The 130831-nt window shown below is 33.5% G+C and overlaps 18 protein-coding genes, 1 non-coding gene and 1 pseudogene across 29 annotated transcripts; 8 read left to right on the top strand and 12 right to left on the bottom strand.

The window, feature by feature from the left end:
- Positions 1-3913: 3913 nt before the first annotated feature.
- LOC123196559 (adenylate-forming reductase 06235-like) lies at positions 3914-5533 on the top strand. Its single transcript, XM_044610615.1, has 3 exons — positions 3914-4688; positions 4773-5263; positions 5312-5533. The coding sequence occupies exons 1-3, from the start codon at positions 3914-3916 to the stop codon at positions 5531-5533; spliced, it is 1488 nt and encodes a 495-aa protein (XP_044466550.1).
- Positions 5534-6916: 1383 nt separating this feature from the next.
- Positions 6917-9449, bottom strand: LOC123196557 (seed biotin-containing protein SBP65-like). The gene is given in 8 exon segments (XM_044610614.1): positions 6917-7255; positions 7257-7267; positions 7457-7634; positions 7726-8255; positions 8300-8920; positions 9022-9186; positions 9265-9383; positions 9385-9449. Coding segments are annotated over 8 exon segments (1842 nt in total). The 3' UTR covers positions 6917-7102.
- Positions 9450-11361: 1912 nt separating this feature from the next.
- On the bottom strand, positions 11362-13229 carry LOC123195830 (protein trichome birefringence-like 39). Its single transcript, XM_044609680.1, has 5 exons — positions 12865-13229; positions 12598-12769; positions 12163-12338; positions 11915-12073; positions 11362-11825 (listed from the first exon to the last, which is right to left on the bottom strand). Exons 1-5 carry the CDS (start codon positions 13167-13169, stop codon positions 11537-11539), a joined length of 1101 nt encoding a protein of 366 aa, XP_044465615.1. The 5' UTR covers positions 13170-13229; the 3' UTR covers positions 11362-11536.
- A 6778-nt stretch (positions 13230-20007) lies between these two features.
- On the bottom strand, positions 20008-20691 carry LOC123196556 (annotated as a pseudogene).
- A 487-nt stretch (positions 20692-21178) lies between these two features.
- Positions 21179-21252, bottom strand: TRNAT-AGU. Its single transcript has one exon. It is a non-coding gene; the product is annotated as a tRNA-Thr (tRNA).
- A 235-nt stretch (positions 21253-21487) lies between these two features.
- Positions 21488-22901, bottom strand: LOC123196555 (ervatamin-B-like). The gene is made up of 2 exons (XM_044610613.1): positions 22463-22901; positions 21488-22080 (listed from the first exon to the last, which is right to left on the bottom strand). The coding sequence occupies exons 1-2, from the start codon at positions 22899-22901 to the stop codon at positions 21488-21490; spliced, it is 1032 nt and encodes a 343-aa protein (XP_044466548.1).
- A 4711-nt stretch (positions 22902-27612) lies between these two features.
- LOC123196469 (protein trichome birefringence-like 42) lies at positions 27613-29551 on the top strand. Its single transcript, XM_044610516.1, has 4 exons — positions 27613-28370; positions 28456-28630; positions 28704-28894; positions 28965-29551. Exons 1-4 carry the CDS (start codon positions 27910-27912, stop codon positions 29461-29463), a joined length of 1326 nt encoding a protein of 441 aa, XP_044466451.1. The 5' UTR covers positions 27613-27909; the 3' UTR covers positions 29464-29551.
- Positions 29552-29657: 106 nt separating this feature from the next.
- Positions 29658-34050, bottom strand: LOC123196468. 2 transcript variants are annotated; one of them, XM_044610514.1, is made up of 6 exons: positions 33905-34050; positions 32408-32511; positions 31159-31885; positions 30972-31076; positions 30262-30434; positions 29658-30169 (listed from the first exon to the last, which is right to left on the bottom strand). In XM_044610514.1, the coding sequence occupies exons 2-6, from the start codon at positions 32501-32503 to the stop codon at positions 29969-29971; spliced, it is 1302 nt and encodes a 433-aa protein (XP_044466449.1). In that variant the 5' UTR covers positions 32504-32511; positions 33905-34050; the 3' UTR covers positions 29658-29968. The 2 variants fall into 2 exon arrangements, with proteins under 2 accessions (XP_044466449.1, XP_044466450.1); XM_044610515.1 differs by lacking the exon at positions 30972-31076.
- A 1398-nt stretch (positions 34051-35448) lies between these two features.
- Positions 35449-40233, bottom strand: LOC123195807 (uncharacterized protein At1g03900). The gene is made up of 8 exons (XM_044609650.1): positions 39797-40233; positions 38570-38601; positions 37669-37769; positions 37501-37573; positions 37156-37187; positions 36317-36407; positions 36083-36194; positions 35449-35995 (listed from the first exon to the last, which is right to left on the bottom strand). The coding sequence occupies exons 1-8, from the start codon at positions 39887-39889 to the stop codon at positions 35681-35683; spliced, it is 849 nt and encodes a 282-aa protein (XP_044465585.1). The 5' UTR covers positions 39890-40233; the 3' UTR covers positions 35449-35680.
- Positions 40234-45006: 4773 nt separating this feature from the next.
- Positions 45007-47212, top strand: LOC123195806 (ABC transporter G family member 10-like). The gene has a single exon (XM_044609649.1). The coding sequence runs from the start codon at positions 45382-45384 to the stop codon at positions 47182-47184; it is 1803 nt and encodes a 600-aa protein (XP_044465584.1). The 5' UTR covers positions 45007-45381; the 3' UTR covers positions 47185-47212.
- A 2249-nt stretch (positions 47213-49461) lies between these two features.
- LOC123195805 (ketol-acid reductoisomerase, chloroplastic-like) lies at positions 49462-53180 on the top strand. Its single transcript, XM_044609648.1, has 10 exons — positions 49462-49866; positions 49958-50050; positions 50363-50428; positions 50555-50695; positions 50865-51092; positions 51186-51303; positions 51384-51523; positions 51647-51814; positions 51941-52096; positions 52568-53180. Exons 1-10 carry the CDS (start codon positions 49576-49578, stop codon positions 52934-52936), a joined length of 1770 nt encoding a protein of 589 aa, XP_044465583.1. The 5' UTR covers positions 49462-49575; the 3' UTR covers positions 52937-53180.
- Positions 53181-56900: 3720 nt separating this feature from the next.
- On the bottom strand, positions 56901-58049 carry LOC123196946 (senescence-specific cysteine protease SAG39-like). Its single transcript, XM_044611102.1, has one exon. The coding sequence runs from the start codon at positions 58047-58049 to the stop codon at positions 57015-57017; it is 1035 nt and encodes a 344-aa protein (XP_044467037.1). The 3' UTR covers positions 56901-57014.
- A 10571-nt stretch (positions 58050-68620) lies between these two features.
- LOC123196088 (inactive TPR repeat-containing thioredoxin TTL3-like) lies at positions 68621-73076 on the top strand. Of its 3 annotated transcripts, none has more exons than XR_006497598.1 (8): positions 68621-69811; positions 70545-70740; positions 70836-71017; positions 71104-71437; positions 71548-71752; positions 71840-71946; positions 72265-72467; positions 72756-73076. XR_006497598.1 is itself a non-coding variant. In XM_044609967.1 (7 exons), exons 1-7 carry the CDS (start codon positions 68910-68912, stop codon positions 72415-72417), a joined length of 2079 nt encoding a protein of 692 aa, XP_044465902.1. In that variant the 5' UTR covers positions 68621-68909; the 3' UTR covers positions 72418-72603. The 3 variants fall into 3 exon arrangements, 1 of the variants encoding a protein (XP_044465902.1); XR_006497597.1 differs by having other exon boundaries at positions 72735-73076; XM_044609967.1 differs by lacking the exon at positions 72756-73076 and having other exon boundaries at positions 72265-72603.
- Positions 73077-74136: 1060 nt separating this feature from the next.
- Positions 74137-75101, top strand: LOC123196090. The gene is made up of 3 exons (XM_044609970.1): positions 74137-74334; positions 74422-74466; positions 74620-75101. The coding sequence occupies exons 1-3, from the start codon at positions 74233-74235 to the stop codon at positions 74908-74910; spliced, it is 438 nt and encodes a 145-aa protein (XP_044465905.1). The 5' UTR covers positions 74137-74232; the 3' UTR covers positions 74911-75101.
- Positions 75102-76893: 1792 nt separating this feature from the next.
- On the bottom strand, positions 76894-80488 carry LOC123196089 (14-3-3-like protein D). Of its 3 annotated transcripts, none has more exons than XM_044609968.1 (7): positions 80278-80488; positions 79346-79652; positions 79172-79259; positions 78560-78669; positions 78307-78455; positions 77321-77376; positions 76894-77229 (listed from the first exon to the last, which is right to left on the bottom strand). In XM_044609968.1, exons 1-7 carry the CDS (start codon positions 80348-80350, stop codon positions 77227-77229), a joined length of 786 nt encoding a protein of 261 aa, XP_044465903.1. In that variant the 5' UTR covers positions 80351-80488; the 3' UTR covers positions 76894-77226. The 3 variants fall into 3 exon arrangements, 2 of the variants coding, with proteins under 2 accessions (XP_044465903.1, XP_044465904.1); XM_044609969.1 differs by having other exon boundaries at positions 77321-77373; XR_006497600.1 differs by having other exon boundaries at positions 78193-78455.
- A 4788-nt stretch (positions 80489-85276) lies between these two features.
- On the bottom strand, positions 85277-86319 carry LOC123195419 (heavy metal-associated isoprenylated plant protein 28). Its single transcript, XM_044609099.1, has 3 exons — positions 86220-86319; positions 85785-85860; positions 85277-85704 (listed from the first exon to the last, which is right to left on the bottom strand). Exons 1-3 carry the CDS (start codon positions 86226-86228, stop codon positions 85355-85357), a joined length of 435 nt encoding a protein of 144 aa, XP_044465034.1. The 5' UTR covers positions 86229-86319; the 3' UTR covers positions 85277-85354.
- Positions 86320-88738: 2419 nt separating this feature from the next.
- On the bottom strand, positions 88739-94880 carry LOC123196822 (phosphoenolpyruvate carboxylase 2). 2 transcript variants are annotated; one of them, XM_044610954.1, is made up of 11 exons: positions 94745-94877; positions 94406-94624; positions 93192-93583; positions 92892-92976; positions 92293-92515; positions 91803-91906; positions 91545-91632; positions 91050-91204; positions 89766-90764; positions 89303-89689; positions 88739-89222 (listed from the first exon to the last, which is right to left on the bottom strand). In XM_044610954.1, the coding sequence occupies exons 2-11, from the start codon at positions 94571-94573 to the stop codon at positions 88926-88928; spliced, it is 2898 nt and encodes a 965-aa protein (XP_044466889.1). In that variant the 5' UTR covers positions 94574-94624; positions 94745-94877; the 3' UTR covers positions 88739-88925. The 2 variants fall into 2 exon arrangements, with proteins under 2 accessions (XP_044466889.1, XP_044466888.1); XM_044610953.1 differs by having other exon boundaries at positions 94406-94880.
- Positions 94881-100625: 5745 nt separating this feature from the next.
- On the top strand, positions 100626-102945 carry LOC123195403 (F-box/LRR-repeat MAX2 homolog A-like). Its single transcript, XM_044609085.1, is given in 2 exon segments — positions 100626-102100; positions 102103-102945. Coding segments are annotated over 2 exon segments (2025 nt in total). The 5' UTR covers positions 100626-100750; the 3' UTR covers positions 102778-102945.
- LOC123195402 (serine/threonine-protein kinase EDR1-like) lies at positions 102907-120474 on the bottom strand. 4 transcript variants are annotated; one of them, XM_044609082.1, is made up of 18 exons: positions 120001-120474; positions 119332-119388; positions 118044-118440; positions 114191-114394; positions 110094-110282; positions 109684-109943; positions 109432-109551; positions 109191-109280; positions 108852-108947; positions 107641-107733; positions 105124-105241; positions 104710-105010; positions 104440-104563; positions 104311-104330; positions 103906-104062; positions 103396-103684; positions 103225-103297; positions 102907-103114 (listed from the first exon to the last, which is right to left on the bottom strand). In XM_044609082.1, exons 3-18 carry the CDS (start codon positions 118290-118292, stop codon positions 103032-103034), a joined length of 2466 nt encoding a protein of 821 aa, XP_044465017.1. In that variant the 5' UTR covers positions 118293-118440; positions 119332-119388; positions 120001-120474; the 3' UTR covers positions 102907-103031. The 4 variants fall into 4 exon arrangements, with proteins under 4 accessions (XP_044465017.1, XP_044465016.1, XP_044465018.1 ...); XM_044609081.1 differs by lacking the exon at positions 119332-119388 and having other exon boundaries at positions 120001-120473; XM_044609083.1 differs by lacking the exons at positions 107641-107733; positions 119332-119388.
- Positions 120475-122468: 1994 nt separating this feature from the next.
- On the top strand, positions 122469-126688 carry LOC123196009. Of its 2 annotated transcripts, XR_006497567.1 has the most exons (5): positions 122469-122652; positions 123694-124725; positions 124835-125950; positions 126045-126232; positions 126427-126688. XR_006497567.1 is itself a non-coding variant. In XM_044609893.1 (4 exons), the coding sequence occupies exons 2-4, from the start codon at positions 123700-123702 to the stop codon at positions 126072-126074; spliced, it is 2172 nt and encodes a 723-aa protein (XP_044465828.1). In that variant the 5' UTR covers positions 122469-122652; positions 123694-123699; the 3' UTR covers positions 126075-126301. The 2 variants fall into 2 exon arrangements, 1 of the variants encoding a protein (XP_044465828.1); XM_044609893.1 differs by lacking the exon at positions 126427-126688 and having other exon boundaries at positions 126045-126301.
- Positions 126689-130831: the final 4143 nt, after the last annotated feature.

Here is a 130831-nt window from a genome sequence, read left to right as displayed (position 1 = left end):
TGCTGCAAGCAGTACAACAAATCGCATGCATCCCTCAGTTCTACAAACACCGAGTACAATCCACAACTCACATGAATATACTCATCAAAAAAATCTAAAAGCCCTTTATCGTGTTCTGGCTTGCTGAAAAAGCTTGTTGGGTACTACAAAAAACGTATGTCACAAGAAGATGTGAAAAAAACTTTGTTTTATTTTTTTTTGGAAACTAAAGCAGAAAATTTAATTTTCATAAACAAGTCCAAAGATCAAAGATAAAACATATGTGAAAAGATAAAAAACCAGTTTCAATTGGCTTGATTGATGCATTAGGTGAAGATCCAGAGGGAAGCAACAATACCTATTTTGTTCATATACATTTTTCGGATAAAATTTTGGTATACAAACAATACATTATTATGTTATTAGAAGTTTTTAAATTAAAAATTATAGTTAAATTATATAAAAAAAATTACACATAATATTACTATTCTCGTAAGTGGGTATAAGAGTGTCCACGAGCTTTTGTGCTCCATTTTGAGCGACATGCCCCGTTTTACCTTTCGGGCCCGTGTGAACCTTTCAGGCGCTTTGCCCTTCTAGGTTATTTATTTATTTGTGTTGAATTGTTTCTTCGTGCTGCGTGCTCAAGTGGCCTCATGCTGCCCCTCTTAACATGTGTTTTATGAACCTTGTTTTTATTTGATGCAAGTTGATATTTTCCAAAAGGTTTATTGTTTAAGGATTGTGGGTTTAAATTTTAGGGTTTAAAGTTTATAATAGTTTACGGTTTAGTGTTTATGATAGGATTAATGAGGTTTAGAGTTTAATGTTTATAAATCACATTTTGGGGTTTAAGATTTATTGTTTTGGCCTAAGTTATAAAGTTTATGGTTTACAATATGTAAGAGTTTAGGGTTTATGTATTAAGACTTATAATTTAGGATTTATAATTCATAATTTATGGGTTAAGGTTTCAAAGTTTTGAATTTATGATTTAGGATTTGCAATTAATAATTTAGAATTTATGATTAAGAATTTAAAGTTTAGAGTTAAGAGTTTACATTTAATAATTTATAGTTTGGAGTTTAAAGATATGGTTCACCGTTTAAATTTAGAGTTTATAGTTTAAAAATTTATGGTTTATGATTTAGGTTTAAGGTTTATGGTATCTTGATTTAGAGTTTATAGTTTATAATTGATAATTTATAATTTTCGATTTAGGGTAAGATACGTTAAACGCTTGTTGTGAAAAATATTATTTGACCCCCTTATTATGAAAAATTGCATTTTAACCCAATATACATTAATACACTTATTCGGCTGAATCATGTCTATCTCATTAATTTTTCTTTCATTCCCGATTTCAACAATGTTTCCCTTTAAAATCCTTTAACTCATTAATACCAACAACATAGTAACCAAATATATATATATATATATATATTCAAATCGCGATTTATTCAAGTTTCTCACTTGATTACGTAGTTTTTTAAAATTAAAAATTGATTAGTTAAAGTTAAAATTGATATAGTGAACGAAGTTTAAATTGTTGAAAGGTCAAATATGAAGATAGTAAGAGATGACAAAGGATCGTGTAAATCAGCTCACGGAATTTAACCACCAAAATTGTGGACTGTGCCACATCCCACATTTACGGTGGGTTATGTCAAGGCCTACAGTAAAGGCCCACGAGTTAGCCTGCTGTTTTTAGAAAAACAAAAAATTATTAAAGTTAATAATTTAAAAAATACAATATTAATTTTTGCTCAGAACTTTTAAAGAGAAGACCCGAGATTAAGTCTTACTAAAACTGGTAAAGTATGACTTACCAAAAAGTCACGAAGGCTAGACCCACAATACTATAAGGTTCGTCAAGACTTATATTTTGACACACTTTGAAACGACATAACCCACTATCGACTTTAATAATATTGTTTTATAAGATTTTTTACCATATACTCGTTAAATATTTGCTAGGCCATTAATAAACGCTATATTAATATATGACACTTTGATAATATTCAGGAGTTTCCCCCATCTCATTCCCTCTTTATTCTTTATTGATAATCTTATTGTGCTCATGCCTACGTCATTAATCTTAAATCAAAATGTGAACCACCCAAAACCGCATCTCTCTGAAAATTGACAGCTTCTTCTCGGCTTTAAGTAACTTCGTCTACCCCATCCTTAACTTGAACGATGCAGTGTGAATTAGAAATCACCAGCCATTTGCAATGGAGCAGCCTTGATTCATGTTTATCCACTCGGTTTCAGAGGGTCCAGCATTGACCTGGCCCAGCAAGCTTTGTGCCCATAAACTCTTTAACTATTATGGCTGAAAAATATTCTATTAATTATCGAAACCTTCATTTGTACATCTTTGCCCGGCATTGAAGAGGTCAATTCCAACTATACAGCCTGCTACTTGGCTTGAACCTACCTGTCTTCTTCTCCATTTAGCTTTCACTAGTGTGAAATTATCACCATCGGAAGGTTGTATTCCCCGATCAAATTTTCCATCCAATCAAATCAAGTTTGCCCGGCATTGAACAGATCAAATCTAACTATACAACTCCATATTTCGTTGACCAAAAAATGTTTATATGTGGAGTTAATACCAATAAAAAGAAATTAATTGATCAGGCCGACCTATCTTGTTTATATACCTTAAACAGGATCTATGCGGAGTTAAACCCAATAACAAGAAATATATTTTGTTGAAAAAGGTCGGTTGGAATTCTTCCTCCAAACTTTGAAACTTCAAATATATAGCCAAATGTCCATGAATATTATATATGAGTAATACTTTGTGTATCTATTTTGAATACGTAAATAAGTATACATTTATGTGTGTCATCACGTGATTGAGTGTTATTTTATTTTTAATTCAAAATTATCCAATCACATAATGAGACGTTTAAGTGTGTATCTACTTATGTACTTAAAGTAAATATATATAGTTTTATTGATTATATATATACATTAAAGTCATAGTGTATTATACCACACTAATTTCACTAATTGTCTTTGATGAGTAAACAAATATTTATTGAATTATACATCTACTCACATGTGTTATAATTATCAATAAAATTATACGTACACATTTTTATACACAATTTAGATACATAAATAATATGTTAATATGTAATTGGACGATTTTGAATTAAAAATAAAGTAATACTTAATCACATAATGATACATTATTTAAGCATCCAAATTATGTATCAAAAATATGTATACGTAGTATCACTCTATTATTAAATATTGATTATTACTATATATACATATTGAGTAATACTAGGTGTACAATATTGTATATAAATAACGATGTGTCACAATGTGATTAGATAGTTGAAAATTAAAGATAAACCAACATTTAATCCTAAGGTGATGTTATTATTTTTGTATAAAAATTGTTTACATAATTTCATTGATACATATTATTATTACTATATTATTGAAATATAAATATTATTATTATTGCATAGGTGAGTAAATATGTTGGGCAACTTCATTATACAAATCGAATAAATACCGATGTCCTTTTTAAACATCCAAATGAGTAATAAGTCATATATGTTTTAGCCGAAGAAAAAATCATTGCTGCAATTGTTAGACAAGAAGAGGAAGGAGATGATCTCGATGACATGAAAATTCAAAAAGTTTTGTGCTAAGAAGTCCTGAACATGCTTGAAACTATTAATAAGGTATCCACGTTAATCAGTTACTAGGGTTTACAAGTTCAAAGATACGATAATAACTTTAAGGAACAAATCTAATTTATTCATATTTATTTATTTTTAAAATTTATTTTAAATATACAAGTGACAGTGAAAAGCAGCTGTACGTGCTGCTGGCTTCCGGATTCTTTAGATATATATGCATGAGGCAGTGTGCTTCCCATTGTGTGTGTTGAGCTTTAAGAGTTAACATGGAACACTCAAAACCAAAGAATATTATCAGATTTGCTAGTTGTCGCGGTGTAGCCTTTGAGCTCAATCCCTACAAAGAAAACCCATTTGCCATTCCGGATCCTTCTTCACGGAAGGAGCAAGAGGGAAAGTTAGATTGGCTTCCATGGATTGGAACCTCTGGTTCATTCAGGAGGAGTTTGAGTCGTCCAAGCAGTCATTTCTGTGACCTTGAGTTCGAAGACTTGGAAATTGATGGGCAAGAGTTATATATTGCAGAGGACCCCGAAAAGCAAGATGCGTCTATCGTAGTTGCTGCAGTTAGTGCAAAAAAGCCACCGCCAAAACAAAAGGATACAAGATTGTCAGTTATACTGCTTGATCAAGGGCTGTTCACGGTGTACAAGCGACTGTTTATGGTTTGCTTGACCTTCAATGTTCTTGCATTAACGCTAGCAGCCACTGGTCACTTCAAGTATGCTAAACCAAAGGCTACGGTTTTCTCCATTGGAAATCTTCTGGCTTCAACACTCTGTCGAAGTGAGGCCTTACTGCGAGTGGTCTTCTGGTTAGCTGTGAAGTTGTTGGGCAGGCGTTGGATACCTCTTCGGGTTAAAACAACTGTAACTGCCTTCCTTCAAAGCCTTGGGGGAATACACAGCGGCTGCGGAGTTTCTTCCATAGCTTGGCTTGTGTATGCTCTTGTGCTTACCTTGAAGGACAAAGAAAACACTTCCCCACTCATCATAACCCTGGCTTGCTTAATCCTCTCTCTTATTTGCCTTTCTTCCATGGCTGCTTTCCCTCTTGTCCGCCATCTCCATCACAACGTTTTTGAGCGAACCCATCGTTTCGCTGGCTGGACAGCTTTGATCCTCCTTTGGTTCTTCATTTCTGCTTCAATAACTTACGAACCTGCTTCAAAAACCTATAATTCAAGCGTCACAAAGATCACTAAGGAGCAAGAATTCTGGTTCACTTTAGCCATAACTATTGTCATAATCATCCCATGGTTAACAGTGAGACGCGTTCCAGTAAACGCATCATCTCCTTCAGGTCATGCTTCGATCATAAAGTTTGAAGGAGGGATCCAAGCGGGGCTGCTGGCTAGAATTAGCCCATCACCATTATCAGAATGGCATGCCTTTGGAATCATATCTGATGGAATGAAAGAGCACATCGTATTGGCTGGTGCAGTTGGTGACTTCACCAAGTCCATGGTCTCTAATCCGCCAAGCCATTTGTGGGTTCGAATGCACTTTGCAGGCTTGCCTTATCTAATAAATATGTATCAAAGGGTACAGGTGGTGGCCACAGGGTCCGGTATTTGTGTCTTCTTATCATTTCTCCTGCAGTCGAACTCGGCAGATGTGTACCTGGTATGGGTGGCGAAAGGTATTGAACAGAACTTCGGAAAGGAAATAAAGCAAATGGTGGAAGGATATCCAAAGGACAAAGCTATTATTCATGACACAGCAATCTTGGGGCGGCCAAATGTAGCTGAGATGAGTGTAAATGCTGCGAAGAATTGGAAGGCCGAAGTGGTTATCGTAACAAGTAATCCTGAAGGCAGTAGAGATATAGTGAATGCATGCAAGGGGGCTGGAATACCTGCATTCGGCCCTATCTGGGATTCCTAGTATGTACAAGTGCTCTATTTTTTTTCACAAATTTGTTATTTTCCTTATGATGTCATTCAGAATCATGTATTAATGTTTCCGTATTTCTGTTTTCGTGCTATGTAAACGAAGTTTCATGCAATAATAAATTAATATTGTGTAACTTTGAAGCTAGCATAAAAGGTGTTTTAGAAGCAGAATCAAGGCTGTCATCGGATCCTTCTTTCAAATTTATTTCCCATTATTTGTTCCAAATATATTGAGCATCCTAATTCTTAAGAAAAAAGGCCGTATATCCAATGCTGAATTTGCTTTCACATTCAGCAGGAGACTACCAAAGTTAAGAATCTGGATTGGTTCTTTTGATCTTAATTATAATTGACGTTGTGCTTATAACCCCAAATAAGCATCTTCAATGGTAAAAAATATAAGTTTTGGGTACCAAAATAAAGACTTTGTTGATCCCAAGAGTTAACAAAACTAGTAAAGTATTAAAATTTTTAACGTAAAGATTTAGATTTGAGTTTCTATCACGATTGTGAAATCTTAACTTATCTAATATGATGGATATAAAATTTTGATTTTTCTGATATAATAATTGTTGGTCAGGATATAGATAAGACCCGGTTATAACTAGTACGGAAAACGTACACTTTCATTCCCTAGCCAGGGTAATATTGTTAGCTTATTATAATTTCAGAAATGAGGCTTTTTATTTGTCTACATTGCTTTATTCTAAACATGAATGGAAGGCTGGATATTATTCAGGACAGTTCGGTCTTGAAAACTAATTAGATTTAATTTAGTTTGATTCAAATTTGAATTAAAAAATATGATTCATTTTTTATTTGGAGCCAAACTCGAGATATGAGATACTCAGTTTGGTTCAATTCAAATTTGACTCAAATTCTATACTCAAATCAGTAATTTGAATTCATGAATCGATTCAATTTGAATTCATGACTCGATTTTTGAATTAGCTCGAATTTAATAGTTTAAATTTATGGTTTAATTCGACTTGAATTTGTGGCTTGAATAGAAAATTGTGAATATTATTTAAGTAAAATAATGTCATTTTATCAATAAACCATAAATTTAAACCACGAATTTGGACTATTAATTCAAATTGAATCGAGCTATTATTTTGAATTATTGATTTGAATTATGAAATCAAGCTAAACTTGAACCAAACCACACTAAATCATTTTTTACCCAAGTAAAACTCGAACCAGACTTAATTTTAATTTGATAAACTCAAATCGAACTTAAATTAAATCATTTTTTATTTGAACCAAACTTTAGCTAATAAGTATTCAGGCTCGGCCAGCCTGAATCCACCCCTAAGTCATGATTCAATTACAACATATTTACAGAGAAATAAACTGATTACAGATTATTCGAACACCAGATTACAAACGAAACCGACCATACAAATGGTTCAACTAACATTCATCCTTCAATTCTCCACATTGACACGGCCATAATTAGTTGGCAACACCTCTCCTTTAGCCTGATCAACGCCTAAAACATTTATTCAAAGACTATTTTGTGTATCCCTGCTCATACTATGCCGCCTCATAAATTCGCCATTCAATTTGACTGTCCACGTCGAGCCACTCCTTTCTGCTGCTCCTTATATTGGCTTGACTCGAAACCAAGTATCTCATCGTCAGTCTCTCTGCCACCAATGACGAGGTCTTTTGTTGTTTGGGCAATTTCCATTACAGTTTCGCCAATCGCCTTACAGTACTCCTCCTTGGATCTCAGAGCCCGAATTTTCTCGTTCTCCTTGTTCTTAGCCTCCTTGAAACATCTCTTCTTGTTCATACTCTGAGCCTTCCTTTTCTCGCTGTCCTTGCTCTTGGCCTCCTTGAGAGTTTTCCTTTCGTCCGTATTCTGAGCCTTCCTTTCCTTGATTTCCTTGTCCTTGGCCTCCTTAAAAGGTTCCATCTTGTCCATACTCTAAGCCTTCTTTTCCTCGTTTTTCTTGGCCTCCTTGAAGGGTTTCCTGGATGGTGCTTCCAGTTTTTCTGGCGACGTCTTGCACCTTCTCTTTTGGTTCTTCTGTGTGGGACTTTGGTTCTCCTTCGTTGTCACCTCCTTGGCGAGTCCTCTCGGTGTCCTCAAACAGCAATTCGATCATCAACAATGTCAGCATAAGAGTAAATAACAAAATGTAAAAGCATACAATTGATATTGCTAGATGAATAAACCTGCTGTCTTCCAGAAGACCTCTTAGCCTCAAGTTCTCTCTCTGCCTCTTCCTTCTTCCTGGCAGTATATTCTTTCATAGTCTCACCAGTAGAGACAGCAACTTCTTTTGCAGCACCCAGCGGTTTGGCCACTATCTCAGCTGCCTTGTGACCAGCATACCCTGCAACTCCTTGAACAGCCCTCGCCGCCGCCTTTGTCCCTTCCACCGCTTTCTCTGTCGTGTATTGTGCTGCCTTTGCCACTGCAGCAGTCCCCTCCACTGCTTTCTCAGTTGTTTATTGCGCGGTGCTCCAGCCTGCCACTACAGGCTTGTCCTTCACATCTGCAGCTACTTTCCCTGCATATTCAGCAGCCCCTTTGCCACTCTCTACTGTCACATCTTTTGCAGCCGCAGCCTTCTCTCCAGTGTAACTTGCAGCCTTCTTGGTAGTATCAACTACCGTTTCTTTTGCCTTCGTAACCTTTTCTATTGCATAATCTTTGGCTTGTTCTGCTTTCGGAACGGTGTATTCCTTGGCAGATTTGCCTGCATTGTACACTCTCTCTTTGGCAGACTCATAACCTTGTTGACCTTCTCTAGAGCTGTGTCCTTGGCCTGACTGCCTTTCTCTGCAAAGAGATGTGAAGTTTTCTGAGCACCCTGAAGCACGGTGTCCTTTGCTTGAGATCCCTTTTCAGCGGCATATTCCGTTGCAGAACCAAGTTTTCGCCTGGCCTCTTCTTTCGCCTGATTGTATCGCTCCTCCGCAGCCCTTAAAGCCTCAGCTGAGTTCTGCTGCGCTGTTGCTCTGGCCTTGGATATTTGTTCAAGAGAAGGCTGTTGCTGCCTATCGTGACCCTCAGATTGGCCTTGCATTTGTCCACTCCTCTCTTCCTCCTCGCGGCCATGGGCCTGGTCCTGCATTTGCCTGCTCCTCTCTTTGTCCTGGATACCCCAGGCTTGGTCCTGCATTTGAGTGCCCACTTCTTGGCCCCGGTTGCTCCCGGCTTGGCTCTGAATTTGTGTCACAGGATTGTTTCTGCTGACAATTTGTCTGCCCATTTCGTGGTCATGCTTTTTTTTTTTTTTGCCCATTTCCTGGACCTGCATTTGTCTCCCTTTTTCCTTCTCCCGCCCTGCAATTGCGTGCCCATTTGTCTCTCCTGGTGATGGTCCCTGGCTCGGCCTTCCGTTTCCGTGCCCATTTGTCCTTCCTGGCTATGGGCCTCCGCTTGGCCTTCCATTTGCTCACCCATTTCTTTCTCCTGCCGATGGCCTCCGGCTGGCCCTTGCATTTGTCTGCCCCTTTCTTCACCGCTTATATCAAATTTTCCTACACCATGAAGCCCTATTGTCTTCTCCTGCTCTCCTCTTCCTGATCTTTTATCTTCTGCCTGTTTCTCACCAGCCATATTTGCTCTCCTTGTTTGATCAGCAAACGACTCTTTATCTCGATCTTTTTCATGGTCTGTGGCCTTTTCTGTATTGACATCCCTATTTAGAGACTCAGCCCTATGAGAGCCTAACTCGTGGGATTCTCTTGGCTTCCCTCATGCACCAACTTCAGCCATTGCATTACCACTCTTGGCTCCACTATCATGCGATCGCTCATGAGGATTTTCTGAATCCTTCACTATCACAGTCAAAGACTCGAAGTGACTTGTGATTTTTGGAACTGTCTTTCTCTATGTGAATTTCACGTTCGTGGGTGGTGTTGTCTCTGCGAACTTTCTCAGACGACATTTTTAACCTCTCAGATTAAGTTGATTTCTCTCACAAATATTTTCTAACCGTAATTTTTTGTTCTTTCTTTCTTTGCTGAGCTTGATGAGATGGAGAAGATGATTGATTTAAAAAGGTCGTATGGCGGTGGAAGAAAATTCGCGTGCATGCATGCATGGAAGTTGACATGTATTGACTGCAACTATGCAACGTGTCACGATTCGTGGAGACCAAAGAGATGAGTCAGCTGCATCCTGTTTCACGTGCACGTGTCCAACAAGCTAAACTAAAGCATTTACTCGAGCCGGCGGCGATGCGCCAAGTGAGCGGTAGTTAATTCGTGTTTTCTTAACTAGTTAATCACTTTCATCGAACTTTATCGTTTTCAATACTTTTAATTATATTTTCAAACTTAAATAGTATACGTATTTTATACATTTATGGTGTTAAATTCGTATCAAACCTACCATATTTTTTAATATTTTTCACAAAAGATGAAAACTTTACATGATATAAAATGACATTAATTTACATAAGGTATATGACACAGCCCAAATCGTGTCAAGTTGTCTTCCTTTTTTTTTTTTCAAAATTGAAATTTTTTATTTTTTATTTTTTATCGTTAACTCACCATTTTATTCATTCATATTTGGAGATAACAATTCACATGTCCAATGGATGTAAAACTTTGTTAAATTTATTTTAAAATAATCTTGTAATAATATATTTTGATACTTATTATTTTAGTTGTAAAAAAAATTGAACTTAATTAATGATTGTCTAATAAATTTTTTTTTTATCTATAGTATTTGGCATTAAAGCCAATCTTGATCTATATATGAAAAATACAAGTCTAATTAATCTTATTTTGTAACACAATCACAAAGATTTGAAATGCTTTTTAAGTTATGCAGGGCAAGATAAAAATTTTTGAGATGTAATATAATAATAATATTATGGTATACCCATTTTAAGTATACAAATATATATATATATATATATATATATTTATTTATTTATATATGTCATTACATGATTAATAATTTTAAATTAAAGATAAAATAATACTTAATCATGTGATGACACATATAGATGTGTACATATTTGTATACCTAAAGTGGGTATACATCATATTGCTCATAATATAATGTCTCTAATCTTTTTTTGATTGAGGGTTTATGAATTTTTTTTATTAATATTTACTTCAAAGGTGTTTTTTATATTATTGACAATGTTAATTTACATGACTTGAATCTAACTTAACTATAAAAGATAAAAGTGAGGTATAAATAATTTATTATTGTTAAATCTATTCATATAAATAGAAAAATCAATTATTTTGTGATTAATTAATCATATATATATATATGATTAATTAATCACAATAATTGATTTTTCTATTTTATATGAATAGATTTAACAATAATAAATTTTATATATATATATTTGAGAGACAATAATTAGATTTTAACCATGTATTATGTTTAAATTATTGAGATTATAATTTGAAAACCAATTATATAATATGTTATGTAAGATATAATAGCCAATTAAATAATTTAATCAAATACTCTATAAAAAGTATTTAAATTAATATTAATATTACCATATTTTTATAAATATATTATTAATAATATATTATATTCAATTCGAATGTACATATTTTATTATTTAACCAAACTTTATAATTATATTTTTATAAATATATTTTCCACCGCTTATCTTTTTTAATCATTATTCCCCTTCCCATAATACCATGCTATAATGGGCCCAAAACGTGTGTTCTGGGTATGCTGACATGGGATGAGAGTGTTCTTTCAGTGACTCAATGAGACACTTCAGAAATGTCCAGGACGTGAAGAGAGGATTGACCCAAACCAAAAAGCCCAATTTTCTTGTTATCTTCCAGGGTCTCTTATGGACAGTTTAGAAATAGGGAAAGCCGATTATCAATTGAAGAATTGAACTTCTCAATTGTACCCAAATGATTAATCTAAATTTACAATTGAAGAATCATCCCTCTTATTCCCCCTTTGACGACAAAAAATGGAAAGAAATTTCCAGGCGTCTGGAAAACAGTAGATTTCTTTGACTATCTAAAACTTCCACTAAAAGAGTGTTGCATACAGGAGCTGGTTCCAAGTATCTGGCAAACCAGGAAGACACCAATGGCTGCAATCGGTGCCACTATGGTCACCACTGTACGCCGATGGGTGAGCATCCTTTCTCAACTGAGACAGCCCTGTGACGTCAAGCAAATACACTGGTTTCTTGAGCCTGCTGAATACTTTATTTACAACTACCCAGGCCGTTGGTGTCCCCGCTGGGTACCTAGGCCCAACGAATGGCTGAGTCTGCCCTGAACATGACTGTGATGGCTCATTCCAGTCCTTGCCACTGATAAACACATACAAAAAAAGGAATAAGAAGAACAAAGATGGAGCAGTAAATGAGTGAAATTAAGCAAAACAGGCGTTTGTGCTTACTCATAATGAGTGGGAGAAATCCCCTGGAAAAAGACCTTGGTTTTGGAAGGATCAACATTACGGTTGACCCATGTGGCCCAGGTGGTTAGCCCCTTGTAAAATGCCACCAACCGGTTCATATCTTTGAACCATTTGTTTCCCTCTTGCAGATAGTCCCAACTGCATTACATTTACAACGTCACTTCATTTGGGTTCTCTTTCATATTATGAGTATATTTGCGTGAGATAATTGAAAAGTTTATACGTACGGCTGGGAGGTTCCACTGTGAGTCCACCAATGCCAAGTGTTGAAGATGAGCAGGTCCATTCCTTTCCAGGCATCGCCACTCTGTATTGAATCAAGCTTCAACACTCTTCTCCCCTGTTCGCTGACAAGGTCGACTAGAAATTTTGATGAATATAACATTATCTTCACTCCATAATCCTACAGACAAATTAAAAAAATTATATTTCACAATTTTATTATTAAAATAATTTTTTTCAACAAGAAGTAAATGTTGTTTTTTATTATAACCTGTTGACACGTTTTCAAGAAACTGACAAGATTTAAGATTTAAAATTTACGGAAAAAAAATAGCCTCACCGCCAACCGTAAAAGCAAGTATAGTTGCCTATTGAACACTCAAAAAGCTAAGAGAAAACAAGATGATTAAGCCGATAATTAAAGGGTAACTAAAACCAACCTCAAATGTCACTGAAGAGAGACCCTCTGTTCTTATGACTGAGTACTTAGAATTGGGCACCCATTGGTGAATCATACAGGTTAACGATTCCCACTGGTTCAAACTCAGTGAGTCACCCACAAACATAATCTTCTTCCCTCTCCATTTCTCCAGGAAAGACACCCCATTAAACCTGCAACATTTTAATCATAACTCACTTAATCGACAAACTGGCCACTTAAAAGAAAAAAAAAATTGAAAATGCATAAAAAAGTTGAGTTTTGGTACCTGGGAATGTTGCAAGAAAAGGGCTGCCATCTGTATTTGAGATAAGAGCTATCGGGTCGACCATATTTTTGACAGTTGAATTCTGGATCTATGAAGGGGCAGCTGGAGGGGCTGTAGAGAGGATACGAAGAGTCAAAAACCCACTTTCCCTGGAATAAATTGCAGCTGCTGGCAAGCTCTCTAGCTGTGTAAGTGGTGATATTAATAGTATTAATGAAGGCGCTCAAGTTCTCAGCCTTTGATGTATGGTGAAATATCGGTAAGAAAAACAGAGAGAGAAACGTGACATTGAGTAAAAGCCCCATCTCGGGCTTCGATCCGCTGTCTCCCGGAAGAAAAAGACGAGATTACTGAAGAAAAGCTGCACGACTGGTCCATTTATAATGTAAGAGAGAGAGGGAACAGTGAAAGAGAGAAGGCTTTCGCATTGAATCTGTCGCAGAGGATTAGAGCAGTTTATTAGTTGAATTAATTTAATTTAATTTAATTTGTTTATTTTGCTAACATGGTGAAATAATATTTTGGTCGGATTCTTTTAACTGTGGCATGTGGGGTTGGATCCACTCCCTTTGAAATTTCAAATCACATGTTGATTCAACTAAAATTTTCCCCCACCCCCCCAAAGATTTGAAAAAGAAATATAATTTGTCAAATTGTCACCTTTTGAATATTTGAATTGTAAACTTTTATGCATAACTCTGTTTAACAATAAATACACATAAAAGTTAATGTTTTAAAATCTTTACTCTAACTTAAAAATTAAAAAACCAAAATAAAAAAAAAAACTGGATAATTATGAATAATTGAGTCGCACTTAAAAAATATAATTTGATCAATTTGATTTGATCAGAATCATCATATTAAGTTTTAATTGGTACGATTCAAGTCTAATCACATTTGAAAATGTATGATCTAATTGAAAAACGATTTTATTTGTTGAATACATCTTAATTAATACAATTTATATCAAACTGTATCTAAAAATGTGAGATATGGCCAAAATCATATTTAAAAAGATGTAATATAGAATAGTATAAATTAGGTCAAATAATGTCTAGTTGTTAGTGACTACTTTTAAGGTCAAAATGGGAAATATATATAGTAAAATAATTATAAATAATATGATATCTAACTATTAAATACTATGCCATGTCCCTTTTCTATTAACAAAATTACTTGGTAGATGGATATTTGGAATTGAAGTGTTCAAGAGATATCAGTAATTTGTTAAAACTTTGGGTGGCAAAATGTTATTTACTCTTTTGATTCTAAAATAAAAGGAAACATTTTCTATGGAAAGAAAGATAAAAGTATATTAATTGTTTGGTTAGCACAAATTACGATTATTGAATTATAATTATAAATTATGAGTAAGAGAATAATTGGTTATGGCATAATAAATTTATGCACGAATAATTATAATTGAATTATTATTGTCTGATAAATGACAAAATATTTTGAATATTTGTGTTAACATGTTAGGTATGCCTAACATTTTAGCTTTCCAATTAAAAATAGTCAAAAAGACTTGTTTTCGTCTAAAATATAATAAAAATTTAAAGTGATTTTTTTAAATTTTTAAAAATTTAAAAATTTATCAATTTATTAGTTTTGAATATTATAATCAGAATAAAATTGTTATATAGAGATTTTAATTTAAATAAAAAAAATTATTTCTTTTTTTCTTATTAATTTTAAAAATTAATTGTTTTTTACCTAGTTTATTTAAACAAACAAAAATTAATTTTTTCTCTTTTAATTTTAAAAATTAATTATTTTCCTCCTAGCTTAAAATTAAAACAATTATTTTTTCACTCCCACTATATATATGGTTTTTACGGTTTTATATTTTAAAATAATAGTCGCCCCCTCTAATTTTGAAAGATTGCACTTCCACTCAAAAACTTTATTTCATCTTTTCGATAACCATTCTTCCCAATATTCCTCTCTGATGACATCTCTCCTCCCTCCTTGATAGTTTTTTGATGTGAAAACCATCAAAATGGTTAGACTTTTATACAGGAATATGTGCATCAATAGACACACGGATCAATCCAATGGTGTCATGTAGATATGAGCGTTGTCCATTCGACTCTATTTGGCTATTTAAATGAAATTAATTTTTGTTTTTTAAATAAAAATATCTAAATATCGATTTTACCTCTAATTGGAATAGTTAAAACTAACAGATAAGTGGGTATTTAAGTTTTCAAAAATTGAAGGGGTCATAATTCACAATTAGATTATTTATCTAATTTATTCTAAATATGTTATAATTAATTATTTAGACTAATAATTTAATAACTTAGATTAAATAACTTTTACCGAACTAACACAAGCTAACAAAGTTTTTTTTTTAATTGTTAGGTGATTCAAACCTTTAAAGTTTGCTTTCTTCTCTTTAAGAACTTCCATGTGGGATCATAATACTGGCCCAGTTACAACACTGAAGCATAAAGGCGGCATTTATCTTAATTATGTTTAAATCAAGTTGAATTTTTCCACTTGATTAAACGGCATATGCCATCACCCGTCACATCTCTTAAAGTCTTCCCTTAATTAGTGTGTTATGCAGCTCTTATGTGAATAAGTAAAACCTAATTGAAGCGACCAAGGAAGCGAAAAACAGATTCATGACGAAATTTGTATGGTTTAGCCGTAGGTAGAGGTATCTTTTCGTGTAAATTATATGTATAATAATCCCCTTGAATGAAGTGAGTTCAATGAATCCAAACATCTAAGAAAATCTAGCAATCCTGTTATTTTAACATAATATAACATAATTTTGCAACGTCGGATGGGTAGATAATATAGATAAAATATAATCCCATAATTATAAAAGATGAAAATGATCTCCGAATAAAATCATGAGAATGATTGAAACAATCAAAAGTTGTTCTTTGTTATTTTCGGATAAAAGTGTTTTTACTTATAGTACGGATTGATTCGTGTGTAAATGATATTTCTAGTCATTACATATTACTTGTGTCATTGGTTAAACTTTTAATGCAACTTATGTACATTTTGACATAAGTTTGATTGCATAACAAATAAAAACCTATCAAACAATAGGAACTACCACCCTACTTCTAGGGTTGGACACAAATTGACTTGACTTGCTCTTGAAAGTTGGTTAGGTTTTGTACGATAGCTTGACTCAAATTTATTTAATTTAAATTTAAAGAGTTTGTTTGTTTGTTAAACCAAACCAAACTCAAATCAGGAATCTGAACCATAAATTTGAATTATGAATTCTAATCAAATTATTTTATTTAAATCAAATTCAAATCAAAATATAAGTTCAATTCAGTTTGGTTAGTATCCACTGCTATTTGCATTGAATATCATTATGTTTCTTTGAAGCATAAGGTTGAATATGAACTTTTGCAATATTCAACTCTATCCATCATATCAACTACTTAATTAATCTGATAGGCAAACAGTTCCTTAATTTGCTCCTAATGACGTTATAATTATGATTACACTTGAATATCACGAATCCATTTAGAAGAAGATGCTGCGGTCTGTGTACAAATTTAACATTCAACACCATATAAATATATCTCACATTTAAGTATTACTTTTTATCTCTCTATAGGAACAATTTTTTCCGTCCATCATATATATTTCTCTATTTTAATTTATCCCTAAACGCAATTCAAACAAAAGGGGAAATTTTGATGCAATAAAGCAAGATAACAACAGTCTCGAAAGGGCAATTTAAATAAAAATATATAAATTTATGTCAAAAAAATTAAAATTTTAACTTATATAATTTAATCCCATCAAAATTATAACCCAGACCGGATGAAGTTTGTCATTATATATATATATAAAGCCAAAAGTGTACAATCACCCTGCCATTTCTCAGTAAGGACAAGGGACCTCACAGAGTAAACTTTGATTACCCCCAATCTTAACCCAATTTTAATTTTAATTTTTTTTATTTTTTTATTTTTTTTATGCAAGCGCATATACCAGACCCATGTTACAACATGCTTTCCACTACCTAATAAAAACAAATTCAAGGAAAAAAAAAAAGATTTTATTGTTGTGTTTCACATTTTTGTTGTTCATGAGATTCGTGCAATAATTTGCGGAACTAATTTCCTAAAATGTGAAATCAATTTAAGGGTATTTGGGGTGGACCTGTACAGTAAGTACAATGCTCTTCAGGCTTCTATTCTATTCTCAATCTAAACTAGATTTGTTAGTCTAACCAAGCCGTCCAAAATTGTTATATATTTCAGGCTAGTCAGCCAGCCAACTAAAAGCAACCAAGATATAAGTTAAAAAAATATTTTCGCAAATTTAATAGAACCAAAGGAACTACACTCTGAAATTTCGCCTGAAAATATTATCTGGAGGAGTGCAACGCAGTGCAGGGCTGCTTAATTATTCAGCTATGGTTAGCCGAATAATCAATGAGTTGGTCCATAATAATAAAAAAATCATCGTGCTTTGTTATGTTTTATTATTCTTTAATCCTTTAAAGATGAACCGCATTGTTTGGTGATTCACTTGAATACAGATAAAAGGGATAGCCTTCACACCATAATGACATATCATTGTAAAGCTTGTTGCTTGATAAGAAAGATTAAAGTTATTGCAGAAACATGAGTAGTTCATAATACAGAATCCGATATTTCTGGTAAAGTGTGTGTTTTAGTGCTGAAGAGTTCAAAATTTAATCAATTTATTATGATAGCATTATCAAATATGAGAAGAGTTGCTTACTGGACAAGACTTTCTATGGCTTTTAAGAACTGCTACAAAAATCGAACATTTGGGAATTGTAGATTATAGATTAAGGATAACATCGGCACCATCAAACGCATTGTTCTTTCTGACCATATCGAAGTCACCTTTCAAATTTGTGAATTAGGCCACTAAAGAGACACATGATTAGATAATCAATCAATAATGTCAAATCTAACCCAGATGGCAACAAAGAATTTGCCCCTGCCAAAACGTAACTACTTTCTAGATTGTGACTGATTATACTTCTGAGTTGAATCTACACCAATGAAAATTAAATTTAATAAAGAAAGAATAAGTTTGTTATAAGCTTATAAAAGTCCTGGAACCAGGATAATATAAGAAAACAAATGGACTTGAGCAATGGCGTTGGGTGAGTGATTTCTTGATTATAAATTTGGTCTAATAAAGCCAAATATTATGAATACGCTTAAGCTATAAATAAAGATAACCCAATACATTTATAGATTATATTCTGGGAATACAATATTAGCGTGGTTTTAAAATTTACTATCTTCTTGTTTAAAGAAAGAAAAATCAATCTATGGAGTTAAATTTCAGGAAATTGATGAATTAAAAAAGGATTGAATATCATGTATTTCTATAATCTTATAAGCTTTCAATTCTATAACCTTGTGCAAAATTGTATGGATTAGATTAAATTATATTTTATTCATGTATATTAATCTTGCATGACCAACACCCTACAATCCATATGAGAAAACAACTCATCATCATCCTTCCATGTGCTCCCAGCTCTACCAGACACCCGCTTTAGACTTTCGATTTAGCACCATTTGACTTCAGGTTATAAAGTTGATGGAGCACTGTGCAAAATTTGCAGCTTGCTACTGAAGAGTTTGTGACTGGTGACTCAGAACTGACCGTGACCCGGATTATTAGTTTCAACTGATGATTGAATAAATCAAAGCATTTCATCTAACAGAAAAATATTCGAAATTCGTAAAGAGATTCCAGAGGTTTTTTCTCAGGCGGCCACAATGGAAGAAAATACCAGAAAAAGAGCATCATAATCCGATTAATTAAAGCAGTGTTATCTTTTTAGTGAAAGACAAGATATAATGCACAGCAATGCTAGTTGATTACAGAGAAAGAATTGAAAATAAGAGAGAGAAGTAGACAGACATCATGCCATATATTTGTGAGGTGACCTGCTTTGTCGAAAAGATTATTACTAGTGAGTAGGGCCTGCCTTCAATAATTGTGAAAGCAAGTCAAGAGAGACGGCTTTGTTTTTCAGTTTGTCTTCTCCACACTAAATGCAAAGAATAAACGATGAACTAGACGGCTTGCTTATGACCCCATTGCCTTTCTTTCTTCTCCAGGTTTCAACATTGACTTTTCATTTAATTGCTTAATATGCCAGTCTAAATATTCGGCACTTGGCTCTGTGGGCTGTGATTAACCAAAATTTATATTTTTTTAAGTGAAAACCAATTTTTCACTTATCTGTTAATGTGATTCTTGGGAAGGTCTCAACTGAAATCGTAGTGATTGATGCCATTGGCCATTTTAGTTTTTGGGAAGGTCTTTTTAACTTACGTTGGGTTTATCGAAATGCTTTTTGCCTATGTCTGGCAGGTGGGATGTTATTTTCCTTCTATGGGATTGCCTTTTTTGTCTCTTAGGTTTGGTCAATGACTCGATGGGAAGCGGTTTTTTATCTTCTATCGCCTTGGTGGAGATTCGTTTCTACTAAGTTTGGTTGCCGAGAAGTGCTTTTTTCTTCTATTTGGTAATTGCCTAATTGGGGAAGTCCTTTGTACTTTGTTGGATTTCTGGGAAATTCATCTCACCTATGCTTGGTTGATCCAATTTTTTCCTTTTTTAAGCCTGGAATTGAAGTGCTTTTTCCTTCTGTTTGTTGGGTGAAAACTGGGAAGTGCTTTCGTTTGTTTTTAAGTGTTTTTTCCCCCTTATGTTAGATAGTTTTGATTGATGGGATATTTGTTTTTAGCTGGGAGGTGCTTTCTCTTTCCGTTTGGTCGTTTAGGAAAGTCTAAGAAAAGTGCTTTTCCCTTCGGTTTGTAGTGACAACTCAAAAGTGCTTGTTTTTCCAAACCAGATAGAGTTATAGTTCAGGGTTTTCTTCCTTTTTCCTTTGCCTTTAGCTTTTCATATTTTTAATAAATTTCTCTTCTCTTTTAAGAATCCTTATCTGTTAATACGTCAAAATGACGTGTTTAAAATACAAATTGAACGTGAATAATTTACATTTTTACCAATTAAATGGGTTCTCTAATCAACTAAGATATTAGAGCTGCTTGTTTTAGTTTTCTTTTGTATTAAATATATAATAATATTTATTTATTTTTTATTTTTCAATGCATGCATTGACATTAAAGGATAGACAGTGGAATGAGCTGTTACATAATTCAACATTCATTGATAAACTGACAGTGGAAACATTTTCAGATACAATTCACTGTAATTACAAACAAACATAGAATTATTCATATTGGCTAATTTTAATGCCTATTATCATAACAGTTGATAATGTCCAAGCACAATTACGCAGTTGGGAAGGAGGAATCCATGACAATACCACACAGACCCTCCTTAGCATCAACATCTCGCTGGATCCTTATATATCCTTCCTCTCCCCAAGAGGTACCCCATGAATTCTTCACCAGCCAATACTTGGTTTCATCACTTGTGGTGTCATAGGCAGCCGCTATTTAGATCAGTTCAGCAATCTCCTGTGAAAACACCGCTTGAATAGAATTAAAAATAGGCTCCACTAGCATCAATCGACATTGAAACTGGCTGGTTTGCCACGGTCTTTAACAATGCAGACTCGCTATCAGCTGGAACATTTTGATACCCACTGATTTGAGCTACACGGACAACCTCCTCCTTTTTATTACAAGTGCCATCACTTTCATCATAGGGGTAATTTTTCTCGCTGTTGATGTCGTAGTTTTTCACTATAAACTCAAAACCATCTTCCATCAATCCACCCTCGCAACCTTGATCCTCTACATTGGTGTTAATGAAATTTTTAGGGTTCTCAAAACTTTGAAAAAAGTGTGAGGTGTTTTTGAGAATTTAATGTATCTCTCAATAGTTTCAAAAATCATAATTACACCCATAAAAATTTGAACAAAAAGCAACAAGTTAGAGGTATCTATCATGTTACCAACTCTAAAAACTTTCATTATATTTTCAAATTATATCAGAGTAAATATGATAATTTCTTTAGCAAAATAGAGAAAAAATGGCATCTACACACCACCCCACACCCCCCCCCCCCCCCCAAAATATATTATTCACAGTTAGGTTTCGGAGGTTAATTATTCATATTATAATATTTTTATAAAACGATATAAATATTTATAAATTGTTAAAACTACCGGCTAATTTCAACATATAGGTGAGAAAATAATTTTTTTTAAGGTAAATGGCGGGAATTGTGAGCTTATTAAACCTTGGGTGGGAAATAAGCAGTTGGCCTAAATAATTAAAAAAAAGGTTGTAATATGAAGGGTGACTCTTGTAGTTCATTTATAATAAACCAAGACATAAAAGCAAAAAATGCTCTCGTTGAGAGTCGAACTCAAGACCTCCCGCTTACTAAACGGGTGCTCTAACCAACTGAGCTACGAGAGCTTCATGCTCGCACTTTATTTTTGAAGAATTTTAAAATTTATGGAAAGTAGAATAAGCTATTGACCACCGCATCACAGGAGATTTCAAATTATTCAATATTCATTAATAAACTGAACGCAGAAGCATCCTCAGATACAGTTCACTGCAATTACAAACATAGACAGAATTATTCATATTGGCTATTTTAATGCCTAATATGAATTGTATCATAACACTTGATAATGTCCAAGCACAATTATGCAGTTGGATAAGAGGAATCCATAGCAATACCACACAGACCTTCCTTAGCATCAATGTCTCGCTGCATCCTTATATATCCTTCCTCTCCCCAAGAGGTGCCCCATGAATTCTTCACCAGCCAATACTTGGTGCCATTGCTTGTGGTGCCATAGCCAACCGCTGTAACACCATGGTCTAGATCGGTTCCGCAATCTCCCGTGAAAACACCGTTTGAATAGAACTGAAAATCGGCTCCACTAGCATCAATCGACACTGAAACTGGCTGGTTTGCCACAGCCTTTAACAATGCTGACTCGCTATCAGCTGGAATATTTTGATAACCACTGATTTGAGCTACATGGACGACCTTCTCCTTTTTGTTACAAGTTCCATCAGCTCCATCGTACGGGTAATTCTTCTCACTGTTGATGCCATGGTTTTTCACTATAAACTCAAACCCATCTTCCATCATTCCACCCTCGCAACCGTGATCCTCTCCACCAGTGTCACAGGAAACTAGTTCTTGCTCAGATAGGGAGATCAATGTACCTTTACTGATTGCATGGATGCCTTCTGTGGCAGCAACTGTTGAGAAAGCCCAGCAACTTCCTATTTTTGGTTGCAGACAATTACACATTAGTGCTTCAATGTAGGATAACACCACAAAAAAACAAGAGGAAAATGACGAAGGAATAAATATTCCATTGTTATAAATATTAATTTTAATTAATGATTTATTATTATTATTTTTTAAATATTAATGACATAAATATTTTTAATATGAGAAATTATAATAATAGATGATGACAAAATATTTTTAATTAAAATAACAATAAAAAATAAATTATTTAATATTTTCTCTCACTAAAATTATAAATTTATTTATTTTTAATAACTATATAAATAACTCGCCCGCTGAAATCATAAAAATAAAACTTGTTATTCACGTAAACTACTAACATCTTTTAAAAAAAAATTACTAATTTCTCACCACAACTGCCTTGGTCCTTGATGGAGGTAACAGCTCCTTTTTTCCTCCAGTCGATGCTAGTGGGCACAGCTTTCACATTTTCATACATAAATGGTGTTTCTTTCCTGGAACCGAGTCCATTAGGCCTCCTGTATCCATTCCGGGAAGCCTTGAACTCTTCGTTGGTTTGATCTGCAAATGCATTAATGCTTAGCTTGTATGGTTTGCTTCCTGCTGCATTGAAAGATTCTATGTATTCAACATTATCCTTGAATATCTTAAAACGCCATTCTTTCTCATCGGCATCCTTGTACATCTTCCCATACTTTGAAATCCATTGCTCATGTCTCTCTCGGAATGATAACTCCTGGAGCTCGCGGGATGTCACTTGGGGTGCTGCTGCAATTGCCCAGATGACAAAAATGGCCGCCACACATAACTTTTGGTACCTTAAAGCCATTATCGAATAGGCAATGGTTGCTATGCACTCAAGCCTGGTAGCCGTGGTTTATATAGAGCACTTGTACACTCGATCACTGCATGATCCATCCTAAAATTTGGGCTCCCAAATATCCTCCAACAGGGACAGCAGCCGTAAACTTAGACTCCCCGGCGAATTCCATGTGATTTTGATGGGTCATTTGTGTTCCGTATGAGTTGCTCTTCTTCAAATTTTGTACTTTTTCAGTATCAGCATTATTCAAGAGGGCTAACCTGCCAAGACAGAAGAAGCCAAGCCTTGATACATAATTGATTTGCTGATAAGAAAATCTTATACAACTGTTAAATGCGAGTCAGAAAAGTTTCGATGAATCAAAATTTGACTATTCCGGGACGTGAACAGCACAATTTTCATATAGTGGAAATCATTGTCTAGCATTACTAGCCCGTTCAAATGATGCCTTTATATGGGCCACGCATTTGTCCTAGAATGCATTTTTGTCCATTTACTTCATTAATGCGTCAGTCAACTTCTCTAGATGTTGATCGAAACTAGCTACCAGGCTTTTCTGGCGTGGCCCCTTACCTGGCAACTAAACTGGTGCCAGTCCTGCAATACATTTCGGAAGTATACTAGCTAAAGCCTTTGAGCAGCCGTGGAACATAGCCCATTGCGCATGGACTATCATGTGCTTATTGTTTGGCCCTTATGGTGGTCCTGAATTATTAATGAGAGTCATACTAATTTATCCAACTGACATTGCCAAGGGAGTAATTAACTGAAAAGGGAATTATAACATAAGAATCCTTCCATCATTTATACCTAGTGCAATAAAATTACTGAAGGAGCAGTTGTATTTGCATATTATATCTTACTCTTTATGGAAATTTTGATGTGACACTCTGGTCTTTTAGTCCAAGTGCATCGCCCTGTATCACAGTCTTAATCTAGGTGCTTCGTCTTGTGTTACAACCTTAAAGAATCGAATGATCTTTGAACATGATCTATAATTGTTAGCTCTAAGTAAACCTAAATGCAAATCCACAAAGAACTCAAAAAAATACAAGAAACTACAAAAAATAAAAAACAAGACTCATAAAAATATTAAGAACACAGAAATGAAGAACTATATTAAATTATTAGAGCTCTCAAAATAATATAATGTTTACAGTGAATATATCTCTAACATTAGCTAACCTTATATTGGAATCTAAGAGCAGAGAATGATAATCGTACCCATACAAATCTATTAGATTAGATGGTCAATGTTAATTATATAGGAATATATAGCATCATCTTAATATGTTGTCTATTTGGGTAAGGAATATTCTATATTATTTTGGAAGTTTATTGACATGTTCTTTGGATTTTCTTTAGATTTAAACCTCTCACCATGTATTGAATTCAAGTTGGATGTGACATTCTTTCCTACATAATTTTTTGATGCTTTCATCACACTTATGAAGTTCCCTCAGTATTTAAGCATTTGTAAGGCCAAACGACTATTTCCCACCCAAGGTTTGATGTTTTCTTAAAAGTCCTCCTTTTAACTATGAAAATATCAAATACCCACCCATGACCGGTTAGATTTAATAAAACTCTAACGCCTGAAAATTTTATCTATTTTTGCCCCCCTAAACTTTAAAAACTAAAATTTTCCCTCAGCCTAAGTTTTAAAAAATGGCAGTTTCACCCTAGAGTTTGGTTTTGAAATCTCCGACGATCGTTCCGGCTCCATTGCCGACGACTTCTCCCTCCCGAAGCAGTCTCTCCTTCTGGCGAATGCTTTCCTCCTATTTGGAGGCTCAATCGGCGTCGGAGATGCCTTGGGAGACGAAGAACTTCGTCGGGGAAGACGAAGTTCTTCGTCTCCCAAGGCGAAGACGAAGCTGATTGAGCCTCCAAATGGGAGGAAAACATTCATCGGAAGGAGAGGCTATTTCGGGAGGGAGAGGCCGTCGGCAATGGAGTCGGAACGGTCGTCGGAGATTTCAAAATCAAACTCTAGGGTGAAACTGCTATTTTTTAAAACTTAGGCTAGGAAAAAATTTTAGTTTTTAAAGTTTAGGGGGGCAAAATTATATTTTATTTTAGTTTATTTTTAATATTATAGCAAAATTGATGATTTTACCCTTACCACCGTTAGGGTTTTGTTAAATCTAACCGGTCATGGGTGAGTGTTTGGTGTTTCCATAGTTAATGATAAAAACTTGAGAAAATATCAAACCTTGGGTGGGAAATAGTCGTTTGGCCTATTTGTAAACGTAAGTCTATGTCATGGCTTCCACTTTGTTCTTTTGTTGATCCTTAGTAGCAAAATCTTTCTCCATGTGAACTTTGCGATATCACCCATTATTATTCCTTGTGTAACTCATCTTTATTTCTACATCTACAACTTCTATTAGTTACATCAAATTTAGATAAATTGTATTAAATCTCGATTTAACTACTATAAGAATGATACATGAATCTTCATATCTATTATGCAAACCAAATTATTGCGAGGTATTACTACAACGTTGTATTGCCTCATAAACTTTATGTCTAAAGTGATTTTGTGCTCATCCATTAGTACTATTGAGAGATTCAACACTTCTTCTCACTGGGCCAGATGTAGTTATACTCTATGAGTTATACAATCAAGAGGTATGATTTCTACGGGTACTATCTTCAACCTTCCTGGACACTTTTCAAGCTTGGAACCTAATCATTTGACCTCTTTTGTTCTAATGAAATTATGAGTTGCGCTCATATTGATCATAGCTTTGGCATTCTTGCCATTCACGTATGCATCCAAATACATCAAGGACCCATATGTTGGCCATCTATTGGTTTGTGAGGTGCAAAATTTATTCAGAGGGAACTGAGGAGTTGTCAGCTAACCATTTATGCGTGCTCTGGAGTCTTGTGTGAGTATGACATTCAGGACTTTCTATTGTGGACAATATCTAAACCAATGATCCCCATTACAAAGAAAAACACTTGACTTTGGACTCTCATTGCTGCAGAGAACCCTCTCCCTTATTATCTTTTGGCTCAAAAGTGAAAGTTATTGGACTTTAAGTGCTTGCCCTTTGGAAACCTTCTAATGTATCAGCGATGATAAGTGTGTTGGCCACATCCTTTACTCCTCGCCTTCGCAACTCTTTGGTAGCCCAGGGACTACATATTCTCTATAAATTGTGCATGTGTTTAAACTTCTTCGTCCTCTTCCTAGCATCATAAGACACGTTCTTTGGATAAAATTTCCACTTCAATTCCTTCGTGAGATCCTTCCAAGTATTTATGTTCCAAGGATTTGTAAGATCCCTACTTCATCTCATCAACTTGTATATGATGTTTGGCCGATGTGACGCTTTTCTGAGAGAGTATTGTCAAGAGCATCAAGGATGAAATAATTAATCCTTGTTAATTTGTTCTCAACTTTCTCAGCAAATAAACCGAAACGCTTTATCTTCTTGTCATTATTCACCAATGCGAAACGCTTTATCTTCTTGTCATTATTCACCAATGCCGACTCAAATTTGGCTAACTTGGCCTCCATGGACTTTTAGGCACTGCAAGATTTTGAGCGGCCACGAGGTTTGTTCCTTGGACCACTCTTACGCTAAACTTGCATTATTTATGGTGATTCATGATTGAATTGCTTTACGTTATCTTTCATGAATCTACTCCATTCCTCTTACAGAATGCTCGCAATTCAATAAAGCTTTGATGCTACCACTCATAATAATTCCAGTGCTTGCCTCGTACAAAATGGCCACACCCACTTCCGCACTAAAAGATTGCTTTTGCTCTCAGCATTCATAATTTCCCTGTTTTACATGACGTAAGAATTAATGGCTAAATTTGCTTTTCATGGATTATGGATACATGGAAATATGCCCTAATGCAATTTTTGTAAGTCTATATAGGTGTTGCACTTTAACTAAAAGGAATAGTTAGACAAACTAGACAAGGGAAAAAACCCCATATCCATCAGAATGAAACCCATTACCATAATCCCAGTGAAATCGATAGAACTAGAATGGAGTCTGGTGACAAGAAAAATACAGCCAATCTGATATATGAAACTGCTCTAGTTTTTTAATTTTCCCCGGGAAGAAAGACAAAAATAGTGGGTGGAGATCCAAGTCAATCATTCAGCAATGATGTTAACATTTAACTAAGTCAAATTTTAACTGGAATCATCAGCCCAAATAAACTACTTCCATTAATTATGTTAGCAAGTATTGTTTTTTATTTAATTTGATACATAAAAGTTTGTATACTGATGGTTAGAATTATGCTAACAAACTCCAAGTGGTGCAGTAGGAACCAACTTGAATTTGGAAATGAGATAATAGAAACAACCTGGAAGATGGCAGTTTGGTCGTTAGAATATACAAAGATGAGTCGGATGATGTCATTCACAATATGTTTTGATTGAGGGTTGTAATTATGCTAACAAATTCTAGTAATTCTTTTGGTTAACTTGAATCATTAAGGAAATGACTATCAAAGGAAGATAATTGTGAAGAGTGGAACTGTGGAAGCGTCATGTTAATTTTCAACGAAGTGGGAAAAGAGTTGAATATAAGGCTTGAAAAGTTGATTCGTTATATCTACCATGCACCAAATATGAGCGAGAGAACTGAAATCAAGGTGACCTAAACGGCTCAGTACCTACTCTGCACTGCTTCAATATTTTCCACTTAAATAGTATGGGTAACAAACCAATTGCATTGTCAGGCTTTTTGTTTTTGGCATCCATTAGCTCACAATTATCACTTTCTTCCTTGTTATATGAATATTTACTGAAGCCTAGCCATAACTAAAATTTACAAATTTACCATACATAAAACTCATAAGAAAGCCATGAGAAAGTGAAAGAAAGAAAAAATAAAGATAACTGATAACATAAAACAAACCTTTCCATCTTAGAAATACAAATATATTCTACATCACTTGAAAAATTCTTTGAGCCAACTTCTCACGCCATAAACCTCTTCAACCTAACAGAAACCCCCAAAAGAAAAGAGGGGCAATGGAGGGCAGCTCAAGCATCAATAATGGATGGAGAATTTGCATTTTGGCAAGCTTCATAGGCGCCATCATCTTGGTTTTCCGTCTTAAACATTCTAGCAACGACATAAGCCTGTTAACTGTTCAAAGCTTAGCAGCAACTGCTGCACCATCCAACAGTAGTGAGTTCAATACTTCAGCTCAGTCACCTTCACCAGCAGCACCAGTAGCACCATCCGAGATTAATGAGTCAAGTACTTCAACTCATGATGAATATTTGGAAAAGAAACCAGTGGAGGTCAACAAGGAGAAGTGTAATATTTTCTCCGGAGAATGGGTTTACAATCCCAAGGAAAGTCCTTTGTATAATGGAAATGAGTGTCCTTTCCTTAGTGATCAAGTCAGCTGCCGAAGAAATGGAAGACTGGACATTGATTATGAGAAGTGGAGTTGGGAAGGTAAAGGATTATGCCAGATTCCTAGGTAAGCTGTAAGAGAAGTTTTATATATAATTGTATATATCTTCTGTTTCATGTGTCTCTTCATGTGACAAACTTTTGTTTTGAAGGTTTAACGCTACTGACATGTTAAAGAGACTCAAGGGAAAGAGGGTGGTTATAGTTGGAGACTCTCTCAACAGAAATCAGTGGGAGTCTCTCGCTTGCCTTCTTTATTCAGCCACATCTCCCTCTCGAGCCCATGTTGACGTTCGAAGTAGCACCTACAAGGTCTTTAAAGCACTGGTATGATATCAATCCATCAAGCTGTGATCTTTCTTCTAAACCTGAAAGTTTAATGGTTATTTGGTGTGAACAGGACTATCATTGCTCTGTTGAGTTTTATTGGAGTCCGTTTTTAGTGGAACTACAGACAAACCAAGAAAACGGTACAAGGAATAATATTTTGAAGCTTGATGAAGTTTCAGCCTCAGCCAAAAAGTGGAAAGGTGCCCACATAATGGTGTTCAACACGGGTCACTGGTGGGTGCACCGAGGAAAGATCAAAGCGTAAGTTTAATAAATTGGTTCAAAATGACAGGGTTTTAGACTTGCAGGTTCTATGATGCAAATTTTGCAGGTGGGACTTGTTTCAACATAATGGAAAACAAGTGGAGAAGATGAAATTAGACTTGGCCTTCGGCATAGCCATGAAAACTTGGGCTCGTTGGATCAACAAACATGTGGACAAAACCAAAACAACAGTGGTTTTTCGAAACATATCCCCCGAACACAAAGACAAGCAATGGTGCTACAACAGAACTCAACCCATGAAGGATGAGTCCTTCATAGCAACATTCCCTGAGTCAATTGTACAGATTGTTGAGAAAACAATTGCAGGCATGAGGACGCCGGTCAAGTATTTAAATATCACAAAGCTATCTCAAGATCGGATTGATGCACATCCATCAGTTTATGCAAGAAAACAGAAGCAAGCGTTAATTGCAAAGCAACAACAGAGGCAGCCAGAGATTTATGCAGATTGTAGCCACTGGTGTTTGCCTGGAGTGCCTGATACGTGGAACAGACTACTCTATGCATCCATGGTTGACAATTCTTCTTCAAATTGTATTGACTAAATGTAAAGATTTTCTATTTTCCCTTTTTACATGGAAAACGGGATTTTATGATCACACCAAATAAACTAATTTAGTTGAACTTCAATCATTTTTGAAGGTATATCCAATCTTGGGATTTGATTTCTTTCAAACATTCTTTGAATACCAGGGTATGTCCAAACTTGTGTTCAGAAATGGAAACAGAGAACAGAAACTTTCCAAAGACCAGCGAACAGCCCAACTGAAAATAAGTTAATCAAATTAACAGTCACAATAATGGCCAAATTGCTCATATTTCTTCTGTAAATGAACCTGCGTGCATCCCCAGAGGGGGCTATCAAGCATAATATTTTTTCTTTATTACCAGAGAGGTGCTTCCTCTTTTTTATCTACTTCACCATATATCTATAGGCGCTGGACCCTCGATTGCTATATTAATTCAGAATCTAAATCACCTTCATCAGCTCAGAGAGGCTGCAGAAGTAACTTTGAAGAAATTATTTACATGAAGTTGAAACACTGGTATCTAAATAAGTTCCCAATCCGACTCAATGGGATTCTTCTGCGGTGCTGATCTCTTCATCTCCCCCTCTATATTAATTTGCATTGAACTCCCTGCACATTTTTTATTGGAATTTACTTTCTCCCCATACCATGTAGCATGCTGTTCATATTCATGCTTTCTCCGGGATCTCATTCTTGAAGATATGACATCCCGAATCTTTTTCTGCACAAGAATGTTTAATTGAAGGCCATTAAGGAGAGAGGAAGAGAGCCTGACTGACAGAATACGGGGATATGAGTGGATGAAGAGAGTACCTTGTAAGGCCTGTGTTTGCTTTCCTTGTGAGGAACAAAATGAAGGCCATCTCCATTTTCCAGAACACAGTTTTCCTCATCTTGAATATCATCAACCTGTTGAATTATTCCCAAATCCTGTTGAACAGGAATATTAATCTCACTCGTGTCAGCAGTTGAGTCATCTGCTAGTCCTGCAAAATTCACCTCACATCAGTTACTACATAACATCAAAAACGTATACATATATGAATACAGTGAAAACTGAGAGTTAAAAACATAAGCCTAGTGTACTTTCTCCTTTTCTATTGTTTATCTCTATCTTTCTCACACTTGTCTCCCGACGCCTTGGTTTGATCTTCAAATTAAAGATTAAAGGTGTCAACACAAAACAAATTACATCAATAAGTTCCCCCAACAAATTTAGTTCCCATGACACTATAAACAATTTTTAACACCGTTAAAGGTAGTAAACCCATTCGAAGAGAAAATGTAACCAAAAAAAAGAAGCAAATATCTAACAATAAAAAACCAGATCCAAAAATTAATTCATCTAAAAGCCATATATAAAATATCACAAAATTTCAGAACCAATTATTAAAATAAATTTTAAAGGTAGCCAATTCATATTCTGAAGAGTTATTTTAAAACCCAACAAAATGTGCAATAGCCTACAGGATACTGTCTCCTTCATCTGAAGGATGAGATGAATGAGACATATATATATACACCTGGATCGCAAACAAGGATGATCTCATCTGGAAATTCAATGGGCTGAACATCCCTGTTCACAGAGGATCCTACCAGATAAACCACCCCATTGTTCTTACAAATGTCTGCAGATGCCACAAGAAAAGTTAACAGAGGACCCTGGCAAGGAGAGGAAAATAATAGATATAGGGCCTAGGAAATAGTCACCGTTTATTTCTGCTGATATATCATCACAAGAGGAATGAGCACCTGCCATTTCAATCTCATTACAACCTTGGCCATCAGCGACAACGCTAGTTGGACCCTTGCTTGAATTTTCAAACTCATCAGATATTGCTTCTGTGCAGTTACAACCATTTACTCCAACCATATCTGGGGTAGGACTTATACCTCTCTGATCACAGAATGATTTTTTATTTTCATCTGATAGTTCAGAAAATAACAATGTTTCACTATGATCTTTTTCTATATGAGTGACTGTTCCAAACATTTCCCTCAAAGAGAAGTTGTCCCTGTTAGATTTTTTTTTCACACCCAGTCTAGACTTACAACGACTCCTATTACCATATTGCTTAGAGTAAGAGTCTGAACATGCTCCTTGGACAGTATCTCCTGAATATGGTTGGAATGAAGTATCATCAATGTCAAAACCATGGAAAGATGGTACATGGCTTGCATCCTTGTCCAGATCAAAAGTGGCATGTGAATCATCAGATTGCCTGTGATCAACCATCACTGTCTCTTCTTTCTTACTTGCTTCTGGCTTTTTATAGATCCCAATATCAGTATATTGTTCTATAGGCAAGTCAGATGTTGCTGCCCCTTTCACAAGATCCATAGATGGCGGAGTCAGATCCTGCACCACATCTGCATAGAACTTTTTAACACTTGCACCAACTGTCTGCACTTGATTCTCAACGTATTTAACAGTGTCCTGTACCAAGAAGTAATATTGAAAGGCAAGTCAATAGTTACTCAAGTTCCGGTTGGTTGGTCAGATAACTTGAGATTCCAGCTCAAATACCCAATCAACCTCATTATTCTATTTTGTATAATCCAAAATTCTTCAACCTTGCTTGTGAAACCGAAATCAAAGCTAAAGCCCCCCAACCGAAGCCTATAATATTTGGGAAGCAGGAAGCAATGGTCTTTGGCCATGTACTTAGCCATGAGGGGATTCAAACATTGGACCTTGTGGGAGCAAACCATTGGCCTGACCGCTAAGCTAAACCCTCATAGCTTAAATTAACCTAGTTCAAAGAAATTACTACCTTGCGATAAATCAACCTAACATGGTCAGCTAATACCAAAATGGAGAGAGACACTAGATTGCACCCTAACATATTTAACTGCCTTCAATTTGGATAGTTTGAGGGATTGAATTCATAAATTCCTCTTACTCAAAAAAGTTTAGGCTAACTTAAGAGTTAAGAAGGGATCACCAAGAAGTGCATACCTGGTACAAAACTTCTTCTACCTCCAAGCACATGGCTTCAAACTTCTGGTAAACATGTCCAACCCAAGTTATACCTTTTAGATCCATAGTGACCATGAATTAACCTGAGTAGAAGAGTTGTTAGAAATTTTCTGCATTTTTGTAGATAAAATAAAAGCCTCTTGTCTATAAGGTTAAGCATTTAAGGAAACGCATTATAATTTTCTTAAATTTCCCTAGAATTGAACATATGGTTGATACAGAGTATACATCTTGAAAAGACATATTTAAATGTATGTCCCTGTGAAGCATAATGTATTAGAAAACGATCATCCAATTTCTTGTTCGGTTTGCTTGTACTCTATTTCTTTAGGGGCCATAATACCCCTGATTTGACAATCTCTAACAAGGATATAGCATAATCTAGGAGTTTAAATTAAATAAATTCATTTATTAAGCTAAAATAACATGATAGAGCTAAACTTGCTCATCATAATCTGGGGTATTATTCTTATACGATTTTGCAAGTTGTTTGTAACTTTAAATATGATGTAAGAACAGAATCGCAAATATTTACAGGTGCAATTTGATGTCCAAGAATTATTTTCAAGCAAAAGAAACACATTCTACATCTACACAATGCCCATATCAAATCTCAGAATCTTACAAGTCAAAGCTGGTTGAGTAAGTAAAGAACAGAAAACAAACAAAATATTAGAGCTATTTCAACATACACTCAAAGATAGCTAAACAGATTGGTGGCAAGATACTCCCTGTCATTCAACATTCTAGCAAAGCTTCCACAGAATCAATCATCAACTCAGAAACAACTTATAAGTCTCTGTATAAGTATGAAATTTCAGCAGAGCACAATGAACAAGGTTAATTTTTTAAAGCATACGAAAGGATATTTGTAACTCTTAAAGGTATAATCTTTAGCAGGAAAAAAATAGTTCTAAATCATAGTTCGCCACTAAAACTGGTTGTAGCATCTATATAGAAAAATGAGCTTAAAATAATTTCCTTTCCACAATACCCACCAAAAAATAGATAACTAATAAAGCTAAAGTCAAAGCAAAGAACCTAGAATTAAAAACAGTCACAAAGCCAAAACAGGTTCCTTCCAAGAAATCCCACCTCAAAATCAAAAGTTGAATAGGTACAGCCTCAATTGGACGAACCCAGAATAAATATTTAACTCACATAAAGCCCGTCAAACAATTTCCAACATACCAAACTTCACCAAACCCCCACAAAATTACACCAAACAAAAGAGATAACTTTTTATTTCAAGAGCAAGCTCTGCTATTTATGATAATAAAAAAGAAAAATTAAAACGCTTTGCTAAGGGCCAGAACAGACTCAACAAACTAATCAATATACAGTTGAAAACTAAACGGACATGAATTCTAGTGATCACGGAACAGAACCAAACTTACAACTTAAATTAAAGAAACAGAGAAGATAAAGACTAAATTTTTTGATGAATTACAAGAAATTAAAAGGTGAAAAACTTACGTGTGGTGAGAGATGATATGAGCTCACAAGTCATAGGCAGCTGAAGCTTTAAAAAGAAGAAAAAAAAAGAGAAGAGAAGAAAGGACCCAAACCAAAACTCGAAAACGGCTGCTGCTTGTTGTAAATATGAGATAGACAGACGTAGGGACTCAGTTCATTGTCTTCCGAGGTTCGGACACGTGTTGGGCCCTACAGTTGGGTTCTTTAATGGATAAAGGGTCCCACGTCTCTTTTTCTATGGGCAGGGACCACAAAACTCTGAAGCCTGCGTAGGTGTCCTTGTTCACGCATGTTGGGTCGTAATTGAGCCCCTGCACCTGACCGTATATCCTTAGAGATGACCATGGCCCGTGGCAAGGGGTTGGCCGGGCCTAAACCCGGTATTTACAGGTTTAATTGATCAGACCGATTTGTTAAGATTGAAGGACTAACGACATTATCTATAACCCTTTGGAAGGAATAGTAATTTGCTTTTTCTTATGTTGTTTAATTAATTGTAAAAATAAATTATTTATTTATTTAATAATTATCTCGTAAAATTAATATCCTGCTGAGATCTTCATCCCCTATTGTCCAAAAAGAAAAGCGGCAGTCACATCAACAGTGGGGTACAGAAATCTTATCACTAAAATTTTATATATATATATATATATAATTAAAATATATAAATAATATATTATTACATAATTAAAAAAATATTAATTAAAAATAAAATAATATTTAATTATATAATAATATATTACCTATATATTTAAATTATAAATTAAAATATATACACATAGCTTTAGTTTAACTGTCCATAAATATGAACAAAATAGTGATTAAGAATCAATGGATTTATAGTGTAAGTCCAACTTCCACATGCATCACATTTTGAATTCATTTCAAAGTTCTGAAGGCGCAACTATCCTAGAATTACCCATATAAGTTGTCGATAATGAGGATGTCTTTATGGTTGTATTTATACGTACGAATAATATTATACATATATATTTTTAAATACATAATTAGATATATAAATTATATATCAGTATATAATTAGATATTACTTTATTCTTAATTCAAAATTATCTAAACATATAATAATATATTTTTTATGTACCTAATTATGTATTAAAAAATATATATCTATAATTTTATTGTTAGAACATTTATAAATTGAAATACAACAATCCGCAAATCTATGTTGTATTACAGAATTTAGTTATCAATATTTTACAATATATTACGATATAAATAAAAAATGATACGTTTAATGAAATATATCTAATTAATATAATATAATAAACGTATTATAAGATATAATATATATTATCGATACAAATCGATACACTTTTTTAAAAAAATATATAATATAATAGAAACATATATAAAAAAATCTTAAATTTTAAAAATGTTTATAATATTTTCTTAAATTACAAAGTTTTAAATAAATTATTTTATTATTTTATTTTTAAAAAATTATATCATATGATATAATATTCGATACATAATACAAAAAATTAAATTTTTGATGTACAATATAATACATGATTCAACTATCATGATCCAGAAATCAAGAGCCCTTCAAGGCTTCAATCCAAAATTTGACTATAAATGAACAGAGATACAGAGGCAAACATAGCTAGTTCACATACATTGCAAATTGTAATAAAATCTTAAAGACCAGTTACAGTTTAGTTCTCTGATAAACTAGATTTATGTTTTAAAAAATCAAAATGTAACAAAATACTGACGCCGTACGGTTTAGTCTCAAACATACCTCCATAGACCATTTCACCCTGCAGCTTGAAAATCTCCAAAATCATCGTCTGCTATATCTTGTGTACTTTGATTTTCAGAAGAATGCTGTTTTTCAGAGTCTTCTTTGGCGGAGCCTGGGGTGTCACCTTTAGAAGCTCCTTCAAGACTGAGATCAGGTGGAAAAAAAGATGGAAACTCCTGAACAGTGCTAGAAGGTGAAAGAGGTGATGGGGGAGGTGGTGGCGGTTTAAGAAAAATCTTTGGCTCCTTTCCATCACCCTTATCCTCCAAAGATAGATTGTTCATGCCCTGCTCAAAAAATTTTGATTTCACCCTGCTGCTACTTTTCTGTTGACACCAATACGAGCAAAATTTCATCAGAAAAATATATGGCATGATCGTTTGATGATGACCTGAAGAAAGGAGTAAGCTTACATTTTTTATTTCAATGTGAATCGTCTCCCCCTCTTTTAAAGTGTAATCAACAGAGGAAGTGTTCTGGAAGTGCTGCTCCATCTCTTCTGCTGTTTTCTTTTTGTTCAGATATCTTTACAAAAAAATTAAGAGAGCACATTAGAATCATGATGGTAAATCATCTATCTAAGCTACTATTAATAAAGACAGTACAACAAAGAGATATGTAATGAACATAGGCAGATGGAAGGATACTTCATGTGATCATGTAGAGCTGCTTGAAAATCATAAGCTTGTGTTCTTTCTCGGAATCCAATACCAATGAAAGCATGCCGAAGGCGACCATCTACAAGACTTCCAAAACATTAAGTAGGATAATTCAAAATAGAATAGCCAAACAAGAATGCAAAGTGACAAGTGAAAAACAAAAAAGTGTGGTTACATTTATGGAAATTTCCTCTTCAAATTTAACAAGATGCTTTTGAAGGAGTAGGGAGGGTTAATCTTGGAATTTAAGGTTATGTGGGGTCATAATACATGACACAGTGGTGATGTCATATAAAATTGACAGGTTTGATCACAGCCGATTACAGTCAGCAGAAAGTTAAAAACATGGAACAAAAATCAACAAGGTATGAGGAGCCCAAATTTTATCTAGTTAGTCAAATGTTTATCAACAATTTAACTCTCCAATCATAAGCCCATGAAACATAAAATGATCCATCAATCATCACATTACATACTGCTAAAGTTTTAAAATCCACTGATGCAAACCCATCTACTGGATTCGGTTCTTTAATGCAGGACAATTCAAAATTGTTGAAGCATGTGACATCACAAGAATATGAAGTGTTCAGTGTACAAGAAAATGACAATGTTCATAATAAGAAAAATATGCAAAGGAACTAATTCGTTATTTGTAGCAAGAAAATCCCTCAATAGATTCAAGTTGATGAGAAATCAAAGAGAATCGATGGAGCAATAGGGTGCAATTTATGAAACAATCATTTAGTTATTTGGGAGGATCAATAGAGAAACACAATTACAATTAGTAACTGGGATAAATTTACAAGAAGAAGCAACATAATTCTCACCAATGTTCTCTTCTATCCGGAGAACAAAATACCTGCAGAAGATAAGACTTCCACTCAGAGACCTTCCATACAATAGGGTACAAATGAACATGTCCAAAAGCAGATCTAAAAACACATTTGTATATATTTCAAAATCAAGGTTGGGGAAATAGAAAAGTTTATTCTCCATAAACTAGCTTTAAATTATAAATGGCTTTTAACTTGTCCTAATTCACTTCAAAAATCAGGATAAGATGTCACCAAAAAGGCCCCTAAACCCATGCTTCTTGTATGTGAAATGGTACATTTTTATCACACAACCAATATGAGGAGGTGGGCTCGATTTCAGTTAGAAATGAACTCAACCTGCTACTATCAATTACAGGTTCTACAGGATGAAGTTCTCCATCTCTCAAAAATGCCCGTGCATATAATTCACCTATTTAAGACAATCGAGTTAAAACAGAAACATGCATTTGATGATAAAAGTTAACTCACACTTTTCATTTTAATACAACAAAATGTCAACCTCACCAGTGGATTTATCCTCCAGTTTGATAATGCACTCCTCTCCCTTGCTAACAACTTTCAGTATCCCCTCCCATGCCCATTTGTTGACATTCCATTCATCAGCCCTATTATTGGCTTCAATGACATAAGTATCCATGTTCAATTCTCAAAAAAACAATAAATAGACAAAGATCCTGCATCAAATCTAATGCTGAGAGAAGCCTTTCAATATGAAGCTGTCTCAGTCACTGAAGAGACAAATTAAGAAATGGTCAATTGGAATCCAGTCACAAGGTTGGATTCAGAAGGAACTTGTAGACTTCAGGTTTCTTCCTTTGAGTTCTAGGTAGTGAAACTTAGCCTTAAGAATAAAGTATGTATCACTTTACATTGATTTTGTTATGACATGTCCAGAATAAAGTTAGTTGCCTCAATGTTTTCATAAAGTGTCTGAAAGGGACCCTTCAACATATTCTACTACTGTCTTCAGCAGTCAAACAGGGAATAATCATTCAATATCAACAAAAGAAAGCAGCTGCTCCACCTCATAACTGCATTCTCAAATGACTAACTTTCTCAATCACATTAACCAAAGAACTGCCAAGGCCCCAACTTTCTCATTTACAGTTATCATAGATATAAATTTTTCTAATCAAAAAAGCAAAGAAGAAAATCTAGAAGAAAAAGAGAGATAGGTAGGAACTTGGAATTTAGCTATAATATAAGCCATTGAATAAACTCAAAATTCCTTAGATAATAGAGATAATTGCATAAACACATTGATGAAGAGAAAGCATTGATTTAAAAAAGGATCACCACAACAAACAAACACGCGTACCAAATTATAAGCCTCAATATTGTATCAAAGATCTAGATTGTGGCAGAAGAAAATCAGGTAACATTATTTATAGAGTTGAGTAACAACCTGTATGAAGCTGCACTTTTCCTTGGTGGTATCTGCAGAAACAATGTGCAAAACTAGTTTAATAATGCAGTAGCATCATACCCACTAACACAAAGACCATATAGAAATTCCTAAGGATTAAATGTGAAACAAAAATAGGAAAATTTGCATGCTTAAAATTTTTGATATATCAACATAAAATGATTATACCAAGATATTCAAATCAAATGTAAAAGTATTAACAGATTAGGATGCAGCAAACTCACTAATGGATAACTTGCAAGGGTTTCCATAGGCTATGTTAAGACCAACAAGGTGGTCTATGAACTGACTTAAAAACATGAAATCAGAGCATCTTAGCTTTACTATATAAATAAAAACAACTATACAAAAGATTTAGAAACATCACAATATTTCTACTTGTGATATGCTGTAAAACAATAAAAAAGTTAAGAAAAAAGAGCACTTGTATAATAAAAGAACAAAAACAAATGTGTAGAATAAATTAAATTGATAGAAGACTAACATGTAACATGGATATTTTAAGAGTCATTATATCATTGAACAACCATTGCTTAATTCCAAATGTGGAAAAGGAAAAACAGGACAGCCCACGTAGATAGTGAGGCGATTTCAAAATACTTAGAAAAATCAAATCTTGTCTTTGTATACTGTACCCTCGTTAACCTACCCACCCCTGATCCCCGATCACCAAAGAGAGAACAATCTTTGTAGAATATTGGGAAGTTATTTTTTGCTGTTAGAAATCTTGGCTATTCGAACACTGGATCCAACTCTTAAAAGTATCAGGCAAATCCCATTCTCACAAATCAACAAATGCATCATTCTTAACATAAAATGGAGCAGAGTATATCCAGTCAATTAAAACTGCAATTCAACAAGTAAATGTACTATAGGAATTCAGTAAATAAGGAACAGAGACAAATGCAAATGCTGCCTTACAAAACTGTCACTAATAGAGAAATACTTATTCCGGAGAACAAGAAAAAGGCATTTAAACAAAAATCTATCTGTTCAACAACAAAGGAACGCTTAGAGCCAAAAATTAACTTCCAAAGCTCGTCATCAGTTTTTGCAATCATTACAAACGTAGCATTAAAATCCCTTCAACTCATTATTTTCCTTCAATTTTCGATATATATAAAGCACTTTTATGCGCACTTAATCCATGATCAAAATAAATTTCTCAAAATCGCCAAGATTAATTTGACGCATAAACACACTTACCATATAAACGTAACATTCAGAGACTTGAAAGAGAACAAGCTCTATAGCTTCAGTTTCTTCGGTGCTCCCTTTTTTCTCTTCCTCTTTCTCCATGATCTAAAGGGACGCGCCTTTTTTTGGGTCAAAATTGAGGAGTTTGAGTTCAGTGTCAGGAATAGATGGTAAAATAAATTGAATCTAGAATCGCCCCTTTTGGGGAATTATGAGATTGATCGCAACACGAAATGGATTGGGAATTTTGCCCTCAGTTTCTGACTGGAAAAGAAAAACTGTGGCAGCAACCGAAATTAGTCTAAAGCCAAAGTAGACGGCTGTGATCGTACGTTATCTTGTACCAGTCAGTGAGATCTGCGGATGTGATGAAGTGAACCTGTAAAGAATGATGAAGCTGTTGCTTCAGTTCGAAGGGACACGTAATCGTCCACTACCATCTCATCAAGAAACAACCGGCTACCTACCAAGATTGTCTTACGGCCTCATCTTTTTTTTTTAAATAATTATTATTAATTAATAATTATACAAAAATCAAGATTTAGATATCAACTTCAATCTATATGAGGAAGGGAACATGAGTGGCAAATTTTTTTTTTTAATTTTAGTCTTTTTATATGATAACTTCCATAGTTTTTATAGTTTTAATCACCTCAATTTTCGTAGTATTTTATTATAAATTAAGAGTTTGTTATTATTTACATTTTTTAATGGTTAATATTAATTATAATTTGATTTAATAAAAATTGGTCAAATAAATAATTCAATAATAGCTTATGAATGAGCTTAATATGATCATATATATTTAGAAAGATTTTATGATTTAAATAGAAATCATCAATACAAATTTTAAAGTTTATTAGACTTTTTAAAAAGAATTTATTATGTATGGTTTAGGTTTCATTTTCAAAACCTAATATATTATCTTAAAAATATGACAGTTTTATCCATTAAACATTCATCATACATTTAATAAGGTTCAATGAAAGAAAGGTTGATCATCATATTGGGTGAATTTTAGAAATTTTACGGATTTAAAGGATATAAAAAATAATAATAATAAAGTATTCATATAAATTTTAATTATAATTTAATATTTTATAACTTGTGTGATGATCCCACGAATCATATTAAAGTTGTTTTATATTATCTATTATAATAAATCTTAATACCGATAATATATGCTTCTTCTAATAAATCCTTCATAGAGAAGTACTTGGATAATTAAATTTTTTATGATTGCAAGTTTGACATATCATATCTAATAAATAATGTGTCATCTACACACATTAGAAATGTCACAACATTCGCACTAACCTTCTTGTAAAATACAAGGTTCATCTTTTTTTTTTTTTTTTGGTAAGTAAGAATATAACACATGGTTCATCTTTGTTTTTATACAACCAAATTCTTTTATGGCTTTGTCAAAACAAATGTGTTACCTCTTCAAAGTGTGCATGAGTCTATAAATAGATCTCTACAACTTACATACCTTACTAACTTGCTTCTTAAGAACAAAACCATTAGTCAATGGAGACCCTATTTGGATTTTACCCTTAGAGCTAGAACTATTATAATTCATACTTGGTTTACAGTACATAGAATCCATTTTAGATTCAATGATTTTAAGCTATTTAGCAAAATGTGATCTAATATAGTGTCACTATAGTTTGTGGGTTCATCGTCATGAATGGCAATTACATCCCACTATATTGAGGCACGAGAAACCCAAACCTTCAAGCTTGTGATTTTCTCTGCTAAACCTATGCAATTTATTGTGTATTCTGAGGTGGTTTAATTTATTTCATTGAAAAGAGAGTGACATATTCATGATGTTCAACCATCTCATATAACATGTCATTCTATTTAACATTTATGATATCTTGTAGAATAAGAACTTCATTGAGTTCAACTTTCATTCTACTACTCCTTCTGAGAATATGTTCTTTCTAAGAAGGCACTAGTATGATCAATAAAAACTTTTATAATTATTTGGGTGAAAAAAATAGTATCCTTTGGTTTCTTTAAGATTATTTCTAAGATGACCATCGAATGTGCTCATATAGTCCTCATAATTAAGACATATTTGATCTTCTTGTCACACTTATACCCTTCTAAGGATATATATTTTAGGGAAATTATAAAAAATGGCCAAAATACCCTCCCACTAAGCAAAAATGCCTAAAGCCACTATTTTCAAGCAAAAATACCCAAATTCACTATTCCTAAGCAAAAATGCCCATGACTTTTTCTAAAATACCAAAATTACTCTTCCCCTCATTTATATAAACCCTCCTCACTTATTATGAGGGGTTAAATGAAATTTTATTAAAATTAGAGGGGCATTTTGATATTAAATATTGTAAGAGCATTATAAATTTCTCAATGAAATTTTAGAGTGTTGCCGAAGAATTCCGAAGAATTTTTCGTATTTTCTAGATTTCCGAAGAATTTTTCGATTATTGTCATTCTAGGGTATTTCAACTTTTAGAATTCAAATTTCAGTTCCGTTTTTGTTAATTTCACCGTTTTACGATATATCGACTCGTATTTTCCATATTTTCGAAGAATTTTTTGATTGTTACCATTCTAGGGTATTTCAACTTTTAGAATTTGAATTTCAGTTCCGTTTTTGCTAATTTCATCGTTTTACGATATATCGACTCGTATTTTTCAGATTTCTAAAGAATTTTTTGATTGTTACCATTCGACTGTTGCCATTCTAAAAAACAGATATAAATTTATAAAACTACATGTTTAAATAGCTTATGAACGAGAACACCGAAAAATCGATAAAAAATTTCGTAATTACATCGTAAAACATGTCTAAAAAAACACGTCATAATTACAAATATCAAATTGGAAAATTACATATGAAAAAAGTCTAGTCCGGTTACAAACAAACTCAAAATCATAAAAACCAAAAATCCTAAATTTGATAAAATAATAAAACTGTATAATACAAATTGAAACAGTTTTATTTTGGCCTCCAAATTCAGTGCAACCAGGAAAGTTGGTTTTCGTTATAGAGCTCGAAACGAGCTTCGCGTTGATATATTATAGGCCCCGTAACTCTTCCCGGATCAAAAGTTATGGTTGTTCAAAGTCTGTCTCATACAAACCCTATAGTTTTAAAAAAGTTAATTTTCACCCAACAGCCCACTGTCACGTGGCAAATTTCAAAAAAGTCTACAGTAGAATGAGGACTTTTACACAGCTCCCCGATTTTTTTAAAAATGCTAATTAACCCCCTAACCCATGAAAAATTTCGACAGTGGGAAACACTGTTCCCACTGTCGATTATCGATAGCTTCGGAACGAATTTTCGACCAAAAATTCGTCGTTTCGATCTCCAATTTCAACACAAATCAAATATACATAGGCTATAACACAAAACCCCTCAACCAATTCAACGAAAATGGCCAAGAATCAAAACATTTCAAGCATTGTTCAAAATCGAAACCTTAAACCCTAAACCGCAAAATCTCACTCAAATCTCAATAATATGAACAATAATTTGATTCAAACAAAATGACGAAAGATATTCTAACATGCTGTGTCATTTTAGGTTGTTGGAAACCACGAAAATCGTCGAAAATCTGGCCGACAGTGCGATGACAATGGGACAAAGGAAAATTCGCGTTTTTGAACAGTGATGTCACAGTGGAGACAGTGGAAATTTGCTGGGTTTATATATGGGCAGTTTCGATATTTCACAAAAGTTGGGCATTTTTTGCTTTAATCTGAATTTTTTGAGCAATTTCGCTTAAACCCCCTTACTTTTGCCTATTTTTTATAATTTCCCTATATTTTAGCATATCTGAAGAACACATGCACAAATTATTAAAGATTGCAAATTTATTGACTATAAAAACATGATACAAATTGATATAAACAATCAAAATGATTGGCTTTAATGTAACGAGTCTAACAATCCAAACCAGACATTATAACTAAACTCAAATCTCTCACATTGCATCTAGACGAACTAGAAGGAATATCAAAAGATGAACCACCTACCATTTTTATCCTCCGATGCCATTATTGCCTACTTTCATTTCAATGTCCATCCAAATAATTCTTTATCATGTTATCAATACAACATATGAGCCAAGTTCATCATCCACGGTTATACGATTTTGGACACCATCATCAAACAAATAATTGAACTAAATAATATAATAAAATTTCTATTTTAAAAAACCCCTTATTAAAACTTAGATTCTCGAGTCACACTAAAATTCAATAGAGATGAATGGTGAGTTGCAATGATAAGCGCTATAAATTGACTTTAAATATTATTGGGTGGTTCATTATCCGATTTATTGATAAAGTCGAAGATAAGATGTATTAAGTGTTTACTAATAGTCTTTTTAACTCTTTCACCTTTTTCAAAATTATGAAGTGAGATTCTAGGGTCAATGTTTCAGAAATATTACGTACAATGGAAAAAAGAAAAAAAAAAGAAGCAAAAGTGGATGATGTATCCAAAAGGATAAAAAGAGGAAAGAAAGGAAGGAAGAAGAATAATAAAAAGAATTCTATATTTTTATATTTTCAAAATTATAATTATAATTAAAAATTACATGAACACCCTTTAAATATTTTTTGATTCATTGTTTTTTCTTGAGTTCATGCAAAATAAACTTACTATCATTTCATATAGAAGTTTATCCATAAAAATGAATGACGAGCAAATAAACTGATTTTTCAAAATTAATAAATAAAAAGTTATCATTTTATCAAAACCAGAAAAACAATTAGTGGCCCTAACATTATCATCAAAAGTCGTTTGAGGTTATGAATAAACCGAATACGAACCATCATTTTCATAGGATTGCAAGTTGCAAAATGATAGATCTTAATTCTCACATAAATCATGATAAGTTTGTCTATCCAAGTACTAGCAACAACAGCCACTTGAAAGTGAAGACCAATTTAACAATTTAGAAGGCCAACCCAAATATACAAAACGTTGAATATTCATAAGGTCAACCCGGAATAAATAACGATACATTTTCCATGTCTACTGCCATGCCGAGGTCAAACCAAACCAGGAAATCACATTGTATCGAAAATTAATATCAATTTATGCTTGAAATATAGTGAAGGCAAAAATCTCGAAATAAGACAAGAGTAAATCCGAAGAAGAGGCCGAGCTCACAAGAGAAGCACGAGCCTTATCCCGATGTCTTGGTACTAACAAATTGTCATTTAAATGGCCGTTGAGATTCAGAGAGATGGCAACCGCAAATTACTAGCTCACATGGAAAGAGCCATCTGTGATGCATTAAGAAACCAACCCCATACCCAGTCAACAACACTCCACAATTTTCACCTTTAATGGCATTTACTTGAACATTTTTTGAAACTGTCAATCTTCTTAAGTCTTGCTCCCACCTCCTGCCCCTCGAGGTGTCTCAAACGTAGATCCATTGCTATAAAAGAACTGACCTTTTCATTAATCACTAAATCATGCCATACACCCAAGTGTATACCCGCTTCTCTGCCGCTAGTTTGGTGGGTTAGCTCATCTGGCCACTTCTACTTCTTTCTATTCTCCACTCCAATCTGAGTCTCTTCATTTTCTATCAATGGAAAGTCATTTTAGAATAAGGACCAAGAAACTGTCTTACGGATTGTCTAGGCGGACTGATGAGTTTAATTGGTTTTGCTTGAAGAGGGCACCTTCCAATAACAGATGCATTTTGAAAAATGTTAATTGTGAAGCTAGACCAGGAGAGATTCTGGCAATTGCGGGGCCGAGTGGGGCAGGGAAGACAACATTGCTTGAGATTCTCGCCGGAATGGTTCCAATGAGTAGTGTCTCTGGTCATGTTCTTGTAAATGAGCAACCCATGAATGTTAGACAATTTCGAAGAGTTTCTGGTTATGTCACACAGGAGGAATCTCTATTCCCTCACCTTACCGTCGAAGAAACGCTCATGTATAGTGCTCGTCTCAGGTTGCACGGTGGGCTGAACAAGGCTGTGGCGAGAGTTCGAGAGCTTCTGGTAGAGCTTGGACTAGAGCATGTTGCCAATGAGAGAATTGGCGGTGAATCAAGCCGTGGCATTTCTGGTGGGGAGAAGCGGAGAGTTTCGATTGGGGTCGACCTTGTTCACGACCCAGCTGTGCTTCTGATAGATGAGCCAACTTCAGGATTGGATTCGGCATCAGCGTTTCATGTGGCTTTGTTGCTGAAATCTATGGCTATGAAGCAAGGTAAGACAATTGTGCTAACTATCCATCAACCAAGCTTCCGAATCCTAGAGCTTTTTGATCAGATTCTGTTACTATCAAACGGAACAGTTCTTCATCATGGATCCTTACATCTTCTAGAGCACAGACTTAGGTATGCAGGTCACTCTATTCCTCGCCATGTTAATGTGCTTGAGTTTGCCATTGAAGTTAAAGAAGCGGTGGTCATAAATACAGAAGAAAGCGAATTAGAAGACGGAATCTTAGAAGAGGAATATGAACTCATCACTAAAAATCCCAATTACCTCGCTAATGCTGAAGAAACTAAAACTTATTACTCCAATAGTCCATTCATGGAGGTTTTAATACTCGTCCAGAGATTCTCCAAGAATATTAGCAGAACCAAACAGCTCTTCGCTTCAAGAATATTACAATCCATACTAGCTGGAGTTGTGCTTGGGACTATATTCATGAATGCAAACAATGATCCCAACAAATTCAATCGACAAACTCAAGTGGGCTTTTTCGCTTTCAGCCTCACATTCCTGTTGTCAGCTACAACAGAAGGCTTACCCATTTTCCTGCAGGAAAGGAAAATTCTGATGAGAGAAACCTCAAGAGGAGCTTATAGAATTTCTTCTTATGTCATATCTAATACCCTGGTGTTCTTTCCTTTCCTACTGATCGTGGCCCTTCTTTACACCATTCCAGTGTACTTGCTGGTTGGCCTAAGGAGAGAAATAGACGGGTTTCTCTATTTCTCCCTGGTCGTCTGGCTGGTAGTGCTGATGTCAAATTCTTTCGTCGTGTGTTTCAGTGCTCTGGTGCCAAACTTCATAGTGGGGAGCTCTTTGACCGCGGGGCTCATGGGGTCTTTCTTCCTGTTTTCAGGGTATTTTATATCGCAAGACGACATCCCTTGCTACTGGATCTTCATGCACTACTTAAGCTTGTTTAAGTACCCGTTTGAGTGCTTTGTCATAAATGAGTATGGCGGTGAGAAGGGGAAGAGGAGATGCCTGAAAGCATTGGAAGGAAACTGCTATCTTTATGGCGATGGCTTTTTAATACAGGAAGGTCTGAAAGAATCACAGAAATGGATTAATCTAGGTGTAATGTTGAGTTTCATTTTTGGGTACAGATTTCTTTGCTTTTTAATTCTATGGCTCAGATCTTACCGAACCCGGCGTTGGTAAGTTGTCTACCGTCAATTTGAAATTTAGAGATTGGCCAAACGACTATTTCCCACCCAAGGTATGCTGTAATGACGAGTTTCCACCCTTTAACTATGGAAACACCAAACACCCACCCATGGCCGGTTAGATTTAACCAAACTCTAACGGTGGTAAATTTAATTGCATTTCCCCCCCTAAAAGTTTAAAAACTAACATTTTTTCCCTAAGCTAAGTTTGAAAATATTGCATTTCCCCCCCTAGGGTTTATTTCCAAACCCTTCCAATTTCCAAACCCTTTTCCGTCGCTTTCTCCGGCGCCATCACCGGCCGTCTTCCCCTCCCGACGGTTTCTCTTCCACCGACGGCGCCTCTCAACTCGACCTCAACGTATCCGACGCAGAGATAAGCCATCTGGGAAGAGAAATCGTCTTCCCAGACGACGAAGACGAGATCGATCGATCTCGTCTTCGTCGTCTGGGAAGACGATTGTCTTCCCAGATGAAGACGACTCGTCTTCCCAGAGGACGACGAGTCGTCTCGTCGTCTCGTCTTCATCTGGGAAGACGTCGTCTTCCCAGACGACGACGACGACTGGGAAGACGAAGAACTTCGTCTTCCCCGACGAAGTTCTTCGTCTTCCACAGCTTCTCCGACTCCGATTGGAAGTCCAAATGGGAGGAAAGAGTTCTCTGGAAGGTGAGGATGCTTCGGGAGGGAGAGACCGTCGGCAGTGGAGCCGGAGACCGTCGGCAATGCTTCGGGAGGGTGAAACTGTGATTTTTAAAAACTTAGGCTGGGGGGGGAATTTTAGTTTTTAAAGTTTAGGGGGGCAAAATATATTCTATTTTAGTTTATTTTTAATATTCTAGAGAAAATGACAATTTTACCCTTGCCACCGTTAGAGTTTGGTTAAATCTAACCGGCCATGGGTGGATGTTTGGTGTTTCCATAGTTAAAGGGTGGAAACTCGTCATTACAGCATACCTTGGGTGGGAAATAGTCGTTTGGCCTTTAGAGATTTGGTCTACTTGTTCATGCCCATTCTGAACTGTTTTGAGATTATCTTAATTACGTAGTTCTAAAAATTAGAACACACCAGTCGATTTAATTAGTTAATTATTAATTAAATTGGTTAGATTACGTATAAAATTGGATTTAATTTAATTAATATAAAAAATTAATTTTTAAAAAAAAAATATTATAAAAATTTTTATTAATATTTTATTTATCATATTTGAATATATATATCATTCTACCAAATTTATTTTAATATCAAATAAATCAAATTATATATTTAATTATAAATTATATAAAATTTTTAATATTATTTTTAAATAATCAATCTATCTGACTATCAATTAATTAATTTAATTATCCTTTCTGTTTGATTGATATTTAATTTAACTTTAAAAATATTGTTTAATAGTATATTTATCACAGAGTCATTCTCTGTCAAGGGAAGATCATATTTTATAGCAAAGATATACATTAAAACACGATTTTTCTCACATTAAATTTTCATTTTTAATGTTTTTATTTTGTATTAAATTTAAAATATTCTCGTTTCTTCTCCTTGGGCATGTATCATGTGTCCATTTGAAGGTATCCTTACAGCTCTAAATTATATAAATATTCAAATATTAAATATCAATTAATTAACCGTAAATATATTATTTATAGAAATTAAATTAATTATAAAATAACAAAAATTAAAGAATTAACAAACTAGAATTAATCACTATATGATAAAATCTTAAAATTTTGAGTTTTAATTTTTCAAATAAAATAATAAATAATATAATTTAATATTCAATTATTGGATTAAGATAATTTTGATGTAATATTTTTTTAATTTTGAACAGATTTTTATAAAAAATTTAGATGGCAAAATATTTGAAAGGCTAGTATCTTTAAAGTTAAAAATGGGGTAAAACGAATATGAAATTGGGTTTTAGCTATATTTATAAATAATAAAATTATATATATTTATTTTAAATATATAAATAGATATTTATTTAATATATGTTATTAAGTAATTGAGTGATTTTAAATTAAAAATAAAATAATATTTAATTAAATAATAATAAATCATATTTATATTTATCGATTTACTTAAGAATAAATATATATAATATTGTTTATTAGTAATATTCATATAAAGTTGGTTAAATCTTTAAAGGGCGCGAAAATTGGTTTTTTTCAAAATTAATTGTAAATAAAAAATTTAATTAATCGATATTATTAATAAATTCAATATTTATGTATACCTCTAAAATTAAGGATATTAAATTTTGTAAAAATCGGATGGTTTCATAAGCCTTAGGGTTGGCCTTGACACACTGTGCCACCCTCAAAAACAGTTTCCTTCATTTCCTCTTCATCTGTCTGTTTCTGCTTCTTAACTAGTCACGAATGGCGGCGGCGGCGGCGGCAGCTACATCCTTGACCCCTCTCTCAACACCTGCAACCTCTTCATCTAAAGCCCTAAAACCAGCTTTCACAACTCTCAACCTAAGTTTTCTCTCGTCCACCTCCAAGTCATCGAGAGCTATAAAAGCTACCACCGGTAGAAATGGTGTCGGTGTGGGTTCAGCTCTCGGTGCGCGCATGGTGTCAATGCCAACGATTAAGACTCCTACGTCTCTGGATTTCGAGACCTCTGTCTTCAAGAAGGAGAAGATCTCTCTTGCTGGCCACGACGAGGTATATTTACACCTCAGTTTGTTTTATTTAGTTTCTGTTTGTGTTCTCAAATTGGATACAAACTAATCGATGGAATATGTTAATTTTGTAGTACATTGTTAGAGGAGGAAGGGATTTGTTCAAGTTTCTACCTGATGCATTCAAAGGAATTAAGCAGATTGGCGTCATCGGTTGGGGTTCTCAGGTCTCATTTTGAACGTTTTCTTTCATAATCAGTTTATTACTTTGAAGATGTGCATCACTCGAGGCATTACATTTAATTGGTTAGGTGACTGGATTTTTTTAGAAGTACTATTTCCTAACCTATACTTATTGAAAATATTGATTTTATAGGATGGCTAATGAATTTATTAGTTTTACCCTTTTTTTGGATGTGGTATAAAATAACATACCCGAATTGTTTATGTTGTATTTCACTGGAGTTCTTTCTAGATGATTGTGTGTGGTTATCTTATTCTGTGAGTTAAAGCCTCCTTATCCTCTTTTTTCTGTTTAGGGACCTGCTCAAGCTCAGAATTTGAGGGATTCCCTTGCAGAAGCAAAATCTGATATTGTTGTCAAGGTAATCTTTAATGGCATTCGATTTTGATCAATTCTTTTATGGCTGATTATCTCCTAGGATTCTTTCAGTTGATATCTGTTTTGTAAATCTGTATTTTCTTTCCGTTGGTTGGTTTATGTATTGTAGATTGGGCTTAGGAAAGGCTCTCGTTCTTTTGCTGAAGCTCGTGCTGCTGGCTTCACTGAAGAGAATGGAACTTTGGGTGATATATGGGAAACTGTATCTGGCAGTGATCTTGTTTTGCTATTGATTTCTGATGCTGCACAGGTTGGTTTTGCATATTCTTGATTTGTGTTATAATGTTGGTTGATATGTATGGTGCTTATACGAATGAAAGGACTTTGTTGTATTATCTTCAATTCTATTGTTCTGCTCTTCATAATATTTGGTTATTTCATTATCTGGTGTAGGGGATCTGATTAATATTATGTTACAGGCAGACAACTATGAGAAAATTTTCTCCCACATGAAGCCAAACAGCATCCTTGGACTTTCTCATGGGTTTCTTCTTGGGCATCTGCAGTCAATGGGACTTGATTTCCCAAAGAATTTTAGTGTGATTGCTGTGTGTCCCAAGGGAATGGGTCCATCTGTGAGGAGACTTTACGTTCAAGGCAAAGAGATTAATGGTGCTGGAATTAATTCCAGTTTTGCTGTCCACCAGGTCTGCTCTCTATCATTCATGGGCCTGTAGTTTTTGTTCCCTGGACTCCAATCTGTTTAGCAGACTTTAAGGTGCTGAATATTACTTATGTAGGATGTTGATGGTAGAGCAACTGATGCTGCCCTGGGATGGTCAGTTGCCCTGGGTTCTCCTTTCACATTTGCCACCACTTTGGAGCAGGAGTATAGGAGTGATATCTTTGGGGAGCGGGGTGAGTTCTTTTCCCACATCTGTAATTTTATGGTGAGCTTAATTCTCTATTTCTGACATTTGCTTCTTTGTGGGTGATAGGCATTTTACTTGGTGCTGTTCATGGAATTGTGGAGTCCTTGTTCCGAAGGTACACTGTCAATGGAATGAGTGAAGATCAGGCTTACAAGAATACTGTTGAGTGCATTACAGGAATTATATCCAAGACCATCTCTACTCAGGTAGCCTTTTGATGAAATTGTAGAATTTGTTTTCTCGGCACAAATACGAACGGTATTTTCTTTCCTTTGATGGGAGTGTTTTCTAGTTTAACCATTTCCAATTTTCTATTTTCTTTTAAACAGGGTATGTTGGCTGTTTACAACTCCCTATCTGAAGAGGAGAAAAAGGAATTTGAGATAGCTTATAGTGCATCATTTTATCCTTGCATGGACATCTTGTATGAGTGCTATGAAGATGTAGCCAGTTGTAGTGAGATCCGCAGTGTTGTCTTGGCTGGGCGTCGGTTTTATGTAAGTTCTTACAACACCATAACTTTGATCAACTTGAAGTAATTCTGAACTCTAATCTTTTAATTGGTTTTGAGTAGCACTAATGTTCAAATAAAACTGATTTTTGGTCATGTTTATAATTTATAGGAAAAGGATGGTTTACCAGCTTTCCCAATGGGAAAAATTGATCAGACTCGCATGTGGAAAGTTGGTGAGCGTGTCCGAGCAGCACGGCCAGCTAGTGACTTAGGCCCCTTGTGCCCTTTTACTGCAGGTGTCTATGTGGCTTTAATGATGGCCCAGGTATGGGGATCCCCTTCAGAGTAATTTGTTATATTGTTAGTTACTTGAACAGGAATACAATGGCTAGAAACCCTTTTCCACAGAATAAAACAGAGATTATTTAAAAATATCAATAAACTATATGCACATATAATGAATATAATTTTAGGTACCAATGATGATGTATTATAATGTGATAGTGTGATTTTAAATTGAGGATAAATTAACACTCAATCATGTGGTGACACATAAATCATTAGTACCTAAATTGGTGCTCATTATATACACATAGCATCACTAAAAAAATTTGATATTATTTTAGATTCAAATAATTATTAAATCTTCAATGGATACGATTAACTAACTGTGGTAGCTTTGGAATTCAGGATTCTAAATTTTCAAATTGACTGCCTGTGTTTATGAGGTTTGTAGATTGAAATCCTTCATTTCATTCTGTTAGTGATATCCTACTTTTGGTTTTGAAATATCCAGATTGAAGTCTTGAGGAAGAAGGGGCACTCATACTCTGAGATCATCAATGAAAGTGTAATTGAGTCTGTAGATTCATTGAACCCATTTATGCATGCTCGAGGAGTTTCTTTTATGGTGGATAACTGCTCCACAACAGCTCGGCTTGGATCAAGGAAATGGGCCCCTCGTTTTGATTACAACCTCACGCAACAGGCGCTGGTGGCAGTGGACAGCGGTGCCCCCATCAATCGAGATCTCATCAGCAACTTCCTTTCAGATCCAGTGCATGGAGCCATAGAAGTCTGCGCTCAGTTGAGACCTACCGTTGACATTTCAGTTCCACCAGATGCCGATTTTGTGCGTCCAGAGTTGCGTCAATCTAACAATTAAATCCTGGGGGAACATTTTAACTTGAAGTAGCCAACAAAATTCCCTACACAGGACGTTCGACACACAAAATGTATTCTGTCTGTGAGCCTTTAGCTGTATTTGTCTATCTTGGTTGAGTGTTATTCAGTATTACGTAGAACAACACTATTATGAAAAATGCTTGATGTTGAACGAGACGCGGAAATGCTTTTTATGTTTTGAGGTAATAAAAGTCCTCGGGGGAGAGGGCATTTATGTTTGAGCATTTGAAGGGAAAATCTAGGGTTAACAATTCTTAACATGATTTGGTAGTCTAATACTAAAAATATTAGATTAAGGGTGAGTATTTTTATATGAAATTTATTTTAGATTAACTCAATACGATTTAAAATTAAATTGAGTAGTGTTATGATTCATATAAAAGTAATCGGATATGATTTGAATTAATATGAATGTTTTAGATAAATATTATTTTAATAAATTGTATATAATTACATATTTATATAATTATTATTATTTATTTTTATTTAAATATTTTATTTTATTATTAAATAATAAAAAATTGATTTGGTTAGATTATAAATGTGTTTTTTAAAGATCTTATTTATATTATAATTATGTGTAATATCTTTATAGTAAGAATTTGAAATCTTTATCGATTATATATAGTTGTATTTTTGTTTAATTATAATTACTCATATTTTTTTAATTTAAATATTTTTTTATTATTAAGTTATAAAAATTTGATTCGATTATTTAAATTATTAATGTGTTTTAAAAATCTTTATATGTAAATTTTTAAATTATTTGTCAATAAGACACTATTATATTGTATGTTTTATTAATAATAGATTGAAATAATTTAGTAAAGAAATTAAAATGATAAAAATACTTTAAAGAATGAAAATAATAAATAATTTTGTATCAAATTATTTTTAAACGTAGATCACAAGCGGTTGGTTCGGGTTAAAAAATCCGAATGAGGAATCACATTTTTCTATCCAAGGATTGTTTCAAAAACACCCTCATAACTTTTGAAAGTATCAATAACATTTTTCAATCAAACTTTGTTAATGTTATCACCCTAAATTAAGGAAATTTAGAAATCCTTTGAATATTCGATTAAAAAAATCTCTTTTTTTTGGCCCTCTTACTATCACATCTTTCTTTTGTTAATCTTATCACCCTAAATTAAAAAAATTTAAAAATCCTTCAAATGTTCAATTTAAATAATTTTTTTTTTTTAACCGTCACTTCTTTCTTTTTTGGGTCCTTAGCATTGACACCATCCTTTAACAATCCACCTTACACTCCCAGACCCTTGATCTACTCCCTCTTATTTCTTGTATTACTAACTTTTCCTTTGTTTTTGGTCAATCTTCAAGGGCATTACTCTTTTCCCTTTTTGTTAACCCTTAGGGGTGAATTTCAACAAAACCATTTTAGATTAAAGAGGTGTTCGATTCAATTCAAATCAAAATTTTAGTTTGAGTTTGGTTTGCATGTTTTATCGATAATATTATTTATTTTATTGATAATATTATTGATCTCATCAATGATATTATTTATTTTAATAATAGTATAATCATCTAACTAGTAATCTTTTGTCAACATCTGCGACCAACCCAAAATTAGCTCAAATTTAATTCAAGTTGGTTATAATGGAGTTGACTCAAACTTGAGTCAAGTCATGTTTGAGTTCGATTTGACTCTAATTCAATCCTATCAACCTCCCATCACCCTCTCTCTTGTTGTGTTTTGAGATCGCATCAACAACTCTTTCACTTGATTAAGTCGTCAATGACTTGATTGAGTGAAAGAGCTTGCAAGAGAGATTCTAATAGTGATTTAAGGTTAAGATAGCGAGATCATGACAAAAATGAGTTGGTGACACTGATGATTAGGGTTTTCAATAAAACAAAGAGATTAAATTATATATTTTTAAACTTATAAAATAATTAAACTATCATATTTTAAATATTTAGATGAGATTTGTATGAGGGTTTTTTAATCTATTAAAAAATTTTGATTTGTAAACGAATTATTTTACCCTTATTTTGCTAGTTTTTAAATTGGCGTTTGATTTTAAATGAAAAAATGATCTCTATGCCATAAAGAGGTGGAAAAGTGTGATTTACTTATGTAAATTACATATTTACATAAAAACAAATCTGATGTCACACACACTTACACTCTATATCCTTTTAAAATAATTTTAATTTTTTATACGGACTCCATGAACTGGTTGGCTTGGGTTAGTGAGGGGGAGTTCTTGGTGCGATCTCATAATTCATACATGATTTTACAAAAAGAGGAGACGTCCTTGTGTTTTCGTAGTTCCTACACGGTGAAAACGATGGGGCAGTCCACTTATTTTCTTTGTTGCATGTTGCACAAAGGGTTTAAAGGAAACGGTGCATTAAGTTGCTTGCAAGAACCAACTAATTCTCTTTCCCAAAAAATCTAGATGGGAGAACCTTAAAATGTAATTTCCTCGTTCAAATTACACTTATATAAAATGAATGTATGTGATGATATTCACTATGTCCTTAAAAAATTATAATTTTAATAACAAGATTAATAAAGAATTAGATAATGAACGGATGGATTTGAGTGATTCAATACTTCGTTGCAGGAAAAGAGGTATTATTGTGATGATCTCGTACTTCCTACCTCGTTTTTCAAAATGAAAAACGTCTTGGGTTGATTTTGTAGTTTCTACAAGGTGGAGACAATGAAATTGATCCATGGTTTTTCCTTTTGTTGCACTGTGTCAAGGGTTGATGAGAGATAGTGTATGTAGCATCGCTAAGGGCAAACTAGATTTCTTTGACTGTTTTCTCTCCATGACTTTTTCCCCATCTAAGCAGTACTGAAGAGTCATGGAGTTATTAAACTGAGTGGTCCGTAATTGTAGTCATCATTTCAATTTCATCATTGATAGAATAATGTATAGAAGCTTTTATATGTCTTTGGGTGATCAATTTCGAAATCTTGTACACCATTTCTTTGAGAAAATCAAATCTCTGGGATGCCCTTACACTTTAGTGCAAATTTTGTAGCAAATATCACTAGTATTGGAGTGAGGTTGGTCTTTATATTTTGAAAAATTTTATTTTAATTACTATTATGTGCATTACATTTCTACATACAGATAAAAATTAAATATATGTTTCAACTCTTTTCTCCATATATCCCTAATGTGGAAACCCTAAGAGAGCTCCTAACTTCAATTGCTGATTATATATGATTCATATTATAAGATTTGACCAACTATCTATCCTACCTGATTTATGCTCTTGACAATCCATCTTTACCCTTCGTCCCATTATTTGTAAATATTAAGAAATATATTAAAATAGACATATCAAAGTAATCGATTTAGCCCACGACACAGTCTAAACCATTTTTTTGGCATAACTTATTATTATAGTAAGTCATATCAGATTTACAGGTCATGTGGGTTGTGTTGGAGCCTTGAGACAAGGCTCGTGAACTAATCAACAGAAAACCTAAAAAGTTATTAAAATATTAAAAATTAAAATATTATAATTTGGTGTATGGTCCCATAAAAGTGCATGAGTTGGCCCATTAAAAACCTGTAAAGGCCGATCTTTCAATCCTAACATGATGGGCCAGAAATTGGCGGGCTTTTCAGCCTACTGGTATGAAGAAATGCATTCAGTGTAAGAGAGCACGTTCTTCTCGCAGGCTACAACACAAACGCCATATCAAAACTACTCGAACTACTTTGATTACTTGAAAGCAAGTGTTCATCTAGCTTCGCAATTCCTTGTTAACGGACATTATAAAAGCTTCATCCTGAATTCTTTTTAAATGAAATAAAATTCTTTAAAATTTGGTTGAAAATGGAGTTGAAATATGCGCCAAATTCCGAAACAAGGACTAGAAAGAAACTGCAACGATCGATCTTCATACATATTATACAATGACAGTTTTACATATTCATAAGTTTCTTCTGAGATTCTGAAGAAACAATAATGGCGACAATACAGGATGCATATATAAAGAGTAGTATTCTACATACAGGAATTGCAATAGAAGGCGCCGGCCTTTCGATTTCGATTCTAATAATATTTTAAGCAGTGGGGTAAGAGGCTTCCATGGCTATACCGCAAAGGCCTTCCTTGGCAGCAATATCTCTCTGCATCATAATGTATCCTTCTTGGCCCCATGCTGTGCCCCATGAGTTCTTCACCAGCCAATACTCGGTGCCATCGCTGCTCGCTCCATAGCCAACAGCAGTAACCCCATGGTCTAGCTCAGTTCCACAGGGGCCTGTAAACACACCACTCGAATAAAACTGGAAGTCAAAGCCGCTGGCATCAATGGCAACAGAAACCGGTTGATTAGCCACTGCCTTCAATAGGGCTGCTTCGCTATTTGTTGGCACATCCTCGTAGCCCGTTATTTTGGCTGCATCACTGTTCTCCTTGCTTGCACTGCATTTCCCATCGACTCCCTGGTAAGGGTAGGTTGTTTCTGAAGCTATCCCATGATTCTGTATGATGAATTTAAAGGCGTCGTCCATTAAACCACCATTGCAGCCTTCATCCTCGCCCTTGGTGTCACAATCTACCAGCTCTTGCTCTGAGAGAGATACTAATTTCCCAGTTGTTATCTCATGAATTCCTTCAACAGCAGCAATTGCTGAAAATGCCCAACAACATCCGCATTGGCCTTGGTCCTTGATGGGTGTGACAGCGCCCTTCTTTGTCCAATCCATAGAAGCTGGAACTGCAGTGATGTTTTCATACTTAAACGAAGCTGTTTTTGTTAACTGAGAACACATATGGCCCTTGAATCTGTTTCTGGTGGCTTTGAACTCTTCGTTTGTGAGATCAGCAAATGCATTGACGCCTAGCTTGTAAGGTTTGTCATTGGCCTTGTTGAAAGCCTCGATGCGGGCCACATTTTCCTTGAAAATATTGTAGCGCTTCTCCTTCTCACTGGCGTCCTTGTACCCACGCCCATAACGAGCCATCCATTCTTCATGCCGCTCGTACATTGATGCTTCCTGAAAATTACGACTCGTAGCCTGCGGAACCCAAGCTCCCAATACGAAGATCAAGCCCAAGCAAAGGCATAGGAACGGCTGGTCTCTGAATTCCATCGCAGCTTTCTTAGTAATTAGAAATGAATTGAAGGTGAGAGTGAATATACACATTCTATTGACGTTTATATAGAAAATTTTCTCGTAAAGTTTTGTGAGGGAAAGGCTACTGCTCATCTGCGTGCCCGAAAAATTGTATCATTTGATGTGCTTGCGTATTGTTCCGTTCCGTTTAAGTTACACTCTTGAAACTTGTCTGTCGCTTTAGAGTGTTTTTTTTTTGACGCCTTGATTAAATTGGAGCTCCATTTGATCAAATGTTACCACAAGAAAACAGAAGGAATGATCTGTGGTGTGCCGTTTCATTCATTCATATAAATATTTCAACATAAATCGGTTTATGTTTATTATCATGTAATTAAGTAATTTTGAATTAAAAATAAAATAATATCTAATCACATGATGACATAAATAAGTGTACTTATTTATGTATTCAAATTGAATATGCATAATTTTACTCATATACAATTAATCTGGACCCATCTCAAATTTTAATTTGGACATATACATACTTTTGAGTATAAAATTGGTTATACTAATGTTATATCATTATGTTATTTGGTGTTAATTTATCTTTATTTCAAAATCATTCAATCACATAAGTGATCATAATTCAACATTAGAAATACATTGATTTATCCCCGATAATTGAATATTTTTTTCTATAAAAACTACATATTTGATTCCATTCATGAATCTATTTTCTTCCTGTGAGTTCGAGTCTCAATAAGAATGTTAGTTCTTATTGTTCATATTTTATGATATATATGTATAGATTATGAAATTCCAATGATTTAGGGCTAAACACGTCAATTGGGTTGGGTCAATAGGGGCTCAGTCAAAAGTCTAACATTTAGGCCCAATTTGAAAGGATACACTTTGATACTATAGCGTGTTGGCTCTAGTTCATAGGTTTTCTAGATCAAACTATAAACTTTAATATTAGGTCCATAAGTAGACCCGATACTATTTAACAATTAAAAAAATTAAAATAACAAAATAACAAAAGCTTCAGTTGCTTCTGCTACAAGTAGAAGCCTTCAATGGGTATTGCCATTGTTTTATTATTTTTTTGAATTTTTTTTATTTTTTATTTTTTTATATAAACCAATCCAAATATTTTCCATTTCCAATTTTATTTACAAATATCTCAATCTCAATTCTTTCATTATATTTTCAATCTCATTTTTTCTCATCAACTCTCTTTCGAAAACTGTTTAAATTCATAAATAATAATTTTTGTATTTATAATTTTATTTTGATTTCAATTTTATCATTATAAAATATTACAAATTGATTCAATATCAAATGAGTTTAGAAATTTGAACATTGAAGAGAAGTAGATAAATAATATAATATATAAATTTTATTTATGTTTATAATTATACAGTATGTAAATTAATTTATTTGTACTATATTATAAATTTACAATATTTTTTATCATATAACTACGGTATTCTTCTACCACAAATAAGAGATTATAAATAAAATATTCAAGATTTTGTTCTTGAATTTAATAATTGAAAAATAATTTATGCTTAAATTTTTAATTAAAAATTTTAAAACAATTTTGTTTAAATGGGCTAGCCGAGTAAGGCCCGACCAGACCTTATATATGTAGAGTTGGGTCTTCGACCTTAAAAATTACATGGGCCGGCTCAATCCAAAAGTCCATCACTATGCGGGCCTAAGACCCACCCCATTGACATGTATAACAATTATTGGAGGTCCCATTGGTGTGTATTAAGTAGGAATTAAACCTATAAATTCGCCAATTATGAGTTGGGCGCTTTAACCATTTACCCATAGACGTTTATGCATTATTATATGTTTAATTGTATGTTCAAATGTGTATAGATATAATTTCATTGATTACAAATAAAGTTACACATCAATGCACTGAAATTTCACCACAATCATTTGAATCACATGGATGGCATGTTCTGGCCATGTACAGTCCCTTTCTCAAGGAAATTCCACCTTCTCAGTTGCATTTCAAATTTAGGCCTTAAATTAGGCCTATTTCAGCCCTGCAACCCAACTTCCAATCCATAACAAAGATGAACCGAAATAAAAAAGAGTGGTGTCGTTTTGTTCAGCTTCAATATTCATGGGCAAATGCTTCCAAAATTTTTCATATTTTTAACAAAATACCCAGACTTTCCAGGCTCAGACCCGGTTAACAGATCCGTACAAATTGGTAAAGTAATGGCACAATGAACAAATCAAAAATAGGTGAAAACATTTCACCCAATAGAATGGTTAAAAAAATGTATACACAACTCTTGTTTTTTTTAATTCAATATCACTTAACAAATAGAACCTTATAACTTAGGCTAGCTCTAAAATCATTTTATAAATTAAAATTAAAGGTCTGATTTTGCATTCGAGATTTATCTATTCAATATGATTAGTTCGATCTCAAAAAATAGTTTAATTTAAATGAGGTTTACTTTATCCAATAATAATAATAATATCAACAGTAATAGAATAGATTTTTTTTAACTTTTTAATAAATTGAAAAAGTCCAGAGGACTATTTATAAGATTTTAAAAACTTAAATACCTATTTATGACAAAATTTTTAATATTAAAATAAATATATATCTGTAAGATTTTAAAAACTTAAATACCTATTTATGACAAAATTTTTATTAAAAATTTTAGTTAAAATTAAAAATAAAATTATTATTTATTAAAATAATTTAAAAAATTAAAATTTTATCATATTTCATTCTCTAAATTTAAAAATCTCATAAATTCTCTCGTATCCAAAGTTTTTAAGTTTTTAAAAATAACTACTTTACTCTCCAAATCCCTAAATTTTCCTTTTTCTATCACCAGTGATCATTTTCAATGGTGACAACCTCTAAAAATGCTAAAGAAAAGTCAGAGTTATCTTCGATAGAATTTCTTTGTCTTCGCCCATGAAAAGACTTACCTTTAAGTTGTTTTAATGAAGCATTTGCTCCGCAATTTCTTGTCTTTTCATTAGGACCAAGTGTCAGCTCTTGTTTTAATAAGAATTAGAGTTGGTAATGCACAAGTTATATCTACTAAAAGATGTACGCTGACCTCATCACCATAGGAAGCGACTAATTTTTTTGGAAGACGAAAGGGATAATGTAATGTCGGTTGAGGCCTTTAATTCTCATTATCATAAAACTATATATTATATTATTTTGACGGTTCATGTCTAAGTTAATAACAATAATAATATTATTATTTATTATTATTCGTCACTCGTCACATTAACGCAAGTTAACCCCTCAGGCAAGAAAGAAAAAAACCTTGAGTTCTTAAAAATTAAGTGTTGATGTTGAAATTGTCCATCTCTAAATGACATCTACAAAACAAGTAATTTCTAATCGTTTTTCCAGACAAGAAAGAAAGCATGCACGTGAAATTATTCTACAATTTTCAGACTAATGTGCCAGCTGCTTTCAGCCGTTGAATATTATTTCTGCTATGTTACAGTTACTCATTTCTCTCTGTATCATACAGGGAACAAGTTGTGGATAATAAAGAACTTGGACATGGCCACCAATCTGAATAAATGTAAGATCATTTTCTGTTAAAGCTCTATTAATAAAAGGGAAAAGGACTATTTCCCACCCTTTTAGGGCATTCTTAAACCTATATTCATGAAAGATAAAAAACTTTTTTTCTCATCCATGACCAAACTACAGTCCAAATTTTCAGTTAGGAACAGGGATAAAATCGTCATTTTAATTATAAACTTTAAAACTTTAAAATTCACTATTTTCCTCCTTCAGGTTTTAAAAACTAACACCTCAACTCACCTTCAAAGTTTGAAAAGTTTAGATTTCACCTCTAGGGTTTGTTTCCTTCTCCAGCTACCACTGACAACTGACGTATTCCACCAATCTTCCATCTCTGACTACAAAAGACGAAGAAGGATGACCCTTCGTCGTCTAGATCTAGACGATGAAGTATCGTCCAAATCTGAAAGAGCAGATGAAGGACGATGCGACGAACATTGTCTGGGTGGAGTGACGAAGAGAGACCCTTTTTTGTAGACAAGACTAAAGTGGGAATGTTGTCAATAATAATAAAAACTAGCATATATTATTTACGAAAAAACACAATATTTAAGTTGAAGCATGTAACATGCTTATAATATTTTATAAGGTTATGGGACAAGAACATATCACCCATGTATTATATTTAATTGATTGAGTTGATAAAATGACGTTACGTGTATATGTCATAATTCAAATGCAAACATGCGGCTCCATAGTAGATATCTAATAGGGAAATTCTAAAAAATACCCAAAATACCCTTCTATTAAGCAAAAATGCCCATAGCATTTTCTAAAATGCCAAAATTATCTTTCCCCTCATATATATAAACTCTCTCACTCTCACTCTCATTACATACATTTTTTATATCACTTAAATACTTACTTTCACTCTCATTTTTATTTAATATTAATTACTACAGGTTTATTCGGAAAGAAGAAATTCGTATTTCTGAATTCGAATAAAAAAAATCAATTCGTGAAAACTATATTGAAAATAATATGTTATGAATAAATACATATATTGAAATACCTTAGAATGTCAATAATAAAAAAATTACTCAATAATCTAAAAAACAGATCTAAATTTATAAAACTGAACGTTCAACTAGCTTATGAATGAGAAAATCGAAAAATCGATCAAAAATTTCGTAATTACATCGTAAAACGTGTCTAAAAAAGCACATCATAATTACAAATATTAAATTTGAAAATGTCATATGAAAAAAGTCTAGTCCGGTCACAAACAAACTCAAAATCATAAAAACCGAAAATCTTAAATTTGATAAAATAATAAAACTGCATAATACACATTGAAATAGTTTTATTTTGGCCTCCAAATTTGGTGCAATCAACAAAGCTGGTTATCGTTATAGAGCTCGAAACGAGCTTCGCTTTGATATATTACAGGCCCCGTAACTCCTCTCGGATCAAAAGTTATGGCCGTTCAAAATCTGTCTCATATAAACCCTATAGTTTTAAAAAAGTTAATTTCCACCCAATCCACGGTTTTCAAGGCTTGCCACTGTTCAGTATAAAATTTCACATGGACCCCCGTAGATCTCCCCCTGTTCCCCCTCCCCTTAAAATTTTGAAAACATTAAATTTCCCCCCCATCCCACGACAGCGTCACAACATCCCATTGTTACTTGGCAAATTTAAAAAACGTCCACAGTGGAATGAGGACTCTCACACAGCTCCCTAATATTTTGAAAACACTAATTAAGCCCCCTAACCCACTGTCAACAGTGGGAGAAATCGTCCGACAGTGGGAAACATTGTTCCCACTGTCGGACTACTGAACATTTTGGAAGGGATTTTTGACCAAAATTCGTCGTTTCGGCCTCCAATTTCAACAAAAATCAAATTTACATAGGCTATAACACAAAACCCCTCAACCAATTCAACGAAATCAACCAAGAATCAAAACATTTTAAGCATTGTTCAAAATCGAAACCTTAAAGTTTCAAACTGCAAAATCTCACTCAAATCTCAATAATATGAACAATAACTTGATTCAAACAAGATGACGGAAGATATGCTAACGTTTTGTGCCATTTTCGGTCATCGAAAACCACGAAAATCATCAAAAATCTGGCCGACAGTGGGATGACCGTGGGACAGGGGAAAATTTTGAATTTTCCCCTGTTTTTGAACAGTAAACTTACAGTGGGGACAAAGGGAATTTGTTATGTTTATATATGGGGAATTTGTTGTGTTTAGATATGGGCAATTTCGACATTTCACAAAAGTTGGGCATTTTTGCTTTAATCTGAATTTTTTGAGCAATTTTACTTAAACCCTCTTACTTTTGCCTATTTTTTTATAATTTCCCTATCTAATATCTCAGCAATCTTAAAACAAATTTAACATAAATTCGATGGTTGTCTCGTTCCAACGTTTGCCCTGCCAAACTTTTCACAATTTCCGTGAATTCGAAAACTAAAGTATGTCAATTTTGAAAGGTCGGAGGACTTATGCCCATCCAAAAGTATATTGTATTCTTAAGTTTTCATTCCTTAATTTTGAAAATTTTATTTACTTATCTATAGACGGATAAAGTTGATAAAACTCTAACCTCTTAAAATTTTATCTTATTTTCTCTCTCTAAATTTTAAAAACTAACAATTTTCTATCCTAAGTCAAGTTTTAAAAAATCACATTTCCCTATAGGGTTTAGTTTTAATATCCGACTACTCTCTCCGACACAATCACCAACTATCTCTTCCTCCCAATAGTTCTCTTTTCTTCGACGATTTGCCTCAACGGGACCCTAACCTCTCCGATGTCATGTGACGTCATCTAAAAAGACAAATGATCTTCCCAAATGATGAAGACAAGATCGATGATCAATCTTGTCTTTATCGTTTAGGAAGACAATTCGTTATCCCAAACGATGTAATAGGGGTTAAGGTTTTATTGAGGTAAACCGTCAAAGGGAGGAGAACCGTTGGGAGGGAGAAATGACAATGATGGTGTCGGAGAGAATGACCAGGTATTGAAACTAAACCCTAGGGGGAAAATGTAATTTTTTAAAGCTTAATTTAGAAGAAAAAATGTTAATTTTTTAAATTACGAGAAGAAGAGAAAAAAATTGTAGTTTTTTTTTAATATTATATATAAAATGATGATTTTACCCTTAAAATTAATATATTTAATAGTCTATAGGTAAATAAATGATATTTTCAAAGTTAATGGATGAAAATTGACATTACAACATACTTTGGGTGGAAATAAGACGTTTGGGCATTTTGAAATGTTCACATGGATCTTTTTTATAAAACAAAAAGAATTGGAATTTGCTAGTGATTATTGAAAAAGTAAACTTTGGCATTTAAAATCTATTGGTGTGTATCTCTCTTGATATTAAAATTTAGGTGAAAAATAGTCTATTGGCCTTGAAAAAAGTACGTAACAGTTTGCCGAAGATGGATATAAGTGAAACTGCGGTCTCTTTTTTACTTTAATAATTTAGTGAAGTACAAGGATTCCATTCCCATAATCAAAGCTTTTTAATTTGTTACTTAGATTAAGTCTAGCGGTTGATCGTGTGACCAATTTTATGTAAATAAGATCTCTCAATTGGACCCCCATAATCTTAGAAGATCATGCCATATCCCATTACCATCATTTTCTATTCTTATAATATAATAAGCTTGATATTCTTCGGTTCATCATGAATATCTTCATCAACTTGAATATTAATTACTATGAAAACCAAGAAACCTGATGATTTAGGAAGAAACTGTGGTCAAGTTTTGGAAGAAATATAAAAATAGTAAAATGATTACAATGATAAAGATACAAATATGGTTGGATTCGAAGTGAACTTATTCAAGTTTGATACAAGTTTTATTCGAACGAAATCAAACCCAAGTATGACGTAGATGAACTTGAGCTCAAATCAAAGTTAAAATATATTTGAAAATCACTTATAAACCTGAATCTGAGCTAACATATATTTAAAAATTTTCAATTATGTCACACAAACCACAAGTGAACCAAATCCAAATAAACGAGTTCAACGAGTCTGAGCCAAGTTTAGCTAATGTATATGAACCCAAATTGAACATGAGTTCGGTTTGGTTTGAATTCAAAAAAAAATTTAAACTACGTTATACAAACCATAAGTGCATCAAATTCAAATGAACGAGTTGAACAAGTTTGAGTCAAGTTTAACTTATTCATATAAACTTAAACAGAATACAAGCTAAGTTGAACCCCCTAAAAACAAGTAAAAAATGAGGTTCACCCTATTTGGTTTAATTCAGTTTAAATTCACCCTCAGATACGAGCCAAATCATTTTTGGAGAATTTATTTTTTGTTTTCTTGCAGAAAACCTTCGGGAAAGAGATGAAAATTATTATTGGTAACTCTGTCCAGATAAAAATAATTAAAAAAACAGTGATAATGACAAATTACTCCAGATTTTTACGTTTAACTTTCTAACCAGTGAAGTGCAATAATATAACAACCGTATGAATAAATAAATTAACCGTAGAAAATAAAATAATTAATTTTGTACCCGTATGTACGTACCGTATTCAGTTGTAGATATTTACAACTGTATCCCAAATATTGTTTCCAAGAATTAATATTTATTAAAGTTGTAAATGTCAAACAATAATTCTTGTTATGCCGTTAAAAAAATCCCTACAAAGTCAACTTTCTAGCTAGGTACAAATAGATGGGTTGGGAAGTGGATGATCGACTCTTAAGTTTGAAATTTCAAAGCTTGGATACTATTTTTGTACTATATAAAAATTAATAAGGGTATCGTGGATGTGAATATATATTTTTTAATAAAAATTTTTATTTAAATAAAATCATTATATTTAAAATTGAACCAATCATATTGTATAGATGAATTTTAAATCTAATATTTAATATCAAAATTATTAAACAAAATTAATTAAAATATATATAAATAATATTTTTATTTTTATTTTAGATATAAAATTACCAACATGACGATCTTACGCTGATAATCCAATTTAAATTACAAAGTTAATATCCCATTTTAAAATAAAAAGAAAAATATTAAATATCAAGAAATGGAAGTGGCTGCTTCTCTGTTGATTCGGCTCGGCTCGGCTAAAAAACAAATTATTCGGTAAAGAAAATGAAAAATATTGGGTGTGTCCTCCGCTTAGCTGGAGAGCGCTGAGGAGTGGTATTGCTTCAGAACTTAGGGTTCCCTGAATGGCCCAGCTGGCACGGCACTCTGCACATGGCCAGCTGCCTCTGTCTCCACCTTTTTTACCCCGCCTTTACTATTTTCATTGACATGGTCTAACGTGGATCCACGCAAAGTGTTTGTGAGGATGCACGTCTCGTAATTTTATGTAAACACAGGCAAAGTATGTAATATTATAGTGTGCTGGGAAGGGAAATGTTTCAATAAACATAGAAACTTCTGGTGGCCTTTTCTTCTTTGCTAATTATGTAAAATATTCAACTAATTTTATGACCCACTTTTACATGTAATGTATATCCGTACTCTCATACTTCACCATTTACTATTTATGATTTATTTTTTTACAATGGTAAAATCATTATTCATGGATTTGTTTTGTATAATTGAAGATAAAATTTTAAAATATGCAACAAAATTAGGAACCAATCTTATAATAAAATAAAGAGAAATTAAAATAATTACCTATTTTGCCCCAATATGTAAATGAGACAACGAGAATGTAAGAGTTGACCTTTTTTGACCACCCATTAATATAAAATGGTATTTTTCCTACATGTTTGAGTCCGTAAGCATGAGAATATAAAAAATAAATAATATTATATATACAAATAATTAGTATAATTTTATATACAAATACTAATAATATATTATCATATAATTTAGTGTTATATTACATTTAATTAAAAATCACTCAATTGTATAATAATATATTATTATTTATACTTTATATTGATGGGTTTTTTTAATATAATTTTATTGTTAAAAAATTAATAACTATGACACAAATGAAACCTTTTGAGTAGACTCTAAAAGGACATAACTAGTTATAGAATTCTTACCAATTCAAGTCAATCCAATTATAATTCGAATAGGAAAAGAATTAAGAGCCCTAAATTGTAAATGGTTGCTATTCCATAAGTGGAACTAACTTTTTATATTGGATTTAAGAATACATGGAAGCCAGGTTTGGTGAGGTGAAAGAAAGGGTAATGTGTTCAAATAAAATCATGTTTAGTTTGAATAAATTTTATTATTAAAAATTAAAAATTATATTGAATATAGATTACTTAAAAATTTATCGGATATAAATTATTAATATGTTTGATAAAATTTAAAAAATATAAATAATTATTGTATTTGATTAGAGATAATAAAAAAATAGTAATAAATTATTTTACTTAAATACACTTAAGTATAATTATTCTAAAATATTTTTTTATATTACCTGTTATATTAATTGAAAATACGATTATTTTTGTCATAAAAAATTAGTAAATAACAATATAATTATAATAAAATCAAGATTTTCTTAATAATCTTTTAATATTTAAAATAACAGTGTTACCTATTATATTTTATTACTGATAAATTAAATTAAATAATATAAATAATAAAATGATAGATTTTTAAGATAATTTTTATTAATTAGAAATTAAACAGTGTCCCAAAGATTGTTTTAATTAATAAAAGAAGATTTTATATTTAAATTAAAATTTTAATTTATTTAATTTAATAATTATTAAATTCGAAATTTAATACATTCCATATGATTGACTGAATTGTAACAATGATAAAACTAATTGGAATAAAATTTTTCCCTAAAAACAAAAAAAAAAGTGTTCAAATAAATGAACGCGGCGCCCCATACAATCAATCGAATTTGCTGGCAAAAGCTAAGAGCAGCGTAGTGGAGTCGCACAAATATCGATTTTGAGAAATAACTGAGTAATCCCCTTGTGTAATTGGAATAAAAAAGATTTAAAAAAATAAAAAGGGAGAAAGAAACAATGGATACATAGCCGTAGCCGTTGAGGAAAGAGAGGGGAAGCTTAGAGCTTTGTCGTCTCGTGAGTGAAGAAGCAGGTAAACTGTAAGGGAGTGAGTAGTTCAGATCACTGCTAACCAAAAGGAAGAAAATTAAAAGCTCATTATTCTCTCCCTTAAACAATTGGTATCATTCACATTCATTCTTTGCTTCCTCCTTTTATGTCACGAGATCCCCATCGCTCCTTTCTTTTTCTTTTTCTTTCTCTTTCACTCTTTCATGTTTTGTTCTTTTTCTTCTAGTTTTACACTGTTATCATAGAGAAACAACAAACCAGAGGGTCTGTTTAATTTATAATGTCACATTCAAAGAAATCCTTACTAGACATAAACTTTGATTCCCCAACCAACCGATTTGCTAACTCGCTCACCTTCAACGACGACAACAACAAGCCAGATTTCAAAGAACTCGATCTGGGTTCACCTGTTTCACCTTTGCTAACCCGTGCCTCTGTTACTAACGCCAGTGGTGTCACCACATCTAGCAGCAGCTCCAGCTCTTCTGGTTCAGCCTCTGCCAAAAGCAATAGCAATACCACTCCTCAATTGCCTAAAGACAAAACAAAAAATCACTCGGGTGAGCTCTCCGGATCACCCGGATCCGGCCCAACTCCACGTAATTTCAAACCGGGTCACCGGAGATCAGTCTCTGCTGGTCCGCCATTGATCTATTCTGGTTCGAGTTTCAGTACCGTGAGTAGTAGTGGCAGTATCTCCAATGGAAATGGAGCACATTCCGTTTCTTCAAATCCCAACGCCGCAAGTGTGCTCCCAAATGGCAACATTTGTCCATCTGGAAAGATCCTTAAAATTGGCATGGTGTCTCGTGTCTCTAACAGAACTGACACGTTAGGTACGGGCACGGGAAACTACGGACACGGCAGCATAATGCGTGGTCATAGCAATTGTAATAACAATAATCATAATAATAATGCGAAATTAGGTAATGCAGTGGATGCTGAGGAGGTGAAGAGGGCAGGCAATGAGATGTATAAAAAGGGTAATTTTGTTGAGGCTTTGAAGTTGTACGATAAGGCCATATTTATGTCGCCTGAAAACGCCGCGTATAGGAGCAACAGGGCGGCGGCTTTGACTGCGGTGGGGAGGTTGAGTGAGGCTGTTTCCGAGTGTGAGGAGGCTGTCAGACTGGACCCTGCTTATATGAGGGCTCACCAGAGGTTGGCTTCTCTTTATCTTAGGTGAGTTTTGTTTGTTTGTTTCTTGCTTATTTTTCTGTTCTTGTGTAATGTTTTATTTTATTGTTTTCTTGGAAGAAATGATGATGTTAATGTTATTGGTTTGTTGCGTTTCCTTTTGGTTTTGCCATGGATTGGATCTGTTTCTGTGCTTTCTTTCACAGGCATTTTGATGTTGGTGTCTATTTGCTCTGGCTTTAGGACCAGTTTCGGTGTCATCCTCCTTGGTGAATTTTCGTTTTTTTTGGTTGATTTGGGATATTAGATCTTATGTTTCTTTATAAACACTTACTGATTTTTTTCATTCTTTTTTTGAAGTTACACGTTTAAATTGTTTGGTCCTTGAGATGCTGCTAGCTGTCTAGAGTTGTTAACAGTACCTATCATCTGGTTGGTTTCTTGGATTGAAATGTACGGTTCATTTTACTTTGTTATGTGATTGATTCAAGTTTATAATTTTCCTTTGGCTCTCACATCAATCGTCTAGATATTCTAGTGCTCTTCAAGAATTATTTCTAACATTTTTGTTCTGTAATATAACTTGTCTTTTCCCAGTCAACTTTAAGAATGTCATAGCTTATCTACTCATGCTTTATATGGTACCTTTCATTTTTCTATAGATATTTAATTGATCTTCATGCTTTTCTCCAAACTAGGTCGATGTATTTACCATAAGCATCTTGTTTTTCACTGTTTGTTCATGAAGCAGCAAATTGTAACTGGGTAACTTTTTCAGATTAGGGCAGGCTGAGAATGTCCGACGTCACCTCTTTTTTCCTGGCCAACACCTGGATCCTGCTGAGTTGCATAAGTTGCAATTATCTGAGAAGCATCTAAATAGATGTGCAGATAGCAGGAAGATTGGCGATTGGAAGGGTGTTGTCAGGGAAACTGATGCAGCAATGGCAATTGGAGTAGACTCCTCTCCTCAGGTGTAACAACTATCCTGATCCTTTTTTCCCTTTTCTTCTAGCTGAGTTAGAACTAGATTCAGATTTCCTGAACATTTTTAGAATGACATTTACAGCTTGTCGCTTGCAAAGCTGAAGCCCTGTTGAAACTCCTGCAAATTGAAGATGCAGATTCTTGCCTGTCAAACATGCCTAAATTTGAACATTATCCTCCTGCATCGCAAGTTAAGTTCTTTGGTATGGTTGCAGAAGCTTATGTGCTCTATGTACGAGCACAGGTCGAGATGGCACTAGGAAGGTGAGCACTGTACTATAAGGTTCAAACTCATATTCTTTTCCCTGTTTATTTGGGGTAAGTGAGAATATATGATAGATGTGGTGCAGATTTGAGAATGCAGTTTCGGCAGCAGACAAAGCTGTGCTTGTTGATAGCAGTAATTTAGAAATTGCAGCAGTGTTAAAGAATGTGAAAATGGTGGTAAGAGCTCGTACTTGTGGTAATGAGCTTTTCAGTTCTGGAAGATACGCAGAAGCATGCTCAGCTTATGGGGAAGGCCTTAAGTATGATAGTTGCAACTCTGTTCTCTATTGTAATAGAGCAGTTTGTTGGGCCAAGCTTGGGTTTTATGAAAAATCCATAGAGGACTGCAACGAAGCCCTAAAAATTCAACCAAATTACAAAAAGGCTCTTCTTCGTAGGGCTGCCTCAAATGGAAAGGTGAATAGACCTATTGCTTTTATTTTAGTGTGTTTGTGCATTTTACGTAGCATGTGCTATCTTTGTAAATTTCTGATTGATTTTTGTGTCTTTTGTTATTAACTTTGTAGCTTGGGTGGTGGTCAGAGGCCCTCAGAGATTACGAGGCTTTGAGGAAAGAACATCCTGGAGACAATGAGGTTGCTGAATCTCTGCACCATGCACAAGTTGCATTGAGGAAATCTTGTGGGGAGTTCACAAATAACATGAAATTGGGTGGTGAGGTAGGAGAGGTTTCAAGCCTAGAAAAATACAAAGCTGCTATATCATCACCTGGTGAGAGATGTCTCTTGACATAGTGTTGCATGTTTGTCTTTTCTCTTCTGCTATTCAGCATATCTCATCTTGGCTATCTGATTTCAGGTGTTTCTGTAGTACATTTTAAAATAGAATCCAGCAAAAAGTGTGAAGAAATATCCCCATTCGTAAATACACTCTGCATGCGATATCCATCGGTGCATTTTCTTAAGGTAGATAATTTATTACTCTTCACTTGCTCACTTGCCCTTGGTTGACTGGATCAATTCTCTTAATTCTAAATTTTATTTTAAATGAGTTTAATTGCATCATCTATACCAAGTTCTTTTTTTCCCATGTATTTTCCTTCGCTAGTGCATTCATTTTTCCAAAAGTTCTGATTTTGTTTGTGTAGGACTCAATTGGATTGGGAATTCTAAATTTTCTTAACAAGAGAATAAAATGAAATGTTATTATACCAAAACAACTCAAACATGGATGTTATCTAAATAGACTTGTTAACAATTTTTTATTTTTTTGGATTGTTGAAGGTGGATGTCGAGGAGAGTTTGGCAGTAGCAAAATCAGAGGGAATAAGAACCATTCCAACTTTTAAGATTTACAAGAATGGGGATAAGGTGAAGGAGATGATCTGCCCAAGCCATCAAATCTTGGAGGAATCAGTGAGAAGTTTTAGTCTATAGAATACATATTCGTTCATGTTTTGTGATGGCTCAAGCCCCCACTTCTAATGGTAATTTTCCAGTGGATTTATTCATCAATTCAATATTCATACTAGGACTACCAATTTTGCCTGTGACATATCAGCTATACAATTGTTACAGGAGTTTCAAGGCAATGGAAAACTCATAGAGAAATTAGCTCTTTTAGTTCTCATTTGCAATATATTTATATATATGCTTTCTGCTTTAATACTTCAACTTTAAAGCCATTATTAGCTCTCTCTCTCTCTCTTTTTTCCTTCTCTTACATTCCTTTAGAAAAAAACTTTTGGTTACAGATGATGCTAGTTTTGTTTTAGTGTCTGAAGAAAAGCTGGAAAACAGCAGTACAATTGAAATCTATGATCCATTCCCTCTAGTTTTAATGTGTTGTTGATGGAGAGAGATGGGGAGATCTGATCTGGCTGGTTGGTGACGCTGTTGAATTGTTGGATTCCTGCTGGATTGTACTGAAAAGAGGGTGAATTATTGATGTTTTTATATCCCTTGACATCTTCATGTCAACTTTTTCACCTTTTTCTGCCTCCTCAATATTCGTTTTCACCCAGCTGAGTTTTGATTAAATATTCTCACTTTAGTTTTCTTTTTTCTTTTTTCTGTTAGGCTGTACTATAATTCTCTTAAATTATTATTTCTTTTTGCTAGCATCGTTTACTACCCATATGCATTGATTCCAAAACTGTAGAAATTTTGCTTCTAATTTTGTGAACAAAAATAACCCATTACTTTTGGCTCTAGATTCTGGTTGGTTTAGTGCAGGACCCTCGTAAATGGACTATCTATTTATTTTAGAAAATGTTGCTTTTGTTAAAGTGGAAGTCAATAAATGTACCAAAATTAACTAAAAAAATTATTTACTGGTTTTGGATTCTTCTATTTCTAAGCGAACAATTTCGGTTTACGTAAATGCCCTCGCATGTCTGGATGACGGTACTTTAAACAGAAAGGAGGGGAGAGATCTAAGGAAATGGTGATTATGGGTACGGTGTGTACGTATAGGTTAGTGTGGTTGTTGGAAGGCAGGAGGACCCTGTCTGCTCTGGTAAATATGGCCCTTCTCTTCTGTTTGATTCTTCTCAGAGGTTTTGGTTCAGTGAATATTTTTATTATTAAAATTAAAAATTATTATATTTGATAAAATTTAATAATTAAATTTAAATAATAATTATTATATTTGAGTAAAAATAATAAAAAATATATATATATATTATTTTATATTATTTATTATATTAATCAAAAATAAAATTATTATTTATTATATTATTATTATTAATAAAAAGTTATCGAAATCTGTCAAGGTAATTTTTGTTTAGTGAGAGCCATACGGTCCCAGATTCCCTGTACTGTAAACAAGGTTACCTTCAAAGAAACCCTCTGACAGAAGCCTGGTTTTAATAATGAACACCCCTTAATTATCAGAACAATAAAACAAGGACAAACATTGATGAATTAATTACTGGCCAATGCCAAAAGCTTCAAAAGGGGAAGTCCTGGTGATCCCAGCGCGACTTTTAAAATTAATCTTGCCGACTTTGATTTCGCTAACGGGAGGCTAAAGCAAGAGTTCGCCTTGGCCTTCACTCCAGTTTCTTGATCATCTTCTTCTTCTTCTTAACACACCCATTTAATTGATTTAAATTCAAATTATTAGATGGACGAGCGCCACGTCAGCTAATATTATACATAATCGCATTACTCCCTGAGTTTATATCTAACATGAGCTACCATACCAGTAGTTGAAGAGGAAGCGAGCGCCACAAAAAATAATATTAAATAATGAAAGCGAGAAAGGAAAAGGAGAAGCTATCGATGGAAACATACATAGATTTTGTTCTCTCACGCAAGCAATCAGATCTCAAAGTCGATTTTCTCAATCAGGTTTACTTTTCGAATTTCATTTATGTTCTAGACATAATTGTTTTATATTTGTATATTTATGTCTTTTTTTTTTTAAATGTTTTGCAGATCATCGCCATGCATGGCTTCAAGAGAATCAACAAAGCTCCGAAGGTTAGATTGCTTTCTAGAACTCAATCAATTTTCTGTTTGATTCCCGAGAAAATGAATTAATTAATCGAAAACCTAATTTTCTTGGCTTCCAAACTGATTAGGATGTAGTATACATAAACAAACTGTCTCGCTAAATCTAAAATAACTCAACAGAGTGTGTTAGTGAATGCCGTAAAGTCATTGGACGTGATGGATCCATCACGATCCACACTTAATGAGAACATAGGGCCGTGCGCATCCATCCATCTCAACAGCATATTGACTGACCTAAACGAACTCTGTTGGCAAGAGTGTTGCGTCACTTCCGTCGATGTCTTTAATAACACAGAAGTCTCCCAAGCTTCTAATGCCTCTGCTTCTATGCCGTGGTGTCATGGATTTGAGAATAGTGAAATACCAATAAAATGGCTGACCAAACGGAAAAGGTCAGAAACTTTAGCTTGACTGTTTGCCTGTTTCCGTTTTGATTGGGTTTGTTTGCTCAGTCATTGCGTTTCTGGTGTTTTGGCGGGAGCGCTGATCTCAGCCAATTGAGTTAGCGGTACGGACGAGGATGCCTGAATTTTACTCCAGTCTAGTGAATAACCTTCTATGGTTGGTGAAACCTTGATTTTAAATGAGTTTTAAATCACAAATAAAAATTTGATCATTTCAATATATAATTCTATTTATTTATTAATACTAATATTTGATTAAAAGTCAAACATATTTTTTTTTTAATTTAGATGTATTAATTTGTAATTGTTTTTATGAAACTTTGTTTAAAAAAAGAAATTACAAATTAAAAGATACCATATCATATTAATATTAAAACATATTATGTGGATATGAAAAGATATATGGTATGGATATTATATTATATGTATAAATAATGGACACGTTATTTTAGTCTCATGTTTTGGCCTGAAAACAAATGGTTCGAATAAATGAAAAATAATATCATGTATATATTTTTTTAATATATAAATAAATAAATAATATATTATTATATTAATTTTAATTTATAATTATTTAATGATATATATCAAATTAAAATAAATATGCATGTTGTACTGACTGATAAATATTCGAAATAACGCTTGCTGATGAATCCAATCAAAAGGCTAAATAACACCTATAAAGCAACACACATACTATAGAACCACCAGCTGGCTCACTGAGTAGCCGCTGTGTGTGTTTCTTATTCAATCAAAAATTCAATTACATGGAAAACAAGGTACGAAAAAGCTCGGGATGATTTAACATTTGGAGAACGTTCAGAAGATATTTAGATTAGTGGATGTTTTATTATTAAAATTAAAAAATTATTTTAAAAATAAATTATTTTAAAGATTATTAAGTATAAATTATTATTATATTTGATAAAATTTAATAAATTAGTTAAGTATAAATAATTATCATATTTAATTAGAGATAATAAAAAAAATTAGTATATTATTTAACTTAAGTATTCTTAGGTATAATTATTCTAAAATATTTTTTATATTATTTGTTATATTAATTAAAAATATGATTATTTTAATCTTAAAATTAATAATAAATACGCATATAGTTATAATAAAATGAAAATTACTTCAGTAATTTTTTAATATCTAAAGTGAAGAGAGTAATTAGATTATCTCTTATATTATTTGTCACATTATTGTTGATAATAAAATATTATCGAAATTTTTTATTACTTATAAACCAAACAAAATAATGTAAATAATAAAAGATAGATTTTATCACAGTAATTTTTAACGCACTTTAACCAAATGCACCCCTATTTTTTTTTTTTTAACCATCATTCGTATTTGTTAAATAAATAAATAAATTTAAGATATAATAATTAAATCATATAAATAAATATTTTATAAATACAATAGAAATACAAATTTAAACTTTTACCTTCAAAATTTTAATATTTTACTGTTTTACTAATTTGTGAGGTATAAAGTACCTTTATAATTCAACGGGGGTGGCCATTAGCAGTTGATTTTAAGAAATAGCGAAAACAGAGAACCGACAGACTAGAGCTAAATCCAATATTGGGAGATCAAAACCTAAACCATCAAGTTTCAAAACCATTTGGCTTTGGTCCTTGCTATTTGATTTTACTTCATTAGCAATTTCGCCTGCTCCATTGACAAATAAAATATGCCTTCTGGATATATCATTACTCGAAATTCAGTTCTCTCTCTCTTTTTTTCCTTTTTAAACATGACAAAACCTTATCAAATCATGCTCCTCCAGACGTGCTCCCAAACAGCGAAGACTGACGATACAAAGCACCAAGTGTTTATCAACTTATAGCTTGACCCCAACTCAACCAGAGAATGATTCACAATGAATGACTCCATCAGCGTAGTGTGACTCGGATGCTGGGAAAATATGAAACTCCACAGTGCACAGAAATAATAATAATAGTGATGATGCAGCCAACTTCAATGAACTTCAAACATAAGCAGCATTGAGTAAACCCAACCAGCAGAAAAGCTCCTGTGGCATTTACATCAAATAAGGGAAACACCTTTGAGTAATCAGGCTAAGCCTCTACACTCTATCGACCATCACAGCAAGTAATCGCTTGGATGAGTACAAGTAGGACCAATCATGTTTGGACATATTGTGCTACAATAAACCACACCATAATATGGCAATTTAAAGAAGAAAAGACAGCAAGCAAAAAACAATAGGACTTTTTCGGTAAACTCTAGATCGATTATCAAGTCCTGTCCCTTTCCTCCCAAACACGGTACCAAGACCAAGCTGCTCCCTTCATCACTGCACAAAAAGAAAAGTTTTTTGTCATTCGGTGACAGAGGAATGAACAAATAACAACTATAATTACTAATTCAAAACTAATATAACCCACCTCCGCATCCTCTGCCCCACCAACTTTGGTAGTGCCATTCACCCTCAGAGCATCTTCTGTTACAGCAACAAATAAGAGGAAATTAGACGATATAAATGAAAAATAAAATAAGTGGGATAACGTTCACATGCTAAAACATGGGCATGAATATGTTTGTAACAGCAAGCACAAATTACTTTCCACAAAAAGAGAAAGTTTTGATGCTTCCACACATTCGCACATATTGATATCTATTAGGATCAGATTTATGTAGACATTCAATCATCAGCTATCATTTCCCTACACTACTGACATGCATTGCAACATAAGCCAACTTAAAATTTGGGTTACATATGTACTTATTTATCTATTAGTGTATCTATATACCGATAAGTGTATCTATACACATATGGATTGTATGGTGATTCTGACACTGATCATAAACTCTAAAGCCTAACATGAATGCATCCAACTCTGTTTATGCATATTAGAAGAAGAATGATGTGACTTTCCCATTACTAGTGTGTAACAGACTAGAAAGTTAATTAGTGGAATGAGATCTTACTAGGAGCTCCACTCATTAATTTGAACTCATGTATACATATAGCACATTGCAAAATCAATCATCTTTGATCAGGTTCACAGAGCAAATCTGTATCCCTTCTACATCTCATTCTTGTACATAGATCCAGTTAACCAAGTTTCACTCTATGTGAAATGAAATAATAAATATGTCTTAACACAAAATACTAGTCTCCACAAATTATCACACACCTGAGAACAAGCAAGGCAGAATTTATATACCTTAAAAACAATCAGATAAGTTATAGAAAACTGCATAGGCAAGAAGTCTCAAAACAAACTAAGCTTGAAATCATTTGAAGAAATCATACCTGAAAATCTAAATGCAACTATCAGAATGCAAAAAACTTCATCAACAATACTATCGAAGAGTAATCACACATCTGAACTAAAGTTTAACCGTGACTAAGTCCCCAACAAATCACCTCCATCTTCTGGGATATCCGAAGTCCATAAAGTGAGGTTGTCCCTAAGAAGCTGCATAATTAAGGTGCTATCTTTGTATGACTCCTCATTCAGGGTGTCCAGTTCTGAAATTGCTTCATCAAAAGCTTGCTTTGCAAGATGGCAAGCCCTGAAGAAAGAAGGGGAGGATTAAAAAAATTTCAGCTTCTATGTTGTACAAAAAGATGCAAGAGCAGAATAATATATAAACCACAAGAAGAGCATCTTACAAACCTTTCAGGTGAATTCATGATCTCGTAATAGAAAACTGAGAAATTCAATGCCAAACCCAATCGGATAGGATGTGTAGGAGGCAAATCAGCCTCTGCAGCACTTGTAGCTTTCTGCGAAAAGATAAATTAGAAATAAACTTTACTTCAAAAGAGAGACATAGTCTACAATGCAGCTAATTTTTTATTTTAATGTTCTGATGACTGAAGTCCCATTTGATTCACCCATGCTAAATGTTATTGTCACCATATTGCAGCCATAATCAGCCAAATATTACATTCTAGATTATTAACATGCAAATTACCATATAAGCATCAAAAGAAACATAGTTGGAAAAAATAATTAAAAAGAACATTTCACTCTGAGTTCCTGGAAAGAAGGTAAAGAAAACATACGCATTCAATCACACAGGCGTATTGGCATAATTACAACACTACAGACAGCTATTATTTATATAGACCATGATAACCAAGCAAGTTAAAGGTTTAATAAGTGATAAAACAGCAAACCATGGTTCACTCAAAATAAATCAGGAAAAAGAGAAAGGAGTGACCCTTATTTTATTAACACACTAAAACCATGATGGTAAAAATTTTATTTAGAATTCACTAGTACCTCATATGCTTTCATTGAATTAGCAGCAACCTCTTTCTTTTCATCACCAACCTTGAATTCAGCAAGATATCGGTAATAATCTCCTTTCCTGCATCAATGAACAAAATCCTTAAAACTCAGGATATTCACATACACATTACACAACCAAAACCTTGGCAGTGTATGATCCCTCACATCTTATAGTAGAACACAGCTGATTCACCAGCGGTTGATGCAGGTATGAGGTGCTCATCAACGACAGTCATGATATCATTGCAAATGGTTGTGAGCTCAGATTCCACTTTCTGCCTATACTCCTTGATCCGCTTTGCATTCACTTCATTTCCTTTTGCTTCTTCCTTTTGCTCGATTGATGAAAGTATCCTCCATGATGCTCTTCGAGCACCGATCACATTCTTGTATCCAACAGAGAGCAAGTTGCGCTCTTCAACAGTCAATTCAACATCAAGTTTTGCAACATTTTTCATTGCATCCACCATCTCTGCCCAATTGTCCAGGGAAAAAACAGATACGAATAAATCAAAGAATATCATGATTTAATTCTCTAATTTATACATATGGGCATATTGCAGATAAACAGATTCTATCTTCAGATGAGAGATGACTCTACTGCATAGAGCAATACACCATAGCATAACACAAAAACAAAGGTGAAATTCATCGAGGCAAAAAACTTCCCAGAAGCTATTTTCCAATTGAAAAAAAAAAAAAAGCAAAAGTAGGTTAAAAATTTGGTCATTAATTTTTAAATCCAGATCCTAATAAAGAATAGTGAAGTATAAATTAGATAAAAAGACCTAAAAAAGAATCAATTTTAAAATTTATTATTAGGTGATATCTCGAGTCGATTCGGACAAAGGGATCGCAATTGATCCATGCATAACTCCTAAATACGCTCAATAACATCAATTCAAGTTTTTTCAAGTGTTTTATGACAATTAAAAGTGAAAAAGAACAAAAAGAAATGCAAACAAAAAATTCAACTGACTTTAGATTCCTTGAACTCTATCAAAATCAAATCAAATAAATTCAATATTGAACTCTAAATAGCTAAAAAACTCACTCAGAGAGAGTGAAAGTACAAATAAAGTGTAGTGAATTCTAACCGTCGTATCGCTCTGCCTGTTCAGCGAGCTTGGCGACGTAGATGTAGTTTTCGCGATCTTTAGAGGAAGCCATGGCCGATCTCTGAGAGAGAGATTAGGGTTTTGGTAAGGTCTCCAGAGATTCTTCTCTCTTCCTTCGCTATTGCTTTGCTGGTACTAGTGTTCGTCTTTACGTTTAAGATTTGTGTTTACTTATACAATTAATTACCGGTTTTAATCAGTTAATTACGCTTATACGAATTTAAGTTGATGGTTAATTGCAGATTAAGACAGGAGTCTCACCAATCACAACATGGCACGTAAATTGCCCGTTGGCCACGTTTGTGTTGAATTACTTGGATTTGTAGTTGATAAGGTTTACTCCAATCGAGTGGTTGTATGTTCTCAATCTAATTATTGGAATAGGATGTGGCTTTGGAGCACTGACACCCACCCAAGGTTAATTGTCACCTCAAATTCATATTTTTCAACTTTCAAAAATTTAAACCTTTAATTATAAATAGAATTTTATCAAAAATTTTAATTAAAATTAATAATAAAATTATTATTTAATAAAAAATTAAAATTTTATTATATTTCTTCTTATTAATTAAAAATTTTAACAATTTTTTTATTTAAAATTTAAAAAGTGACAATTTTTCTTCTAAAGTTTTGTCTCATTGTCTCTCATTCTCAATTTATCTCCTCTTGGTGACTTATTCTCACCTACCGATGACACTAATTTTTTTCAAAAAAAACAAAATCATCTTTATCAGAATATTTTTATCTTAAGTAAAGACGATTTAATCTTTATTCAAGACAAAGATGTCATCTTCATCTCTAATAATGATTTTAAAACTCTAGGAAGAAATTGTCACTTTTCAAATTTTTTATAAAGAGAAATTGTTAGTTTTTAAATTAAGAGAAATGTAATAAAACTTTAGTTTTTAAATTTTTTTATTAAATAATGGTTTTATCCTTAATTTTAGTTGAATTTTTTTTATAGAATTTTGTTCGTGGGTTAGAGTTTGAATTTTTAAAAATTGACATATTTAAGTTTGAAATTACACTTAACCTTGCATGGTCACAAGTCTTTTGGCCTTTCTCTTTTTTTTTTTTTTTTAGGTAAATAAGCCCACAGGCTATTTCCGTAGTGAATTGTGATGAAATGATGAATTCTTAGCTTTTAAAATTCGAAAAATCTGTAATTTCACCAATTAATCAAAGTTTATTTAATCAATAAAATTATGTTTATAAATAATATATTACTATATTATTGGTGTTATTTTACCTATAATTTAAAACTTTCTAGTTATATGATAGTGAAACAAGAAATAAAAAAAGAGCAGTGGTTAAACTATATTAATAATAAGTAAATCCTTTATATACGAAAAAAAATCTCATCTCAATCTATTTTAGAAATAAGGGTGAATTCAAAGAGCTAAAATGACCCTGAAAAGTCTTGATCACGATAAATTTTATAAGTTTACTTGGTTATTGAACATTTTTTTATAAGAACAGAATTCCTTATAATGATCTATTGTAATTTTATAAAATTGAAACTAGTAATCTTATATATAGAATCATCTATATATATGTGCAGATATAGTTAAATATAGATTTTATCTCTAATCAAAAGTATTGGAAAGAATAAAAAATTACCTGATTTGGTTAAGGCTAATAATGGAAGATTTAAGTTATGAACACTTAGTAATGTCAATAGCCGTTGAAGATAAACATAAAGAGACAAAAGAAAAGGAACCTAAAAGTAACAACTTTCAAATTTGAGATGTGAGTTATGGGTTAGAGGAGAGGCAAGGTAATGGGTGTGCATGGATAGGGGTCTTACAGATGATAAAATAACAACAACTAATCTAGGTGAGAAACAGAGGATCGAAATAGAGTAAACAGTGGGTGAGCAAGGGCAATGACAATAAAAAGTTATGCATAAAATTGAAAATATCATGATAACGAGAGGGTCTAGTCAGACAATCACGAGAAAGTTGAAAATTTGGTTGGCGATGATGCAAAAGTAAAGAGGAACAATAGCATTCGGTGGGAGGATAAATTTTCATTCCATCAAAGTTTCACCTTTAGTTTGCCCATAAATAAGATACATGGTACAAAGGCAGTTGGGCTTTTGAAATTAAAAAAATAGAAAATTGTTTGTTTTGACAAATTGGTTGGTGAAACAAGATATCAAACATGGTAGGTGCCGAGACATTCTAAGGAGACTACCGTATATACGAACTAGGACTGTATTTTATAGCACACTAGTATTATGTGTATAATTTGATATATAAATAATAATAATGTGTTATTATATAATTAAATATTATTTTATCTTTAATTTTTAATTATTTAATTATATAATAATATATTATTATTTATATAAAAAAATTATACATATAATACTATTTTTTTACAATATTATACCCATTCTGAACGCTGTTGAATTTTCATATGTTGTATTTACTGTACATATTACAATATATTAATTTAAATAAAAATTTTAAATAGTATTATATATCTTTATTTTTAATATTTATTTATCTATATTGTTATATAATCAGATATTATTTTATTATTATTTTAAAATTATTCAAATATATAAAAACACAAATAAATATATATTTGTTGTTGAAAATTTTACAGTACAACGAACCGGGACATAATTTCTGTATTAACACTTGACTTGGGTGGGACATAATTTGGCATAAATGTTTCCAGTTTGAATTGGTGACATTGGCTGTGGTGGGTGCTTGGATTCTCTGTAAACTGTTAGGTACGAGGTGTAGATAAGTTTTTGGATTTTATTCAGGATGACGTCTCCACGAAGTGTACTGGGTGGTTGGGAGGATCTTTATTATTACAATTTGAAATAAGATCAGAATTTCACTTTTTTAAATCAATAAAACTATGTGTACTTATTTTGGGTATATAAATGTATACATATTTATATGTGTTATCATATGATTGGATGATTTTGAATTAAGAATAAAATAATAACCAATCATATGATGACACATATGAGTGTGTATATATTTGTGTATCCACATGGGTACATATAGTATTGCTCTTTTTAAATTTCCACGTATCTTCATTTTCAGATCCTTTTCTCATCATACGTATCACCGAAGATAATATGAAATTTGACTTACAGTTTTGAGTTCATGATTTGTTGGACATTTGATAAAGGACTAGTTAGCAACAAGATATAAAAATAATAATAATTAGGCATGTTGTTTATTTATATATAAATATAATAAATTGAAATAAAAATTTGTGAAAAATTAAACTATCTTCTCATTATTATTATTATTATTTAGTGTTGAATTTGTAGCAGAATAACTACTTTTTGTTGCTTTGAATGCAAGGGCTTCCAAACAATTTGAATTACATAAAATGATGTATGTATGTATGTGATTCTTGAAATTCGTTTACTTAAGGCTCTAACATGAATTCTCGATATAAATCCTTTCATTGAGAATGCAACCTAACTGGAAAAGAAAATTAGGGTAGGAGTTATATATATGTCAAAAGGATCATCAATCATCAATTACCTTGATGGAAAGGGCACGAGCATCCTCTTGATCTACACCTACTCGTGCTTTGAGATGCACTCCCTCACCATGAAACCCAAGAAGGCTAGATTAGGACACATATTAATACTACTCCTAATTCTTTAAGATTGAGAGAAGAAGAATGAAGTAGAACACGAGCTCTAGTTGTGACATGCATGGGTATACAGCTCTCATGAGAGTATCATAGCGATCGTAAGTACACCTTGTGACATTTTCTCCACTACTCCATCGGCCATTTACCTTTATCCACAAGAGCGACTTTTTTCTCTCTAACCAACTCTTTGTCTCAACAAAAATATATTGACAAAATATAAGGAATTAGATTCCTTAGACAAAGACTCAAAGTATGACCTCCCTAAGTCTACATAATCGATAAATTGAACGAGATTTCTTATAAGTGATTATATATTTACAAAAAAGGGTAACAACATCAACAAATCTTTTGGTAATCAAAGTTGAAAAACTCATTTTCACGACAAGAGGTGTAGACAACTCTTTGGTAATGTTTTCTGAAAGAAATGACTCAACTATAAAATTGTGTTAAGGTTTCCAAAATAACAAAATATGTCAGAATTTCAAAAAAACCTAAGACAAAAAGGCAGAATCAATCTTGATTGTTAGAGTTAAACATACAAAATGTGTAATCAACCCACACACAAAAAATGTGCTTATCAAGACTCTTTAACAACCTATATCACTATAATTGTTAGACAATGTAAGCATACAATGCATTAAATGTTCAGTGCGAAGGTTATCGTCATTACACATAATAGGTTTATCTTAATTCTTTATGTGCCAATCATCTGTACAATAAGATAGAGTTTCCGAAGTCATACTTGCATTTCACAAATTGGGAGATAGTTATTGTCTAAACATAAAGGAATTTATACTTAAGAAGTGACTATTTAATGACAACTTATAAAGAAAACAACCAAACACATCATCTACCTGTATATTAAGTTAGAATACGAATAGAAGTTTCATCAATCAGAGACAACGACAAGAATTTCACTTGACAGTATATCTCATTTGCATCTACGAGATTATCTTCATATTTTATCTCATGTTTACAAGGGAAACCTACCACTTCCTATCAAATTGAGATTATGCAATTAATGTTATTATGTTAATTTAGAATAATTAGATTACAAATAAATCTATGTAATCATACTTGTATTAGAAATCCTTATATACAATATATGCATATAACTCATTCTCTTTGTGCCATAAAAGACCTACACAGCGGAGAGGAAACATTCGTAAAAATAGCATCCATGAGATATTCCTGAAACTGATTAGAAATTATAGATACACAATACCTTTCTTGTAATCATTGATTACAAGAAAGACCTTCTTGTAATGACGAAACATTAAGTCAACAAATTCATTAACTAGATAAATTTAGAGGTAAATATAAAAAGGCACAATAGTTTATCGCTCTTAGCAAAAACAAGAGCGTAGAAAGTTACAATAATAATTAGAATCATACACCTTCTTTTTTATTTCTTGATGGATTACATTATAGAACAAGCATGGGGGTTCTCATCACTAAACGATGCACCTGTTTGATGATTGAAGATGGACGACGTCTGAGCAGTGTAATTATAATAGGCGGCATTCTGGCTATCATATCCATGTTTGTAGTAGTTGTAAGAAGAAGAAGGCTGGGAGGCATAGTGGTTCACCGGACCATTACATTCGTGTTGATTAAATAATAAACTGTTATTATCTGGATTGTACGGCAGCTGCCATAGCTCCGCCCTCCTGCCGGTTTTCCGGACTGTTTTCAGAACCTTCTTCTGCTCAGCCCATCCGGTGACCGTCACTTTCTGCATGGCCATGTCTATGTCAATGTCATCCACCCCTGAGCAAGATTAAAAACTTAATACGATTAGTTAATAACAGAGAGTTTAGGGTTGAGTTTGTCTAGAGATTTTATTATACCTTTTAGTTTCTGAAGAGCACTTCTGACCTTGCTCTCGCAACCGGCGCAGTCCATGTGAACCCGCATCTCTGTGATCTGAATATTGCAGAAAATTCAATTAAAGCCAATTGTGTGTCATATATATATATGTGTGTGTGCGTGCGCGCGCAACTTATTTCTACCCCGGCAATTTTTTTTTTTTAATCAAGAGGAAACCATCCGAGCCGGACTACTTAAGGCAAAGCCAACCAAACTGAGCATGTCAAACTGTGAGTTTAATAATTAAATCTATAACTATTAAATTAGTTAAATTAAGAATTTAATTTTAAAATATTTTAAAAAAAATTTAAATTCATACCCTTTTATATAAATTTTTGTCACTTAATCTACTTTGACAATTAGAAATACAAAAGTTCTAGGCATTTGAGTTAGACAGGAGAGAAGATGTTGGTTACCGTAGACATTTTCGCTGGCTGAAAGTGCTTCAGAATTTGCAGACTTTTGCAGGAATTTTTGCGTGTGATTATATATTTCGCCAATCAAGGATCGCGTTTGTATAAATGTAAGAGATGTTTAAGGTAATGTTTATATATAGAGAGAGACTCGCCAATTTCATCCTTCTTCCTTGCGTTTGGCTTAGTTTATATTATATTTTTTATGGCACCGACTGTTTTCGTTGAGGCAACGTGAAGTATCCCTTTATTATCCAATGGGAAACTGCCACATAGCATGTCTTGCATGGGCATCCACCATGTTACATGTAGCACTTGATAATGATATAACGCTTCTATCCCAAAGGGTTGACTTTGATTTTCTACAACAAGTGCACATGGTAGCAAGTTAGCAACCCTCTGGCTTCGGATCATGTCTAATCTTTTTAGTACAAACAGAAGCAATTATTAGAGAGATCCCTTATAAGCAATTAAAATTTCTGACTTTTTTTCTTCAAAGGCATCCTTATTTGTGAGAAGTAGATCATTTACAAAAATATGCTTCAATTTAAATTAAAGGGTCTTGAATATTGTTGTAGGGTAATGTTTTGACAAAGTATAGTTGTAAAGGAAATTCATCATTCCACGAAATTTGAATTAAATTGCTTCTATCTTAATCATACCACATTAACTTCCATTACATTTATATTTATTGTTTAATCATTGCTTTAAACTGATGTTAATGTCTATCATAGTTTTACTCTTTAGTATTGCCTCTTACCAAATCACCCACACAAAACTTATACTCTCCATAACTAGTATCCTTTTCCTCATTGTTGGTGTCATTCACCTCATATGGATTTTGCCTCTTTTTATCCCACTCCCCCAAATTATTATTTTCATTTGCATCGATTTTTCCACGTTTCTATACTAATATCAGCGAGAAGTGAAACTGTCATCTTTATCAAATCTTCCAATACCATTAACAACCAATTCAATTTTAAAATTTGTAAAAGAGATTGTTTCATTTGCACTGACTACCATTCATAACTTCAACTGCGGTCTCAAACAATTATAGTTTTAATAATTGCATTAATTCTATCCAAATTTATTATCATATTACCCATTGTTCACATTTGTTGAATCTTTAACCTTATTCTTATAGCATCCTAGTTCAATAATTTGAATAAATATCAAGATATTATAATTATCTATTTAAAATAAACAATATCTTAACAGTAAATCAGACTATTCGATTAAAGATATTTTAAATAATATTAAAGTAATTATGTGTGTTTTTTTATCAATAATAGGACAATCTCAAAAAGGATGTTGAATCTCGTAAATAAAGATAACTGTAACACATCTAAATAAATTTCACATTAACAATGTATAAGAAAGATATTATGTATAAATAAGTATCTCATATCGCTTAAAAATAATTATACATCACTGATTAAATAATATATAAACTTTTAAACTGTTAAAATATATTATGGGTTGTAAAGTCAAATCGTGGTAAATTATGTATTTAAAACGGACAATATTTTTAACTCCGAATTGAGTTACAAAACTAGGGATGTTACAATTCTCTTTGTTATTTTCAGTTGAACCCACACCATCCATCAACATGGAAGACGTTAAACTTCGACATAAACTTATAACATTAGAGCTATTAGATTTTATTCTGTTCGGCACATTTCTTCCATTTTCTCAAAAGCACTAGACTTCCTCTAGAAAATCAACCTTTCAAGCATTAAAAAAGAAAAGAAGATTCCCTTAAACAGCGAAACGTAAAATTTAAAAAAGAACAAAAAGATTGCCACTTTCACATACAAGATTGCCACTGTCTTTCAATCGATAGAGGATGCAATTCCTGTTGTTGATAAAAAGACCCAATATTATAAACAAAGGAATAGGAGATTCCTTAACGGAATGAATCCATGGATTATTATTGTCTTCTCTTGTGCTCCCAATTTTGCATCATAGTAAGGCTATTGAATGGGTGAAGATCGAACTACTTGAAGAAAGGAAACCACAAATTGCCATTTTTATCATATTATATAACGACGAATGACCCTCTATTGTTTTATTAAATGAGCAATATTATGTATATCTGTTTTAGATATATAAATATATATATATATATATATATATATAATATCATCATATGATTGAATAGTATTTTATTTTTAATTCAAAATTACTCAATCACATGATGACACATATATGTATGTATTTATATACATAAAATAAGTACATATAATTTAATTGTTATCGAATTATTGCCAAGTAAATACATTATGTGCTTCATAATAACGTAATATCTCTGTGGAGGCCAAGTAAACTTATGCTTTTCATCATAAATAAATAAAATGAAGAAAGGTTTTACAATAAGAAATGAAATCTACCAGGCACGAAACATTGCCGCGTAGTCATAGTTTCGAAAATAATATGCATAACTGTGAGCCAGGATTTATATTATCACATTCTTTTTTTTCTCTTACAGAAAAGTCTCACTATTTTTACATCATATAGCTAAATGCAATCCCAACCATGTAAAACATTTCGATTCCTTCTTAGTATAATAGTTTATATATGTTAAAATATATATAATCAAGGACAGACATCGTATTTTCTCTCAAGCCTAAGTTTGATTTATTGTTATTACATGAAAAACGCAACGATTATCTAGTTTATGATCATTTGTGCCGACATGAGCCGACTACCTTAGCCAGTGTTTTGCATACCAGCGGCAATACCTTTCATGGTCAAAATGAGAGTATCTTCCAGACCAGGAGCATACTCACTTGTAGGGTTGAGCCTCACAAGCTCTGCAGCTGGCTTTCTCGATTCCATGTACTCTTTTGACAAGTGTGGCCTCACCTTCACATGGAAGTTGGCGTCGCGTATCTGCTTCAAAGTATATGCTTGGCATACGTTAAGTGTAGTGATGTATGCATCGCGAAGTCGGAGCCTCTGCTTCAAGTAAGGATCTCCTTCAAGAAGATCTCTATGCCCAGCAACCTACAAGAAAAATTAATTTAGACTCTTTATACACCCATTTAATTCTTTTTACATTAAGTTCTAATTTCAGTATAGAATACCTGGAGAAGAAGTTGCTTTGTTTCTTTATAGTTGAGTCTCAGTTTCTCTCCAAACGGCCTCAGTTCTTCTGATACAAGGAGTTTATCATACAAAGCAGCAATGCCTGGGTCTCCCTTAGCAAACACCATTTCAACCAGGTCAATTGTGACCCTGAAGAAAGGCCACATGTTGTACATCTCCTGAAGCATGTGGAGATTCTTTATATCTTTCTCAATCACATGCTTAAATGCTGCCCCAAAACCGAGCCAAACAGGTAGATGAAACCTCGTTTGAGTCCATGCAAAGATCCATGGGATAGCACGGAGTGATTCAATGCCTCCACTTGGCTTACGTTTTGATGGACGACTACCAATGTTCATACGGCCATACTCCAACTCTGGTGTTGCCTACATCATCCCGAAGATTAAAAAGTTTGGAATTGATTCAACAAATTGAAGGACAAAGTGATGACGAAATACTTACAAGGCGAAAATATTCAACAAAACGTGGTTCTTGGAATACTATGGAGCGATATTCCTTTGTAGCTATAACTGCCATCTCATCCATGAATGCCCGCCATTCTGGCTTTGGTGAGACCGGGGGGTGCATTCCATGCTCCAGTGTAGCAGCTGTAAAACGCTGAAGTGTTCTAAAGCATAAATGCTCCTCCCCAAAAGATTGCTCAATTACTTCACCTTGAATTGTCACACGAAGTGATCCATTGATTGTATCTGGTGGCTGAGACAGTATAGCGAGATGAGTGGGGCCCCCTCCTCTTCCAACAGTTCCTCCTCGTCCATGAAACATTGTGAGCTTGATGCCATAACGCTTTGCAACCTTTACAAGCTCTTCTTGAGTCTTATATAACTGCCAAGCTGCCGACAAACGACCAGCATCCTTTCCTGAATCAGAATAACCAATCATGACCTCTTGTTTCCCATTGATCCGGTTTCTGTACCAATCAATTGAGAAGAGACGGGCCACAGCAGCAGGAGCAGCTTCAAGATCAGCAAGCTTTTCGAACAATGGAACCACCCTTAATGGATGCTTCACATGACATTCACGTTGTAAAAGTTCCACAGCAAGTACATCGGATGGGGCTGTAGCCATTGAAATTATATAGGCACCAAAGTTATCAGGGGGAACTTCTGAAATGACATGGAGCGTGTCCAACACGTCAGCAATTTCTTCTGTTTTTGGAAGATCAAAGCCAAACAGAGGGCGTTTGCCTCTGAGCTCAGATAGAAGCCATTCCTGCCTTTTCTCCTCAGACCATTCTCGATAAGATCCTATACCTAAGTACCGTGTAATAGCATCAATGACATCAGTGTGCCTGTCAGATTCTTGACGGATATCAAGTCTCACAAGGCAAAGCCCAAAGGTGGAAACTTGCCGTAAGAAATCAAGAAGGCTTCCATCAGCAATTGGCCGGTCGCCACAAACACAGAGTGATCTGTAACACAGTTCCAGGGGTTCCAAAAACTGCAAGTAAAACCAAAAACCAATTATTATTATTTTTTAATGTAATTTAAAAAAAAGGGACACAATCAAACATCTCAAGGCAACCCTAATCTTTTGCTTTGGAAACTAGTCCTGTTGTCTGAGCCTCATCCAGTAGCAACTTAAGATTAGCATCAACAAATGTAGACTGCAGTATCTAGGTCATTTGACTAATTAAGATGACCCAATTTGATATATTGTGTCAGTCTTGGCAATTTGATGATTCGAATTTCCTTGACAAGGAGATTTAAATATTTAATAGGAGACCTGCTCCACATTAGTAAAAGTTGAATCCTCAGGAATGTCAGAAATCCCATTGGCTAACAGCTGACGAGCACGTTCCCGTGTATTATACAGTTTGTCTCTGACATCACCAAGAATAACACGATAGGGCTCACTTGGAGGAATTTGTTTCCAAAATTCTGCATTCAAATAACATTGATGAGTTAGTGCAATGCCGATTAACCTGAATTGGTACCCAAGATCTACAGAAATTAAATCTTTCCAACAGAATTTACAGATCATACAGAAGGAAAGCAACATTCTAAAGCAAACTGTATACACACATGTATGAGTAAACCTTTCTTCTAAGGAAACAGTATTGATAAGGTCATTGTAACACTACCATTCTGAAAATCTGAGTTTTCACAATAAATAGAAACTCTATGAAAATCCTAAAAAGAAAAGACAATTTACAAAAGAAAATGATATTACAAATGAAAAGACAATTCACAAGCAGAAATTAGAATTGATATTACAAACCTATATAGTGTTTAGAATCTTTCTTTGAGGATCTATGAAGTTCATCTGCACGGGCACGAAGTTCGTCATTACAGCGCCACATTGATAACTGCAATGACAAATTACAAAAGCAAACAAGATAATTGGTAACAAGAATTAGCAACAATTGTTCTTTGCTTGAACCTAAGGCATTCAACACCCTAACAGGCTACTGCCATAGCAAAACAACCCACATCAAAATCTAATTGTCAAAAAAGAAAGAGTTAATTCATTTGATACCTCAAACATAAGATCCTCTATTTGAGAGAAGTACAAGTTAGCTGCCATCATTCTAGCCAACATGCATACGTCTCTTGTAACCTCAGAAGTTACCCTGGGGTTTCCTACAGCCCATATACACAGATATTAAGATTATATTAAGATGGGAAAGTATCATCTTTATAGAAGATATAATCTCAGAGAGGGAGAGCTAAGCAATAGGAGGCCTTGGTCCCACTGTAATAATCCAAAAAAACATTTCTGTAGATGAGCTTTCAAGTAACAATTTATATTCCTTGGGGGGATATCCTATTTTTGCTTAATCCTTCCTGTTATTTTGATGCATCTTGGTAGAATAACATCAACAGTTACAACCCAAAAAAAAAAATCTACAGTTACAATTGTGACGTTTTTGAGTACTAAGATGTGTGAGAGGTAGTATACACATGCAGTATAATTATTCTTTGATAAGATTTTCAAGAATGGTTATAATATATGGATAACAGCATACCATCACGGTCTCCACCCATCCAAGAAGAAAATTGAATGAGAGGGGCATTATAGGGAACACGTTCAGTTATCCCTATGTTCTTCAGAGCTGTGTCAACACGACGCAAGAATTTTGGAACACCTTTCCAGATTGTTTCATGGAAGTAGCTCATTCCTGCTCTCATCTCGTCTTGTGGAGTAGGAGGAGTTCTTCGAATCTCATCAGTACGAAAAGCAGCTTGAATCTGCATGAGATTAGCATAGCAATTCAATTAATGATGCTGTGCACAAACAAAATTAATATTTGATTAAAATCTTAAAGAGAATAACTTTCACGTAGTATCACATCAAAGTTGATTTAGGATTTTCGGACATAAAAACAAGCATTGGTCTAATTGTGGATTGAGATAACCATCAAGATGAGTCAAGTTTATGCATCAAATTAAATGAATACAGGAATGTCAACGTGTAAAATAAAACCTTTCCCCAACTGAGCATTTCATGGTTTTTAGGTAATAGACCATCTATTATGATAGAGCTTAAATATGACTTGAACCATTTGTAAGTATTTGCATGGCTATATACCATAAGGACCATTTGTTATTATCAATATCAGCATACCTCTCTCTGTAAAGCCTCGTCAAGTTCCTGCTTATCATCAGGAGTAATGTCCTTAGCATATAACTGAGACAAACAATTCCGTATCCTAAAAAGATCCAACCAAAACATATAAAAGATCAATTAACAAGAACCTAATAATAGGTTGTAATTTAATAACTTAGAATCAGTTGATGACAATGTAAGAATCCCAATAAATTACAATCAAGATATGCACCTTTTAACAAATGCTTTAATGTGTAAGCTACTAAGATTGATCCAGTTAATCTGAAAATGCAAAGATGAGGCAAGAGGACAACAAACCTAGCATGTTTTTGAAGCAAAGATCTTCGAACAGACTGAGTAGGATGTGCAGTTAGCACCAAATCTACAGTCTGGTTCTTCAAAGCATCAAAAACTTCTTCTGGAGATTTATGCAGTTTCATGACAAGCCTTTTGAGGGTCTCCTCAATGTCTGATTCAGTTGTTGCTGAATTTTCATCAATGAAATCCCCCTTCTTTAACTTGATTCTTCGTCGGAACGCAATTTGAACTTCCTCAGCCAAGTTGGCCAAGTTAAGCATGTGAGAAAACGATTTGGTAACAACAATAGTATCACCAGGATCCAAACTTGTTAACACTTTTCCGAGCTCATCCAACTTTTGAGGGTCATGCTTCCCTTCATACTCAGCTGACAGCTCATAACACTCTTGAACCTATAGAACATATAGGATTGTAAAAGTCAATGAATTGTCATGTTTAATACTAGTCTGCCTGTTGCAGGAACTGCTAAATTCCCCATATAATTCAGTTCATCAGAAATAAAATACAGAAACTCCAAGTGAAATTTTGCAAAACATTATGCACGCTTTTTTCAGTCTGTCAACTTCTATGACCAACTCAAATGCCATTGACGCTACAATCCCAATCATTCACCCTCAATTTCACTAAAGAAAATTGAGAAAATGTGACAAAAGTGGAGGATGTGAGTTTCATGTAGCGCTTTTGTTTTGAAAACAGAAATATGATTTCACAATGCCATACACAGGTGTGTATTAGGCGCAAATGGTTAAGCCGCTTTTTCTTCAATCAGAAACAGTTAAAAATCTAATTTTTAAATTTTTTCGTTACAAAGAGAGAATTTTAATAAATAATAGTAACTAGATGAATAATGGTGTGTATGAAGTTTATAACATGCTTTCGCATTAATAAAAATTGACTGAAAATGAGAGAAAAAACCTCATAAGAAAGCTTTTAAATCGTGAGCTTGATTAACAATGACGCAAAGTAATTTTGATTATAAAGCAGCTGATGCAAAATGAGGGGCAACGTTTCAATTTCAGACCAGAATCTCATAATCCGCGATTCTACCAAGCTAGCGGTCTATGAGCATAATCACAAAAGCTAAAGTCGTAATTATAGCTTCAAGTTTGCAATAGCAAAATATAGCACACAAAACAGTAAACAAAATAAAAATTCCTCAGAACTTTCAAGAAATCAATATTGTTGCATGACAATACGTCCATAGAAAACGTTACCGTTTCTCCGATATCTTCGCCGTGTAAGTCCTGAAGAATATCAAGAAAGCGATCCAATAGCAGAGCATCATACTCCACCAACTTGTCATCCTCAGAAACCTTCGACGGTGCCAGCAACCGCAATTGAGCATCTATTGATGACAGCTTCTCCAGATTTCTAGCGGCCATTTCTCACCTTCAATTTTTTGCTCTTTTTCACACCTTTTTACAGTCGATACTCTGCGTTATAATTTATCAAGCAACCGAACAACGAAGAGCTTAAATCACGACGTAAAATTATACTCCTGAAAAAGAAAATGAAAAAAAAAAATTGTTTAAAGTAAAAGAGTGAAGTGTAACATGTGATTTTCCAGGTGAATAGCTTTCGAGCTCCACACGAGAAAGTGAGACTGAGAGTACGCAGAAGATGGTAGAGAACCGTGTCGCTATTCACGGGAGAAAGAGAGCTGTGACGTCAAGTGGAAGGCCAAAACTCAACGACACGTATTTTCTTTCCAGTACTTTATTTATAGATAGCGGTACGATTTAACAGCAACAGCCTCTTCTCCTTGTCCGTTACAACGGCCGTCTCTCCCACGGGTGCCCAAGAAAAAGGGCTGATCCGGTCGAGTAAATTCAATTCAAATAAATTTATAAATTTGTGTTAAATAAATTTAAATTTAAAAATTAAATATTTTTAAATTTTAGTTTAAATTTGATTTTTTAAACTATTTAAAATAATATTATTTTAATTATTTTTTTAATTATAATATTAAAATTCAACTAGAATTTAAACATAAAATTAAATTAAATTTACCGCTCTCTAAAAGAATTAAACTTAAAAATCTTTACAGTAAAATCGATATTTTAAAATTTAAACTCGATTTTATTTAAATTGAATCAAATGCAACCTTAGACAAATTCAAATTTGTCTATTCTTTTTTTTTTTATATATATAATACAGATTACTTAAACCCTTTTTTAAAACTATGGGCATGGATTGGTACCTAAATCTTAAGACATAAGATAAGAATATGATTTGTTTTAAATTTTAAGCAAAATCAATAAATGGTATGATGTGACATCATTAAATTAAAGTAGAATGTTTTTAATGTTTATTTTCTTTTATTATTATAATGAATAGAAATTGACTTGGAATATTCCTATGGAGGAAGCATCTCCCCTTCTACTTTTTTGTTTTTTTTTCCTGTGGACTTGGCTTGGGATTCTCATGACGAGGAATTCGATTCTTGTTGCTAAAATGGAATATTCCATGGTTAATATTTGATCACAGCTGTAAAAAGAGGGATTCTTAATATTTTCAAGCAAAACTAACTTTAAAAGGTACACAAATTATATTTGTATAGTAACTTTAGGGGGCTAGTACAGTTGATTTTCATGGGCCAAATGACTGTTTCTCACTAGAAATTTGATAAAGCGGTATTTTTCACTCGTTTAGTAAAATAACACGTTAGTTTTAACTATTAAAGAGTATGAAAAATTATATATATTTTTTTAATTTAAAAAATTAATAATTTATCATTTAATTTAAAAAATTAATAATTTTTCTCTAAGATAAAATTTGAAAAATTCACTTTTACTGTTTAAGGTTTGATATCTCAAAATTTGTACACGTTCTATGATAAATAATAACCCTCTCCTGAAATTTAGTCAAAACCTTCATTTACTGGACGAAGACATTATTGAAGGATAACGCTTCATTCTCCCTAGGTTTGGAGTTAAGTCTTCAGTGGCGGGATTTAGATTGAAAACTAGGGTTGTCTTTCGCTGAAGAGTTGAAAAAAAAAACCTCAAGTATTTGGAGGGAAAATAAGTCTCTTTTCCAAGTTAACGCATAAAGTAAAATATTAATTTTTAAAATCTAGAAAAAAAAAGATAAAATTATATATTTTTTAATATTATTATTAATATAACGTTTTCACTATTATATTTAACAGTAATTTTAACACAAATTTTAGAATGGGGTTTTTTTTATTTTTAAAACCGTTATATATATGCTTTTGAAATCAAACTAAAACTTTAATAAAAACTAATCCTTTGGCCCATTTTATTTTATAACATTCAAACCTTCAAGTGTGAGGAGGGAATGAACAGTGTCAAGAGGGAAATAACCGAATTCAATTATTCGATCAAAAAGACTAAATATTGTGCTTTTATTAGTTGTTAACATAAAACGTTGCCGTTTGCACAATTTACACCGTTTCCTTAAACTCAACTAAGTGTCCCTTACGAAAATTGTTAACATTTTGTCTCCTCATTAATAGACTTCAACATTTTCCTCTTGTTCACACAAACCGCCACTCATCTCGTGTAGAGCCCTCTGCTTTTCTTCTTCAACCTTTCCATTTTCATCAGCCAACATTCTTCTCATCCTCATTGAACATAAAAGCTGTGGATTTGGTCTTGCTAGAACAATATCAGATGAACCACCAGACTGTAGAATTTAAAGCAACCTGCAAATCACTCAGAGCCATTATTTTTTTGTTTTTAACCGGGGAAATTCTATTTAATTTCATCGAATAAATAAATATATAATATAATAATTAAACTTATAATTACTACATCAGACGATAACTTTTTCTACTTGTGGAATGTGGAAGGACGCAATCAAAGGGGTTGATTTGCTACTTATAATATCCATAATAATAGTGTTTTTGTAATATAATATAAGCATTTTGTCTTCTATAGCTTCTCAAATTTTTTTTTTTGGTAAGTATGAAAATATATTTATAAAAAAAAGGAAAAAGAGCCTTCAAGAGAAGAACTCGAAACAATTGAAACTCATCCTTTTTAAAAGTAAGGACAACAAACTAAAAATAAAACTGATAAGAAACTCACATAATAACTATAAAAGAAACTTTTTTTTTTTTAAGTCTATCAAAGTTCAAATAAAAATCAGGCTCTTACCAAAACTCACCATTTTCAAAAGCAATGGTAATAAACTTTAAAAAAGGTAAAAAAATCACACAATAACTACAAAAGAAATTACTCATCTTAAAAGTAATCAAAATTCAAACAAAAATCGGGCTCTTACCAAAACTCACCATTTCCAAAAACAAGGGCAACAAACCAAAAACAAAACTAGCAAGAAATTCACATAATAACTACCAAAAAAAACTATTTCTCTTGAGAGTCTATCAAAGTTTAAACAAAAATGAGACTTCTACCAAAACTCATCATTTCCAAAAGTAAGGGCAATAAACCAAAAACAAAACTGGCAAAAAATTCACAGAATAATTACAAAAAGAAACTACTTCTGTAGAGAGTCTATTAAAGTTCAAACAAAAATGGCCCTCCAGAGGAGGACAAGGCAACAACCTATAGCTTCGTAATTATCGTCATCACCATTTGGTCATGACAAACTTTGGCAATTCCTTAATCTTCTCTTCATTTCTTGCAGAATTGATGTAACGAAGTGTTTGAACGGGCCCACCTTTACTTTAGACACCCAAACCAAACACAATTAATGGACCACAAGAAAACTATGCCCAATTTCTAGATATCTAGTAGTTTAATATTTAATCGATTGAATTTGACAAATACAACCTTAATTATTTGTGTCATTTTTAAAACAAAAAAGCCTTCGTGTTGTGAAGAGAAAGAGAGACAACTCATCAGAAGCGGTAAGCAAAACATATTTGCTAGAAAAATGCACATTAAGTGGCGGTGGAACCCAGTAGAAAAAGACCTCTTGAATACGTAATTAAAAAATTTATTTTATATATAAATAATAATATATTATTTTATTTTTAATTTTAAATTATTTAATATTTTTTATTTAAAAATAGAGGTTAATTAATTAATAAACGTGAAAATACTCAAAATAGTAAATGGTTACTGCCTGCCACTGGTACGCTATCTTCTTCTAAATTATCTCGAAAGTTGAAAGGCGACAGCTTCCTTCAACACGCTGATGTCATAGTTGGGCAAAGTCAGTCAGTCAAGCCACCGTTTGAAATACTGCAGTCGATGGACCCCTTCCCATCTTATCGTTTTGACATTTTAAGCACATCAAAAATGCGAAAAATATATATATATATATAATCAAATTTGATATTGACTCTCCCGTGGAAGCTTTAATTAATTTACCTGCTCCAACAGTGGTACGATTGGTCATTTGATTGAAATTTTAATTTATTTAAAATAATTGATTTAATAATATTTTTAAAACCAAATTATCATATTAATTATTTTATTAATTTATAATTAGATTAAAAATAATTTAATTTAATTTATTATTATATTATAATAAAATTTTTAAAAGATATTATTTTATCTATCAATTTTTAACATTAATAAAAATTAAACTCAATATCTAGTCAATTGGATATTAATGAAATCTCAATTTTCTTTACATAAGCAAGTAAATTTCAACATTTTAAATAATAAATGATGAAAATGAACCATCTATTAACCTTTTTACCCATTTTTTTTATGAGATTAATCAATGAAAAATACCTGAAATATTGAGAATATTTTTTTAAGACATATTTATGTATAAGATAATTTTATCCTATCCTGATATATTAATCATACTCGTATAATCCCTAATAAATAAGTCAATTTTGTAAGCACCCCTTCATTCAGTCATTTTAATTAATTAATTAATTAATTACCTAATAATAAAACTATTTAGTATAAAAATTTAAGTGGGAAATTTATATTAATATTGCTAAAACCAGATGCGGTGAGAAAAGCCAATGACTAGTCAATTTTCTAAAGTAAGTTGAAGAGGGATAAAATTTGGAACATGATTTGATATGGCACTCCAGAGATCTGTGTGCCCTACAAATCTTGATGATTTGGTAAACCATACCCAGTTTCTATTATAAAAATATAATGTCTAGATCTACTTGATAACGTAAAGTATGGTTAAGAATCTGAAGATGAACCAAAATGATCAAATTTATTTAATTAATCACTTTGCCCACTGCCACTCCCAAGGGGTAACGCAAGCATGTGGTGTTTCTATTTATTTTTTAGTTTTCAACGGAATAATTAATAAATTAATTTCTCAAAGATAATAAAAAATAATGGCACATGGAATTTTGATATAAAAGGTACGTCTAGTTGGGATAAAATTTTAAGAATCTGGATTAAATTATAAATTATTTTAAGATATGATTTTGATTAAATCGGTTAAGTCATTTAGATTTATCGGTTTAATCAAATTTTTAATTTTGATTTCTTAGAAATTATGTGAGTAGGTTTCTTAGAAATGAAGACCGGCTAAAAGCATCAATTACTACGACTATAAAACCCCAAATTAAGATATTCTAATTTGTTTCATAGAAAAGGCGAAAGAACATTCCCAGTTTGTTTTATAATTTGTATTTATTTATTAAAATTTAATTGTAGTGGGGTTTGAGTGAAAAAGAAGAAGAGCAAATGGTATAGTGCCACGTGGGTTTAGCACATCTTGCTTTAGTGTATAACTTTCGGCTGTATTGGCCAGGTGTGGAAGCAACTCAACTCAACTCAACCTTCCTTTAAAAGACTTCTCACTGAGCCGCGTCGTCTGAAGCAACAATCGTCTGTCTATACAACATCGTCAGGAACCATTATCAGGCGTTGGCAACCGTCGTCATACGTTGTCAACAGTAGGGCACAACAGCAGCGCGCCTTGAAAGAGCTAGGAAAGTGGTGTTTCCTCTGATTTTTTATATTTTAGTGAAAATTGGTCAGTCGTGAATTAGATTGAACCGCGAACCAGTGTTGAATCACTGATTTGCCTATAGTTCAATTTAAAAATACATAAAAAAACGATTCTACTTACAACAAAAACCGTTTGAAAAGTATATTTATTCAATTTGATTTTATAATCTATGGTTTGAAAAGTAATTTATTATTAAAAATAAAAAATTATAAAATTAAAATTTGATTAAAATAAATAATTATTATATTTAATTAAATATAACAAAAAATTATAATGATATTATTTTATTTAAATGTCATAAATATAATTATTTTAAAATAATTTTATATTAATTATTATATTAATAAAAATAAAAACGTTTTTTAAAAATATTTAATAAATAAAAATATAACAAAATTAATATTATTTTAAATATAAATTTAATAATCTTTATAATCCAAACACCTCCTACGTGACATTTTCTTAATAATTAAATATTATCTTAACTTTTTTTCACTTATATACTATTTAAATATTGTAAAAAATATAGGCCCCACGTAGTTTTGTTTTTTTATTACAAAGTCCTTCCCAACTCGGCAGCTCCAATCCCAACTCGGCAACTCCAAACCCTCTAATTTTCTTCTTCCATCTCCATCCTTCTGTTCGCCATAACGAATCTCACCAAAGAGCGTGACCTCACTTGATCTCTTATGGCTGCTGCATCCACTACTTCCATCACTCATCTCCCTGACGTTATTCTCTCTAACATTTTCGCTTCCATCTCCGATACACGCTCGCGTAACTCCCTCTCTTTAGTCAGCCGCAAGTTTCATTTGCTTGAGAGGATTACGCGCACATCTCTCACGCTCCGAGGCAACGCTCGATACCTCCACTTCATCCCTCACGCTTTCAGATCCGTCGTTAACTTAGACCTTTCTCTTCTCTCGCCGTGGGGTCACTCCCTTCTTTCTTCGTCTTCGCCGTCTGATCTCTTGTTGGCTCACCTTTTACGTCAGGCTTTTCCCTCCGTCACGTCTCTTACTCTCTACTGCCGATCACCCACTACCCTCCAGATTTTACTTCCTCAGTGGCCTGGATTGAGCCACGTCAAGTTAGTCCGTTGGCATCAACGCCCTCAGGTCGATATCGGAGCTGATTTTTATCCTTTATTTGAGCAATGTAAATCACTTACCTCTCTTGATGTTTCCACTTTCTATTACTGGACAGAAGATCTCCCTCCGGTTCTCCAAGCTTTTCCGAATGTATCAGCAAATCTCACGCACTTGAATCTTCTCACGACGTCGTTTTCAGAAGGTTTTAAGTCGCGGGAGATTCAAGATATCACCGCCGCCTGTCCGAATCTGAACAAGTTTTTAGTTGCTTGTATGTTCGATCCGAGGTACATTGGTTTCGTTGGCGACGAAACTTTATTGGCTATCACAACGAATTGTCCTAAACTGTCGCTTCTCCACTTAACCGACACATCGTCCTTGGCTAATCTGAGAGGAGATCCAGAAAGCGATGGTTTTACTTCCGAGGACGCAAGAATCAGCCGTGAGACTCTGATACAGCTTTTCAGTGGCTTACCTTCGCTTGAAGATTTGGTTCTCGATGTTTGTAAGAATGTAAGAGATAGTGGTTTTGCTTTCGAGGTGATGAAGTCTAAGTGCCCGAATCTAAAGGCGCTCAAGTTAGGCCAGTTTCATGGGCTTTGTTTGGCCATTGATTCGCAGCTTGATGGAGTTGCCTTGTGTGGACGGCTCGAGTCTTTGTCTATAAAGAATTGCGGAGACTTGACTGATATGGTCTTGATAGCCATCGGGAGAGGGTGTTGTAGATTGGCTAAGCTTGAAGTTGAAGGGTGCAAGTTTATTACAGTTCAGGGTTTGAGGACAGTGGCTTGTTTGCTTCGGAAGACTCTGGTTCAGGTGGGGATTTCTTGTTGTAAAAACCTTGATGCTGTGGCATCTTGTAGAGCTTTGGAGCCGATTCGTGATCGTATTCAAAAACTGCATATTGATTGTGTGTGGAATGGAGTGAATGATGAGGGTAGCTCCTCTGTAGAACCGATACTAACAGAAGCAAGAAGAAACAGAAATACTGTTTTGATGATGAAGATGGGTCTTGGTGCAAGACATGGGAAAGCTTGAAAAGCCTCTCAGTTTGGATTGAAGTTGGTGAGCTTTTATCTCCATTGCCCAAGGTGGGTCTCGATGATTGTCCGAATTTGGAGGAAATTATCATAAAGGTGGAAGGCGATACACGGAGATTGTACAAGCCGTCGGAGAGTGCTTTCGGGTTGGGTTGTCTAGCAATGTATCCACGGCTTTTAAGGATGAAACTAAATTGTGGCGAAGCAATTGGTTTTGCTCTGACGGCGCCATCAGGGCAAATGGATTTGAACCTGTGGGAGAGATTTTTCTTGAAGGGAATTGGGGAATTGAGACTAAATGAGCTTGATTATTGGCCACCGCAAGACAGAGATGTTAATCACAGGAGTCTGTCGCTACCGGCCGTTGGATTGCTTGCACAGTGTAGCACACTGAGGAAGCTGTTCATCCATGGGACGGCTCATGAACATTTCATGATGTTTCTTCCTGAAATTCCGAATCTAAGAGACGTCCAACTGCGAGAGGATTATTATCCAGCACCAGACACCGATATGAGTACAGAGATGAGAGCGGACTCCTGCTGTCGCTTCGAAGACGCGCTAAATAGAAAACGCATCGCTGATTGACTCTTAATATTTAATGGTCAGTGGTTGATGCTCACCATAAACTAGCATCAATCGTATTGCTAAGCCGGCTTTCCCGTTTTTGTTTTGCCAAGCTTGTAAGAATTTCAAACAGTAAAAAGAAAGCAATGATTGCCCAAAAAGGGTTAAAAGTGTTGGATATCACGATAACATTCTATGCCCAACTGTTTTACAATTATTGGAAATTCTTGAATGGTTTACAATCTACCATGTTTTCCACAAACAAGGAAATTTTCTCATGAAAGTGAGTACTCACAGTCCAGCAAACGAGAAAGTATTTCCTCACAACTCGGTCTTTCCTGTGGTTCAGCCCAACAGTCTGCGAAAAAAAAAACATAACAACACCGTCAGGCCATATCAACTCTCTGCACTAATGCAAATTAAACAGAATGAGTTTAAAAGTTAAAGGCTATTGTAAATGCAGTAAACCTGAAATCAGCCTTCCCAGTGGCCCTTCAGGAATATCCAAGCGGGAACCTTCATTTGCAACAGCATAAACAACCTGTAGAGAGCTGAGAGCTGATTATTATGCCTAAAAATTTAAAACACTTAAATTCAGACATGAAATAAAGGAAAATACAAAGAATCATGCCAATATACCCTCTCTGGGAGTACACCTTCCCATGGTCTATTTAGAGTGCATAGCTCCCACATTATCACCCCAAGACTAAAAATATCACATTTTTCTGTGAATGGTTCATTTCGAATAAGTTCAGGAGCCATCCATTCTGGAGTTCCTGCAGATGAGGAGTCTCTGAGGGGTGAGCCTGTCATTATTCTGGAGAGCCCGAAATCACATATCTTCACAGTCCAGTGCTTATTCAGGAGGCAGTTTGCGCTTTTCAGGTCACGGTGAACAATCTTCATTCGATGAATGCACATCAATCCCCTTTCAACAGCAGAAAATTCCAGTCAGTCCACAGTAGAAAAATTCTCATGACTTGTAAACTGTTAAATTTTAATCCTCACAATTTGTAGTTACAACTGTGTATTTAGGGTGAAAATGGTGATTTCTTTAAATTAAAAGTATGCAATGTAGTGCCATAAAGCAGTGTATCCTTAAGCATGCAGGCAGAAACATCTCAAAGTTAACAGACAAGATGAACACACCTGCATATATCACGCAGCATTTTGAGTCTTCTCCTCCAACTAAGTTTCTTTTTCTGACCGCTCAAATGGATCAAATGAAACAAGGATCCCATCTCCATGTATTCAGTAACCACTGACAAGCGTGGAGGCCTTGTGCATGCCCCCAAAAACAAGATAACTGCATACGAGAATGGATTGTATCACTAGCTATAAGGCAAGACAAAGAAATGCTACTCATCCATAGAGTTTCTTAAGGCTCTATGTCAGAAATTATATATAGAAAAAGTAAACAGCCAAAAAAAGCGCCATTACTTTTATTTTCTTTTAATTGTTTTTCTCTAAAAAGAGATATATATCATATTAAGCTCCCAGACAAAATTTGAGGAAAGAAATATGTTAAAATCAGTGGCATGAGAAGTGGAGTACCGTTGGGATGCCGAAGGCGGCTGGAGGTGAAGAAATACCCACACACACAAGAAAATGAAAAGAAAAAAGTTAAGAGAGATATATGAGTAGGATAAAACTAGTATCATAAACATATTGATAAAAAGATACCTAAGAATTGTTATTTCATTGCAAAAGTCTTCCATATTTTCAGCAGTTAGATCTTGTTCCAACAAAACCTTGATTGCAACCTCTGTACCATTCCAAATACCGCGGAAAACTTCCCCAAAAAACCCTATCATTGAAGATATAAAAATGTATTAACATTGTAAAAAGTCCATTTTAAAATATTATTGAACGAATATATTAATTACACAATAAGTTCAGCAATATCAAAGGCCCTAAAAAGCAGTGGAAAGGATAATAATAAGTAGTGCTTACCAATACCAACACGAGCCCCAACAATTAGTTCAGAGAAATTGATATTCCATTCTTCATAAGGTAATAGCAGCCTATTTTGGAACATGGGAGATTCAAGAATTTTATTCCATGCTGAGACCAATTCAGAATTCATCATGTAGCCAGAAGGTCCACCTTTCTCAGAAGCATGAGTCCTATATTCGTGGGGAGACGAAGGCAATGATATAGCCTTCTGAGAATTCATCTGGTTATGGGGAAAATTATATAATGCAGCCCTTCCACCAGATACATCATCATGACTGCTGAGAACTAAATTTGTTACCTAAAATAGAGCACAAAGTGATTTGTCGCATCATGTAATAACTTGGACTGATGTTAAATAGAAGATCTAAAGCAAAAATCTGGTCATCATTTGCAAGAGTGGAAAAACCATACATTTTTTTTAAGATCTGGGTTGTCCTGGTCGTTTGAAGAATGGGTGAGGGACTTATCATCCCGTCTTTCTCGCAAAAGATGATTCTGCTTCAAGGTTTCATTCATTGTTCGCAAGGCCCTGAAATAAATAGCATGCAGAGACAATGAATAAACAAAAAGATTAGATTCCCAAAATCAATCAAATCACAAAGAGATTCTATCTAATCAAGTATCAATGCCTTCATTATCCAAGAAATTAATGTGGTGCACTTGACCAAGAAACTCAAGGCCCAACTCGATTCACTCAAAATCTAAACATTTTCTGCATCTCAAAACCTAGACAGAACCAGCTAGTTGAATGGGTCAAAATCCCACTCCAAAAACTATGCTTATTTCAATATTGACACACATAGAATATAAATTAATCACTATTTTATTCATGCAACAAGGATTCTAAAGTTTTAAAGAAGAGGAATTATTGAACCTTGAGAAGAAAAAATGGAATTCACCAAATTTCAATTTGATTCAGCCAAATCAAGAATAGAAGTGAAGCCAGAAGTGAGAAAGGAAGCTTAGTCAATTAAAATAAATAGATGATCAACTGTGGACCCTACAACCAAAAGCCATCTAAAACTGGTTAGCACGTGAACGACATGCAAGATTGGTATCTCCAAATGTTACTTTCTCGGTTCCAACCGCAGAAAGGTTTTCCAAAATAACAAGGTAAGGACATATGGCTTGCAAGAAAAGAAACAAAAATTTGACATGGGAAGTTTTCTGATGGGCTAAAAGAACTTAAAAACGTTCAAAAGCAGTAGGAGTTTAACCCATGAAAATGTGAATGGCAGCTGTCATTCTCTTTTAGCATACTGTCATACATCTTCCTTTCAGCATAGCAGACTAAAAAATGACATCAATTGAAATTTTCACAGGTTTGTTAGGTGTTACCTTAAAAAACAACCTCTTTTTGGCCTTTGAAACCAATTGAGTGAAGCTACGCTTCCCGTATCGCATATTTTTCTTTCTAAAGGGAGTCACATGTTCTTAATGTATGGTTTACAAGGTAAAACTTCTCTGGTTGAAAAAAGAACGGAAATATGTGAGTCCCCCTTGTTAATCTCTAATTGCCAACTCTTTTATGCCTTTTGCATACAAAATTATATGTGTGTGTGTGTGTGGCTTTTTTTTTTGTGGCAGAATCCACAGATCATTACTTCTTTGACATAATAAAATTTCTTTTCCTGATTTCAACTTCACAGTCAATTTCCTTTTTTGATTTCAACATCATTGTCATTCTTGATATGGTTGAAGCAAAATAAATTCTTCATATAAATTCAATTATTTCTATTTAAAGTTTATTGAATGCTCTTTCGAACTTATTTAATACATGATAATTCTAATTAAACTCATAATTAATTTCAGCATAATAAGTATAAAATTTAAGAATTTTGACTACTCCATAACATTTATTCATCACTAACTAAAATACCCTAGCATAGCCCTTACAATAGAACCTAATGTAGATATTTCAACATTCTCCCTCAAGATGTAGCATAGATATCTATCAATTGCCCAACTTATCATATAACTTTATCAATTGTCCTATCCTCAAGACTTCAGTAAGCCACTAATCTTCCAACTTCTCATACAGTGCTACAACTAGCTTATTCTTCATCAAATCTCTGATAAAATCACAATCCAACTAAATAGGTGCTTAGTTCTTAAAACACTGGATTAGACATAGAAGCATCATTGTCTGATCATCACAAAACTTTATTATTCATTGATTACTAGAGATACCATTTCTTCCAAGAGATACTTGATCCAAATCAGTCCACATGTAATAGCCATCATGCTCCATGATAACTTTAGCATTAGATCTAGCCACCACATTGATTCTTAGCTCTTTTTAGGAATCTAATATTTCCATAAACAAAAGCACAAAGACCTAATTCAATCTTCTATTCATAATATATATACCCAATCTACATTTGAAAAGCTATCTTGTGAATTCTGTATGAATTGAATAACAAATTCAACTGCAAATGTGATACTCAAGTCACAGCAAATATATCTTATCATAAACATTTCATCTCTCAAAATCTTCAAACATCTCAGCCCCTTTTGTCAGAAATTTTAAATGAACTCCATTGGACCATGGACTAATTTAATCTTCTAAAGATTAGCCACGTATTTCCCTTTCCAAAAAGAAAATGTAGGCAATGTCCGCTTCCAACAGATCAACCTCTATACCTTAGCAAGATTGTAAAATATTTAATTTTTTTTACATATAAATTTGTAAATCAATATGCTGTTTAAAGCTTGTGATTCTGTTCCTGCCCCTTCATGTTGTCACAATGTCATCAACATATGCTAAAAGAATGATTGAATAATGCTGACTATGACAAATAAAGAAAGAATGACTAACTACAACTGTCTTCCTAAGAAATCTATCATGGTACAAAAAATGAAAATAATTTTGGAGCACAAAGTGCAGAAAAAGATATTAAAAGTAACTCATGAAAGAACAATATCAACCTTACGATATCATCACCAATCTCTGGGGTAATGCTAATGCTTCTTCTTCTCATTCTACGAGCCTCTGATGTTGATGAACCTTCTGACCGGTAGCTAAAATTAATGTTGAATATAAATGCAACTTTTAGTTCACTACTTTACACAACTTAACAAGTCAAAAGTTAAAATCAGATAAGAAGTTTAAAACTACTCTATACTACCACTTCCAACTAAAACATAGCGCCACAAAATCATTCACTATTCCATTTTCTGATTCAGATCCAAATAAGACACACAGTTACATTTAAAAACGCAACATAACACAAAAATGTATAATTAGTCTTGAGACACCATTCCCATGAACAGCATAACTGAGAAGAACAATTCAGACTCAAAGATTGAAACAAAGCACAACTTAAGCATCAAACAAAAATGTACATCTTCTAGGAAGTAGACACGTGCCAATTAAAGCTTTAGATGTTTAAAACCACTATAAAAAATAATATATTGTAAAATAGAAGCATGTGTTAAGCCACAACACAGATATACACTATATAGACGTCTTATTCATAAATCTTCAACTACCGGTCAGACACATTTTAATTCAGGTTCCAGATAAGATGAAGGTTTTAAATTGCGTTTCTTGCGGAGGAAGTTCAGAGTTTATGCACTTCTGAAGAAAAGGTTAAAGAATAATAATTCCCATTCCCAATGCAGAGCTCACATAAATTCTAGAAGTGATGGAATCCAGGGAACTTTAAACCATCAATTGACTGTAAAAAGAATTCCAAGTACAGATGAAAATATAAGAAGAGGTCAAGCGAAAAGTGATGGAATTGATTCATGGAAGTACAAGGTCATTTGCCACACAAGAATACCACCAGTCTAGGAAGCTAAGCTCATGATCAAACTTTTCAAGGTACCCTGGTAAGTGAAGTAGAGTGAACTAGATAACACTTCCTCCCCACCTTTCACTACTTCAGCCGAAAAAGAATTTCATCTAGCAGTTATTTTGAGAAATATATATATAGAACCAACCATGAAAATTGTAATTAAAGCAACAGATAACACTCTAGAAGGTAAAGCACATAAAGGCCTCTGAAATTGAAATGCCTTTATCTTCAGTACAAAAGCATTATAAGTGGATATTATGTACATGAACTTGGATTTATGTTTTCTTCATTTCAATTAATATTTAAGTAACAGAAATTTAGGATCAAAAGTGGGAGAACCTTGATGTGGATCCTTCATCAGAGTAATCTCCTAGTGAATTTCTGTCTCCGCTAAGCATAGATCGTCCATGTGCTAGAAAAGAAGGATGCTCTGGACTGCAAAATAAATTCATTTAAATAATTAAAATATAAAATTTGAACATAAATATTTAAGTTTTCAGAACAATTATTTGATCAACAATTGTACATGCTGCTGGGAATCTTGACCAAAAATTGCCCTCGTGGATATAAAGCCAAGGACATTTTTAAATTTCTCCATTTCTTTTCTAGAGTAGTTTGGCGGCTTACTTAAAGAGATTACAAGAACCTCAAATGTAAGCAGAAGAAATTAAGGAAAACCTTGAACTAGCAGTCCGTTGTTCAGCAATGACCTTTCTTCGGCTACGCCGCCAGAATGTAGTAGCAATGTTGGGCTCACTATGTGATGAACTGGGAAAGTGACAAAGAAATCCAAATAAACACCATTAAAATACAATCTCGATAGATTTTGAATACAAATGTTGCAATCAATATATGAATTTGAAAAATAAAAAAGGCTTCTAAGTACAAGGGACTTCACAAAACAAAGAACAACTATTACCTCAATTTCCTGTCAATGGAGGCAGTCGGTTGCAATGTCATATTTCGTAATGAAGGACCCGAGATATTTGAAGATGCTTCCAATTTCCGATGGAACTGAAGTCTCTCATCTTTTTCAGCACTGTAGCAAAATGATAATTAACATTGATCCTAACCACCTTTACAAAACTTAACTAAGGACATCATGCAAAATGGGTTCAGAATATGTGGTTATAGGACGTTTCACACTGAGAGTCGAACATCAATTCCTAACCTGTCAGGATCTACTCTCTCTGAAAACCCAAATAGAGGACTGTTTGGCTCTAGAGGTGAGTCACAGGAGTCATTTTCAGCAGAATCACTCTCCCCTGCAGCTGAGATATGGGTCATAAAAATTGCCTTGGTTGTGCGAGGTATTAACTGACCTGGGAATCGCATGAGATCAACCAGTAACTCCACAGAATTCAACACAACTATAACAGACATGTGTTTATATGAGTCTACACACTCAAAAGCTCCATCATTTGGTAAGCCCTGGTAAAAAAGGCTAAAAAATCAGGCATAATATATTGACAATTAGATGTTATTACAAGTAATAAAAATTGTCCAAGAAACCTTTTTCTTTTAACTACACTTAAAAGTAAAAAATAGAAAAGTTCAACCCAACAAATGAAGTTAGCTTACCACCATGAGCCTACTTTCTAGACCAACAGTATCTGCCAGAACTTTAAACAAGATAGCTCGAGGACGGCATGAGCCATGTTTTATTTGCCCAAGCAATTGGACACCTCGAGTCTCAAACATATGGGAGGTTCCCTCAAGTGCAGCTTTAGCTGGACTTTCCAAATTTGGTCGTTTATAAAAATCTGATACCTGTTTAGGCAATGGAAGGAGTTAAATCAAAAGAAAAGCCAGTAAATGCTTAACCTGTTAGAGCAGGAATTTTGAAGAAAAGACAAAACTTACATTTCCAATTGTGCAACTCACAGTTACTATGGCAGTTCTAATCAATGAACAATTAGTTTTCATTTCCTTCATGATCATTGATAGGGCTGGACTCGAACCGAGCCAGCTCGAGCTCGGCTCGGTCGAGCCCACAACGAGCCGGCCTTACCGAGCTCGAGCTCGAGCTACTCGTCAGATTTTTTAATTAAAATTTTTGATACAAAACGATGTCGTTTTGACTAATATGTATTAAAACGACATCGTTTTGATAACGAAAAACAAGCCGAACCGAATTCAAGCCGGCCTTAGCCGAGCTCGAACTCAAGCCAACTATATATGAACCGAGCCGAGCTCGATCATTGACTTGGGATTCAGCTTTTGATTTTAGTTTGCATGGTTATAGTTAGGGCTTATTTTGTGCCTAGATTCTTGATTAGGTTACAGGTTTCTATTTTCATACCTCATGAGACAACTAATTTACTCGCAAATACTTGCAAATACATCTTCAAAACTCATTTGTTAATAATATCCTTTTCTCGAGGGGTGATTGTGGCATCGAACTGGCCAAAGCTGAGATCCCAAAATCTTGTTGAATTATGATCCTTTTACTAATAAGAATGTTATGATAAGAATGAGCATTTAGAATTTGAATGTTTTGTTTCATTGAATTTATATGATCCAAGAGTCATTTGCTTTAAACAAGAGTTATATTTACGTTTGATATGATCCAAGAGTCATTTGCTTTACTCAAGAGTCATATTTATGTTTGATGTAATCCAAAGAGTCAAACTCTATGCATTTAAACCTTTTCCAATGAATGAAATAATATCAAGAAATTTACAACAGAATACTTTCTCTGTACTCTACATCCTTTCCTCTCAAAAACACAACATAGTATCAGAGCCCTTTTGATCTTAAGGGGGCCTCAAGTTAAAAAAAAACAGATTTGCAGCAACTTTCAAATGACTGCACAAAGTGGCATTTCACTGCCAACTTTTGCAGGAAAAAATTATGACTAGTGGTCAGTTTAAATGAAGGCTTCCTTGATGGCATATATGATTTATGACATTCAATTCAAAATGGATTTGATGAAGCACCTCTAGGAGATGATGCAACGTTTGGCTCAAATGAAAGCTCACAAAGAAGAATACAAGAAAAATTACAAAGCTCTTTCATATCTTCAATCCTCTATCGTAAACAACATTTTTCCTAGAATTGTTGAGGCTACAACAGCAAAGCAAGCATGAAACATTTTGCAAGAGGTGTTTCAAGGCTTGGAAAAAGTCAGATCATTAAGGCTTCAGAATTTAAGAAAAGATTTTGAGAAGTTAAAGATGAAAGACTCCAAAATCATCAAAGAATACTCTTCAAGATTTTCAGAAATTATGAATCAAATGAAAATCTATGGAGAATCAATTCCAAAAGATAGACAAGTACTCAAGATTTTGAATACTTTGCAAGATAAGTACAGCAACACAGGAGTCCAGAGATTTATCAAAACTTATTGCAATTGAATTGTGAGGATCATTGCAAATTTGTGAGCAATGGTTGGACAAGAAATTTGAAAAAAAAATGAAGGTGTCTGTTGCAAACCCAGCAAATTTTTTTCTAGGTTATAGATCTCGAACCAAAGGCTACAAATATTTAATCTCATCACACAAATGGTTGTGATTAGCAGAGATGTTGAGTTTGATCAGAATGCAAAATGGAATTAGGAAGAATCAAAGGTGGAGAGAAAGTATACTTCAGCTACTCATCCTACTAAAGTATTTTTAGATGAAACACAAGAGTTGAATTATAATTACAATAGCTCATCTTTAAATCTCCAATTAGAAAGACCAAATCATTACAAGATATTAATGAGATGCAACTTTGTTTCCATTGAGCCCACAAACTTTGATGAAGCTTCCAAATATGAAGAATTGAATGTTGCTATGCCGGAGGAGATGCATATGATCAAGAAAAATATAACTTGGGAGCTGGTTCAAAGACCTCAGAACAAGAAAGTTATTGAGGTAAAATGGGTGTATCGAACCAAGTTGTATCCTGAGTTCCTGAAAACTCAGTTCATAAGCATAAGGCAAGATTGGTGGTTAAGGGCTATGCTCAACAGCCTTGGATTGATTTCAGTTATACTTTTGCTCTAGCTGCACGATGTGACACCATTACACTTCTAATTTCTCTGGCAGCTCAAATAGGTTGACAAATTTTTCAAATAGATGTAAAGTCAGCCTTTCTCAATGGATATTTGGATAAAGAAATATGCGTGGAGCAACCACATGGCCTCATTGTCAAAGGAAAGGAAGATTAAGTTTATAAGCTTAAAAAAAGCTCTGTACAGGTTAAAGCAAGCTCCAAGAGTTTGATACAATCTAATAGATGATTATTTCACCAAGCAAGGATTCAGGAGGAGTCCAAATGAAGCGACTTTGTATATGAAGGGAGATAAATCTCTGGTTTGGTTATTGTGCCTCTTTATATTGATGATTTGTTAGTGACAGGAGATAGTTTGCAGGAAATTCAAAAGTTTAGGCAAGATGACAGATTTGGGGGCCATGAATTATTTTCTTGGGATGGGGATTCAACGAGGGAATATTTGTCTCTCAAAAGAAACATGCAGAAGATGTTTTGAAAATTTATCACAAGGAAAGATGCAAGTCTGCATCTACAACTTTAGTTCATAATGAGAAGCCTGCATCTAGCTATACAAACAAGTTCTTGCCTATGCTTTTCGTCACTACATTTTGCCCCTATTTTCATAAACCCTTTAACATATTAAATTTCTTCTAAGCAGGAAATATTACCTACAAAAGTTCATAAATTTACCAACTGCTATGATATCACTATCCAAACGGTGTAAATAGTTTTCATTGTCTACTTGGCTTTTGAAGCATGGATGTTTAGATTGACATCTTGGAGCTGTTGAATGAAACATGAGTGACGTGCACATTTGCATATACAAGAAAATAGATTATTTTGAATAAGAAAAAAGATGTCTAACATTCTTCTAATATTAGGTAAAGCAAAGAGATACAAATCTAGGTTTCTGTGTGTGTGTTTATTTGTAATATTAAGATTTTTAAGTGATTAAACTCCTCAAAAAAAATTATCTGATACAAATCATAATATCACTAAAGTATCCAACATATATGGGTCCCTAACAATTTATTATTTTCATTTAACTTCATTATTTTCTGCTATTATTAAGTGTTTAACATAAAAACCACATTATTTTAATAACTTTACATTCATGCACTCTCCTTCCTCGGTCATGTACTATGCTCCAAAATTTAGAGAATGAACTTACTAATATCAATTTTTTAATGAACCTTAATTGTATTAATTTTTTTGGTATCTTTTGCCTCCTCCCTTTCCTAGAAACACCTCTCTATCTAACATGAAATCTGCATGTTTTTCATTTCCTTCATCTATTATTTTTATTCATGAACTTGCTTCCTTTCTTAAGTATCAGGAATCATTCTGTCAGTTAGTTTCAATGATGATTAACTTTATGCCTTCGTTTTAAACACCTAATAAAATCAAATGTGAAAAGCAGTATATCATAAACTTAAAAAATTAAAATTCACATGAATAGGTTCTAAAAAAATTCTTCCTCCTTGTTCTGGTATAAACTTCTAATTTATAGTTGGTAATGTTAGAGAACATATCATAATTTACAAAAGAGATCAAAAAAAGTGTTGTAGTTTAAAAACTTGATAAGAAGAGTAAATTGTCAAAGTAAAGTGCACAAGGCAAAAGTCACACGCAATCCACAAGGTCAAATGCCTACAATGAGATAACTGATATTATACAGAAGTTCTTAAACTACTTTTTACCAATCTGGCAATCTTTTTTATCATAGCAGCTGGATTTGAGTTCAACCCTTTCACCAATGCCACAATCAACTGCTTCAGCCTGGATAGCTTTTTATCTTTCTCAGTATCCACAAGAATAATATCGGCTTTGTAGCCGTCAGCCCCCAATGCATGAAGGTCATCTAGAGAAGGAATACTATCAAAAAGTTCCTTCAGGCTTTTATCCTGTATATAATCAAATATTACCAAGTTCATCATAATTAAAGTTCCACAAAGTCAGAGAATAAAGTAAACCAGTCGTGTAAGCTTTTTCCATGAGAAAAATATTAATAAAACCACATATAGATATTACTACAAAATTAAAATCCCTCTTGAGGAGATTGACATAAATACAAATACATAACGACTGATATAGGTTGAAAGATACAACAATACTTTTCTGAAGACGGTCTAAGGAAGGAATTCCTTCTCCATACATGGAGGTAAAAAATAAAAGATTGTATTTATTCAAACGGTGAAGGATTTTAGATTTACGACAAGTGCACAATCTCACTTGCAAGATCTGAGGTTTGATAAATTCGATGTCTAAGAAGAGTTTTTAGCTAGCTCACAGTCTCACCAACAATATTTGAGGTCTGAGAATGATTTCTGACAAGCTCACAGTCTCACTGGCAATTTTTGTCAATTTCAGGATCTCGTTGGCACCAACGTGATCACAGTGTCGCTGGAAAGTCTCAATCTTGCTAAGAAGAGTCAAGATTTCTGATAACATGAATCACAAGCTAGTATTTTCTTACTCCTCATCCAAAACCTTGTGGACTATTACAATTATTCTCCGGATGGAAGCTCTAATAGCATAATAAATTAAAGGGAATTTCTCTTCACTTTTCATTATTATTCAATGTCTTTACGAATGAATTTATCTAGGGAGAAAACAAGAACAACCAGCCAACAAACATGAATGTTAGCCACCTAGAGTACAAAAAAGCCACACACTCCTGGGAAAAACTAGCCCACCAACTTTGTCCTTTTTCCGATACACAATATCAACAGAAACAAAAGTTTAGAAATCAATAACACACCAAGGAGATAGAGTTAGAATTCTTAAACAAACTAATAAAGGGCCTTTGACATTTTTATAATATCACTAGAACAAAGTCAATTTCTTCTCTCCTTCTCTAGAAAGTTTAAACCAAATCAGCTCTTTTATGTTAAACCACTAAACTTCACCAAACATATCTACAAGTCAAACAATATGTATCATTATTTCTAAGTTTGTAAGCATATTCCATCATAAAATTGAAACCCTGAAAAAGAATGTCTTCCCAATTCCAAAGTTGTTGCTTATACACCAAAGTCCTCAATAATTTTGTTTTAACACAACTAGAAGATGCTACATCGAGCCCTTCAACAAAACATAAATTTATTGCCTTCAAGATTTTCAACTAAAAGATTGCTCAATTCTTGATGCAGTTGAAACTTGTTAGAACTCATACATATTTTCCGCAGGAAAAGAAGAAGCAAAAAAGAGAAGACCTTTGGCTCTGGGAGAAAAGATCAGGAAAACAGGGTTGCCTTCTTATACGACAATCATTCTTTCACAATGATCCGAAAAATTTTGCTAAAGTGGAAGGCCATGTTCTGTCCGCCCCAAGGTTAAAAGTAGGAAATGGTGAGGATTTCTTTCTTCGAAATGGGTGGTGGAATTTCAATAATAAGAAATTAGTGGAGCCGACAAAGATAAAACGATGGGCTGTTATGAACTTTTCTGCGCGCTGTGATATTCGTAGCCTTGTTTGTGATCTGATAAAATGTGGCGATATGAAAGGCTTGAAGGAAGACTTGCTAGAGGAGCAGTCTGAAGGTGTATCAGAATACAAGTATTCCTCCCATAGTGATCTTGAATTGCTTAATAAGTGGAAAGGGTTGCCGGATTGCAAATGGACTTGGGAATCATGCGACAACCTTCAATATCCTTTTCCCCAATCACACCTTGAGGACAAGGTGTCTTTCAATGGGCGGAGAAATGTTAGAACTCATACATATTTTCCGCAGGAAAAGAGGAAGCAAAAAAGAAAAGACCTTTGGCTCTGGGAGAAAAGATCAGGAAACCACTGCTCTATTACAAATTCAGCCACAGAAAATAGAGTGACGTGGCGAAAGAAAGGAAAAAGGCAAAAGAAGTGACGGCTGGAAAAAGTTTAAAAAGAAGGAGGCGCTTCAGAGGAGGCAAGAAGCAATATTTTGGGAAAAGTAGGGAGAGAGTAGTTCTCTTGGGAGCAGGGCTTAGGCAGTGGGGACTCTATTGAGTATTTTGTGAATCTCTTTGTGAAGCTGATTTACGTCTGAAACTATAATTCTTGATTAGCAGTTTATGCACAATTGATTTGTGGAAATAGTCATTGTATTGAAGAATTTACTTTTGTAATATTCACAATCAATATTCAATACAATACATATTTTCATCATTTGCTGTAATAGGGTTACATTCCTATTTTTCTCTATTCCATTGCGTGTATAATCTTGTTGTTGTTGTGGAAGTCTGCTGGAAACTGGGGAGAGTGCAGAGGAGTTGCCCAGAACAGGTTCTGTGGTCAGCTCTTGGCCCAGGTATCTATCAAAACTTTTCATCCCATTTCAACCATAGCAGTAATTTTGTGACCGCAACATAAAGGACTACCAACTAATGCTTGCACCATGTTCTTAATACTTACTCTATCACAGTGCACCAAATAAACCATACATACTCTTAAATTTGGCTCTACGATGCCCCACCTTTGATTTTATTTTACCTTTTTCTTTTATAACACTGAATTTGGCCAAAAGTTGAAGCTTGCTGGCAAGCTCAAGTTTGAAACTAGGGCTCCTACCAAACACTATAATCTTCGGGAAGTAGGAGACATGTGGATTCGCCCAGTATGCAACCCTAAGGAATGGAACATTAAACTATATCATAGCAAGCCACTGACTCAAGTGTGTAAAATTTCAAAGACCATTGAGACAAATATATATTCTCAAACCATATCCAAGGAAAAAACCCGAAGTACTTAGAACCATAAAGATTAGTCTCCAGAATACTTTCTTTGAGTTTATTTTGCCACAATATATGATTGATGCTTAATATCATTGTCAACAGTCATTCCACTAGATTCTCCATAACAAACTCTGATTAAGCAAATCTCAACACCTACACAGGGAAACTTTGACTTGGTATCTTTCCGTGTATTGGTATTATTATTAATGAAGCAAATCCCCCATACCAAAACATACTTAATAAGAACGTGGCACCTCGAACTTCAATAGGATGTTTGTCCTTCATAAAGTTAAACAGCAACCATATAAATCATGTCTTTGGACATTGCTCCTATGCTTTACATAAATTAAGAAAATAACAATCATAATTATGATTGGATTGCTGATCCAAAATCTAAGTAGATGCTTATCCAAGACAGATTGCATTTGTCCTGATTTCACATTTCTAAGCATGAGACGAGAAATTAATTAGCCAACTTTTATTTATTACTAACAAGGTTTCTAATACACTTGGCCAGGGAAACAATGAAATTAAAAATATTTTTTGTAAAGATTTTAAATATAAAGGACAGTTGAAATGGCATGTGCCTTTCCACAGATGATGAAAGTCTGGCACATACATTTCTTAAACAAAAACAAAAAAAGAACTGTGAGTTTGTAATACATTTACATCCTAGAATCATTTTGCAAAATTGATCATTGAAGCCTTAAAAAATGGGAAAAAGAGGCAATAAAAGGTGAACTCCATCATAATGAATACATGAGCTTAATGCAGCGAAAAACAAACCCTAAATCCAACAACAAAACTACCAATAACTATAGCATAAAATACAGTTCTCACCGGGATGACAGAATAGAAACCATTTGGAATTGCATCAGAGAGCCTCCCAGTGCTCCAAAGAATTTGTGATGCTGTCTGTGATGAAAAAAGATGTTGCTCAAAATTCCCAGGTGATTCTTTATTACTTAAACGCTCTTCTTGAGAACCAAAAGAAACAGATGCAAACTTTTCCATGAAAGCTTGAGTCCACCAAGTAGTATTTGGAAGTCCTTGCTCCACCAACCCTGCATCATCTCGTGTCTCCTCCATGTCCTTAAGTATTTGACATGTAAAACCATTTCGCCCCTAATTCTTACCCCATAAAAGACCCTTCAATTCACATATAATTCCTAGACAACAAAACAGTGGATTACAAGTTTCTGGCTTTCTGAATTCTTTGAGCTGAAGGCCATCAGATCTGAGAAAAAAAAGACCCGATGGTAATTTTGGCTTGTTGAATAAAAGTGAAAATGATTACATAATGAATCAGTTGCCTTTACACTATAACAATATGAACTTTAACTGAAAAACATCATAGCAGAATGCACAGAGCAAAACAATTAGATATTAAACTAAGGCATGCCCCACACTTCCTCCAAAGGGGATTTCTCTCATTAGTGACAATAAGTCTTAAGTTAGATTAGCTATCACACTTCCTCCAAAGAGGTAATAAAATTATTTTTTTCTTAACTCTGCATGTTTCCTGCACATGCAAATTTCACTTGTACTTTGTTTAGCTTCTTGTGATTTGTTCCAGTACAATATAGCTTCATCATATGTTCACCAATCAACCCTAAGCACAACTTATTGTACTCTATACAAACTATAAATGATGCTCTGGATCCAAAGCATTATTTAAAAAACTATATCCTACAAACACTAGCCCATACTTTCATGATAAGTTTTCATTTATAACCATATGTGCAGTCTGTTTTTTCTGTCCATAAACAGTTTATCAGCAATGAAATTCATATTTGAAACAAAATCAGAAAGTATTTCTACACTGATAAAGATCTTCAACACATATATTAAAAAGAGAGCAAGTAAAAAAATTCCTACGACATTTTTTAGTGCATTCCACATCTATTAATATGGCTCTTATAGTATGCTTGGCTCTTCAACCTAATGACTTACTGCTTTGGTTGGATTTCCTTTCAGCATCTTTAGTCATTATTTGCAGTATAATACATATGTGAAACCAAAACAATACTCAAAAGGCTAAACAAATAAGATAAATCATACCAAATAAGGATCTTCAATCACAATACATTCTACAAAAACTAGAAGAGCTAATTATACAGTTTCTTACTGTAGTCACCAGAAATCACCTACACATTCCTGAATTCCAGTTCATCAGCCAAGCCAACTACAGGAGATTTTGGTAATTAGCTTACACAGAGACCAAAACTTAAAACTACAAATCAATCCAAAATTCAAATGAAGTATCCATCACCTTGCACCAATCCAAAAAAGAAAATTTATACCAAATGAAGATCTTTTAATCAGACGCTGAATACCTAATTATACAATTCTTCAGCTAGGCCTCTCCAAATCATCCACAACACCTTGAATTCAACTTTATCCTCCTCAGCTTCCACTTAAACTAATGGCAATTAGCTCACAATAAAATCAAAACTTAACTCCAAATGCATTCAACCATTGAAAGAAAACATTTCACACTCAAAACAATCGACTAAAGCAAATTTGCATCAAATCAATATCTTTAAAAGAACACACAGAAAATCTAACTATAAACTTATTGACCATTGTTACTTGAAATAACCAACACATTCTAGAATTTCAGTCTATCATCCTCAACTTCAACTAAAAATGTTGATAAATACTTCGCTATAAAATCAACAACAAAATGAAATCACTAGAAAATCAAAGTAATACCTCTAAAGATAAATTTTGAATGAAAATGAATTTAAAAATTAAAAAAGAATCAACAACTTGGATAAAGAAGAAGGATGCTTACCACCAGCAGATCCGAGCATTTGAATCACCAACCAGTAGCATTTGAATCTCAACTCTTATTTATATAAAATAGCCTCATCTCTCCCTACATCACCTCTTGCTAGAGAAACAATCAATATTTATATTATAAAAATAAACAAGCAGTGAAGAGAGAGGATTGAGGGTGAGGGAGAGGTAGAGAGATTTGATTTTTGAGTTAATCCATGTTCTTATATAATTTTGATCGTAAAGAAAGCGATAGGCTTTTCTTTGCTTTCTTCGTTTTAGAAAGAGTGAGGTGGTGAGTCACGTGCAGAGAGGGATCTGGGGACCTCTTTCCGACAGCCAGCTGGCGTGGAGTGGCTCACCAACAATATCCACACCTTCGGCCGCGCGAACCACAACTCTTCCCTCTTTTTTTTCTAATTTTTCTTTTATTTGTAGCAATGCTTAATTCTTTCAGTAAATTGATCCGGTGAAGAAGACGGAGAAATAAAGTAGACGGAGAAATGAAGTGTTCAAAAAAATATTTAAAATAATTTGTACACCTAATCATTAATTATATTTTTTTAATTATTTTAATATAAAAATAAATTCGTTTGATTATTCAATAGTCACCGACAACCATTTTAACCATTGGAATATTAATTATAAAAATTTAACTGTTATGGGTATTATAGTAATTTCAGAAAATCAGGTTGATCTTGAGGGCCGAGCCCTATACCACCGGTTCTACGAATGGGATCCTCTCTTGGATGCCCTGCCCCTCCTTAGGTTTGGGCTTTAGGTTTGAGTTAGAGTTTAACCTAAACCGAATTGAATGCTCTTGAAAATTAGTTTGGTTCAATTTAGTACAATTTAAATTCATTTAGTTAGAGTTTGAATTAAATTTGAATTTAAAGGATTGGTTCACCTTATCAATTAAAGAATTGTTTAATTTGATTTGAACTTAATTTGTGACTAAATTTAATTTATATAAAATAATTATCAAAATAATATTATTTTATTTATTATTAGATAAAATAATATCATTTTATCAATAAGTTACGAACTTAAGTTATGAATCTAAGTCATAAACTCAAACTAAACTATTTTTATTCGAACTGAACTTAAATTATTTTTAATTTTAATTTATAAAATTCGAATTGAACTATTTTTCATTCAAATCTAAGTCAAAGAAGTTTAGATTTTGTCCAATCCGTATCTATCTTAAGTCATAGAGACCAAGCATTTTTGCTCCACTCTTTCAATTTTTTGGTAATTTGAATAGGGACAATTGCTATTTCCAAGTCAAAGTTTGTTTTAATGACAATTTTTTCATCTCTCATTAAAATTCACACACTAATTTTTAACGATTAAAAGATATTTTAGTCGGTGGTGGCTGAAGCTATCATGGATTTGTTGGTTAAGAAACGGTGCGTTTAGTTTGGTCGGGAGACCGTTAATTTTGCATATCATTAACAGGGAGAAATACGGTTTTCAAACTTTAAAAATATTAAAGCTTGTCCCTTTCGATGATATCTAATCACTATAAGCCCGCAGTGATTTCATCATCATTTGCTTTCGATCTGGAATGGCAAAACCAATAATTGACAAGAGGAGAGAAGCCTAGCAAGTTGGAACGCTGGGCCACCCTTTGCAAGATTTTCACAACTCAAATGACGTAACACATTTAATAATTGCAACTCACGTCACCATGTGCCGAAAAAGATTATTAAAAAGTATAAATAAAAATAAAGTACCATTTCTTTTTTATTTTTTTTAAGGCAACGAACTTGTTCACACCTAAAGTTAATTGTAACCACATTTATACTTTTTAATTTTTAAAAATTTAAATTCTTATTTATCAATAAAATTTTGTTAAAAACTTGGATAATATTAAGATAAAATCTTCATTTAACAACAAAAATTAAAATATAAAAATTTTATTATTTTTTTAATTTTAAAAACTAATTTTTTTTAATTTAAAATTTAAAAAATAGTAATTTTACCCTTAAGATTTTGAAATCATCATAGAAAACGATGAAATTTACCATTTTCAATTACCTTGACTCTCTCTCTTTGCTTATTTTGTCTTGCCGATTTGTTTCTACCCATCAATAACAATGATATTCTTCGACAAAGATTATTTGACTTTTATTGGAGTTAATCATTTTAATCAATAGGTGAAAATAAGTCGACAGGGAGAGATTGGACAAACATGATTGGAGATGACATCAGGGAATGGTTTTAAAATATTAGGGGTGAAATTATTATATTTTAAACTTTAAGTGAAGAGAAATATTATATTTTTAAATTAAGAGAGAAAAATATGATTAAACTTTAGTTTTTAAAATTATTTTATTAAATAACTATTTTTTTCTTAACTTTAACCGAGATTTTAGATTTTTGAAAGCTAGAGGGTAGTAGCTGGTATTACACCTGACATTGGGTGGGCACCAATAAGAGTCTAATACTGAGAATTTCCATTAATGGCGGGAAAACACTTAGCTCCCCTCCAGAACCAACTAAGCACAAGCCTACAAACAATAAATAAATCTATTCTTCTCTTTCTTTCTCTCTTTCCGTGTCTATTATAAAGTTTCCTACAGTTTGATTCTCTCTCTCTCGTTCATTTTGCTTATTCTTTACGAGAAATTAACCAGATTGTTTTCTGAATCAACGTTTTCAAGAGGTATTTGTTGTTTCTCTGGCCTCAGTTTGTTTCTTTCGTGGATTGACTTGTTGTTGTTGCTTCGTAATTTATTAATTTGATCAAGTAGAAGTATGTGTTAATGAGATCTGCTTCTGGTATGATTCAAGATTTTGATTGCTTTCTTTGTTCCCTTGGGTGAGACGGGTTTCTGCAATTAAAGATTTGTAGCTTTTGATTCTTTAAAAGTTGTTTGTTGGTTTGTTCAAACTTTTTGTGACCTTTGGGCATAGATATAGTCATTACATTGCAAAAGAAAGAAAAAAGAGAGATGGATTTTTGATATATTCGGAGGCTAATGAAAGATTTGAGTTCCACTCTTGAGGGAGGTTCTTTTTGATTTTCTGTAGTGTTAATTTGATGTATGTCCTTCGGATTATCGATTCTTATTGGCCTTTAAGTTGCATGGAGCCGGCAGTTATCTCCATTAATAATAAATCAGATCAGTTTCTTGAGTTTCATTTATCTGAAAGTTTGTTAGACAGCTAAATCCTCTTTTATGTTGCTAACTGAACTAGCAACAGTAAAATGTGGAACCCTAACAAGTGTTACTGTCATCTGTATAAGCTAGTTAGTATTGTTGCTCTGTCAAATTGAGTATTTGAAATTACAATGATGAAGAGAAATAAATTTTGATCAAGTGTGGAAATGCTCCATCAGTCATAAAATTTTAAATTGAGATAAAAGCCTCTAACAAACAAACACAGGTTTTGAATCTTGAGCAAGAGGCTTCAAACTTATTCATGCTTAACATGTTTCTTATGTTTAGTGTTAATCCCGATTTATTAGAAAATAATGGATATGAAAATTCTCTCTTTTTATTAGGTTATATGTTTGAATGTGAGCAGTGAATAGTTTTGCTTTAGTGCTAAATTAGGTTTTTAGTTAAGTGGAGATGGAATTCAAATAAATTTCAATTTTTGATTCTTTACATAAATTTCTATATTTGATTCTTTACTAGGGTGCATATATTATCTGTTGTACTTGACTGTGATTTGGTTCCATATTGGTGCTCTGCTGAAGCAATGCATGTTGCTGAAGAATTTGATGGCAGACAAGCAACTGGATTTTAATCAACCATTTCCATCTGTGAGGCGGTTATCATCAACGGTGACCACCTCAGAAGCTGAGGTTAAAAGGAAAACAGTCAATACTGTTCCCAAAATACCTGCTCTCCCTGCTTACAAGTTAGAGTTGAAATCAGGTCCAATCAGGAACCCAGGAACTGTTCCTTTTGTGTGGGAGCAAATGCCAGGAAGGCCTAAGAATGATAGCAAATCACAAACTCAATCTCCTGAGCAACCTCCCATTGTTCCAAAGCTTCCACCTGGAAGGATTTTGAATGTTAAACAGCAGCCTTTGGGCAAAGCTCGTGAAGGTACTAACAGTAAATGGTCCCAGACTGGAAATGTTCGAACCAGTTCTAAAAGTGTTCCACCTGCTAGCAAAAATGCAATTAAATGTGAGAGTTCTAAAGAGGAGATCGGAGAGACAGAACGCTGTACCACAGAGGATGGTGATGAGGCTTTCGTGGATGCACTCGATACACTTTCCCTCACTGAATCATTCTTCTTGAACTGTAGCGTTAGTGGTGTGAGTGGGTTAGATGATGCAGAAATGAAACCTACAGGAACATTCACAACTGATCCACAGACTCGGGATTTCATGATGGGTCAATTTTTGCCTGCAGCAAAGGCAATTGCTTCAGAAATACCACATTATACTGCTAGAAAGCAACCTGTCGTGTGTGAACACCCAAGGCAGATAAAAAAGATTGTCAATATTGATAAAAGACAACCTCCCAAACAATACAGTTCAGACAATCTACATTATCATGCTCGACATGAGAGGTGGGAAGAAAGTGAGGATGAAGATGATCATGATGTACCTGAAGGCTCGTCAGCTGCAATTTGTGGGTTACTTCCTCGATTTTGCTTGAAAAGTTCCTTTTGCCTTATGAATCCAGTGCCTGGGATGAGGCTGCAGGAGCGGGAACCTATTTCTTTGGGCCATCAAAGAGCACAAGCTAGTTCTCGCCATGGGACTGAGCATGAGGTACCTAAGTTGTTTTCCTCTAAACTGACGCCATTATTGTTTTCATTCTGTACTCTTTATCATCATCTTTGGTGAACCGTTGTTGAATATATTAGCATTGTTCTTTCAGAAGGTGAGAGTTGTGGAAAATGAGCAGAGTTTCTCAGTTGGATCTCTAAGAGCAGAGACACAAGAAACTAAACTTAACCTGAAAACTAAGGCCAGCCAAGTAGCTTATGGAGATGAAGGTCACAAACTAGATGAATCATCTCTGTACAGGCGTTTGCAGGCTAAGGTTGTACAACCTGACCAAATTGCAAACTGCCAGTCTGCCGTAAGTAATGAAAAAAGGTTTCTTGAGATTCTTGAAAATGCCAAGAACTTAATGCTGAACAATCCTGATCCACAGAGACAAAGTATCAAGAATTTCAAAGAACTATTGGTCACTGAGAGCACTAATTGGGAATCAGGCTTAAAATGTCATGTTGAGAAAACTTTGTACATAGATTCTGTACATAAGGTGAAATCTCCAAGTTCAAATTCCAGTTCTTCACATTCAAAGAGGCTAATTGATGGCAGAGGAGACAATTTAAATGTTCCTGTAAGAGGTACCGAAACGGAAGAAGCAGCTTCTATAGGTTCATCCCTTCATGATGTCAAGCAGTTGCATACTGTGGATGAGAGGACAATATTGGAACCTAAAATTATGGAGTTTATTCATTGCAAAAATCTATCTTCTCTTGACACAGCTGCACTGGGTTTGCAAATTGATGTAAAAGATAGTTCCACTGAGGATCAAGTTCTCTATAACAATTTGATTAATCTGACCAGCACAAAAGTGACTGGAAGTGAGAAGTTTGATCTGGCTCTACAAAATGAACAGCAAGGGAAATTAAGCAATCAAGATTCTCATGGAGTTGTCCAAGATTCTACTTTATCAACTAGGCAAAAAATGGATGATGATGGAAAAAATGACACTCAAAGTCGAACATTAAGTACCGAGGAAGCATCTCACGGCCTCTATTTACAACTTCCTCTTCCCTTGCCTCCACCTAAATCTCCATCTGACTCTTGGCTGAAGCATACGTTGCCTACTGTATCCGCAAGGAAATCATCTAGTTTTTCTTTGCTTGGTACACTTAATTGTACAAGAGTTCAAGGTTCCAAGTCTCCCTCGGTTGATCCCAAGTGGGAAACTATTGTCAAAACCTCTAATGTACACCGTGGACATTTATGTTTCTCTGAGGTTATTTGCAACTTTCATTTCCATTTATTTTGTCTTTACCAGAATGCAAACCAGTTTAAGCTAAATTCTGGTATTCAATGTCTTTGTCTTTCAGGAATTGCTTACACCTATTCCAGAAGCATAGAACAATAGAAGCCTTAAGCCTACGGAATTGTGTATACGCTTGGTTGTGAAGTCCATAATTTAAGTGGCTTCAAAGGTCCTCAATACACTTTATCATCTCCTCGAAAAATTGTCTCCTCAAAGTCCAAGATGCTCCTTCCTATACTCAGTATACAACGGGTAATTGTAAATCTCTCTGTCCATTTATATTCCTGTTATAAGAAGTTGCATTTAGTTCAAGAGTTAAAATTATGCCTACAAACAAACTATATAGACTCTGTACAAACTGAGTTTCCAGCTTGTGATTGTTTACTTTTATTCCATGCTTTCTGATGACATTGTTACCTACTTCTCATATGTTGACACCTTGACAGGAAGCAGAAGTTCATGTGTAAGTTATCTTCTACATGTCAATAAGCATTTTGGATATTTTATTGGGAAGTGCTTTGTTGTTGTCTCTACTGGCAAAGGTGAGAGATCGACACATGAGAAGTTTGTGACCTTGTAACAGTATTTTGCTAGAAGGGGACTTGAGTTTGTAATAATGTCATCAGGGTAGTATTGCCCATTTAATAGATAAAGGTGCTGATGATATTAGTCAGAGCTTCAATGACATCATTCAACCGATTCTTATCAGGCGTTACTAGTTGTACTTTAACAAGTGATGCTAATTGGTTCTTAACAATAGGCATAGGTCCATTTATTAGACACTTATTTGTTGCAATTATCACATATTTTTCTAAAAGAAATTCTAATCATACAATAAGACACTTTTCTACTTTGTGTGATTGTTTCATCAATCTCAGTGATATTAATAATCATATTCTCTTTTGGTGATAACTCCTCAAAAACATTTTAGTAGATTTGATCTATGTAGAAGAGAATGATACGGAGAAATAGGTTGTTGTGGTGGTGATGGTTGGAAAAAAACAAATGAAGGAAGCCACTTCTTGAAAATATTGGTTGTTATTAGAGGCTTTAGATTTGATATTATTTTTCCACATCTTAGGTTTACTTATTCATACATTAGAATTTGGTTCACCTTCAAAATCAAACATGTTCTTGTTGAAGATTTCGATTTTTCAAAATACTTTGTGCATATGTAGTTTTAGCATATTTACCCACCCTATTAACATTGACAAACATCATTTTCATATTTTGAGATTGTATTATGTTCACAATTTATAAAATGTCATCTACCTTCTAATAAATCAAAAGTCAACACTAACAATGTAATCAAAATCTATACATGTATATAATATACAATGTTTTAATAAACTCTAACTCAACATTTAATTTAACCATCATTTGATCAATATATGTATATAAGTTAACATTATCTCATCGGGTGACATTGGGTTATATAGTCAAACCCATAGATTTTCTTTTTCTTCTTGATGTTATGTTCTGAAAAAAACTTGCAAAATCATTAATGATTTTTAAATATTGAAAAAACTGAAACATATATAAAATAAATAAATTCTAAAATGTTAAATGATTCTTTAAAAAATTGTTAAATGTTGGAAAAAAAAATCTTTTCTTATTATGCAACGCCTTGAAAAGTTGGACAACATTGCATATGATTTTAGACATTGTCACATAATGTCATGTATTACTCTAAAGATGTTGCACAAAATCCTGACTTACTTTTATGATATGGGCAAAAAAATTTCACTAAATAGTACTTCTACAAATTATGTAATTTGGATGTAACATAAATTTTTATGTGATTTTTCAGAAGCTGTACATGACATTTTTAAATTTCAACAATAAACCAAACTGAAATTTTTATCCATGTTACCGAAAACCGAAAAAAAACTTTTACTCTATTATAGCCTAGTATTCACTTACTCACCAAACAACCCAAAAATTCATTAAAAAAGAACATGAAAATAAAATTGTCTTTTATATATACATATATGAAGGCATTTTTATCATACTTCAATTAATCATAAGTAAAATTTTGTGTACATATTTTAAGTACATAAATAATATGTATATTTTATATATATTATCATATGATTGAATATTTTCTGTGTGGGACCATTTACTATTTGTACCTTCACGAGCTTTGCTTGAAGGCTTCTGTTTAACATTCAAAATCCTTGCAGGTGGAAGCTTTGGGCAATGGGAGGTTGCTCAGGAGCTTAGGTTTGTGATTTGCTTTCATTCTTGGGCCTTACTGGCATTTGCTCTCACACGAAAGGAACAGTTACTGGGTTCTTGATCAGACCTGATTTCAACTCGGACTTGTAAGCAAGGAGAGGGAAGTATTTTGGGAATGGTATTGACTGTTTTCCTTTTAACCTCGACTTCTGAAGTGGTCACTGTTAATGAGAACCGTCTTATAGATAGAAATGGTTGATTAAAATCCAGTTGTTTGTAGCAGAGCACCAATATGGAACCAAATCACAGTCAGCTACAACAGATAATATATGCATCCTAGGAAAGAATTAAATACAGAAATTTATGTAAAGAATAAAAAATTGAAATTTATATGAATTCCATCTCCACTTAACTAAAAGCCTAATTTAGCACTAAAGCAAAATTATTCACTACTCACATTCAAATATACAACCTAATAAAAAGAGAGAATTTTCATATTCATTATTTTCTAATAAATCGGGATTAACACTAACATAAGAAACATGTTAAGCATGAATAAGTTTGAAGCCTCTTGCTCAAGATTCATCCCTTCATGATGTCAAGCAGTTGCATACCATGGATGAGAAGGCAATATTGGAACCTAAAATTATAGAGTTTATTCATTCCAAAAATCTATCATCTTTTGACACAGCTGCACCGGGTATGCAAATTGATGTAAAAGATGGTTCCACGGAGACCTCCACATTTTGGATACTTCATACATCGGGAAGCGCCTTCTTTTTGTTTCTACTAGCAATGATGAGAGACCTCCACATGAGAAGTTTGTGACTTGGTACGGTTTTATGTTTTTTTTAGGAAGAGAACTTGAGTCTGTAATAATGTTATGCAAACAAGATTGCCCATTTAATGGATCAAGGTGTTGATGATACCGTTTAATTGTTCCTCTATATTAGATGTTACTAGTTATATTCAAATAACTGGTGTTAATTGGTTCATAATAATAGGTACAGGTCTATTGATTAAACACTTATTTGTTGTAATTCTCAACTTTTTTCAAAGAAAATTATAAACGGATAATAAGGCACTTTACTACTCTGTATAGATGTTTCATCAATCTCAATGATATCGATGGTTATATTTGTTTTTGATGATAACTCTTCTATAACACGCCGTAGATTTGGTACATATAGAGAAGAAGGATGCAAACAAATGGTTTGTGATGGTGATGATGATTGAAAGAAACAAATAAATTAAGCGACTCTTTGAAAATTTTTGTTGTTGTTAGAGGCTTTAGATTTGGTATTGCTTTTTTATATTCTAAGTTATTTATCCATACGTTACAGTATCATATTGATTCACCTCCAAAATCAAACATGTTCTTATAGAAGATTTCAATTTTTCAAGATACTTTGTGTGTAAGTAATTTTGGCATATATACCCAATAAATCATTGAAAAACATCATTTTCATATTTTGAGGTTGTATTCTGTTCATAATTTATAAAATGTCATCTACCTTTTACTAAATCAAAAGTTAACACTAACGATGAAATCAAAATCCATACATGCATACAATATACAGTGTTTTAACTCATTATTTAATTTAACCATCATGTGATCAATATTTGCATACAAGTTAATCATTTGATCAATATATGTATGGAAGTTAATATTATCTCATCGGACGACATTGGATTATATATTCAAACCCATACACTGGATTATATGTTAAAAAATAAATAAATAAATAAATAATCATTGATGATCTTCAAATGTTGAAAAAATTGAAACATATATCTAGAAAAAATTTTCTAAAATGTTAAATAATTCTTTGAAAATTTGTTAAATGTTGAAAAAAATCTTAGATTTTATCCAACACCTGCAGAAAGTTGGGGCAAGATTGCTTATAATATTAGACATTGTCACATAATGCCATGTATTAGTTTAGGATGTTCCATAAAATCTCGACTTACCTTTACAATGCAAGCAAAAAATTTTCTCTAAACAACACCCCTATCAATTATGTAATTTGGGGGTTAGGTTAATTTTTACATTATTTTTTGAAAATTGTATATGACATTTTTAAATTTCAACAAGAAGCCGGAATCGAAATTTTTATCCAAATTACATCCCCATTATATCTAAAAAAAAAAAAAAGACTTTTGCTCTATTATATCCTAATATTCACAACTTACTCACCAAACAACCCTAAAATTCATCAAAATGAAAATGTAAAAAAATTTTTAAAAAAACTTTAGTTTTTAAAAATAAAAAAAATAAAAAAAATCTCCGACATATCAATGAAATTTGTACAACATAATATGAAGAAATTAAATATAAAATAATATTTAATTATATAACGATATATTATTTATGTTATAAAATTATATATAAAAAATATATACATATAACATTTTATATATGTGTGTGTGTACATATAAAATATGTATGTGCATGTATACGTATGTATACCCTTCACGTAGCTCTTGATGATATGTTATTTAAAGGATTGATTAGAGTTAGTTATATAAAATATGTGTGTGCATGTGTATATATGTATTTTCTTCACGTAGCTCTTGATGATATGTTATTTAAAGGACCCATTAGAGTCAATTATTTGAACATGGTATTATTAAATTAAGAAATGTTTTAATAATCGAGATCTTAGAAGAGTA

This window comes from Mangifera indica, chromosome 14 (assembly GCF_011075055.1).
Source record: "Mangifera indica cultivar Alphonso chromosome 14, CATAS_Mindica_2.1, whole genome shotgun sequence".
NCBI lineage: Eukaryota > Viridiplantae > Streptophyta > Magnoliopsida > Sapindales > Anacardiaceae > Mangifera > Mangifera indica.
The sequence above is the reverse complement of the archived record's forward strand: the minus strand, read 5'-3'. Positions and strand labels throughout refer to the sequence as shown.

Coding starts and splice junctions, on each gene's coding strand:
- LOC123196089 (XM_044609968.1), bottom strand. CDS start 80,350: ATGGCTTCCTCTAAAGATCGCGAAAACTACATCTACGTCGCCAAGCTC. Junction 79,260..79,345: donor GCTGTGTTCTACTATAAGAT/GTGAGGGATCAT, acceptor TCATTGATGCAG/GAAAGGAGATTATTACCGAT. Junction 77,377..78,306: donor GGATATCCCAGAAGATGGAG/GTGATTTGTTGG, acceptor TTGCTGTAACAG/AAGATGCTCTGAGGGTGAAT.
- LOC123196088 (XM_044609967.1), top strand. CDS start 68,910: ATGTCACATTCAAAGAAATCCTTACTAGACATAAACTTTGATTCCCCA. Junction 71,753..71,839: donor AGCTGCTATATCATCACCTG/GTGAGAGATGTC, acceptor ATCTGATTTCAG/GTGTTTCTGTAGTACATTTT. Junction 71,947..72,264: donor CATCGGTGCATTTTCTTAAG/GTAGATAATTTA, acceptor GGATTGTTGAAG/GTGGATGTCGAGGAGAGTTT.
- LOC123195806 (XM_044609649.1), top strand. CDS start 45,382: ATGGAAAGTCATTTTAGAATAAGGACCAAGAAACTGTCTTACGGATTG.
- LOC123196946 (XM_044611102.1), bottom strand. CDS start 58,049: ATGGAATTCAGAGACCAGCCGTTCCTATGCCTTTGCTTGGGCTTGATC.
- LOC123195807 (XM_044609650.1), bottom strand. CDS start 39,889: ATGGAGAAAGAGGAAGAGAAAAAAGGGAGCACCGAAGAAACTGAAGCT. Junction 37,188..37,500: donor CCTGTAATTGATAGTAGCAG/GTTGAGTTCATT, acceptor TATCTTCTGCAG/GTATTTTGTTCTCCGGATAG. Junction 35,996..36,082: donor TTCACATTGAAATAAAAAAT/GTAAGCTTACTC, acceptor TGGTGTCAACAG/AAAAGTAGCAGCAGGGTGAA.
- LOC123195805 (XM_044609648.1), top strand. CDS start 49,576: ATGGCGGCGGCGGCGGCGGCAGCTACATCCTTGACCCCTCTCTCAACA. Junction 49,867..49,957: donor CTCTTGCTGGCCACGACGAG/GTATATTTACAC, acceptor TTAATTTTGTAG/TACATTGTTAGAGGAGGAAG. Junction 51,815..51,940: donor TGGCTGGGCGTCGGTTTTAT/GTAAGTTCTTAC, acceptor TATAATTTATAG/GAAAAGGATGGTTTACCAGC.
- LOC123196559 (XM_044610615.1), top strand. CDS start 3,914: ATGGAACACTCAAAACCAAAGAATATTATCAGATTTGCTAGTTGTCGC. Junction 4,689..4,772: donor TATTTGCCTTTCTTCCATGG/CTGCTTTCCCTC, acceptor CTTTGATCCTCC/TTTGGTTCTTCATTTCTGCT. Junction 5,264..5,311: donor TGCAGTCGAACTCGGCAGAT/GTGTACCTGGTA, acceptor AACTTCGGAAAG/GAAATAAAGCAAATGGTGGA.
- LOC123196555 (XM_044610613.1), bottom strand. CDS start 22,901: ATGGCTTTAAGGTACCAAAAGTTATGTGTGGCGGCCATTTTTGTCATC. Junction 22,081..22,462: donor CAAGGACCAAGGCAGTTGTG/GTGAGAAATTAG, acceptor AACCAAAAATAG/GAAGTTGCTGGGCTTTCTCA.
- LOC123196469 (XM_044610516.1), top strand. CDS start 27,910: ATGGAGGGCAGCTCAAGCATCAATAATGGATGGAGAATTTGCATTTTG. Junction 28,371..28,455: donor GGATTATGCCAGATTCCTAG/GTAAGCTGTAAG, acceptor TTTGTTTTGAAG/GTTTAACGCTACTGACATGT. Junction 28,895..28,964: donor CACCGAGGAAAGATCAAAGC/GTAAGTTTAATA, acceptor CAAATTTTGCAG/GTGGGACTTGTTTCAACATA.
- LOC123196009 (XM_044609893.1), top strand. CDS start 123,700: ATGTTGCTGAAGAATTTGATGGCAGACAAGCAACTGGATTTTAATCAA. Junction 124,726..124,834: donor GCCATGGGACTGAGCATGAG/GTACCTAAGTTG, acceptor TTGTTCTTTCAG/AAGGTGAGAGTTGTGGAAAA. Junction 125,951..126,044: donor GACATTTATGTTTCTCTGAG/GTTATTTGCAAC, acceptor TTTGTCTTTCAG/GAATTGCTTACACCTATTCC.
- LOC123196090 (XM_044609970.1), top strand. CDS start 74,233: ATGAAAGCGAGAAAGGAAAAGGAGAAGCTATCGATGGAAACATACATA. Junction 74,335..74,421: donor AAGTCGATTTTCTCAATCAG/GTTTACTTTTCG, acceptor AATGTTTTGCAG/ATCATCGCCATGCATGGCTT. Junction 74,467..74,619: donor GAATCAACAAAGCTCCGAAG/GTTAGATTGCTT, acceptor ATAACTCAACAG/AGTGTGTTAGTGAATGCCGT.
- LOC123195419 (XM_044609099.1), bottom strand. Junction 85,705..85,784: donor TGCTCTTCAGAAACTAAAAG/GTATAATAAAAT, acceptor AATCTTGCTCAG/GGGTGGATGACATTGACATA.
- LOC123196822 (XM_044610953.1), bottom strand. CDS start 94,573: ATGGCCGCTAGAAATCTGGAGAAGCTGTCATCAATAGATGCTCAATTG. Junction 91,907..92,292: donor GATGGGTGGAGACCGTGATG/GTATGCTGTTAT, acceptor TATGGGCTGTAG/GAAACCCCAGGGTAACTTCT. Junction 90,765..91,049: donor CTTTTACTAATGTGGAGCAG/GTCTCCTATTAA, acceptor TTTTACTTGCAG/TTTTTGGAACCCCTGGAACT.
- LOC123195402 (XM_044609082.1), bottom strand. CDS start 118,292: ATGGAGGAGACACGAGATGATGCAGGGTTGGTGGAGCAAGGACTTCCA. Junction 105,242..107,640: donor ATTGGTGATGATATCGTAAG/GTTGATATTGTT, acceptor TATTTATTTCAG/GGCCTTGCGAACAATGAATG. Junction 105,011..105,123: donor ACCCAGATCTTAAAAAAAAT/GTATGGTTTTTC, acceptor GCTCTATTTTAG/GTAACAAATTTAGTTCTCAG.
- LOC123196468 (XM_044610514.1), bottom strand. CDS start 32,503: ATGGTCACTATGGATCTAAAAGGTATAACTTGGGTTGGACATGTTTAC. Junction 31,886..32,407: donor TAGAAGAAGTTTTGTACCAG/GTATGCACTTCT, acceptor TTCTTGGTACAG/GACACTGTTAAATACGTTGA. Junction 30,435..30,971: donor CATCCTTGTTTGCGATCCAG/GTGTATATATAT, acceptor TGAATTTTGCAG/GACTAGCAGATGACTCAACT.
- LOC123195830 (XM_044609680.1), bottom strand. CDS start 13,169: ATGGGGCTTTTACTCAATGTCACGTTTCTCTCTCTGTTTTTCTTACCG. Junction 12,770..12,864: donor TTTTCTTGCAACATTCCCAG/GTACCAAAACTC, acceptor AAAATGTTGCAG/GTTTAATGGGGTGTCTTTCC. Junction 12,074..12,162: donor CACAGTGGAACCTCCCAGCC/GTACGTATAAAC, acceptor AATGTAATGCAG/TTGGGACTATCTGCAAGAGG.